At 38.5% G+C, this 144,179-nt stretch overlaps 1 protein-coding gene across 3 annotated transcripts; it reads right to left on the reverse strand.

Moving 5' to 3' along the window:
- Nucleotides 1–40,720: 40,720 nt before the first annotated feature.
- Nucleotides 40,721–117,570, reverse strand: CCDC50 (coiled-coil domain containing 50). 3 transcript variants are annotated; one of them, XM_066347945.1, is made up of 12 exons: nt 116,519–117,559; nt 84,140–84,202; nt 81,435–81,561; nt 76,141–76,231; nt 61,947–62,064; nt 57,010–57,534; nt 48,265–48,380; nt 47,552–47,596; nt 47,335–47,439; nt 45,504–45,583; nt 43,857–43,951; nt 40,721–40,889 (listed from the first exon to the last, which is right to left on the reverse strand). In XM_066347945.1, the coding sequence occupies exons 1-12, from the start codon at nt 117,150–117,152 to the stop codon at nt 40,870–40,872; spliced, it is 2,019 nt and encodes a 672-aa protein (XP_066204042.1). In that variant the 5' UTR covers nt 117,153–117,559; the 3' UTR covers nt 40,721–40,869. The 3 variants fall into 3 exon arrangements, with proteins under 3 accessions (XP_066204042.1, XP_066204043.1, XP_066204044.1); XM_066347946.1 differs by lacking the exon at nt 47,335–47,439 and having other exon boundaries at nt 116,519–117,570; XM_066347947.1 differs by lacking the exon at nt 57,010–57,534 and having other exon boundaries at nt 116,519–117,263.
- Nucleotides 117,571–144,179: the final 26,609 nt, after the last annotated feature.

A 144,179-nucleotide genomic window follows, 5' to 3' on the forward strand; every position in this document is an offset into this window, starting at 1 on the left:
TGGCCCGGGTGCTGAGAATGGCTCTATGGCCTCTGCCTCAGGCACTAGAATGGCTCTGGTTGCAACAGAGCAACGCCCCAGATGGGCAGAGCATTGCCCCCTGGTGGGCGTGCCGGGTGGATCCCTGTTGGGCGCATGCAGGAGTCTGTCTGACTGCCTCCCCGTTTCCAACTTCAGAAAAATACAAAAAAAAAAAAAAGTCAAAATAACCTGGAGATGTTTTCTCTGAACATATGTATCCTGATTTATCAATGTCACCCCATTAAAATTAATAATAATAATAATAATAAAATATTCTAGGACTAAGGTGGAGCTGCTCCTGCTGAGGGCATCACGTTATCAAACAAAAACTTAGATAACTTTTGTATCCCTGTAAATGTTCTCCTTGACCACAAATGCAGTATATCCAGTAAGCCAATCCCCAAACACCACACCAGCACTGGGCTCTAAACTTAAGTTTCTGGTCCATTCTCCCCTGACTCAAGGTCGACTGTGTGGCCCCAGCCAATCAGATATTTACTATTTTTCTCTACCTTTATCCTATAAGTTTCCTGCCTTCTGCCCCATTTGGAAGTTCTTCAAAAAGACTGTCCATTTCATGAAGTATTAAAATGTTTGTATTGCCTAATTGTCTTTTGAAACCATTTTTGAACACTCTGTAGTAAATGGGGATCCCAAGAAGGTCAGGGTTGGGGGCTTTAGGAGTCTTCTTTTCTGTCCATCCATGTTTATTCAATATCGAAACTTCCAGACTGAGCTCCAATGTGTCAGCACTATGTCAGGCAACAAGAATAAGATGGAGTCCCAGCCAAGGTACCATTTGGTTAGAAATCACCTACCTCTGCCCGGTGTAGCCCACACCACTGAGATATCGCATATTAGATTTTGTTCATATCTATGCATAGATTTATAAAAGTAACTGCGTGTTTGGAGAAAGCGAGTTTAGTGTGTTTGGAGCACAGTATGGTGGCTAACTTGCTACTTCCTGAGGTAACTCAACCTAAACAATTTTGATTGTTAGAAGGTTCATTTCAATTTTATCAAAATCATCCTGGTGAGGTAAGATTTTCACATTTACAAAATGCTTTTCTTTTTCTCTGGTAATATTTTAAATTAAAGTTTGCCTTTTTGATATTCATCACAGCTCTATTTTTCTTTTAGGTATTTCTACAGAACACCTTTTTTTCATCCCTTTACTTGCAACATTTCTGTATCATATATTTAAGTGTTTCTTTTCTAAGCAGGATATCATCAGTTTTATCAGACTGACAATCTCATGTCTTCTAATTGAAGCATTTAGCCGACATCTTATCTACTTAAATATTTACGTTTGAATTTACCATCTAACTGCTGGCTGTCTCTTTCTTCCACCTTCTCTATGTTCCTTTAAGAGTGATTACATTTTGCTTCTCACAGGTGGTGTTGATCATGATGCTGAGGACCCAGGTTTGAAAGTAGGTTCATCTGGCTTGAGCGCAGGCTCACCAGCTTAAGCTTGGGGTTGCTGGCTTGAGTATGGGATCATAGACATGACCCCATGGTCATTAGCTTGAGCCCAAAGGTTGCTGGCTAGAGCAAGGAGTCAGTGGAGACAATGGTTGAGGCACAGATGAAAAAGCTATCAATAAACAACCAAAGTGCTGCAACTCCAAGTTTATGTTTCTCATCTCTCTCTACTCCTGTCTGCTGTCCCTGTCTGTCCCTCTCTCTCACTACAAAAAAAAAAAAAGAGAAAAATTATATTTTATTTTTAATTTCCCTCACTATTATCTGGGTAGTTTTATTTACATTCTTTTTCTACTCTTTTTGTTGTTATAATGAAGATTACAGCAAGCATATTTGACATATCAATTGAATAAAAGTATTTTTTCTTCTCTCAGGGCACTACAGGAACTTTTCCTTGCTATTTAGTGTGTTCTTAGACCAGCAGCCTAAAAGTCATCTGAGAGCTTGTTAAAAATGTAAAATTTCTAGCTCCACCCCAGACCTTTTGGTCAAAATCTTCAATTAAACAAGATTCCCAGATAATTTATGTATTAAAAGTTTGAGAGGCCTGACTTGTGGTGGCGCAGTGGATAAAGCCTCAACCTGGAAACACTGAGGTTGCCGTTCAAAAAAAACCCTGGGCTTGCCTGGTCAAGGCACATATGGGAGTTGATGCTTCCTGCTCCTCCCCCTTCTCTCTCTCTCTTTCTCTCTCTCTCTTCCCCCCTCCTCTCTAAAAAGAATTAAAAAAAATTTTTAAATAAAAAATGTTTGAGAAATACTGCTTTACGGCACTTTGTTTACTCTTGCACAATACATGACACTTTTATGTGTTTTATTTATTTTCTATATTTTTAACATACAAAATATCTTATCATTGTTTTAGACAGTCAATATTTATTTATATTTACCAACACATATACACATTTCATTTGTATATATTTCTTTCTTTCTGAATTTCTGACCTTTCATCCAAGATCATTTTCCTTGTGACTTAAGAACACACATATATATTTATTCTAGTGTGGACTTTCCATAGTTTTTATTTGAAACATTTTTCCCTATCATATTTAAACTTTCTTATGGACATTTTCAAACACACATAAGAGTCAAAAATATTTTAGAGAGAATAGTTTAAGCTTGATTTACATATCCCCAATTATTGATACATAGCCAATATTTTTATTTTTATTTATTTTATTTTTTAAGTGAGAGAGGAGATAGAAAGACTCCCACACGTCCCCAGACCAGTGTCCTCCCAGCAATTCCTGTCTGGGGCCAATGCTTGAATCAACTGAGCTATCCTAGCACCAAGGGCCGACACTCCAACCAACCAAGCCACTTGCTGTGAGAGTGGAAAAGAAGGGAAGGAGGAGAGAAGCAGATGATCACTTCTCTTGTGTGCCCTGATTGGGGATCAAACCTGGGATGTTTGCACCCTGGGCCAGCACTCCAGTCACTGAGCAAACTGGCCAGGACCCTCTTTTTAATTTTATACTTGATTCACTTCCTAACTCTTGACATCAGTGTCATTTCATCTATAAATACTTCAGTGTATATCTCTGAAATATAGGGAGTTTTAGTTTAAAACTCAACCCCAATATCATTTTTGTATCTAAAACTTTAACAGTAAATCCTTAGTATCATCAAATGTCCAGTAAGAGTCCTCATTACCCCAATCATCTTATGTATTTTTTCAGTCTATTTAAAATTAAAGCACTGTTTGCATCTAATACCTCTTCCTTTCTTCATTTTCCTTACAAATGTATTTTATTTTGAAGAATTTTTGTTATTTGTTTATAAAGTTTCTCATCTAAATTTTGCAGATTACAACTACTTGCTGTTTAAAATAGTCCTTAGTACTCTATAATTCCTATAAATTAGTAAATAAATCTAGAAACTTGGTGACTTTGTTGCTAGTATCATTATTTCCATTTGAACACATAAAATATAATACCTAATTCTCCCTGCTTTTATGATACCAACTGTTGGTGATCATTGCTGAGCTCTATTCATTTCTTTTTTCTTTCTTTCTTTCTTTTTTTTTTTTTGCATTTTTCCGAAGCTGGAAACGGGGAGGCAGTCAGACAGACTCCCGCATGTGCCCAACAGGGATCCACCCAGCATGCCCACCAGGGGGTGATGCTCTGCCCCTCTGGGGTGTCACTCTGTTGCATCCAGAGCCTTTCTAGTGCCTGAGGCAGAGGCCACAGAGCCATCCTCAGCGCCTGGGCCATCTTTGCTCCAATGGAGCCTTGGCTGTGGGAGAGGAAGAGAGAGACAGAGAGGAAGGAGAGGGAGAGGGGTAGAGAAGCAGATGGGTGCTTCTCCTGTGTGCCCTGGCCGGGAATCAAACCCGTGACTCCTGCACGCCAGGCCGATGCTCTACCACTGAGCCAACCAGCCAGGGCCTCATTTCTTAAGAATGGTAAAATGATTATAATCTCATCTTACCATTTGTGACTTTTAGTGAAAATATTTTATAAAGGGAAATGTATCCTCACCACTTATTCATTTATTCATCAATAAGGTAAAAATCTTAATTAAAAAAACATGCAGAATAAATGTTCAGTTATTCCCCTTATGCACCAGTTTAAAAAAAAGAAGAGAGAGAAAGTGGGTCCAAAGCATTTGCCATAGGTGAGTAACAAGGGTTATTTTAAAGAGGCAAAGATATAAATACATGAATTTAAACATATATCATGTTTATATTCATTTTATTTGTTATGCTTATTGATGCACAAATTAAACCGTCTTTGGAAAGTTGGATACATTCTGACATGACCCTAAAAGGATTTGATAGTTTCTTAATATATTACAGTTTTAGCTTGTAAATTTAAACCCATACCTAAAATTATTCATTTCTCTATGAAAAATTGGTTTCTTTCATTAGGAAATATTACTTCAAGACCAGCTTCTTTTTTTTTTTTCTTTTTGGTTAGTATTTCCACAAAACACATTTTTACATCCCTTTACTTGCAACATTTCTGTTATCATATATTTAAGTATTTATTTTCTAAGCAGCATATCATCAGTTTTATCAGACTGACAATTTCATGTCTTCCAATTGGAGCATTTAGCCCACATTCTATCTATATTTAGGTTTGTAAATTCTGAGCATGAAGAATGTTCATTGCTACCAAGGTACTTTGTGTCTAGGTTTCTAGCTAGACCTTTTCAGTGAATGGCAATGGTTAAAAAAACAATTGTATGTGTGTATGGGGAGAAGTACATACATAGATAGAATTATTTGAAATAGTTCCCTTCTGTGTGATTATGTACTGTGGAAACATGCAGAGTTGGCATGTCTCTGATAACAATCAGAGACAGCGAGGCACCCTAAGGCAAAAGCCCTGAGCAGGCGAGAGTCCAGGGGCCTCTCTGACCCTGTGCTGGAAACAACAAAACAGGAAACTAAGATTTAGCAACAAAAAATGTTTAGGCTCTCAGAACGGAGATTAGGAGTGAGCATGTTCCTTGCCCTTTATTTCACACCCTAAAAACTTCTTTTTGCTTCCTTGAGTTATTTGTACTGGCTAATAAATATCTGAGTAAGGCTGGGACAGGGCTTCAGTCTTTTGATCTGCTGACCATGACTGCTGTCGCCCCTCAGCCCCTGGGTGCATTTCATCTGGTCTCTGAGTAATTTCTGTCATAGTGACAATGTACCAGCTGTATGTAATTTTTTTATTTTAGCACGTGCAAGAAAGTGAGACACAGACGGACAGAAAGGGAGAGAGATAAGAAGCTTCAACTAGCAGTTGCATCACTTTAGTTGTTCATTGATTGCTTTCTCATACATGCCTTGACTGGGGGGCTCCAGCTGAGCCAGTGCACCCTTGCTCAAACCAGCGACTTTAAGCTTCAAGCCAGCAACCCTCTGGAACTTTTAAAATTTACATTTCAAATATAATATTTTTTTAAATAAGTATGCTTCTAACATCAAATCTACAAAATGAGGTATATACCACACATCTAGCTTCTACATCTCTCCTCAAAATATATTTCCTGGCTCAGTGGTAGAGCATCAGCCTGGCGTGCAGGGGTCTCAGGTTCGATTCCTGGCCAGGGCACACAGGAGAAGCGCCCATCTGCTTCTCCACCCCTCCCCCTCTCCTTCCTCTCTGTTTCTCTCTTCCCCTCCCGCAGCTGAGGCTCCATTGGAGCAAGGATGGCCCGGGTGCTGGAGATGGCTCCTTGGCCTCTGCCCCAGGCACTGGAGTGGCTCTGGTCGCAACAGAGTGACGCCCCGGAGGGGCAGAGCATCGCCCCCTGGTGGGCAGAGCGTCGCCCACTGGTGGGCGTGTCGGGTGGATCCCGGTCAGACACATGTGGGAGTCTGTCTGACTGTCTCTCCCCGTTTCTAGCTTCAGAAAAATACAAATATATATATATATATATATATATATATATATATATATATATATATATATTTCATCCTTTCCCACAGCTAGGTTTTAAAAATTTTATTAACATTCCATTTTTCTTATTATCAAAATCATGAGGCCTTGGCTGGTTGGCTCAGTGGTAGAGCGTCGGCCTGGTGTGCAGGAGTCCTGGGTTCGATTCTCAGCCAGGGCACACAGGAGAAGCGCCCATCTGCTTCTCCACCCCTCCCCCTCTCCTTCCTCTCTGTCTCTCTCTTCCCCTCCCACAGCCAAGGCTCCATTGGAGCAAAGATGGCCCGGGCGCTGAGGATGGCTCTGTGGCCTTTGCCTCAGGCGCTAGGATGGCTATGGATGCAACAGAGCGATGCCCCAGAAGGGCAGAGCATTGCCCCCTGGTGGGCATTCCAGGTGGATCCCCGCTGGGCACATGCGGGAGTCTGTCTGACTGCCTCCCTGTTTCCAGCTTTGGAAAAATGCAAAAAAAAAAAAATCATGAATACATAGTAGCATTGTTCTCTTATCCTCCTTTTCCAAACATGGTAAAAAGCCTTTATGCTTTTCCTACCTTACTTTTCTCATTTAAAAATATATCCCAATTTTCACTCTATGGCTAAAATTTCCCTCATTCCTTTTGATCACTAAATAGTACTCCATAGTTTATTACTCTTCTAGTTACTCATAAAAATTATAAGACAATTTCCCAATGCTAATCTATAAAATGATTCAATTTGCTTTTTAAGAAATTGTCAAGAGTGGTGTCAGCAAAGTGACCAAACAGGTGCTCCAAGCTCCTATTCCCCAACAAAAATTGTAAAAAACAAGCAGAAACTGTCAAAATCAAAGTTGTCATAACAAATACAGCAGAAAAGTGTTCATACATTTTACCTGCCCTTGTCCCACCCCCTCTCTGTCCAGCAGCAATCTTGAAGACAGTAGCTGTATTCCCAGGGTGGGACCTTAGTCCTTAGATCCAGAGGAAGGAGAGCAGAACTTACTGGCAAATAATTGTGTAAATTTATTCTAACCTGACTGGAGAGCTACATGAAGAAGTAATGCAAGGTGCTCATCTCTGTTTTGCTCAACTTGAAACTCATTGAGCACAGAAAAACAGAGTTTATCTGAAAACACTGCAAACTAAATGAATGATTGCAAAACACCTGAGGCAAGAGATTACAGTTGAGACATAGAACAGGCAACTTAAGTTTGAGGTGAAAAATCAGGGAAGAGAGTTTGTGAAATTTGAACTATAAAAACCCCCATATTTGTGAGGGAATTTAGAAAGCTATGCACATGCCAAGGGCAAGAACTATACTCAGAAAAGACCTCTGAAGAACTTAAGTTTTGACCTCATGTGGATCCTAAACTCTATGAAAGTCTGGCAAAGTGTTAAAGAAGGGCTTTAAAACAGGCAATCTGCAGAGGCTAGGAAAGATTTTTTTCCTTTACCTCTTGTATCTTCATCAAACAAAAAATAAACAAAAGCTTAGGAACAGAAACTAAGATTACATATGAAAGGAATACAGTCTGCAAAAATAGTTTTGAAAAAGTCATCTGGAGGCAGCCGGCCTGATATCCTGGTCTGTGCGCATGGAGAGTGGGCAGGAGATTCCTCCGAGCGCCTCAGCAGTGGGCGCCCGTGTTACCCCAAAGAGAGGCGGTCAGAGGCCTTTGTGTGGGCCGAAAGTGGAACCTCTGGGCAGCCCCAGCACCCTGAAAAAGCTGCGCATGAGGAGAAAGCGAGAGACAATTCCAACGCTGAAACTTTTCCATGTGGGCGGGGCTTCCACGCAAACAGTGAGGCGGCTGGCCTGATAACCTGGTCGGCGCGCACGGAGAGTGGGAAACAGATTCCTCCGAGCACCTCAGGAGTGGGAGCCCATGTTACCCCACAGAGGGGCAGAGTCAGAGGCCTCTGTGTGGGCCAAAAACGGAATCTCCAGGCCACTCCAGCGCCCTGAAAAAGCCGCACATAGGGAGGGAGTGAGAGCCAATTCCAACGCTGGAACTTTTCCGTGCGGGCGGGGGTTTCACTCAGAGGGTGAGGGGGCCGGCCTGATATCCTGGTTGGTGCGCACAGATAGTGAGCAAGAGATTTCTCCGAGTGCCTCGGCAGTGGGCGCCCATGTTATCCCACAGAGGGGCAGAGTCAGGGGTCTTTGTGTGGGCCAAAAGCGGAATCTCCAGGCTGCCCCAGCTCCCTGAAAAAGCCGTGCACGGGGAGGGAGCGAGAGCCAATTCCAACACTGGAACTTTTCCATGCGGGCAGAGGTTTCACTCAGAGGGTGAGAGACGGCCAGCCTGATATCCTGGTCTGCGCACAGATAGTGAGCGAGAGTTTACTCCAAGCACCCCGGGGGGAGGGGCACCCGCCTGTGTTACCGGACAGAGTGGCAGAGCCAGAGGTCTTTGAATGGGCAAAGCCCCACCTGATTATGCTAGCAGCTCTGACTGACTGAGCCTTACCCAGAGCCCTGTGCTGAGTGGGAATAGAGTGGGGAGTTGCCAGCTCTTTGAGCCTCTTACTATCCAGGCAGAGGCAGCAGCAACCCCATAGCTGGATTATCAGGCTACTAATTGAGGAAGGAAAGACTAGGAGAGAGGCTCCAGAAACACGGACTCTCTCACTGTCGGAGCCTATAAATGCTAATGAGCCTCGACTGCCAACAAGACTGAAGCACAATACATGACATCGCCATAGAGACTTATCAACTGCAAACCTCTACCTGAGCGTGCCAAAGGGGCAGAACCCGGGGTACAGAGTCACCAACCAGGAAGAGGGAGACAAAAGAAAAAGCAAGAAGGTAAACTCTCAAAATCAAGAATAATCCGAAGACTTTATAACCTATCCCATTTTATTATATTTATTCGGTTGTTTCTCTTATCTTCATTCTTGATTTTTTTTTTCCCTCTTCCAATATGGTCATTTAACTCTCTGCCGGTCTTACTCTCTCCTCTCCTTGAACTACACTACCCATAAGTGTTACATCTCCCATTATCTTTTCTTTCCTCTTCCTTTCTCTCTATGAGGGTTGCACTCCAAAACCCTTAACTCTCTCTCTCTCTCTCTCTCTCCTCTTTTTTTCTTTTTTCTTCTTTTAGTGGTTCCCTCTTTTTTTCTCTCTCTCTCTCTTTCTTTTCTTCCTCTATATTAGTTTCTTCCTTTCTCCTTTACGTCTCCTCTCATTCAAACCTCAATAATGAACAAATTAACTTATCTGGGACTCAAACTAATGTTTGTGGCATTTTGGGAAGTTTTTACTTCACCTTGTTAACTCACTAGCAGTGCTCCCATCCCTGGCTCTCCATTTTATCTAGTTCTTCTTCCACTAAATACAATAGCAATTTTTTAATTTGTCCCCCCATTTTCCTGTTTCCATCTTATTCCTCTCATCATAACTCTTAGTCAACCAACACCTAAAAGCAAATCATTTTATTCTTGACCCAAATTTTTTTCTTATTTGCTTTTCGTAGGTCCATACTCCCTTTTTTTTTCTTTTTTTCTTTTTTTGCCCCTTTATTACTTCTCCCAATTCAGGCCCTCCATTACAAGCATTGTTTGTTCTATTTAGTACAATATAATTCACAGTTAACAACAAAATTTTCTCAAGAAAGAGGGGAGAGAAGAGGAGAGGAAAAAAGGAGGGGGGAATAATTTCCTTTTTTTAAATCTTTATTTCATTTTATTTTTCTTTAATTATTCATTTTTTTAAAAAAACAACTCTTTTTGATTTTTTATTTTTTTTAACTTTTTATTCTTTATTAAATCTCATTAATACTATCAACAAAACCACCTTCAAATGCCATTAAGAAAGAGAAAATTGAATATCATGGATACAAAAGAAAGAGAGGTAAAACAGATAGATGAGGAAAAATCTATGGAGAAAAAATTTAATATATTGGAAACCTTGGAGTTAAATGACAGAATTTAAAATAGAAATCCTAAAAATACACAGAGATATACAAGAAAACACAGAAAGTCAATTTAGGGAGCTCAGAAAACAACTCAATGAACACAAAGAATATATTTCCAAGGAAATGGAAACTATAAAAACAAATCAAACAGAGATGAAAAATGCAATTCATGAGCTGAAAAATGAGGTAACAAGCTTAGCTAATAGAAAGGCCAGATAGAAGATAGGATTAGTGAAATAGAAGACAAGCAACTTGAGGCACAACAGAGAGAAGAAGAAAGAGACTCAAAAATTTTAAAAAATGAGATAGCCCTACAGGAAATATCTGACTCCATCAAAAAGAATAACATAAGAATAATAGGTATATCAGAGGGAGAAGAGAGAGAAAATGGAATGGAGACCATACTCAAACAAATAATAGATGAGAACTTCCCAAGCCTGTGGAAAGAACTAAAGCCTCAAATCCAAGAAGCAAACAGAACTCCGAGTTTTCTTAACCCCAACAAACCTACTCCAAGGCACATCATAATGAAATTGGCACAAACCAACGGCAAAGAAAAAATTCTCAAGGCAGCCAGGGAAAAGAAGAATACAACATATAAAGGAAGGCCCATTAGATTATCATCCAATTTCTCAACAGAAACTCTACAAGCTAGAAGAGAGTGGACCCCAATATTTAAAGTCCTGAAAGAGAGGAACTTTCAGCCACGAATACTATAACCATCAAAGCTATCCTTCCAATATGAAGGAGAAATAAAAACATTCACAGATACAGAAAAGATGAGGGAATTTATCATCAGAAAACCCCCACTCCAGGAATTACTAAAGGGGGTTCTCCAATCAGATACAAAGAAAAAGAAAAAACAAACAAAGCCACAAGTAAAAGCTCCAAGAAGAACACAATAAAACCAAATTTAAACTGTGACAACAACAAAAAGAGAGGGGGGGGGAAAGGATGGAGATTAACAGTAGCAAAGAACAATGGAGTGCAAAAGTACTCACAAAATAGTGCACTACAATGAACAGGGTAGGAACCCTTTTCATTAATTAAAGGTAACCACCATTGAAAAAACCGCCACAGAAGCACATGATTTAAAAAAGATAGCAACAGAGGAAAGATGTATGGAACACATCCAAATAAAAACAAAAGATAGAAAAACAAAAGAGAAGGATCAAACAAGACACAAAACTAACAGAAAGAAATCTATAAAGTGGCAATAGGAAACTTACAAGTATCAATAATTACACTAAATGTAAACAGATTAAACTAACCAATAAAAAGGCACTGAGTAGCAGAATGAATTAAAAAAGAAAATCCAACTGTAAGCTGCCTACAAAAAACTCATCTAAGTAACAAGGATAAAAACAAATTCAAAGTGAAAGGCTAGAAAACAATACTCCAAGCAAATAACATCCAAAAAAAAGCAGGTGTATCAATACTCATATCTGATAATGCTGACTACAAGACAGCAAAAGTACTCAGAGACAAAAATGGCCATTTCATAATGGCTAAGGGGACACTGAATCAAGAAGACATAACAATTCTTAATATATATGCACCAAACCAAGGAGCACCAAAATATATAAGACAGCTACTTATTGACCTTAAAACAAAAACTGACAAAAATACAATCATACTTGGAGACCGCAATACAGTGCTGATGGCTCTAGATCGGTCATCCAAACAGAGAATCAACAAAGATATAGTGGCCTTAAACAAAACACTAGAGCACCTAGATATGATAGACATCTACAGGACATTTCATCCCAAAGTGACTGAGTATACATTTTTCTCCAGTGTACATGGATAATTTTCAAGAATTGACCATATGTTGGGCCACAAAAACAACATCAGCAAATTCAGAAAAATCGAAGTTGCACCAAGCATATTTTCTGATCATAAAGCCTTGAAACTAGAATTTAACTGCAGAAAAGAGGAAAAAAATCCCACAAAAATGTGGAAACTAAACAACTTACTTTTAAAAAATGAATGGGTCAAAGAAGAAATAAGTGCAGAGATCAAAAGATATATACAGACAAATGAAAATGACAATATGACATATCAGAATCTATGGGATGCAGCAAAAGCAGTGATAAGAGGAAAGTTCATATCACTTCAGGCATATATGAACAAACAAGAGAGAGCCCAAGTGAATCACTAAACTTCACACCTTAAGGAACTAGAAACAGAAGAACAAAGACAACCCCGAATCAGCCGAAGAAAGGAGGTAACAAAAATCAGAGCCGAAGTAAATGAAATAGAGAACAGAAAAACTATAAAAAAAATTAATAGAACAAGGAGCTGGTTCTTTGAAAAGATCAACAAAATTAACAAACCCTTGGCAAGACTTACCAAGGAAAAAAGAGAAAGAACTCATTTAAACAAAATCCAAAATGAAAGAGGAGAAATCACCACGGACACCGTAGATATACAAAGAATTATTGTAGAATACTATGAAAAACTTTATGCCACTAAATTCAACAACCTAGAAGAAATGGATAAATTCCTAGAACAATACAACCTTCCTAGACTGAGTCAAGAAGAAGCAGAAAGCCTAAACAGACCTATTAGTAGAGAAGAAATAGAAAAAAACATTAAAAACCTCCCCAAAAATAAAAATCCAAGCCCAGACGGCTATACCAGCGAATTTTATCAAACATTCAAAGAAGACTTGGTTCCTATTCTACTCAAAGTCTTCCAAAAAATTGAAGAAGAAGCAATACTTCCAAACACATTTTATGAGGCCAACATAACTCTCATACCAAAACCAGGCAAGGATGGCACAAAAAAGTAAAACTACAGACCAATATCTCTAATGAATACAGATGCTAAAATACTAAACAAAATACTAGCAAATCGAATACAACAACATATTAAAAAAATAATACATCATGATCAAGTGGGATTAATCCCAGAAACACAAGGATGGTTCAATATACGTAAAACGGTTAACGTAATACACCATATCAACAAAAAAAAGAACAAAAACCACATGATCTTATCAATAGACACAGAAAAGGCTTTCGATAAAATACAACACAATTTTGCCCTGGCCGGTTGGCTCAGTGGTAGAGCGTCGGCCTGGCGTGCAGAAGTCCCAGGTTCAATTCCCAGCCAGGGCTCACAGGAGAAGCACCCATTTGCTTCTCCACCCCTCCCCCTCTCCTTCCTCTCTGTCTCTCTCTTCCCATCCCGCAGTGAGGCTCCATTGGAACAAAGATGGCCCGGGTGCTGGGGATGGCTCCTTGGCCTCTGCCCCAGGCGCTAGAGTGGCTCTGGTTGCAACAGAGCAACGCCCCAGAGGGGCAGAGCATTGCCCCCTGGTGGGCAGAGCGTCGCCCCCTGGTGAGCGTGCCTGGAGGATCCCGGTCAGGCGCATGCAGGAGTCTGTCTGACTGTCTCTCCCCGTTTCCAGCTTCAGAAAAAGAAAAAAAAATACAATACAATTTTATGTTTAAGACTCTCAACAAAATGGGTATAGAGAGAAAATATCTCAACATGATAAAGGCCATATATGATAAACCATCAGCTAACATCATATTAAATGGCACAAAACTGAAGGCTTTCCCCCTTAAATCAGAAACAAGAAAAGGTTGTCCACTGTCTCCACTCTTATTTAATGTGGTATTAGATGTTCTAGACAGAGAAATCAGACAAGACAAAAAAATAAAAGGCATCCATATCGGAAAAGAAGAAATAAAGGTATCACTTTTTGCAGATGATATGATTTCATATATCGACCCCAAAGAATCCACAAAAAGACTATTAGAAACAATAAGCCAATACAGTAAGGTCACAGGATAGAAAATTAACATACAGAAGTCAATAGCCTTTCTATATGCCAACAATGAAACATTTGAAAACGAACTCAAAAGAATAATCCCGTTCACGATTGCAACAAAAAAAATAAAATACTTAGGAATAAACATAACAAAGAATGTAAAGGACTTATATAATGAAAACTATAAACCATTGTTAAGGGAAATCGAAAAAGATATAATGAGGTGGAAGAATATTCCTTGTTCTTGGTTAGGAAGAATAAATATAATCAAGATGGCCATATTACCCAAAGCAATATATAAATTTAATGCAATTCCCATCAAACTTCCAATGACATTTTTTAAAGAAATGGAGCAAAAAATCATCAGATTTATATGGAACTATAAAAAACCCTGAATAGCCAAAGCAATCCTAAGGAAAAAGAATGAAGCTGGGGGCATTACAATACCTGACTTCAAACTATATTATAGGGCCACGACAATCAAAACAGCATGGTATTGGCAGAAAAATAGACACTCAGACCAATGGAACAGAATAGAAAACCCAGAAATAAAACCACATATATATATAGTCAAATAATTTTTGATAAAGGGGCCAACAACACACAATGGAGAAAAGAAAGCCTCTTCAACAAATGGTGCTGGGAAAACTGGAAAACCACATGGAAAAGAATGGAACTGGACTACAGTCTCTCCCCCTGTACTAAAATTAACTCAAAATGAAACAAATATCTAAACATAAGACCTGAAACAATTAAGTACATAGAAGAAGACATAGGTACTAAACTCATGGACCTGGGTTTTAAAGAGCATTTTATGAATTTGACTCCAAAGGCAAGAGAAGTGAAGGCAAAAATTAATGAATGGGACTACATCAGACTAAGAAGGTTTTGCTCAGCAAGAGAAACTGATAACAAAATAGACAGCCAACTAAATGGGAAATGATATTTTCAAACAACAGCTCAGATAAGGGCCTAATATCCAAAATAAACAAAGAACTCATAAAACTCAACAATAAACAAACAAACAATCCAATAAAAAAATTGGAAGAGGACATGAACAGACACTTCTCCCAGGAAGAAATACAAATGGCTAACAGATATATGAAAAGATGCTCATCTTCGTTAGTTATTAGAGAAATGCAAATCAAAACTGCATAGATACCACCGCACACCTGTTAGATTAGCTATTATTAACAAGACAGGTAATAGCAAATGTTGGAGAGGCTGTGGAGAAAAAGGAACCCTCATTCACTGTTGGTGGGAATGTAAAGTAGTACAACCATTATGGAAGAAAATATGGTGGTTCCTCAAAACACTGAAAATAGATCTACCTTATGACCCAGCAATCCCTCTACTGGGTATATACCCCAAAAACTCAGAAACATTGATAGGTAAAGACACATGCAGCCCCATGTTCATTGCAGCATTGTTCACAGTGGCCAGGAGATGGAAACAACCAAAAAGCCCGTAAATAGATGACTGGATAAAGAAGATGTGGCACATATACACTATGGAATATTACTCAGCCATAAGAAATGATGACATTGAATCATTTCCAGCAAAATGGTGGGATCTTGATAACATTATATGAAGTGAAATAATTATATCAGAAAAAAAACAGGAACTGCATTATTCCATTTGTAGGTGGGACATAAAAGTGAGACTATGAGACATTGATAAGAGTGTGGTGGTTACGGGGGGAGGGGGAAGAGGGTGAGGGGAAGGGGAGGGGGAGGGGCACAAAGAAAATTATATAGAAGGTGACAGAGGACAATCTGACTTTGGGTGATGTGTATGCAACATAATTGAACGACAAGATAACCTGGACATATTATCTTTGAATATATGTATCCTGATTTATCGATGTCGCCCCATTAAAAAAATAAAACTATTAAAATAAATAAATAAATAAAAGAGATAAAGTAAGAACATGCAAAAAAAAACAAAACGAAAAATTACAAGTAAATTCTTCTCTGATTTTTTTTCTTTCATTTTCAGTTACCTTAATATTTCCCAAACCAGAAGACTTAAAAAGAAACAAAATAAATAATTAATTATTTAAAGATGTTATGCAAGAAAAAGTGGTGGGAAGTCAGTGTTCCTGGAGAGTTCAAATGTCTGGCATTTGTTTAAAGCTTCCTAGCAGCTATTCCAGTTGTAATGCTTAAGGGGGAAATAAATGAAGTATGCAAGTTTAAAAAAAAAAAGAAAGAAAAAGTCACCTAAAAAAAAAAAACTCCAACAATTAAAAACAAACAAAATGCAAAAATCCTAGGGAAAAAGAAAAATATATATGGTTTTCAGGATTACTATAATATAATATTTAAATGTTTAGTTTTCAACCACAAAAAATCACTAGGCATACAAACTCAGAGGGAATTATATATCATATATGCTGTCTTCTAGAGATTCAGTTAAGATTCTGGTATGTTGAAAATAAGAGTCAATTCATCACAAAAACATACCAATTATAAACTTATGTGTACCAAATAGAAGACCCCCTAAATAAATAGAATAAGCATTAACAGAATTGCAGGGAAAATAATCATATAATATTAGTTGGAGACTTCAAAACAAACACCACTTTTAATAAAGAGTAGAACACCTACAAAGAAGAACAATTAGAAAATAGTACACTTGAGCACAACTATGAACTAACTTGACCGAAGATATATAAAACACTCTATCCAACAATGACAGAATACATAGTCTTCTCAAGTGCAACTGAAATGCTGTCCAGGAAAGACTATGTGTTAGACTATAAAATAATCTTTATAAATTTAAAAAGATTGAAATTATACAAAGTATATTCTGTGATCACAATGCAATGAAAGCTGAAAGTCAACAGAAGAAAATGAAAAAAATTTACAAATAAGTGAAAATTTAATGACATATTTATAGACAACCTGTAGTTAATCAGAAAATACTTGGCAAGGGAGAAAAACAAAAAACAAAACACAACATACCTAAATTTACAAGATGCAACAATGATGATACTCAGAGGGAACTGTATAGCTGTCAATGCCCACATTGAAAATAAAGATCTCATATCAATAATGTAACATTACATCTTGTGAATCTAAAAAGTAAAACACTACACTACAAACAAGAAGGAAATAAATATTAGAGTGAAGATAAATAAAATAGATAATAGAAAGATAAGAAAATTGGCAAAACAAAAAAAAATGGTTTTTTGAAAAGATCAACAAAGCTGACAAATATTTAGCTAGACTGACAAAGAAAATATAAAAAAGATAATAACTAAAATCAGAAATAAGTGTCCATCACTACCAACCTTACTAAACAAAATTTTTAAAAATTAGAGAATACTATAAAGTACACCAAAAAATTAGATAACTTAGAGGAAATTAACAAATTTCTGGAAACACATGAATAACCTAAACCAATTCAATGAAGTAGATAATCTCAACAGACTTACAATAAGAGATTGAAATAGTAACAGGTTCTCAACAAAGAAAAGCCCAGGATCAGATGGCTTTACTGCTGAATAGCAAATATTTACAGAATTAACATTAATCTTTCCCAATTCTTCCAAAAAGTAAAAATAAAAAATGAAAACCCAGAAGAGGAGGTTTCAATTTCTAATTCATTCTATAAAACCAGCATTACTCTGATACCAAAACTATATAAAGATGTCACAAGAAAATAAAATTATAAATCAACATTCTATATGAGTACAGATGTCAAAATCTTCAACAAAATAGGAACAAACAAAACCTAACAAAATTAACAACAGCATGTTAATCGGATAACTAATGGAACTTATCCCCGGAACTCAAGGGTGGTTCAACTTAAGGAAATCAATCAATGGTCTACACCACATTAATAAAAGAAACACATGCGCATGCGCACAAACATACACACACACACACACACACACACACACACACACACACACGAGATCATTTCCAGGAAATTTCCATGACAATATAAAAGGTATTTATGAAATAACCACAGCTAACATTTTACTCAATGGTGAAAGGCTTAAAGCTTTCCCCTTAAAACAGGAACAAGCCAGGGATACCCACTTTCACTGCTGTTATTCAAGCCAAAAATAGACATAAAAAAATAAAGATATCCAAATTGGCAAGAAAAAAGTAAAACTATTTCTGTATTCCTATAACATGAACCTATATACTGAAAATCCCAAGGGAACCACATGACAGTTACTAAAGTTAATAAATGAAGTCAGCAAAACTGCAGATTACAAGAACACATAAAAATTAATTTGTCTCTGGAAGACCCACCGTAAAAGAACAGCTAAAGAAAAATTCTGAACAGAAAAGATGTGATAAAAGAAGGAATCTTAGAATACTAGGAAAGAAGAAAAAACAACTGAAAGAGTTTGTACATAGGTACAATTTCCTTCTATTGAGTTTCTGAAAGATTTGATGGCTGAAGCAAAAATATATAACACTGCTGAGGCGATTCAAATTGTATGTACAGGAAATACTTAAGACACTTCCAAATGGAGAGGGGGACATAAAGGGGGGTAAGGCTTCTATACTAGAACTGACAAAATGACACTTGCAGGCTGTATAAATTATGTATATACAGTATAATGGCTAGAGCAGGGGTCAGGAACCTCTGGCTCACAAGCCAGATGTGGCTCTTTTCATGGCTGCATCTGGCTCACAGACAAATCTTTAATAAAAAAAATAATAACATTAAAAATATAAAACATTCTCATGTATTACAATCCATTCATTTCCTACCGCTCCTGTTCATGGTCGCGGGTGGCTGGAGCCAATCACAGCTGTCTTTCGGGACATCAAATTTTTATTGGATAATGCATAACATACAAGGGTTGTTGTATGGCTCTCACAGAATTACATTTTAAAATATGTGACGTTCATGGCTCTCTCGGCCGAAAAGGTTCCTGACCCCTGGGCTAGAGCAATCAGTAAAAATGAAATAGAAAAGGATATACTCGGAGTCCGGCCGTGAAGCGTAGTGCTCCCAGTCCCTCTCTGTCACACGCGTTCGCTCAGGAATTTCCCACTTGCTCCCTGTCTCCAGGCCGCTCACCCTCATCCTGCTCCATCCCTCCCGGGTCGTGTCTCACTGGTTCCCAGCACCGCGGGGTCCAGCGGGCGGAGGAACGAGCACTGAGCTGCAGCTCCTGGGCCGCCTTTGCCACGCAAATGAACATTATTATGGGAGCTTAGAATACATTGTTATACAGATGAATGTTAAAAAAGAGTAAGGAGAGAAAAGAAGGCAGAGACGGTGAATGCATAAGATGAAGTGCTGAGGAGACAAGATGGTGCTGGAGTAGGCAGACGTACCAACATCTACCTCCCAGAACCAAAGAGGATTACAAACTAATTTTAAGAAATATCATCTGGAAAAACCAACTTTGGACTAAACTAAGAGGACTCTTCAACTAAGGAACACTGGAGAAGCCACATGGAGACTGGTAGGAAAAGCAGAAACGCAGAGAGGGCTGCCCAGCACCCCAGAGCAAACAGCAGCAGGGAGAGACTTGTGTGGCGGGAAGTGAGTTTAGCAGAGAGGAGAGGGTCCTGAGCCCCAGGAACAAAGCCCCAGCCTGCAGCCCCAGAGCCCAGAAGAGGCGTTAGGACAGTATTTAGCTGGAAACAAGTCAGGATACTGTTTGTAAGAAAAAGTCTGATTTCTCAGACCCAGGATCCTTCTTAAAGGGTCCCCGCAGAACATCTCTCTCACAACCACTCACCCGGGGTTCCTGGGGATGGGGAGAGAGGAGAGGATCAGACTAACAGGAAGAGAGTGTAATCTAGGAGGCACATGGGGGAAACATTTTGGGAGATAGCCACCCTAACCCCTGGGATGAGTCACTCCCCAAAGCTGAAGTGAATATTTCCCCCGGAAACAGCAATACCAGCAAAGGGAAGCAGGAGAGCAGCCAAACAAGCTCCCCCGTGGCACTCGGAGCAGAGTCGCATAGAAGGAGGGAGCTTTTGGGTCTACAGTAGTGAGTCTTAGGGTTCGAGCTGCAACGCCCCCACCCACTCGACTGAGGGCTCACCGGAGGGCGGGCAGCAGCTGGAGACAAAAGCGCAGTTCCCCTGGCAGGGGCAGAAGCCAGCTGGCCACCACTGGGCTCAGGTGTGAGCTCAATCTTGCCCAGCTAGGGAGAAGGGGGCGTGCAAAAATGGTCAAGCTCAGCTGGCGGCAGCCTGTAATCCAGCCTCCGGGAGAAGGGCGGGAACCCCAGATAGGGTGGAGACCAGCCCCTGAGCAAGGGCGCAGTAGCACAGCCTTGCCCTGCCCGTGCAACCCAGGCTTGCGGTCTGATTTCGTAGCTGGCTCCTCCCGTGGGGGTGGAGCCAAAAGCCCAGAAGAGGCGGAGTTCCGCTACTGAGCTGAGCTTGGGCACGCAGTCCTGCCTGGCGGTAGAGCCAAGGCTAGCAGCTGTTCCTTGAGCAGGCTCCTCCTGCAAGGGCAGGGCGAAAGCCCAGAAACAGGCAGAGACCCACAGCTCAGCAAAGGTGCTCACCAGTGCCCTCAGGACCGAGCATAACGTCACACACGGGGGCGGGGCAAAGGCCAAGGCCACCAATGCTTGTACACCCGAGCGCGTGATCACAGCCACTCCCGTGAAGAGAAAATGCGGAGGCAGAGAAATACAACACAAATAAACCAAGAGAAATCCCCAGAAAAGGACCTAAGTGAATCTGATATAACCAAATTACCAGATGCAGAGTTTAAAATAACGATTGTTAGGATGCTCAAAGATATTAGTACAACCATACATGGCCATTACGAAAACCTAAATAAAGAGATAACAAATATAAAAAAGGACATTGAAATAATAAAAAAGAATCAGTCAGAAATGACAAATACAATATCTGAAATAAAGAATACAATGGAAGGAATTAAAAGCAGGATGGATGAAACAGAGAATTGAATCAGCGAGTTAGAGGACACGATAAATAAAGGCAAGGAAGCAGAGCAGAAAAAAGAAAAGAGACTCAAAAAGTCTGAGGAAACTCTAAGAGAGCTCTGTGACAATATGAAGAGAAATAACATCCGCATCATAGGGGTTCCTGAAGAAGAAGAGAAAGAACAAGGGATAGAGACTTTGTTCAAACATATCATAGTGGAAAACTTCCCCCAATTAAGGCAGGAAAACATTTCACATGATCAGGAAACACAGAGAACTCCATTAAGGAGAAACCCAAAGAAACCAACACCAAGACACATCATAATTAAAATACCAAAGCTAAATGATAAAGAGAAAATATTAAAAGCTGCTAGAGAAAAAAAGAATATCACCTACAAAGGAGCCCCCATAAGGATGACTTCTGACTTCTCAACAGAAACACTTGAGGCCAGAAGGGAATGGCAAGAAATATTCAAAGTAATGCAGAACAAGAACCTACAACCAAGACTACTTTATCCAGCAAGGCTATCATTTATAATTGAAGGAGAAATAAAAAGCTTTACAGACAAAAAAAAAAAAAAAAACTCAAGGAATTCACTGCAAGCAAACCAAGGCTGCAAGAAATGCTAAGGGACCTGTTGTAAACAGATCAAAGGAAAAAAAGAATATAGCAAAAGAGGAATACAGTTTTAAAGAAAAAAATGGCAATAAACAATTACATATCAGTAATAACCTTAAATGTAAATAGATTAAATGATCCAATCAAGAGATATAGGATAGCTGTGTGGATAAGAAAACAAGACCCATACATATGCTGTCTACAAGAGACACACCTTAAATCAAAAGTTGCACACAGACTGAAGATAAAAGGATGGAAAAAAATATTTCACGCAAATGGAAATGAAAAAAAAGCTGGGGTAGCAATACTTATATCAGACAAAATAGACTTTAAAACAAAGACCATAGTTAGAGAAAAAGAAGGTCACTACATAATGATAAAGGGAGCAATCCAAAAGGAAGATATAACCATGATAAATATCTACGCACCTAATATAGGAGCACCTAAATATATAAAGCAGACTTTGATGGACTTAAAGGGCGAGATCAACAGCAATACTATAATAGTAGGAGATTTCAATACCCCATTAACATCATTAGATAGATCCTCAAAAAAGAAAATCAACAAAGAAACAGCAGACTTAAAGGACATATTAGATCAACTCGATTTAATAGATATCTTCAGAACCTTTCACCCTAAAGCAGCAGAATATACATTATTTTCAAGTGCTCATGGTACATTCTCTAGAATAGACCACATGTTAGGGCACAAAAGCGGTTTTAATAAATTTAAGAAGATTGAAATCATATCGAGCACTTTCTCTGATCACAATGGCATTAAACTAGACATCAACCACAATAGAAAAATTGAAAAACATTCAAACAATTGGAAACTAAATAGCATGTTATTAAATAACGAATGGGTTAACATTGAGATCAAAGAAGAAATTAAAAAATTCCTAGAAACAAACGACAATGAGCATACATTAACTCAAAATTTATGGGACACAGCAAAAGCAGTCCTGAGAGGGAAATTTATAGCATTACAGGCATACCTCAAGAAGCTAGAAAAAGCTCAAATAAACAACTTAACCCTGCATCTAAAAGAACTAGAAAAAGAACAGCAAGTAAAGCCCAGAGCTAATAGAAGGAAAGAAATAATAAAGATCAGAGCAGAAATAAATGACATAGAGGCTAAAGAAACAATACAGAGGATCAATGAAACCAGGAGCTGGTTCTTTCAAAAGGTAAACAAGATCGATGAACCTTTAACGAGACTCACCAAGAAAAAAAGAGAGAGGACTCAAATAAATAAAATTAGAAACGAGAGTGGAGAAATAACAACTGACACAACAGAAATACAAAATATTGTAAGAAAATACTATGAAGAACTGTATGCCAAAAAACTAGACAACCTAGATGAAATGGAAAAATTCCTTGAATCATATAATCTTCCAAAAATCAATCTGGAAGAATCAGAAAACCTAAACAGACCAATTACAACAAATGCGATTGAAACAGCTATCAAAAAACTCCCAAAAAGAAAAGTCCTGGGCCTGATGGCTTGACAAGTGAATTCTACCAAATATTCAAAGAAGAACTAACTCCTATCCTTCTCAAGCTATTTCAAAAAATTCAAGAGGAAGGAAGACTTCCAAGCTCCTTTTATGAGGTGAGCATAATTGTGATTCCAAAACCAGGCAAAGACAACACAAAGAAAGAAAATTATAGGCCAATATCCCTGATGAACTTAGATGCAAAAATCCTCAACAAAATATTAGCAAACCAGATCCAGCAATATATGAAAAAAATCATACACCATGATCAAGTGGGATTTATTCTTGGGAGGCAAGGCTGGTACAATATTCACAAATCAATCAATGTGATTCATCACATAAACAAAAGGAAGGAGAAAAACCACATGATAATTTCAATAGATGCAGAAAAAGCATTTGATAAAATCCAGCACCCATTCATGATTAAAACTCTCAGCAAAGTGGGAATACAGGGAACAAACCTCAACATGATAAAAGCCATCTATGACAAACCCACAGCCAACATCATACTCAATGGGAAAAAATTAAAAGCAATCCCCTTAAGATCAGGAACAAGGCAGGGGTGCCCCTTTTCACCACTCTTATTCAACATAGTTCTGGAAGTCCTAGCCACAGCAATCAGACAAGAAAAAGAAATAAAAGGCATCCGAATTTGAAAAGAAGAAGTAAAACTATCATTATTTGCAGATGATATGATATTGTATATAGAAAACCCTAAAGTCTCAGTCAAAAAACTACTAGACCTGATAAATGAATTTGGCAAGGTGGCAGGATATAAAATCAATAGTCAGAAATAAGAGGCATTTTTATACGCTAATAATGAACTGTCAGAAAGAGAAATCAAGGAATCAATCCCCTTTACCATTGCAACCAAAAAAATAAAGTACCTAGGAATAAATCTAACCAAGGAGATTAAAGACTTGTACTCGGAAAATTATAAAACATTGATAAAAGAAATCAGGGAAGATACGAATTAGTGGAGGCATATACCGTGCTCATGGTTAGGAAGAATAAACATCATTAAAATGTCTATATTACCCAAAGCAATTTATAAATTCAATGCAATACCGATTAAAATACCAATGACTTACTTCAAAGATATAGAACACATATTCCAAAAATTTATATGGAACCAAAAGAGAACACGAATAGCCTCAGCAATCTTGAAAAGGAAGAATAAAGAGGGAGGTATCACACTTCCAGATATCAAGTTATATTATAAGGCCATTGTACTCAAAACAGCATGGTACTGGCATAAGAACAGGCACATAGATCAATGGAACAGAACAGAGAATCCAGAAATAAACCCACAGCTCTATGGACAACTGATATTTGACAAAGGAGGTAAAGAAATACAATGGAGTAAAGACAGCCTCTTAAACAAATGGTGTTGGGAAAATTGGACATCTACCTGCAAAAAAATGAAACTAGACCACCAACTTACACCACTCACAAAAATAAACTCAAAATGGATAAAAGACTTGAATGTAAGCCGTGAAACCATAAGCATCTAAGAAGAAAACATAGGCAGTAAGCTCTCTGACATCTCTCGCAGCAATATATTTGCTGATTTGTCTCCATAGGCAAGTGAAATAAAAGACAGGATAAACAAATGGGACTTTATCAAACTAAAAAGCTTCTGCACAGCTAAAGACAATAAGAACAGAATAAAAAGACAAACTACACAATGGGAGAATATATTTGACACAGCGTCTGATAAGGGGTTAATAACCAAAATTTATAAAGAACTTGTAAAGCTTAATACCAGGAAGACAAACAACCCAATCCAAAACTGGGCAAAAGAAATGAATAGACACTTCTCCAAACACACAGATGGCCAACAGGCATATGAAAAAATAAATGTTCAACATCATTAATGATTAGAGAAATGCAAATTAAAACTACAATGAGATATCACCTCACACCAGTCAGAATGGCGCTCATCAATAAAACAACACAGAATAAGTGCTGGCGAGAATGTGGAGAAAAGGGAACCCTCCTGCACTGCTGGTGGGAATGCAGACTGGTGCAACCACTGTGGAAAACAGTATGGAGATTCCTCAAGAAATTAAAAATCGAACTGCCTTTTGACCCAGCTATATCACTGTTAGGAATATACCCGAAGTACAACATAGCACTGTTTGAAAAGAAGAAATGCACCCCCATGTTTATGGCAGCATTGTTCACAATAGCAAAGATTTGGAAACAGCCCAAGTGTCCATCAGAGGACGAGTGGATTAAAAAGCTTTGGTATATATATACTATGGAATACTACTCAGCCATAAGAAATGATGACATCGAATCATTTACAACAACATGGATGGGCCTTGATAACATTATACTGAGCAAAAGACGTAAATCAGAAAAAACTAAGAACCATATGATTCCATACCTAAGTGGGACCTAAAGATGAGACTCAGAGACATGAACAACAGTGCTGGGGTTACAGGGTGGGAGGAGAAGAGGGAGGGGGTTGGGGGAGGATAGGGGCACAAAGATCATGGCTTTTCAGCATTTGCCATATTCCCCATTTAATGTATAGACAGACAGCAAATATTTACTTATGGTGTTTCCACTATAAAGACTGCTGTCTTAGGGACAAATGCTGATGAACTATTTCAGCAGTTCCTCCTTCTTCAAAGACACAGAGCTCCATGTTTCATAGGACATACTCAAGCTCACTCCATGCTCCCTGGAGCTTTAGCACAAGGGAATGCCCTTTTTTCTTTCTTTCTTTTTTTGTTGTTGTATTTTTTCTTTTAATTATTTATTTTTTGTATTTTTCTGAAGATGGAAATGGGGAGGCAGTCAGAGAGACTCCCGCATGCGACTGACTGGGATCCACCTGGCATGCCTACCAGGGGGGAATGCTCTGCCCATCTGTGGTGTTGCTCTGTTGCAACCAGAGCCATTCTAGCGACTGAGGCAGAGGCCATGTGACCATTCTTAGTGCCCGGGGTGGCTTTGCTCCAGTGGAGCCTTGGCTGTGGGAGGGGAAGAGAGAGACAGAGAGGAAGGAGAGGGGGAGGGGTGGAGAAGTAGATGGGCGCTTCTTCTGTGTGCTCTGACTGGGAATCGAACCCGGGAATCCTGTACACCAGGCCAAGGCTCTACCACTGAGCCAACCAGCTAGGGCCTAGAAATGCCCTTGTTGAGCAAGCTACCCAAAAGAAAATTATATGGAGCAACCATGACAGACCAAGCAAGTCAGTCTCATATTATTCATCACATAGAACGCTGCAGCCCGGTGTAAACAGTTTCAACTTTCTCGGGAAGCAGCACAGCAGAATGGGAAATCCTGTCCAAGGGGTCCTATGCTGCCCCTTCATTTGGAGTTAACCCTCAAGGACCCCTACCAGGACAACTTTGGCAGATGGATGTTACTCATATACCTTCATTTGGCAAACAGTCGTATGTCCACATTACAGTGGATACATATTCTGGATCTATAGTAACCTCTGTCAGAACAGGAGAGGCTGCTAAGCATGTTATAGCTCATTGTCTGTATGCATTGTTCTATTATTGGATTTCCTAAACTGGCTAAACTGAAAATGCTCCTGCATATGGAGCAAAAGCATTTACTGTATTTTGTCATGCTTACAATCTTTAAAGTTAAGGTATTATTAAAGTGTACTCAGCAAACATTTTAAGGTCAATTTAAAAAAAAAAATTTAAAGGGGGTAGTCATATCCTGGAATTCCTACGGGTCTACCATATCATGCTCTTTACTTAAAAAAAAAAAATTTACGTTTCTTTTGAATGCTGATGAACAGGAGACACCAAATCTTTTTTGCCTGCAAACTACTACCTTCTTTATTGGATCCAGCTAATAACACTGTTTTGTCTTTTTCCAAATAGCTCCAGATATATGGAAAAGATTTATATAGGTGGATAGGGATCCTCAAACCCCTCAGCGAGATCTTCTGAGCATGGCTTTTAAGATACCTAGAGGCAGAAAAAGCTCAATAGAGATCAGGGGAACTACCAGCTTTTAGGATATGCCCTTAAAGGCTCCAACACCCCAAAGGAGTCTCATAGGATGTCATCTGGGTCCTGCTTCAATAGTGGAAAGGAAGGTCATTGAGCTAAAGCCTGCCAGACTGACATGCCTCTGCTTTGAGGAAACAGGGACACTGGAAGGTAGGCTTCCCCTTCGCTCCTCTAAGGGAGGGTTCAGTCTCTTCCAGCCCTGCTCCAGCCACCTATGACCTAACCTTGCCCAGAAAGCTGGGGTTTGCCACTGAAGGCTGAAGGTGCCCAGGGCCGTCGGCCCCATCTACAACACTGTGGACGAGCCTAGGGTATTTCTTCCAAGAAGCAGGTAAACTGATCTCATTTGCACAAGGGCCACTTAACTATGTTTTGCCTGAATAGTCAGGTTTTTTATTCTTCCCTCAAAGGTCTCTGTTGTGGGTGTTGATAGTCCTATTTTCTGCTGCTTTGCTTAATTATAGTGTTTCCTTTATCCCTCCTATCTCAATGCCCCACTCATATATCAGGCTGAGACCTACTCCTAATTTAGAGCTCTCCTTCCCTCTTTTGCCAACTTCTATTATGAATCTACCTTTGCCACCCAGCTTAGTGTATCCCAAGGTTCTCTTTACCATGCCACAGTCGCAGAGCTCCAGGGAAAAGCAACCTGCTCTCATCTCTCCAGGCAGAGGAGAACAGAAGCTCCATATCCACGCATGCTGCAAATGGCTTTTCCAGTCTACCTGAATCATTACCAGCTAGAAGCAGCAGTCATTGGGACTTGGACATGAGCTGCAAAGTATAGAATGGTGACAACAATTCCAGTACCATGCGGACTTTTCCTGGATGTGGACTTTTCCTGGACTCCTGCTCCCTGTGACAGCTCCTAACAGACTGAACTGTGGTTGGGTTGCATTTTTCAGGGATTTGGCATGGTGATGGGGCCAACTTGGACTTGGTGAACATGTTAAGGACACTACTCTTTTATGGATTCTTGCTGTATTGGCCAAGAGTTTGCTTAAAGGCTTTTAATCACTGTAAAAAAAAATAGAAGACTGGATGAAGAAGATGGGGCACATATACACCATGGTATACTATTCAGCTAGAAGAAATAATGACATTGGATTACTTACAGCAGAATGGTGGAATCTTGATAACATTATGCGGAGTGAAATAAGTGAATCAGAAAAAAACAAGAACTGCAGGATTCCATACATTGGTGGGACATAAAAGTGAGACTAAGAGACATGGAGTATGGTGGTTACGGGGGGTGGGGGGAGGGAATGAGGGAGAGTGGGAGGGGGAGGTGCACAAGGAAAACTGGATAGAGGGTGATAGAGGACGATCTCTCTTTGGGTGATGGGTATGCAACAGAACCAAATGACAAGATAACCTGGAAATGTTTTCTTTGAATATATGTACCCTGATTTATTGATGTCACCCCATTAAAATAAAAATTTATTTATATAAAAAAGGATATACTCAAAAATTACAATAAATAAATCAAAATCAAAATGGTATTATAAAAATTGTTCAAGAAATCCTCAGAAAACTGATAAATGAAAAAAAGAAGACAAAAAAATAAAATGGCTGACTTAAGTTCTTCAGAGAATTCATTACATTAACTGTTAATGGTCTAAATATGCCAATTAAAAGATATAGTAGAATGTGTATTTAAAATATGTACAAAACTATATACTTTCTATTAGAGATTCACTTTAAATATAATGATATAGGCATGTTGAAATTAAGAAAATATAAATATTTATCATGCAAACTTCAATCAAAAGTAGGCAGAAGTGGCTATGTCAGCATCAGATAAATTTCAAAGCCAAGAAAACTGTCAGATACAAAGAAGAGAATTATATAATAATAAAATCCGAGATTTTCAACCTTTTCCATCTCATGGTACACATAAACTAATTGAAATTCTGTGGCTATATACATATTTTTTGGTGATCTGACAAAAAATAGGTATAATTTAGATTTATTCACACAGGATGGCTACTGTTGTGTTGGTTATTGTCATTTATTTTATTTGACAGTAAGGGAAAAGAGGTCAGTGCTAAATAGTCCAGTAGTGTATGTTTTAAAAATTCTTGTGGCACACTGGTTGAAAATCGCTGATAAAATGGCCACTCCACCAAGAACTCACAGTAATGCTAAATGTATATATATCAAACAACAGAGCTACAAAATATGTGAAACAAAAAACAGAACTAAAATAAATAGACAAATTTAAAATTAAAGTTAAAGGCTTTAACACCTCTCTCTTGGGAACTGATAGAACTAGACAGGAAATCAGTATTTAGAAGAAATCAACAATACCATCAACAAGATCCAATCAGCATTTTTAGAATGCTTCACCCAAAAATAAAACCAAAAAATAAATGCACATTCTTTTTTGTGCTCCTGGAACATATACTAAGATAAACAATATGTAGGGAAATAAAACAAACTTCTACTGAACAGAACTGAAATCATACAGAGTGTGTTCTCTCACTACAATAAAATCAAACAAGAAATTAATAAAAGGTATGAGGAAAATCTCCAAAAATTTGGAAACTAAACAAAACACTTCTAAATTATCCATGGATCAAAGAGTAAATCTCAAAGGATATTTTAAAAAAATACAACGTAGTAAACAAAAATGAAAATACCACATATCAAAATTTGTGGGACAACTAAAGCAGGGCAATTTATTTTAATAAAGAAGAGAAATTATATAACTTAATGCTTACAAAAGAAAAGAAAAAAATCTTAAATCAATAATCTAAACTCTTACCTCAAGGATCTGAAAAAGAGAAAATAAAAAAAAATCCCAAGCAAGCAGAAGGAAATAATAAAGAGCAAAAATTAATGAAGGTGAAAACAAAGAAATAGGAAAATATGAACATAACTAAAAGCTGATTCCTTAAAAAGGAACAGGACCTTAACATGACTAACAACAAAGCAACAAGAATAAGAGAAGGTATACATGACCAATACTAGGAATAAAAAAGGAGACGTCATTACAGACATCAAAGAGATAGGAAATATAATGAACATTCTACACATATAAGTTTGACACCTTGAATAAAATGGTCAAATTCCGAGAAAAAGAGTACATCAATATGAAATAGGTAATTTGAATAGTCCTGTAACTATTTAAAAATTTGAATTTTTAAAAACTCCCAAAAAGAGAGCTCCAGGCACAGAGGGTTTCACTGGAGAATTCTTTATAAAAACCTTATTTAAAAAGACTACCAATTCTATATAAATTCATTCACAAAACAGAAAAGAAAATCTCTATTTTTTAGCACTGCCCTAATACAAAATCCAATGAGACAGTACAAAAAAATACAGCTTAATATCACTCACAGATATATTTGCAAAACCTCTTAAAGTATTAGTACACAGAATTCAACAATACTATATAAAAAAAATTTTTCCACACCTGACCAAGTGAGCTTTATTCTAGGGATACAAGCCTGGCTCCATATTAAAAAAATCAATATACTCTAATGAAGAGGCTAACCACACAAACACACACACAACAAAATTAAACACAAATTCATGATAAAGACTTTCAAAAAACAAAAGGTAAAAGAAATTCCTTAATTTGACAAAGAGCATCTAAAAAGACAAATAGCTACCATTTCACTAAAATAGCAAATTCAAATGCTTGTCCCTAAGATCGGACTCAAGGTAGCTACTCGCACCTCCTTCACTCAACACAGTGCTAGAAGTTCTAGCCAGTACAATAAGGAAAGGAAACAAAAGGCGTAAAAATAAGATAGGAGGTGATAAAATTGTCCGTTTTAAAGATGATGATTGTCTATGTAGAAAATCAACCTAAAAAACTAGAATGACTGAGTTCAGAAAGTTCACAGGATGCAAGTTAACATACAAGAATCAATTTACTTCCCTATGTTAGTAAGAAACGTGAACACAAAATACCATTTATATTTGCACAAAAATTAAAGACAGGAGTACGCCTAACAACACATGTACTGAATGGATATGCTAAAAATTAACTACAAAACACTGGTGGAAGAAATCAGATTTAAATAAATGAAGACATACCATTAGTGTCTTTTGAAAGGCTCAACATAGTAAGGATGTCAACAACTTACCTCAAATTGATAAACAGGTTTCATGCATCATCTTTTAAAATCTCAGCCACTTATTCAAGTCTAAAATTTATATTCTAAGGCAAAAGAGCTAGATTTGCTAGAACAATTTTGAAAAAGAATAAAGTGTAATGAATCATCTCTCCCTGTTTCCAGCTTCAGAAAAATGCAAAAAAAAAAAAAAGTGTAATGATTCAGCTTACTTAATTTCAAGACTCACTATATATGTACCTAGTCAAAACTGTGGTGCTGGCCGAGGAAGAGACAAACAGATCAATGGAAAAGAGCAGGGAACTCGGTAACAGACCCACATGATATATGCTCAACTGCTTTTGGCAAAGGTGTAAAAGCAATTCAATGGAGCTGGCCTTTTCAAAAAATGGTGCTGAGCCTGACCTGTGGTGGCGCAGTGGGATAGAGCGTCAACCTGGAACACTGAGGTGGCTGGTTTGAAACCTTGGGCTTGCCTGGTCAAGGCACATATGGGAGTTGATGCTTCCTGCTCCTTTCCCTTCTCTCTCTCTCTCTCTCACTCCTCTCTCTCTAAAAATCAATAAATAAAATATTTTTTTAAAAATGGTGCTGAAGCTACTGGACACCCAGGCCAGAAAAATAAACTTTGACCTAAACCTGACCCTTTATGGAAAAATTAACTCAAAAGGGATCATGGACTTTAAATGTAAAACTTAAAACTACAAACTTTTTAGGAAAAAAAATGCAGAAAATATTCAAGATGGGGCTAAGCAAAGACTTATGACTTGACACTTTTGGACACTTGTATGATCTACTGACATACACCCTTGGCACTCACCTCTCCCGGCCAGAAAAATCCATCGTTATTCATACATATATATATACCTTTAAAGCCAATGTTAGACATACCTGCAGACATATGTATTGTACTTCACACACAAGCACACACACTCACTCACTATGTTCCCAGTCTTGAGTCTGAGAACCCCTAAGATCTGGTGAGCGTTCTGAGGGCAGGAGCTTGGCTTGTCAGCAGGAAAGTCTTCCTGAAAGTCAGGCAGGGACTGAGAGCACTGCTCCTAAGGGCACAAGGAAGTAATGACACCAAGTAATCAAGTGCGGCAGGTTTCATTAAGGTATGTGAAGGTTAACATAACCCAAACCAAGGCTGCATCATTAGACACGGGAATTGGTAAGAAACATGTTTTGGGAGTTTGAAAACATGGTTCACTAATGGGAGGTATATGAGTTCACAAGAGCATCCAAAGACCTTTTGATGAAGGAGGCTCACATTTGAAGCTTGGGAATAAAATGATAGACAAATTTTGGTTAATGGAGCATGGGTAAGTTAAGGGCAATATCCTGGGTATGGAACCAGGAGTAAGAGTAATGTAGTCAGGAAAAATTAACCTAAAAGAGTTCATAGACGTAAATGTAAAACTTAAAACTACAAACCTTTTAGAAAAAGAATATAGAAAATATTCACGATGGGGCTAAGCAAAGAGCAGTAGAAGGCACAAGCTTTCAGTTATAAGGTGTATACGTTTTGGATACTAATGCACAGCACAGTGACTATAGTTATAATATAAACTTGAAACTTGCTAAGACAGATTTCGTGTTCTCATCACACATAAAGAGGTGGTGGATGTTAAGTAGTTTGTGGTAATCATTTCATAATGTATACTTACATGAAAACATCACATTGTACACATACAATTTTTATTTGTCAAAAATAAACAAAAGATGTTTTTAAAGAACACACGATCAGAAATGAAACCTTACAAATAAATGCCCAGGAAGTTGGGACTTTCCAGGTCCCTGGTAGTGCACGAGGCTCTTCCTCTCTTTAACGAGTACCTTAAAAATCCTAGCAGCCCAGACAGCAAGAATCTGGGAATGTTAGAGCTGAATGAGTGCTTAGAGATCACCAACTCTCCCTGTAATGTGTGTTTTTTAGTAAAAGATTTGAGGTACAGAGGACAAGTGGTGCCCCAAGGTTATGAAGCAGGTTTATAGCAAAGCCAGGATGAGGAGCCAGTTCTCCTTATTCCTGTAAATGTCTTTAGTACATTGATTTTGTTGCAGTCTTTCGTTTAAGCATGCAACCTAATATAATGGGGAGGAAACAAGTGATCTTTCTGCCCTTTGAAATTGTGGGGGTGAAGTCCTGGCCGGCTGGCTCAGTGGGTTGAGCATCAGCCCAGCATGTGGCATCCCAGGTTTGACCCACAATCAGGACAGACATGAAAAGCAACCATCTGTTTCCCTTCCCTCCCTCTCCTGTTCTCTCTCTCTTCCCCGCTCACAGCTAGTGGCTCCATTGGTTCAGTTGTCAGCCCCAGACATTGAGGATAGATCAGTGGTCCCCAACCCCCGGGCCATGGAGCGGTATCGGTCCGTGGGCCATATGGTACCAGTCTGCAGAGAAAGTATAAATAACTTACATTATTTCCGTTTTATTTGTATTTAAGTCTGAATAATGTTTTATTTTTAAAAAATGACCAGATTCCCTCTGTTACATCCTTCTAAGATTCACTCTTGACGCTTGTTTCGGTCACATGATACATTTATCCGTCCCACCCTAAAGGCCGGTCCGTGAAAATATTTTCTAACATTAAATGGGTCCGTGGCCCAAAAAAGGTTGGGGACCACTGGGATAGCTAGCTCAACTGGTCTGAGCATTGACCTAGGGTGCTGAAAATAGCTCGGTTGATTCGAGCATCAGCACTAGATGGAGGGGTAGTGGGTGCCAGGTCAATCCCAATTGGGGTGCATGTAGTCTATCTCTCCTCCTCCCACTAAACAAATAAACAAATAAATAAATAGAAATGGGGGTTAAATTATCTTCAAACCTCTACCTTATGACTTGTAGTAGACCGAAATGCTGTTAATTTCTAAAGTTTAGGGGGTAGCTAATGTCTTCCTGGCTAAATTTCTTTAAGGAGGGACTACCTTTCCACACTTAGACTCAACCATATCCACAATATCCATCTAATAATATTAGGTACCTTCTGCCACACAAAAGCAAGGGAGCTAGCTACCTTAATTATGTATTTAATTTTTTTTAACTGGCTTCTAGATGTGTCAACATTTTTCATTGGCAACTTTCACTCATTAATTCTTTAAAAACTAAAGGCTGACATTAACACAAACTTTCTTCAACTAATAAAGTAATTAATAGCACCTGCACAAAACTGGTGCTCAGTCGGCATCTGGCCGTGATATATATTATAGATATATCATAGAAATAATTTAGATTCCCTATATTGGCCTGAGACGAGAGGCCTAGAGAATCTGGCACAAGGAAACTAAATAGTAACCTCTTTAAAAATCAGTTTAATAGTCACTGAAAGAGTACTGTATTTTTAAGTAACCTGCTAAATTTCTGCAGAATCAGTTTCTGCATTGTAGTTATTATACCATGCCAAATAAAATAAACAAGACTTATAAAGGTAAAATTAAGTGGTGATTATTAATATATATTTTCAAACTCCATCAAGTGCCATGTGTAGTGCAGACTAAGTTGGTGCACTCCTGGGTCCTCAACTGCTTTATTGTATGAATATCCACATATTTGTAGGGATTTTCCCTCAACTATATCAGCCAAGTCACCACCTGACACAAAACAAAGCCACTTTTCTAACCTATTTTAGACTTGAGGAGTATTTGGTGAGAATTGCGATGTACTACTTATCAGTATCACATCATAGGTGGTTACAGAAAGTGAAAAGAACTGGAATAACAGAAAATTTTACTGTTGTTAAAGACATATTAGTGTTGCTTTGTAAAGAAGAGGAAACAAATAATAATCCCAGAACTTCCCAAGTCCTTGAGGGCAGGTAAAAGAAATATGAGTCAGAGGCCATTGATTTAACAAGTGGATGACTTTATTAAGAGAAAGGGACAACACTGGTGTTTGACTGAGACCATCAGGAAAACAAGCACAAAGATTTACACAATACTTTGGTTTAAAAATTATTCATAATATCAATGTTAATCCTGATGTTTAAAAAAACAAATGGGACATTGGTTTAAGAAACAAACCATAAAAACACAAGCTTGCATAGATGGATTGATGTAGATGTTTAAGTGGCATTTAAGGGAGGCTTGAGCACATGAGAGTCCAAGTGACACTGCCACCATAGCCTCCCAAGACACATGAAAGTCACCAGCACCATGTTTCTCGTTTTCCTCAACGAGGTCATGAGCAGGAACAAGTTGTGCTGTATGAGGGTGAATTATCATGGACTGTTTCCATCAGCCTAGTCCAGATGGGTGACTACATAGCTGCCAGTACTCAACACCAGTCACCTTTAAGGCATTCACAAAGTGTCCCTCACAGTTTCACTTAATCTCTGGATAGGCATGTGGTTTGAGGTGGCCTCTGTTTTCAGTCCTCAGACAGGCAACTGTATTTCATTAAGGTTCTGTTCAGTTCCATTAAATAACTCTTTCAAAGCTGACTTTCCCTCTGGGGCTTGGTTAAAAATTGATGAGCACTTGGAATATGTCTCACATGTTTTTAAACATTCCAAATGTCAAAAGGTTTCTTATCAAAGAATCTGAAACTGCCTGGGTACCGTGTAGTACCTCTCTCAAAAGAGTACTTTTCCAAATTGAAAAACAAAAGACAGCACCATCTCAAATTTCCTGAGCAATTTGATTTATATAAGCAAACTCTTGTCCTTGATAATTCAGCACCTTTCAAAATATAATACTGTGCTGGGATGGATTCTTCTTAAGGAAAACATCATTCCAGAGAATTTTTGTTTTGGATCATTTTCGTATGCTATCTTCCCACTATACCTCCTCATAATTATAATACTTCATGAAATAAATATCGGGTTGCCTTTAAGAGGCATGTGAAAAACAGTGATTTCTGAGAAAGGTTATAGGGCTCTCAGTATACAGTAAGAGTTGAAGTTAAAACCTACGAGAATTTTGGAGAGTATTTCAACCAGAAATCTAAAAAATATTCTGACATCCAAAACCCCCTTGCTAAATTTAAGAGATAGAAACTATTTTAGCAATGATGGTCTAAAATTCAGTGCAACAAAAACATATCCCAGCATATGATGTCTAAGAGGATCTTCTCTCAACTGTCTTTCCTGTTCTTAATCTGTGCTCTTCTGTGAAGGAAATCTCATTCAAACCCTGTCTTTCAATTCTTTTGTTCTTCACAAATAAACCACAGCAGTAAAAAATGGGGCACTGAGTTATACAATTAATTCTGTCCTTACCTGAAATGCTGAAATCAGTATAGTGTTGGCTCCCTATGCTATGAAGACTTACTTGAAAGAAAAAAAGATTTTCTACTCTGCTGAGAATATACAATGCATATTAAATCTATTAGAAACATGTTTCTAGGCAGTTTTCACAAATATATGAGAGAAAGAGTAGTTTTTAGGACCAGATATTTCCACAAATCAACATGATTATTTAGATGGTCATGTTTGTGACATCAAATCCAACCTTTAGAAAAACACTACGGTGTCTTCCCTAACGCAGTAAAAGTTTTCCTGGTTAATATTCTGTTAAAAGTAATTTTGTTTGGTTTTCTCTTTTTGTTGTTAATGGTATGCATTTCAATACATCACAGCATTGATAAATTTCTTACAAAACAATAATGAGTTGATCTCGATGCATAATAGAACCTTTGGAAATATCTTCTACATAGTCATAATGGAAATAAACAGTTAACGCTCAGTTATTCAGAAAGTGATCATCTGAAGAATCTAGCGAGGAAATTCTCCATTTCCTGCCATCCTTTCTGATCAGGCCACTGTTCATCCAGATAGGCAACTCGAAATGAAATGAGGCATCTATCAGTATACAGGTTTCCCAAAGCTCAGTGGGAGGATGTCCAAAGCTCTTTATGGCAAGGATGCTTGGGAATCACCTGTAGATTTTATATCTCAATGGAAAGTGGACATTTACATATAAGAAGTACAATACATTGACCTCAGTTGGAATCAGACTAATTTAAGGCAATACTGCTCCTCAGACATTGCTGTCATAAAGAGCAGGTCTCATCAGAAAAGTAACTGTAAAAGTGAGATTTTCCCAGTTTACCATTTTCTTTGTGACTTCTCCAGAATTAAATTTCAGCACTTCCAACAACAGTTGAATGGCAGGAGCAACAACACTGTCTGTTTCCTTTAATAAATCATCACAGATAAAAGATTTTCCACCAGAAATTTGGATGACTTTTGTGCTCTATACAGCATTATTAGGACAGTCTCCAGTTTGCTTCTTCTTGTCCATATTACCTATTATGGGCTAAAGGAAAAAAAGGATTCTAGCAATAGGAAGATATGTACTTATGGCTTTAAGACTCACAGGCACCACCAGATGTGAAGAGAAAATGGGACTAATTTTTTTAGTCACTTCTCAATGAGCAGTAATAAAGTACTTTAAAAACCTGTTTTTCCATTTTGAAGAAAGAACAGGTTATTATTTTTGATTATTTCTAAAAAGCCAATGTTATCAGAATATGGCATACTATGTACAGTGAAATCTACCTGATCAGTGGTCTCTCCCCACATTGCCATTCCCTACACAAATACTTCTTTCCCAAAAGGAAAAAAAAGCATTTGAGTGCAAGTTCTATTCTGTTCTCAGTCCTTTAGAAAGATAGTAATTTAGGGGTCTTGTTTCTTTATTTGGATGAAGATCTTACAGCCAATCACCCAGTTAACTTTTAAGAAAATCATCACTGAATAAATGAATAATCTTGCTATCCCTCAAAGTGATTTTTATACAAAGGTAACACTCATTAAAAATCAAGGCTTTAAAATGTTAACCACTTATGTGGTCAACCTAATGCACCATATTACAGCAGGTGTTTCCAAGGAACAATTTGGCACAAGACAAACTTAAAGAATACTTGTCAGTGTTGAAGAAAAATAATTATGGTAAAAGTAAATAAATTTTATACCAAAAAGTCCTGATACTGAGAGAAAGGTATGGTCAAAGTCAACAATGAATTTATTCCATCATCCAAATTTGGCTACAAGCTACCGTAGAGAACGAAAGGGAAAAGTGGGTCCAGTTCACAATTTTTTGTGTGTGTTCAGTGGAACACAAGGCCAAAGGTCACACATTTTGGAATATGTTGGTCTAGGTCCAAGTGGCCACTGCTATTCTGAAAAGGTTTTCCTCCTGGGAACACCTATCCACATCTTTCTTTTCTAATTTAGGCATTTCTCTATGATCAAAAGCCATTCATCAGACTGTTTCTTGCAGTTCATCAGACTGTTGCTGGTTACTGTAAAGACATTCGAGAAACAGTGATTCAATGGTATGCAACATCACTTTATGAAAATCTCATTGTTCTTTTAAAGCATGTGTACCAACTGCCTAGTCTCCCAATAAAATACTATAGCTAACAACTGTTTGACACTAGAGCCAACACTTTTTTTTAACTCAGAACATTTGAGCAGACCCTATCTCACTTTGCTTCCAGGCAGTGACTCACAAAAAGTTAGTTTGAGGGTAGGAGCTGGATATGTCCAGTATAAGGCTCCTTAACACAGTGTGCTCGTTCAGCAATACTGGTGTGGACAGAGCCTGGCCTCCACAGGAGAGAGGACTAGAAACAGAAAGGCTTACCAGTGCCAGGAGTACTACTTTACATCATGACATTAAAGCATAAATACATTGTGGGCCTGAAATTTAAGTGGTAGGTGTTCCAGCAGCAGGAACAGTAACAAAATAAATGCTTCCAAATTTATATTAAAAATGACAAAGTGAAAAGCAGAGAACACAGTGAAGAATGTTTGGCAGTTCCTTAGAATACCACTGCGAATTGTTTCCGAAGTTTCAAAGGTAATCACATTGTTTGAATAAGAGGTTGAGTTTGTCTCCTTATTCACAGGGAAAGAATTACTCTGATACTCTTTAAAAAGAGTATTTGCTTTACAAAAAAAAGTGAGTTAAAATAAAATATTTTAAAATATTAATATTTTAAAAACCTAAAAAAATCAATTTTTCAATACATATGTTGAATGGGATGTCACAAGGGAAATATCACCTTTGGTCACAAACTAAGAGAACTGAAACACCAGTATCTTTGTTAAGTGTTAAGTGGCCTGACATTTTTGAATGAACTATATACCCAGTTAGCATTTTACAACAATAAATATAATTAGATAAAGTACATGAGAGGCAAGAGGAATGCAGAATTTTAAAAGTAAAACTGATCATTGCATGAGATATAAAAATAAACATTTATAAAATAAAAATATGGCAAATGATATTTCCCATTTGCCTAATTATCAAATAAAAATACAGTTCTTTTTTTCTTTAAAGATACCATAAAAACTTTAAAAAACATGAAGTAAAACCACAGGGCAGAAAAAGAAACATGTAACATTACTGCAGGTCAACAAGGCCTAAGCTTTGGATATTGAAACCGCCCTCTGCAATTTGAGTTAAGGCCAGGCCCTCCATTGTCTTTGCCCTTGACTGAGTGAAGACTTTGCTTCATTCACTCATTTTATCATGGCCATTCAAAGTCCTGTTATTTTCCCTTTCCCCATTTCTCTGAAGTGACTACCTCCCCTTAGGGTTTTCTTTCTTGGATTATCATGTCCCCAAGACTTAACTCTTAGATCCTTTTTATCTAAAACTTTATGAAACTAGAGACCCTTCTTCTCAAAATAAAGACCCAAATCCACTCTCAAAACTACTATTAGTAGCTTCCTGAATCTTGCCTGACTTTAAAAACTAGTTGGAAAAATAAGGCAAACTGAAGGCATTTCCCAATGGGAAAAGAATGGATTAAGGATTTTTTCTCTAGTTACCTATGCATTTATTTCCTAAACAAACACCCCACTAGAAAGCCAAAAACATCAGATTCACACAGTGAAAAGTAACAGGCAGTCAAGCTGAAGGGATATTATTAATATAGAGACATTACTGTATTTTTCACTCCATAAGACTCACCTGACCATAAGACACACCTAGGGTTTTAAGGAGGAAATTAAGAAAAAAAAAATTCTGAACCAAATGGTGTGTTAAAATATTTAATAAAATACCATATTTTTCGCTCCATAAGATGTACAGGCATTTTCCCCTCCATTTTTGGGGGAAAAAGGTGTGTCTTATGGAGCGAAAAATACGGTAATTTGTGTTAACTATTATAGGAAAATAAGTATTTCCGTAAGGTTAGAATTTAGACAAAGACTAGATTTCCTGAAGAGGAGTTTAAAGGTCTTGTATAAAGGATCCAATGACTGTATATCAATAATGAATGTGTAGAACCAAATACATACATAAAGATGCACCTTATAACTTCAACTTCATGTTGCATTAACCTAATTACTGGGGAATACATAAAACATTTTTGAGAAGTTGCCAACAAATACTATTATGTTTTTTAAGCAATCTACGGCCAGAGAGAATGATGAAATCCTCACTTATAAATACATCTTCCCGATTCCATCTGCCTGGGCTATGTAACTAAATGTAAAATAAAAGAAGGGATAGAGAGTTTTAATTTTCAGTTGACTTTACACAGACCTGAGCTAAGATATAATAAAATTAAATTTTTCCCAATAAATACTAATAAAAGGGCAATGCCCAGAGGCTTCAGAAGCCTGGCTATTGACAAAGCAATAGCAAGGAAGTGTTCGAGAATAACAGCTAGGCCAATTTGCCCTGGAGGGTAGAGAAGGGTAGGCAAAATCTCTATAGTCTTGGTAGTCAGAGTAACAGATTTCAATTGTTCCACATGTGGTCTTTGTAATATTTTATGGTTGTAATTTTTTTCCTGAAGAGTACAATAAAGCAAAACGCTAGCTTTTAATTTTTCATACACTAATGTACCCAAAAAAACTATTTATATTCTTTTCTTCTGCATTTCATCCAAACATTGTTTTACCTTGATCATTATCTTTACTAAATTCTAATTGCTAAATAAAGCCTAGTTCCTGGATACCAATACTGTACGCCATACCTAAGAAAAATGGCATTTTACAGCTCTCTTAGATGCTATATCCCAGGAAGCATATGCAATATAGAGGTGGTCAATATTCAGAAGCTAGATTTTCTTGTACTGCCCAAGTGATTAGAAATAACCAAAACATTTGAAATGCATTAAAAATTATTTATGGTCAGAAGAACACTTGAGGATAAATCCCAGAAATATAACATAGGAGGAAAAATTAAGTGCGGAATGCATGTGTATCATCCAGTAATATTTGCTACAGTGAGTCCGTTTTCAAGGCAGATTCCTAGGTTTTTACTGCTTATAATGGAAACCTAGGAAAGGGAGAAACAAAAGAAGAAACATCATGATTAAGAAAAAAAACCCTTTGAAACTAAGCAATTTATAGATTCAATGTAATCCTTATCAAAACACTAATGGCATTCTTCACAGAACTAGAACAAATAACTTTAAAATGTATATGGAACCACAAAGATCCTGAATAGCCACAGCCATCTTCAGAAAAAAAGGACAAAGTTGGAGGTCCCACACTACCTGATATCAAACTACTACACAGCTATCGTAATCAAAACATCATGGTATGGGCATAAAAAACAAACAAACAGATACATGAATCAATGGAACAGAATAAAGACCCAAGAAATAAACTCATGCCTATATGGTCAATTAATCTATGACAAAGGAGTATTGACAGTCTCTTCAATAAATGGTTTTGGGAAAACTAGACAGGTACATGCAAAAGAATTCAACTAGATTACATATATAAGAATAAATTCAAAATAGAATAAAGACTTAAAAGTAAGATTCAAAACCATAAAATTCCTAAAAGAAAAATAAGCAATAAAGTCTTTGACATTATTTTTTTCAATAGGTATCCTTGGGCAAAGGAAACAAAAATTAATAAATAAATAGGACTACATTAAAGTAAAATGTTTTTTCACAGCGAAGGAAACCATCAGCAAAAAGGAAAAAACAACCTACTGAATGAAGAGAAGATATTTTCCAGTGACACATCTGTAAGGAGTTACTACTTAAATATATAATAAAGACAAACAACACCAAGAAAACAATCCAATTTAGAAATAAATGGGCAAAGGACTTGTATAGACACTTCTCCAAAGCAGAGATACAGATGGCCAATAAATAAATAAAAAGATGTTCAACATCACTAATCATAAGGGAAATGAAAATTAAAACAATGAGATATCACTTCATATTTTTCAGAATGGATTTCATCAATAAATCAACAAACACCAAGTGCTGGCGGGGATGTGCAGAAAAGGGAACCCTCGTGCACTGTTGATTGGATTGTAAATTGGTGCAGCCACTATGGAAAACAGTATGGAGGCTCCTCAAATAACTTAAAAAAAATACTACCAGAGCCAGCAACTTCACTTTTGGGTATTTATCCAAATAAACCAAAAACACCAATTTGAAAAGATATACATAACCCTATGTTTATTGCAGCAGTATATACAATAGCCAAGATATGGAAGTAACTAAAGTTACTTCCATCTACAGACAAACAGATTAAAAACTTGTGGTACATACATACAATGCAACAAGAAATCTTGCCATTTGCAACAACATGGACGGACCTAGAGAGTTTTATGCTAAGTGAAATAAGTCTACAAGAAAAAAATAAATGCCTTATGATTTCACTTATATGTGAAATAAAAACAAACAAAATAAAACAGAATCGAACTTATAGATCCAGAGGACAAACTGATGATTACAAGATGGGAGGAGGGTGAGAAAGACGGGTGAAAAGGGTAAAGGGGTTAAGATACACAAATTGGCTGTTATAAAAAGTCATAAGGATTAAAGTACAACACAGGAAAAATAGGCAATAATATTGTAATAACTATGGTGTCAGATGAGTACTAGATTTATCAAGGTGACCACTTTGTAAGTTATACAAATGTATAATCACTATGTTATATGCTTGAAACTAAGATAACATTGCATGTCAATTATAAAAAATTTAAAAAAAGTTTTAAATCTTGAAACTGTTTTATTTTCCAGCTCAGATAAAATTATTTATTCTCATTTCTTTGCATTTTAAATGAATCATGTTTTCTTTGTTCTCGATTGTAACATATTTACATTTAGAATCAATGTGTTATTTTAATATTATGTAGCAAATACTTCGAGAACAGGAAGGTGCCCCTTTTTAAGTAATGTGGGTACTGTATTTAGTTTAAGAAAAATTTTTACAAAAGACAAAAATCATGAGCTACTTCCAGTTAAACCAAGGATGATAAAAAAGCCACCAAAGAATGAAAATTATAGTATATGGGTTGTTTTGATAAAGTCCAACTAATCCCATCTTTTAAACAATGTGTTTTGTCTTATTCTCAATGTTGGATAACTGTCAGAGTGAAGGTGGATGGGTGAAGAAGAGCTTTTAAAAATACAAGTGACTAGCAATCATCTTCCCCTCAAAATCCTGATTTAATTAGTCTGGACTGGCACCTGTACACTGATATTTTGTAATGACTGCAGGAAAAAAATATTAAAGATGTCTGGGAAGGCTATTACTATATTTGGAAAAGAACAATGAAAACTTCACCTAAATCTTTGAAGAAACCTAACAAATAATTGTTTATTACAATTAAAATCTATTGTAATCTGCTTTCAGACATTTTACTTATATAATCCTGACAACACAGACACTATAAAAATCACCTCCATTTTTAGATGAAGAAACAAATATAAGAAACTACTTTTTCATTATCTCATTTTACGACTATCTTAAAAATATACACATCAGTATAGAACGCATATGCAGTGAAGGACAATTACAGCCATTTCTTTCATTTTAAAGATCTGGTCTAACTTAGATCTCATGTTATGTCTTCGTTTTCCCTGCCCCATTTCTCTCTGCAAAAATGTTTTTGTGTGCTCTGTGTATGTATGTGTGTATTTTAGGCCTTGACTCTATGTAAATAGAGTCCTGGGCAGATGGTACACAAGAGCTAAAATAGAAAAATCCCAGTAGACCTAAATGGTGAACACAGTCACCCTTTAAGAATCTTCTGAAAGCAACGAAATCTCCCTGCAGGAAAATGCAAATATATAGAAAATCTTGCATTCCATTTCAGGTGTTTTGTTTCTGTATTTTAAAATTTTTAGTTTTTAATAAATGAAGATACAATGTTCTGCTGGGATAGAAGAACAGCTTATTTTTCCACTCTAGTGATCTGTAAGATAGCACTTAATCTTTCCACCATAGAATTATTTAAAAAGATCCTAAAGTGACCATATACATTTTTGCTTACCTTTCTGAGAGGACTCTGATTTTGAGAAATGACGTGTGGAATTATGCTGGTTTGTAAAATAATCCTCCGCATCTGTCATGGCAGGTGGTGGCGGCCTAAAGAGGAGGCTGAATTTAGAGATGTTCTAAGTCGTGGGGACTACAATTCTACTCACTGATCACATGGTAAAAATAGCTTTGGTACAAATGACAAGTCAGAAGGTTTGAGAATTCTCATTTTAGTTCCTGGCCAGCTGCATGACCTTGGACAAATTATTTTATCTTACTGTTCCTTTGTTTTGATGCACATAATTCAATAAAATTACATATTTCTGGACACCCGGTATGTGTGAGGCACTGTGCTAAAGACTAGAGAAACAAAGATTAATGAGGTGTGACCACTCTTGCTAATGAAAACTTTACTTTGTTTTGGTAGTTTTTAGAAACAAAGACAGTAATAGAGAAAGTTAAGAATGGAAGGGGGAAGGGGAAGGGGAAACAGAGACAGGGGAGAGAGGGAGGGCAGCAGGGGAGTGGGAGGACAAGAGCGGAAAGGGAGGGAGAAAAGGGACACCGTCAACATACAAAATTTACTGCAAAGTTCCTTAATCCACTAGGTGGCAAAGTAGAGCTTAGAAGAGGAAAAGGAAAAGGCACTCATATATATCTGCAACTTTCCATGTTAAAAGAAATCACTGTAAAAAAATAGGGAAATTTTTACTACTCTAAACTTTTCTTACTTTAATCACGTCACGTAACACATGGAAATTAATTTAAGCATGTGTAAGTGTCAAGCACACACCAATGTGATCATGAACCATGATAAAAAATTAAATCTGAGATTTTACTTAGGAAAAGGTTCAAACACATCTCTTCTTAGCTGAGGCATCAGTTCAGTGAACCCAAAGAGAAAAGCTGGTCCTAGAGAAGAGCACATCCTTCCTTTTTCTACCCCAGCTTCTCTGAAATTCCCCATCCTCCTGAGGTGACTTGTTCAGCTCAGTTTAAGACTGGAAACAAGTGTGAGAATCCCCTGTAAGACCTGACACCAACTCCCAACTGCAGGTGCTGGATCTGCTCTCAGAGGCACAGCATCTCCTCCCTCACCCCACAGTCAGGGGTCTTACTCTCTGCTGCAGGTGCTGGATCTGCTCTCAAAGGCACAGCATCTCCTCCCTCACCCCGCAGTCAGGGGTCTCACTCTCTGCTGCAGGTGCTGGATCTGCTCTCAAAGGCACTGCATCTCCTCCCTCACCCCGCAGTCAGGGGTCTTACTCTCTGCTGCAGGTGCTGGATCTGCTCTCAGAGGCACTGCATCTCCTCCCTCATCCCACAGTCAGGGGTCTCACTCTCTGCTGCAGGTGCTGGATCTGCTCTCAGAGGCACAGCATCTCCTCCCTCACCCCACAGTCAGGGGTCTTACTCTCTGCTGCAGGTGCTGGATCTGCTCTCAGAGGCACAGCATCTCCTCCCTCACCCCGCAGTCAGGGGTCTCACTCTCTGCTGCAGGTGCTGGATCTGCTCTCAAAGGCACAGCATCTCCTCACTCACCCCACAGTCAGGGGTCTTACTCTCTGCTGCAGGTGCTGGATCTGCTCTCAAAGGCACAGCATCTCCTCCCTCACCCCGCAGTCAGGGGTCTTACTCTCTGCTGCAGGTGCCAACTTACCGTGCTGGCCTGTCAGTCTTAGAACGGTGAGGTTCATCACTGTCTTTTGACTTTGAGTGTGCTGATTTAGCTGTTTTGGGCTATAACAAAACAAAACAAAAGAGAAACATATAAAAAGCAGCAAGCAAAGAAAAAGATTAGGGTTAGAAAATATCTAAATCATGTCAAACTACTTACTATCCTTTAATAATTTCAAGTTGCTTACATTCAGTCGAAGAACATAATATTTATGTTCTTTTAAACATTTTATGTATTTTAAAATACAACCAGTGAGAGATTAAAAAAAAATAAAATAAAAAATGATGGTCACAAAAGTATGCTGGAGGCTGTCAATGTAGTCAGATGAGTGGGCTAACCACACACAAACATGCTTTCCCACGGGGTGTGCCTGGCTACCATTTTTAATATAATAGCTGTACAGCAGCTAACAAGAACTGGTGGGCTCGCAGAGTCTATGGAATCTAGGCTTGTGCTTTTAACCTTATTTTTGAACACCTGACTTAGGGATGACTTTCAAGCCAGAAAACTAAGGCACGTTTCAAGGCATCTTTTCCAGAAGCAGAACTGAACCAGCACCAGTTAAAAGAATCTAGACAGCAGAGACATTCTGATCCTTAACAAAATTGTGGCCTTCCTCTCTCCTGATTTATAATCCTTAAAAATACCTATTCCTTCATAGTCGGGCTAACAAAAAAACTGAGTAACTCCTGGACGATTATTTGTGGCTTAATTAATGAAGAAGCATTTGGGAACCTTTCTAATAAAAATGAAATAGGCTAGGAAAAATCCTGAATTACAAGAGAGTAAAAAAGAGGGAGATGAGTATAAATAATCAACATGGAAATAATACTTTTCATTGGCTTCTAAACTGAGAACTAAGCAACAGAAAATAGAACAATACTATTATCATGGTTCCTTTATCTATATCTTCTTTTTCCTCATATCCAAGAATCAGACAGGACTGGAGACCCAAGGGAGGAATTTGTTAGAGAGAACAGGTGTTACATAACCTAACTGCATCCTGCCAGGTCTGGTACAAACTCCCTCCCTAGAAAGACTCTACTGCATGAACTCTCCTCCTCTGTTGTTCTTCCATTATGCTTTCATCAGCCAGCTTGACCCTCTATTTGTTAGCTGCCTACAACCTGTCTTCTGGTCTACATTCTACACTGTCTTTGTCTTTTCCTTTAAGTCCAGAGACATGCTTTGCACACTGTAACTAATGAGTCAAGTCTGTTAAATTGAATCTGTAATAACCATATGCAACAATTAGATTACTTTATAGTAGAATGAACTGAGGTCACTATTTTCTCTCCCAGTTCTGAATTAATAAGGGACACTAACAGGTCAAGCTCATGCCAGACAATTCTTACACGCTCACATAAGCAATGATTGCTGGTGACATCTGTCAGCCTGCCATGGAGCAAGTTATGTCAGAGGGAAGAGAAACAACGGGTACATAATCAGGAATGAAACACAGCATCAGTACACAGAGAAAGTACAGGGAGGAAGAAAAGGCCACTGTGGAAATGTGAAAGCATGTGAAAATGCTACATTCTCCAAGGTAAGTACAGTAACCAGAGGGCACCCGCATCTCAGGTGGTCTTAAAATGAATAGAACGAGATTTTGAATCTTAGCAGTAACTTTTTACATAGTTTACTTTCAAGAACTTAATATTTGTATAGTGAAACTTTTATAAGACAGATTCACATATGTGATACAGTATACCCTAAATATTTTCAGAGCTTACCGTAAAAGCTGAGTCCCCTTTACATTTTTAATTTTACTTCTCATTCAAACACAAAAAGCAAACAAAACAAAACACCCTACCTTCCAATCGGGGTCATGCTTTCTTTTGTCCAGTGATGATTTCTCCCGCTCCTTGGCTTTCTTGTAAGCTTTTTTTTCTTCAGCCATTAGAAGTCTAGCAATTTCCTACACAAATCCAGTGCATATTGTCACTGATGGCAGAGTTGCTGGTAGAAAATTATTGAAGTATTTCCTAAGAATATTGGCTACACAAACTCATTACCTAACACGAACTCACCTCATCCTGGGCTACCTGAGCTGCTCTCATGTCCACCTGGGTAGCCTACAGTATAGAAAATACAAAAAAAAATAATAATAATTTAATTGGATTCTATGCTGTCCTTTTTTTTTTTTAATCTTACATAAAAATAGCCTGGCCTGTGGTGGTGCAGTGGATGAAGCGTTGACCTGGAAATGCTGAGGTCGCAGGTTCGAGACCCTGAGCTTGCCTGGTCAAGGTACATGTGGGAGTTGATGCTTCCAGCTCCTCCCCCCTTCTCTCTCTCCTCTCTCTCCCTTTCTGTCTCTCTCTCTCTCCTCTCTAAAAATGAATAAATAGAATAAAAATAAAATTATAAAAAAAAAATCTTACATAAAAATAAACTGGTTTTTGCAACTAGTTGTGATTAACATCCGTTAAGCTGGTAACGGTTGGTACACATTCACCAGCCAGAGTGGCGTCTGTTTTTACCAAATTCTTCAGCAGATTCTTAAAGAATTATCAGAACTCTATAATGAAGAGACAGGGATATGGAGTTCTATTACTAATGTTTACTCAGTAAATAAAACTAAACACTCTATTCCTGTTGTTTTAATTTTTCCACTGAAAAAACTAAAGGTATTTGTTTCTCAAAGTGATAAAGGACTGTAATGTCTATTATATGATCTCAAGAATGACTTAATTCACAAAAATCCTTATTCACCTGAACTTCTGCATTAAAATTTGCTCACCAAGATTTCTTCTTCCTGGAGCTTCCTGGCAATTTCAGCGTCATACCATTCCTGGTCCCTGTGGGTCCCTCGTGAGGGAGCAGATACAGCTTCCTGCATGGTTCTTGGCTTCGTTCCTAGAAAAAAAGTCAACATAAGAAGGCAACTGAGTTTGTTTTCTAAAATGTTGCACAGTTTAAGGTAAAACAAACAAACAAATCTCTAATTTAAAATTTACCTTTATTATCTAACACTAACAATACTGTTGCCAAAATTCAGCAGAGGGTGCACTTGAAATAATTTTTTCCCCCAGACATGGAAGTGGAGATGCAGATCATTGACACTTAAACAAAGTCACGCACCAAAATCTGCCTGGTAAACCTCTCTCTCAGTTTCAAGAGCAGGAAATCAGGTAAGGAGCCCTAAGTGGACTTTTGCGAAATTAAAATAAATAAAAAAAAGTCACTGAAATAAAAAGAATCTAAAGAAAAGAAAGTTACAGAGCTGAGGTTTAGGAGAGGCTAAGCTGTCAAGATGGGAGGAAATGAGGGGCTCCCTCCCTGTGCCTCAGCCTGGCATCCCTCACACCTCAGAGGGAACAGAAACAGCCTGGTCTGGGTTACGTGATAGTTATCTGCCAGCCCCTAGTGGTCCAGACACGACTTCTGCTCTGATGGTCAAAAAACCCACTTGCAGTTCCTTCCTATAACTTTGATCAGTTTAATGTTGTTGCTAAATTTTATGCAAGATTTAACATAAAAGAAATAGAAAGCACAATGACTAGAGTTCCATTTCTCTGAGAAAGGAATTGGTGGGGATTTGTGGGGAATTCTTTTTATTTGGAAATTTTATATGCAGTACATATTTCTTTTGTAACTTTTAATTAAGTAAATGCTAATGCTCATTTCAAAGTTGTGGATATTTCCCTTTTTGTACCTTTATAAATTATAACTATTTAACAATGTGAATGCATTGTATTCAGAAATAATAGAAATGTTTAATGCAATCAACAAGCTTAACCATCTGAAATAGTGAATTTCAATAAATGAATTACTGATGAGAGAACGCAATTTCACTCTTGCCTATTTCTTTATATCAGTGGTTGTCAACCATGGCTACATACCGGAATCACCAGTGGTAAAAATCCTTAACCAGGGATTCTAATTTAAGTAGTCTATTAGAGATCTGGCCTTTAGTATTTTTTTCTTCTTAAAAAAAAAAGTCTTTAACAGTTGATTCTTATTTGCAATTAACATATGTCTATCAAAATAACTGTACACTAAACGATTTTATTAAAATACCTCACCACATTTAATTTGCTTGCTTTAAACAAAAAAGAGAAAAGGAAACACATGAAAATACAACTAAATTCTAGACAAATGAAGAGAGTTTAAGTTATCTGGTGAAGCCTTTCTTTGAAGAGCTTTGCAGTAAATCCTAAAGCCACAGGTTCATCTGCCTGTCCCACCAAAAAAAAAAAAAAGACTAATAAAACATGGTTTTCTTAGCTTCAGTCCTGTTAGTACATGATTACCAGAATACAGAATCCACTACAACTTCATGTCATTTCTAGAGCTACTGAATCTATGCCAGCCTGGCCCAGTTTTAACCCAGATTTCTGAGTAGAGTCACAAAACAGAAGCATACTCCTAAGAGTGGACCATATTTAAATGGAATATAAACCTCCCTGAGTTATGATTAGTGTGGTCGTAACTAGAAAGGAATATTTTAGGTAAAATAAATAAAATTATATAAGAAAGTTAGTATTGGGCAAAGTCGGTTGCTATACCATATTCCTATCTAAAGAAAATGACACTTCAATGAGCAGCCCAAAGCCTTGCTGAGGACGATTGAAAAGATCACACTTTCGGCTGTTCCTTCAATTTTGCCTTCCAGTGAAAGAACCTATCCGATACACTCAGATTTCAAGACACTACACTTTCTATTCCATTATGCCTCCCAGGCTACACTACAGAATTAACTGAGAAAATGTTTTAATATCTATCAAAGACACTTGAAAGGCATTCAAATGCAAGAGTATTAATTGGCTTGACAGGTTGAGAAGATTGTGACCTCTTGGCAGTTAAAAACAGAGTGATACATAGATCAAAGGAACAGACTAGAAACTCCAGGGGAGGGAAAAACACAACAACCTGTAACATATGAGCATTTGCAACAAAATAAGCCAAAATATACAATGGGGAAAGAACAATCACTTCAATTAATGGTGTTGAGTAAAACTAGACAGTCCCATGCAAAATAAAAGTGAACCACTATCCCCTACCATACACAAAAATTAACTTGAAATGGATTGAGACTTGAACGTAACCTGAAACCATAAAACTCCTACAAGAAATCAAAAGGCATTTAGATCCTTGGCATCGGTCTTGGAGATGACTTCTTGAATACAACACCAAAAGCAAAGCACCAAAAGAAAAAATAACAAGTGGGACCGATAAAACTAAAAAGCTTCTGCACAACAAAAGAAATCACAACCATAGCAAAACCAAAAGGAAATCAGTGGAATGAAAAAAAATATATTGGCAAATCACACATCTGATAAGGGGTTAATATCCAAAACATAAAGAACTCATAAAACTCAATAGCACAAAATATATATGGGATTAAAAGGGGGGCAGAGGATCTGACGTTTTTTTTCAAAGAAGAAATACAGATGGTCAACAGGTACATGAAAATGTGCTCAACATCAGTAATTAACGGAAAATATAAATCAAAACACCTGTTAGAATGGTTATTATCAAAAAGACAAACTATAAGTGTTGGAGAATGTGGAGAAAAGGAAATCCTTTTGCACTGTTAATGGGAATGCAAATTGGTGCGACCAGGAAGAAAAAGTTTGTCCTAACCAGTGGCAGTGCAGTGGATAGAGCGACCTGAGATGCTAAGGTCCCAGGTTCGACACCCTGAGGTTGCTGGCTTGAGTGCAGGGTCACTAGCCTGAGCATGTGATCATAGACATGATCCAGTGGTCGCTGGCTTGCGCCCAAGGTCACTGGCTAGGCTGCATCCCCCCCGGTTAAGGCACGTATAAGAGGTAATCACTAAACAACTAAAGTGCCACAACTACAAGTTGATGCTTTTCATCTCTCTCCTTTTCTGTCTGTCTGTCTCTCTCTTACTCGCTCGCAAAAACAAACAAAACAGCTTGGATGTTCCCTGAAAAATTAAAAATAGCATTACTATATTATCCAGCAATTCCAATTCTGGGTATTTATCTGAAGGAAATGAAAACACTACCTCAAAAAGCATATACATGCACCTGTCCATGTTTACTGAAGCACTGCTTACAGTAGCTACGACATGGATATAACCTAAGAGCCCACTTGATGGATGAATGAATAGTAAAGGAGATGAGGTATACTGTCACACACAGCTTAACAATGAGGATAGTTCTGAGAAATGCATGGTTCAGTGACTTTTATCACTGTGAGAACATCACTGCATATACTTATACAAACCTAGGTGGTATAACCTGCACACTAGGCTATATAGGTGTAATATATTGCTCGTATAGCATGTTAACTGTGCAAAACAACACAAGATTAAATCAAACATAAGAGAAGATATGTAATCAAGAAACAAGGAAACCATAAAATGTATGAGGCTGCTGCTGGTATAATAGGATATACTGCTTTACAGCAAGGGTCTTTTTTTTTAGTAAGTAGAAAGAGTACACTCTAAAACAATGAGAAAAAGTATGATAAACATGTTAAGCCAGTAGCAGAGCTGGTTTTTTTTTTATCATTTTCAAGTATTGGATATTATGTAGAATATACGTAACTGTATGTTATACTTTGACAACTGGCAGCTCAGGTTTATTTACACTCACATCACCACAAACAGCTGAGTACTGCCTTGTGCTCTAACACTAAGATGACTATGTCACAAAACAATAGGAATCTTTCAGCTCCATTGTATTCTTATAGGACCACCATCTGATATACAGCCAGTCATTGACCAAAATGTCCTTACTGACTCTTGACTGTGTATATATAAGGTTTCATAGAAAGTGAAATCTTGCCATTTGTAACATACCGTGCATAGACCTTGAGGATTGTGCTAAGTGAAATAAGACAGAGAGCGACAAACACTATGTGATCTCATTTACAAGTAAAATCTAAAATGCACTCAGATACAGAAAACATATTGGTGGTTTTCAGAAGTGCAGATGGAGGGAGTGGGGAAATAGGCCATCTTAATAGGGTGTCAAAAGGTACAGACTTCCAGTTAAAAAAAAAAGTCATGGGAATGTTACAGCATTCTGATTATAGTTAATAATATTGTATTGAATGTTAGAAAATTGCTAAGTGTGAAGATCTTAAAAGTTCTTATCATAGACCCAAAAACCTGAACCTATGTATAGTGATAGGCGTTTACCAGACTTACTGTAGAAATCATTTTGCAATACATACAAATATCAAATCATTATGTTATACACCTAAAACTAGTATAATGTTGTATGTCAACTATATCTCAATAATATTAGAATTTGAGGTAATATCTCCCTGAGTCTCAAATATATAGGGAAAAAATAGTTTATTTGATCTCTTGCTATATCATTGGAACTTGCGTATCTCATTAGTAGAAATCCCTATCACCCAGAACAGGGCTGCCCACTCAACAGAATGCACCCTCTATAAGAGGTGAATAGAAGGCCCTGGCCGGTTGGCTCAGCGGTAGAGCGTCGGCCTGGCGTGCGGGGGACCCGGGTTCGATTCCCGGCCAGGGTACATAGGAGAAGCGCCCATTTGCTTCTCCACCCCTCCTCCTCTCCTTCCTCTATGTCTCTCTCTTCCCCTCCCGCAGCCAAGGCTCCATTGGAGCAAAGATGACCCGGGCGTTGGGGATGGCTCCTTGGCCTCTGCCCCAGGCGCTAGAGTGGCTCTGGTCGCAGCAGAGCGATGCCCCGGAGGGGCAGAGCATCACCCCCTGGTGGGCAGAGCGTCGCCCCTGGTGGGCGTGCCGGGTGGATCCCGGTCGGGCGCATGCGGGAGTCTGTCTGACTGTCTCTCCCCATTTCCAGCTTCAGAAAAAATACAAAAAAAAAAAAAAAAAAAGAGGTGAATAGAGCTTTTCTAAGTATGTACGAAGGAACTTTAGATAGTGCAGTCTGACACTGTCATTACAGAAAACAGAAATGCTTTAAAAACTTTAAAAGTACAGTCAATTGAAGAAAATTAACAGAATTGCTGTCCTCATTATGGTAGCCTAAATAGTCTGAAACTCACTTTCAAAAGGTCAGATGAGACTTTCCAACAGTTCCACCTTCATTTCTTAAATTTCTGCTTCTCTTTTTCTATTTATTATTCTCCAGTATGAGAACATTAGACCCTTCCTCAGAAAAAAAAAAAATAAGACTTACCTTTAAAAAAATTCTGCTAAGAATAAAGTAAAATGATGAATGATAGAGTGATATAATGCAAGAGTTATTTTGAAATAAGCCAGTCTGACACTTGGGAATGTCACAGCAAAAAAGCAAAAAAGTTTTATAACCCTGACAGGCTGGAAATTAACCTGCAGAAAATTAATAGGCTGATATAACAGCTCAACAGAAAAGTTACCCTCAAAGATGGTATCATTTTACTGCCCTTTAAAGGGTTATCTAATTTTATATTTAACTTAGTAAATTTATTTTGCATTCCTTTTCAACCAACTCTGTAAAATCTTGTCTTGCAAATGCTTAGAACTAGCTACCTGTCTTCCTGCTAGTTCCTTAATTATTAAGTTGAATAAAACTTTGGCTTTTGCTAATAAGTTTAAGAATGAACACCTGTGCCTACTAAATACATATATGTTAACACAATCCTCTGACTTATTCCAGGGGATTTGCAAAATCTAACCTAGAAGGGTTATGGAGGTAAAATTCATAAAGTTAAATACAAAATGACAGCCACAAGCAGCTACGTTGTAGCCATGTTTGTACCTGCCTAGACACACTATTTATTTATTTATGTATGTATGTATGTATGTATGTATGTATTTTTCTGAAGTTGGAAACCGGGAGGCAGTTAGACAGACTCCCACATGCACCCAACTAGGATCCACCTGGCACGCCCACCAGGGGGTGATGCTCTGCCCATCTGGGGCGTTGCTCTGTTGCAACCAGAGCCATTCTAGTGCCTGAGGCAGAGGCCACAGAGCCATCCTCAGCGCCTGGGCCAACTTTGCTCCAGTGGAGCCTTGGCTGCGGGAGGGGAAGAAAGAGACAGAGAGGAAGGAGACGGGGAGGGGTGGAGAAGCAGATGGGCGCTTCTCCTGTGTGCCCTGGCTGGGAATCGAACCCGGGACTCCCGCATGCCAGGCCGACGCTCTACCACTGAGCCAACCGGCCAGGGCCGACATGCTGTTTTTTTAAACCCCTGTACTGGTGAAAAAAAACCAATTTTTGTAATTTTTCCGATGTTAGAAGCAGGGAGGCAGTCAAACAGACTCCCACAGGCTCCCAACCGGGATCCACCCAGCATGCCTACCAGGAGGCAATGCTCTGCCCATCTGGGGCATTGCTCCATTGTGGCCAGACCCATTCTAGCACCTGAGGCTGAAGCCATGAAGCCATCCTCAGCACTCGGGCCAACTTTGCTCCAGTGGAGTTGGCTGCAGGAGAGGAAGAGAGAAAGAGGAAGAAGGGGGGAAAGGTGAAGAAGCAGATGGGTGCTTCTCCTGTGTGCCCTGACCAGGAACCAAACCCGGGACTTCAACACACTGGGCCAATGCTCTATCACTGAGCCAACTGGCCAGGGCCTGGTAAATTTTTAAAAAGGGAAAAAAAAGAACCATTTGCCTATAACTCCAGTAGTAGGATCTGTGAAACTGTCTAATTTCATAATAGTTTCACCCTTTCTAAGCCTGTTTAAGATACCTTTAAGTATAACTAAAAGCCATAAAGGATAACCAGTCCTCAGAGCATACTTACAAGGTCAGATTCATAGAATTAGAAACATTGAAATTGGTGTAATCACCATTCCTCCAACTTTTAGAACTCCATGTCCTTCTATATCTGGTATAGCCCTAGCCAGGTAGTTTTTAGTTGGTTAATTGCAGGTAAGGTGCCAAGATTTCAGGTTCAATCCAAGGTCAGGGCACATACAAAATACAACCAAGGAATGAATGCATAAATACGTGGACAAAAACTGATGTTTCGCCTTCGCTCTCTCCCTTCCTCTCTCTAAAATCAATAAAAGAAAACTCTCGATATAACTTACTCAAAAAGCTACTGCAGACTATATCAGTTCCTCTTCTACGCCCCAGACCTCATTGCTCAGTTTATCTATGCAACTGCTTGTTTACATATCCATATTTTTTGGCTTCAGTTATTAACCCTCTGAGGCTCAGACCCAAGCATAATAATCCCCCAAACACAAAGCCTGAGGCAAGAATATCTGTGGCAGTTACTCAGTATGACTTGCTGAACTGAATTTGCATTTCCTTAATGACCAAGTCCTTTAATAACTTAAAGGATTAACATAATAGGAAGCAACTAAATCAACCTAAACCTAAAACCCAGAAACCAGTTTCTAGACCAGGAGTAGAGGATGGCTGGGAAAAAGTAAAGAAGAAAGTAAGAACGAATGCGTCCTTGGTCCTCCTTCCCCAGTAACCCTGCATCTCTACAAAACTCTGGTAAGAGGGAAGCAGGTTCAGGGAGACAAGTATGGTCTAATTAAAGTACCAGACAGAGTAGTCCTACCTTGTTGTAATGGTACAGCAAGGTTTCCAGACAAAAACAGAATACTACTGTGTCAATGAAGACTACAGAGTTAAGCCTCAGAGATGCCAGAAATGTGAGGCCTACATCTAACACTCACTCCATTCGTACAAAAATACAGGCATACCTTGGAGAGGTCTAGTTCCAGATCAGCACCACAGGGTGAGTAAAGCAATACAGTGAGTCATCATCTTTTTGATGGTGCAAGGTCTTGCCTTCAATCTGTAAAAAGTGCACCATCTGTGAAGTGCAATAAGTGAAGCACCTGCACAGGAACCCACCTGACACTGGCACCTCGGGACACCAATGGGAGAGTTCGTGATGAGAACACTAGGCATAGAAAGGAACCGACGGCAAGGCTTTTCAAACTTCAAGTACTTAAAATACAGTCATCTCCAGGTTTAAAACAAGCCCAAATTGCCAGGCCACACTCTAGAGATATAAGTAATATAAGTGAGACTCAGAAATCTGCGTTCTTAGGAAACAGCTCAGCTGATACTGAGGAAAAGGGAGTAAGGATCACAACATAAAAAGCACTATCTTAAGAGACCGCCTATCCAATCTCTCACTTTACCGATGGGAATGAGAAGGTCAAGAATATCTAGTACTTCTAGCCCTGTTGATCTTCTAGTTAGGCAAATACTATGAGGACAGTGTCACCAGATCTTCGGGGTTCACTGGACTAAAACCAGAAATTCATGAGCTCTGGTCTGATGGCTGAGTCTCTGATGGATGACCTTGGCAAATGAAGAACTGTGTGTGGGATGGGCACCACCACTGCAGGCTGGGGCTGGAAGAGCTGTGTAATGAATCAGGAAATTCACTCAAAAGACGGGAGGGGAAAGTTACAAGTATGTTCCTTCTTCACATAGACTTAAGGGGAAGTAAATACCTTACATAAAATTTGGGTTCATGTTTATTTATTTCACAGCCATGAGCAAAATCTAAAGAGAAAGAAGAGGTTGCTTGAGATGCTTATTAAATACACCTGTCTGGACGTGCATGTGGGACCATGCCTTCCAACAACGGTCCCTGATTACCTGTGTCACGGGGCTGGAGCCGCTCCTCACTCTCAGGGAAGGGAGGAGTCCTGGGCCTGTGCCTCCTTTCTCTGTGCTCCCCTTGCCCACGTGCCCTCCCAAGCACAGCCTCCTTGCAGGGAATCCCTGCTTTTTGAGAAGACTTCGGTGAAAGTTGGTCTTGGTGTCTGGACTGTTTTTCCCAATTCCGAGTTCGATGGCTACTGTCAGCCTCCCAGTCATCAAATTCCGTACTCAGAACCACCTCGCCACGGATCCTAGGAAGAGGCGGTCTCCGGAGCCTCTCATGAGCAGACCATTGCCTTCCACGCTGCTCAGAGTGCCTTTGAAGGTCGTCTCTCACTCTGCCTGAGTTAGGAGACAGAGATTTCCCTGATAAACAATGCTCTTCCAGGTCTTCCGAGTTCTCCAGCGAATGCTTGGGTTTCTCCTTTCTCTGCTTCACAGTCTTTTCATCACTTTGGAGTTTATAAGTCCTTGAGAATCCAGAACCCAATTCCCTTGCCCTCCTTGACCGTGGCTGGTCTGAGTGGAGGTGGAAGAATGTGAAAAACATAAATGCAGGTTAACTCAATGAGACTATGAACTCACTATATGGGTGAGACAGGGCCCAAGTTTAACCTATTTTAAAATGGAGAGGCCCACTTTTTTAACTTAACAAATTGAAATTATGGGATGGGCATTTACTGCAAGGATTCTGGGTCCATAGTCTAAAAGGTAAAAATAAAAAAATAAAATAAATTAAAATAAATCTAAAAGAAGAGTTTGATCATGATTAGGAAGAGTTAACCTTCAATATTTGCCAATAACAATAATTATAGCCATCAAATGTTAAATTGTACTTATAAAACCAATTTGGAACTAGTATATGGAGAGAAAATGGGAGTTGAGGGAATCTCATAAAACAGAAAAAAACTAAGCTTCGTGATTCCAGTCAGAGGCTTTCAAATATTCTTCTTGGAACTAACAATAAATCAACATCAGAATGTTGCTAGTTTCCACAAAGTTCAGAGAAATGCTCCCCAGATCTCAGTGCTCCTCTATCCTCTCCCTTTAGGTGGCCAAAGCAAACATACCAGCCATTCGCAGCTCCATGTGGAAGAGGATGAAGCGGAGGAGAATTTTAAGTGAGTAAAGGACCGTGTTATCTTTGGATAATTCTGCTCCCAATCTTACTTAAAATGTGCCAGAGGAAAAATTCAAAAAGGATGCCATAATGGAACACATAAAAAAGGAGTCATTTCCTAAATTCATTTTTAAAAACTTTATGATTCTGTATTCTTTGTATAAAAACACAGTCTGTGCTGAATATACAAGCCTCTAAGTTCAGCATCATGTTCCAAAGCAGCACAGAGAGGCGCTTTGTCAGGTCTCGCTCAGGCACAAGCACGGTGAGAAAACAGAGGAAGCACACTAATATGCATGTAGCAAGAGCGTATTTATTTTAACATTTCTAAGACTCTGAATATATTTTCAATCTTAATTCGGTGGAAAATTGCTAAAATAGCTAGAATGAGCCACTTGCCGAATTGCATTGGAAAGTTATGTTAAGTTGATGGAACGTAAAGAAAATAGAGAACTATATACATTTTTAGTTTCTAGGTTGTGTTGTGATTTTTTGGCTTGGTTTTGTTTTGTATTTGCCATTTAAGTTTGTTATTGTTAATCTAATAAAGCAAACAGAAGAAGGAAAGATGTATGCTAAATGCATCACTGATGACAATAAACTTCTCAATCATTTCGAATTGTTTCTTCTTGAACTTGAGAAGAAAATTTGCTTCAAAGGTGACATCTAAATTAAGATGTCTTCTAAAAAGTCAATGAAAGTACTTATCTTCATAGCTTATGGTTAAATTTATTTCTTCACAAAACAGCAAAAGTGAAATAACAGAACAATTAATTACTCTGTGATAATAAAAAGTTATCCACTCTTTTAACCAAGCTATCATTTTAAGTGTATCTTGACAACTGAGAAAGAACCAATTGACTACTGCTGTGAATTAATGTAATCCTGACCAGTTACTTAAATGATGACCACATCCAGGGAACAATGACTTACAGTGTCAATACCAGTGTTCCCAAAGAAAGTGCGTGAGTGAAGTCTGTCTTTAAGGCCTTAAGGCCAAAGAAACAAAAGGAACTTTGTTTTCAACATGGACTTGTAAGGTTATGATTGTTTTGCTGTTGCTGCTTTTAAATTTTTTTCTCAAAAGTTAATGACATTAGTTTTACTTAAGGGAAATGTGTTGCAAGAATTAAAGCAGAGTTGTCACTATGCTTTCACATAAAATATATATTTACTGTGTAGTTCACTTGCTGTGACATCTTTAAATCTGGGAAAGAAAAAAAAAAGACAGGGGTGGGGGAATCTATTTGAAGCCTTTAAAACCCATCCAGTTAAGGACTGAGACTTCTACGTTTCTTGAAACCAAGTTATTTGGCAAATATAATCTACTTCCTTATAGCATATATATACACATATATATGCATATATGTACATGTGTGTATACATACATGCTTATGTACATATATACATATTTCATTTTTGTGCCTCCATGTTTGGCTTTCAAAATACGATTTGTTAAGATATGAAAAATACTGTTATATATGCATAACGTTATATATGTATAAACTATAGTACGTTATGCATAACGTACTATATGTATAAACTATAGTACTTAAGAGTTTACAAGTCTTCACCAAAATTACATTATTTGGTTATCTCAACATCCATGAGAAGGACATAATAATCCCCATTTTACAAATGAGAAAAATGCTTAGAGTGATTATAATCAATAACTTCCTTAGATCTTATGCCTCAAAACACCACAGCTTAAAAAAAAATTCACTAATATGCCTGTAATATAGGTAAGTGGCTTTGAAAGAAAAACATGGATTCACAAATGAATAAGATATATCATTTCAGTTTATATAAATCTGACATATTTGGCATAATTACAAATTTGTAGGAAATCTATAAATGATCATTTCTTAAAGTTTAATTTATTAAATTTTAAGTAAAATAAAAGCTGAAAAGACTATTTCTGTAATAATATACTGTGATTATTATGTAAGTAAGACAAAATCATATTACAAAAAGACAGAGAAGCACAATGAAAGGATATCTCTTATGTGTTGGGAAAGGACCACTGCAAAGAATATAAGGATTGCTTTGTAAATACAATCTGGATCACAATGTGATTTCTGTAACTTAACTTGGGTCTAACTCAAAGGCATAGAAATGAGGCCCATGTGCTGAGCAATACCTAATCTCTCAACAAGACAACTGAAGACCCACTCCAATATTTTCAGGCACACGCTCAGGAGGTCACTCACTACTTCCTATTCCCAATCCCCCTCAACTCCAAAAAAGGGACATATGTGCTGTTCTCTCTCATGCATGTTTACAAAAGCAGTTAAAATATATAGAAACAGATTCTTTTTTTTTTAACTTTTAGGTGTCCTTGAAAATCCACTGAATTCTTAACAGTCTCCTGCCCTAGAGATATAAATCAGGATGATGGTACTCTGGTCACAACAACCAGTTCCAGTTCCAGTTCAAGTTATTGTAAGTTTTTAGAGTAAGGCTAAAATTAAGATTTTAGTACACTTCATTACTTGCCACCCTAATGTTTTTATGATTTAAAAGTTTAAAGTAGTTACTTTTATATGCAATGAACATGCCCCTAGAGTAGAATTAAAAACAAAAACAAATGGAAAACACCAGACCACATTTCTAAGATTTTAATTAATCTGACTCTTTATCTTCTGGTCTCTAACACAGCAAAATATGGCAATAATTTTTCTTTTTAAATGATGTATAACATGGTTGCATTAGAAAAAACAGTGTAAGAAAAAGTATCAAAAAAGTGCTGGGTATTCTGCATATGAAGAATATAGCAAGAAATAAATAATCAACCTGTTTACTACTCATGCCATACAGCTGAGCTCTACTGATTATGATCAATTTAGAGCAACAATGTAAACCAGCAAGATGTACCTGAACTGTAATAATCCTATCATCTACATATACATTCCTTTCATTCTACTCATCAAAGGCAAACACCTACTTACTTACCTTTATAATGAAATTATAGAGAAACAATTGATAGTTAGTTGGCAAGGGCCTTTAAAATCACTGAACTTAAAATCTTGACTCTCTAGAAGTAGCCTTTAGATTTTACTTATTTGTTGTCCTAAGTATGGCCTCTAAGCCTCTAAGCTGAACTACAATAGACGCTCAACTAGGAACTACAGGAAATGTCTCTCCTTTGACGGATCTTTAAGAAGGACTGAGCAATACTTGCAAATACTCGTTTCCCAACACACTTTGAAGGTGAAGAGCCGCCACCACCAATGTCACCATTACCACACTGCAAACACAGGCGCTAAGAAGAGAAACACTAAAGGGATTTCTTTCCCTCAAAAAGTTTTCTATATGGCAATCAAATAGCAAAGAAAGTATCAAGAGCAAACAATGAACAGAGAATCATAAATTTTAATTTGTCATCTAACCATTGGCCTACATTTAAGACAAGATGCATGGGAAGAAAACTTTGGTACCCAGTAACTGATGCATAGTGTACCTTCATTACTTGTGCCATTCGGCTGCATCAAACCATACTGACTGTATTTCCTTGAGAAAGATCAAGCCACTGTTTTCCACACCCCAGTTTCTGTGCTTAGAATGTAACAACAGCATTCCAATGGCAACAGTGCAAAACAATGCATGAGGTATCTCGCAAAACTGTGTTCAAGCTTTAACAGCCCCAAATATGGCTCTGGTCATCCAATAAAGAACAGATGAATTCCTTAGAGTTAGACAGAATTCCGTCACAAGTCTAAATGGGGCCTAAGGTCACTTTAAGAACAAATTTAAAGGGCTGTCTCATGGTTGAAGCTAAAGACAGAGGATGTCATGAGGTGGGCAATGTTACCTCCATCTTCATAATAGTAACTCTCTCCATAAGCATCGGCTCTAGAGGACTCTGGAAAGTGTTTCTTCCGTTTTTTCTCTTCCTGTAACTCCTTTTCTTGCAGAAGGCGAGCTATGTCCTGCAAATGTAGAGAGAAAGAAAATAAGTATTACCAAAGCATGAACAAACTCCGTACACTGACGCTACAGGTCAATGGTCCCACATTCCACTGCTAAGCCTTTGTGGGTGGACTCTGTCTATGGCTCTGCAGACTTTCTGGAATTAAGCTCATGCAATTCAAATGCTGCAGATGACTGCTCAACCGAATGAGAGAGAAAGGCTTTTTTAAAGAAAAAAGAAATTTAATTTAACCCAATTCAATCTGAAGACATTCAAACCTAGTATTCCTAACGTTATAATATAAAAATTCATATTTGTGGATGCTTTTCCCAACATGATAATTCAATAAGTCTGGCTAGGAAAGGGTACAGTAATTGCATTTATAATTTAATACTTTTTCAAAGAATTTCTGGCTGATCCTGGAGCTTTGCATTAGAGTACCACTACCTTAACTGAGAAAGAGAAAACAGTCTCCCTCTTGTCTGCCCTCCACATCATCTCCAGGCAAGTTTTTAGCATTTACTGAGGGATGAATAACATTCTGACCCTGTCCCCCAAAATATTACCATCCCCCTAAAAAACCAACGTGCATACAAATAACTACACTACAGTTAAATTGGAAGCCTCAAATGAAGGGTAAAATGTCTATGAAGGAAAAAAAAGGAAATAATATTTCTTCTTAAAGGAATTAGTGCAAGGCTTTGCAACTGTGTTTGGTTATGAACAAAGAACTAGATTCTAATAGGCAAAGGGAGGAGAGGGAACATCATCAGCAAAATTATGACTGTTTTAATGGACATCAATCTACAGAATGACCACAGTCCGATCACAACACAGGAGGAGTGCTGCAGAGAAAGGTGAGGCTGAAAAAACAGTCTGAGGCTAATATCACAGGCATTCCTTAAAATCGGAAGTCTGAAGTCTATAATGTAAGAAATGAAGGGTTACTAAATGTTTTTAGCAAGAGTGATAGCATCCTGAATCTGAAGATTATTTCTATGCTAGCCCCATAAAATAGCACATTCACTTTGTTTGTGTACATTTTTTTTGAAAGAAAGTCCATAGCCGCCATCCGATTCTTAAAGGCTCATAGAAATACGGTAATAACATTCAATGATGCAAACAGTAATAATATTCATAGGTAGTTTGAGGTGCTTATTTCTTTACACTTATAGGAAATATAAGAAGTGCTTAAATATAATGTAAATATTGAAGCAAGAATTACTATTCTTCCATTTGCAATATTCTGAGTAAGTCAAAATGAAGAATATACTAAGACTGAAAGGCAAACTTAAAAAAATTCTTCTGAATAAATCAATTTCTTTCACCTCAGTGCAGAAATAAGCTGGCTGCTGAGGCTAGGAAAATTAGCCATGATTATCTACATACTCTGCTTTTAATGTTCATTAAAATAGGCTTACAGCCCTGGCCGGTTTGCTCAAGTGGTAGAGTGTCAGCCCAGCGTGTGGATGTCCCGGGTTCGATTTCCGGCCAGGGCACAAAGGAGAAGCACCCATATGCTTCTCTGCCCTTCCCCCTCTCCTTCCTCTCTTTCTCTCTTCCCCTCCCGCAGCCAAGGCTCCATTGGAGCAAAGTTGGCCTAAGCACTGAGGAAAGCTCCATGGCCTCCACCTCAGGTGGTAGAATGGCTCTGGTTGCGAAGCAATGTCTCAGCTGGGCAGAGCATCACCCCCTGGTGGGCATTCCGGGTGGATCCCAGTTGGACGCATGTGGAAGTCTATCTGCCTCCCTGCTTCTCACTTCAGAAAAATACAAAAAAAAAAAAAAAAAAGAGGCTTACAAATCTGATTTTATATAAAATAATGCCTAAATTCAAACTTATAAATACATAATTAACAAATAGGCTCCTTCAATTGAGTGCTACCTTTCCTGGAAGCTTCTCTTAAAACTGTTTGAAAAATCCTCTGTCGAGGGGCACTTTGGTTGTTTCCATGTCTTGGCCACTGTGAACAATGCTGCGATGAACATGGGGCTGCATGTGTCTTTACATACCAATGCTTTTGAGTTTTGGGGGTATATACCCAGTATAGGGATTGCTGGGTCATATGAAGAAGATGTGCAAAAAAATGAAAGTGGACCATCAACTTACACCATTTACAAAAATAAACTCAAAATGAAGAAAAGACTTAAATGTAAGTCGTGAAAACATAAACATCTTGGAAGAAAACATAGTCAGTAACCTTCGAATAACTGTTGTAGCAATATTTTTGCCAATATATCTCCACAAACAAGTGAAATAAAGGACAAAATAAACAGGTGGGACTATATCAAACTAAAAAGCTTTTGTACAGCAAAAGACACCATTAACAAAATAAAAACACAACCCACAAAAGGGGAGAACATATTCGCTAATACATCTGGTAAGTGGTTAATAACCAAAATTTATAAAGAACTTCTAAAACTCAACACCAGGAAGGTAAACAATTCAATTTAAAAATGGGCAAAAAAGTTAAATAGACACTTCTCCAAAGAGGACATACAGATGGCCAATAGGCATATGAAAATGTTCAACATCGCTTATCATCAGAGAAATGCAAATTAAAACCACAAGGAGGTACCACCTCACACCTGTCAGAATGGCGCTCATTAACAAATCAATATACAACAAATGCTGGCAAGGATGTGGAGAAAAGGGAACCCTCCTGCACTGCTGGTGGGAATGCAGACTGGTACAGCCACTGTGGAAAACAGTATGGAGATTCCTAAAAAAATTAAAATTGAAACTGCCTTTTGATCCCCTCTCCCACTATAAGGAATACTGGATTTTTTGCTCCGTAAGATGCACTCCCTCCTCCCCAAAAGTGGAGGGGAAAATGCCCATGTGTCTTATGGAGCAAAAAATATGGTATTTTATTAAATATTTTAATACAGCATTTGGTTCAGAATATTTTTTTCTTATTTTCCTCCTTAAAACCCTAGGTGTGTCTTACGGTCAGGTCTATCTTATGGAGTGAAAAATATGGTATATCCTAAGAATACCAAATCACTGATTCAAAAGAGGATATGCACCCCCATGTTTATTGCAGCATTGTTTACAATAGCCAAGATCTGGAAACAGCCCAAGTGTCCATCAGTGGACAAGTGGATTAAAAAGTGGTGGTACATATACACAATGGAATACTACATGACCATGAAAAAGAAGGAAATCTTACTTTTTGCGATGGCCAGGATGGACCTAGAGACTATTATTCTAAGTGAAATAAGCCAGGCAGAGAAAGACAAATGTCATATGCTCTCACATGTGGAAACTAAGGAACACAGTGAACTGAGGAACGAAATAGAGGCAGAGGTGGGGTCACAGGGACCAGAGGAATAGCTGTCAAAGGGAAGGGGGATGAGAGAACAGGATCAGAGAAGGTGAAGGGATTAGTGAAATTATATATATATATAACACAGAGATACAGATAACAGGACAGCAAATCTCAGAGAGAAGGGGGCGGGAGTTAGTGGGAGGGGCACAAAAGGAATGTAAATAGGGACATGGAGGAGGGGATGCTATATTCAGTGGGATGCTTGAATCCATGTTTACACATTAAATTAAAATTAATAAAAAATAAATTTCAAAAAAGAAAAATAAAGAATACTTGAATTTTTATAAAATTAAAAATTAAAAATAAAGAAATAAAAGCAAGAGAACGGGGAAAAAAAGATGTGGTACAAAACACAATGGAATACTACTCAGCCATAAGAAATGACGACATAGTAACATTTACAACAACATGGATGGACCTTGATAACATTATACTGAATGAAATAAGTAAATCAGGAAAAACTAAGTACTGTATGATTTCACACGTGGGATACAAAACTGACACTCATGGACACAGATCAAAGTGCAGTGGTTCTCAGAGAGAGGGAGGTGAAAGGGGGGGGGCGGGGGAAAAGATGTAAAGAGGGACAAATATAAGGTGATGGAAATGCTTTGAATTTGGGTGGTGGATATGCAACATAATCGACTATTCAAATTATGTGGTGATGTTTATCTGAAATCTATGTATACTTGTTGTTCAATGTCATCCTGTTGAAATTAGTTTTCTAAATTAAAAAGAAAAGTGTGAAAAATATACAGTTTGATAAATAACCTATGTAAAAGCCCATGCAATAGTATCAGATACCTGTATGGGCTCTCACCAAATATTACTACTCTGACTGAGAGGTAAAGAACACAATACTACTTAACACACATATAACTTTCATGCAAAGAAATCTGAATTTCTAACCCTTTGATGGAAAACGGTCCCTAAGTCTGAAAGTTAAAATTTTCTTTTTCCTTTCAGTTCGAGCCAGAGATATTTTAGAGACAATGGGAAAAAATATTAACTACTAAAATAGATTTCTTTGGGCTTCAATTCTTTATTTATACAATGAAGAGTTTGAACAATCTTAAAGTAAATTGTCTCGACTCCCTTATGCATCATTTTAATAAATCTGTGGGTGTTACCAGGTGCCAGCTGCTGTGTCTGGTTTATTACATTCGATATCCTATAAGTAATCCATCAGTCAATTAGAAAAATAGAGCAAGGTTGAATAAATAACTTGTTCTCCTAAAACTAGTTATCTGTTATCGTAGAATTTCCCAAATTCCTATACATTTTTACTGCAGTACTAAGGAAAAAAAGCTAAAACTTCCCTGAGTTGTCATGTTTATTAAGCACTCAACACTACATTCCTAAGAGGTACGCTTTACAGAAAACAAAAATTTTTCCTTAGTATAACTGAATAAAAATATGAAGAAAAATCACCAGTTCCAAATGCCAGCAGAAATTATTAAATTACACTCCACAGACCTTATAATTGCTTTTCTACCATTGAGTTGAATCCTAATAAATATGCAGTAATAAACGGCTTTCTCAGTGTCATGACCCAGGAGAGAAACAAAGATGATGCCCCTTCATCACAACGCCTTAGTCCAGGCATGGTCAACATACAGCCCGCGGGCCAGATCCGGCACTCGTAATAAGTTTATGCGGCCTGCGATTAAATTTTTTAATATTCTCCGCACGACGCACTGTGGAAATGAAATAAGTGGTACTTTTAAATCATTATACGTAAACTTTGATATCTAACCACTGTACATCAATGAAAGTTAAAATCTCAGCTACTCAGAAGCGGAAGCATCTTTGATTATTGGAAATCGAGATATTTAAGAAGAGAGTGATATGTGGAAAAGAATTATGCCTATGACTAATCTAGGGTTAACTTCCAATAATTGGTCAAATGGGTATACGATACTTTATTTTTTTTTAAATTCCATTATAGCCTGACCAAGTGGTGGCACAGTGGATAGAGCATCAGACTGGGATGTGGAGGACCCAGAATGAAGACCCCAAGGGCGCCAGCTTGAGCGCGGGCTCATCTGGTTTGAGCAAAGCTCACCAGCTTGGACCCAAGGTCGCTGGCTTGAGCAAGGGGTTACTTGGTCTGCTGTAGCCTCACAGTCAAGGCACATGTGAGAAAGCAATCAATGAACAACTAAGGTGTCGCAATGAAAAACTAATGATTGATGCTTCTCATCTCTCTCCATTCCTGACTGTCTGTCCCTGTCTGACCCTCTTTCTGACTCTGTCTCTGTAAAAAAAAAAAAAAAATCCATTATAAAGATTTACAACTTTTGTATTCGTCTGTGCTCAATATGAACTGTTTGACGTTTAGCGGGGATGTGAAACCCACATTCTTTTAGGCGGAGTTTGCCAATGCGTGCACAAGGTCAAACAATTCATTATTTTTGTGGTCAAGTGTGCTGAATCAAGTGGCATTGTAGCATAGACAATAGCTGCAGTTGATAACTGAAAATGTGTCCAGGGTGCTTGTAAAACAAAACAATTGTTTTATTTGTGATATAAACCCTTCAAGCTCATTTTATCAATTAAATATTGTTTCGACTGACTGCGATACAGTTTGGATATTTATATAGTAGGTAATTATATTTTTATTAAAATAATATTGTATATTAAAATTTTTTTCACTCTAAGGATGGCTTCCAGAAAACGAAAAATTGATCTTGAATGCCATATATTATATTTAATGATGAATGGAAGTGGAAATATTTTTTTACTATATACAATAATAAGGCAGTATGTCTTATTTGCAATTTGAGTGTAGCTGTTTTAAAAGAATACAACTTGGGAAGACATTTTGAAATGCAACATGCAAGTTACGCACAAAATTTAAATGAAGAAAGCCGAAAAAACAAGCCGCAGATCTCGTAGTAAAATTGACCCGGCAGCAAAATGTATTTACACAGCAAAATGGATTACAAGAATCTGCTGCTGAAGCAAGTTTCCTAGTAGCAAAACGAATTGCTCAATGTGGAAAACCTTTTGCCAAAGGAGATTTTGTAAAAAAGGGCATGTTGGATGTTTGTAATGTAATGTGTACAGAAGCTAAACATAAAATTGAAAATAGAAGCCTGTCTCAGCAAACTATTGCCCGAAGAATAGAAGATATGAATGCTAATTTAAATGATCAGTTACTGAATAATTTAGAATCGGCCCATTTTTATGCAATAGCTCTTGACAAAAGTTGCAATGTAAAAGATACTGCTCAGTTATTAATTTTTATCACAGCTATCACTGAAGGTTTTCAAATTTTGGAAAACTTTTGTCAATTGTTCCTATGAAAGACACAACAAAGGGAGAAGATCTTTTCCGAGAGGTTGAAAATGTTTTTTTGTTTTTTTTGTTTGTTTGTTTGTTTTTTTCTTTTTGCATTTTTTCTGAAGCTGGAAACAGGGAGAGATAGTCAGACAGACTCCCGCATGCGCCCGACCGGGATCCACCCGGCACGCCCACCAGGGGCGACGCTCTGCCCACCAGGGGGCGATGCTCTGCCCATCCTGGGCGTCGCCATGTTGCGACCAGAGCCACTCTAGCGCCTGGGGTGGAGGCCACAGAGCCATCCCCAGTGCCCGGGCCATCTTTGCTCCAATGGAGCCTTGGCTGCGGGAGGGGAAGAGAGAGACAGAGAGGAAGGCGCGGCGGAGGGGTGGAGAAGCAAATGGGCGCTTCTCCTGTGTGCCCTGGCCGGGAATCGAACCCGGGTCCTCCGCATGCTAGGCCGACGCTCTACCGCTGAGCCAATCGGCCAGGGCCGAAAATGTTTTTTTTAAATACAATATTGACTGGAAAAAATTAGTGAATGTAACAACAGATGGATCACCAAATATGACTGGAAATAATACTGGTCTCATAAGATGAATTGAAGACAAAATTTCTGAAATTGATCCAAATCATAAAATTATACCCATAACATTACATTATTCATCAACACGCATTATGCAAAAAATATTTTAAAAATCAATCATGTTACACATGATTAGTGAACAAACTTTTGCTTTAATGAATCTAAATAAAAGTACAACAAGATCAAGATTGAATGATTTATTTGGAGGCTGTGTTAAGAATAGCTACTACAAATATAGAGCCAGATATTTAAAAAAAGAATAGGCGATGCAAAGCGCCTCAACACGTCACATTAGTTTTTTTGTTAATTTGTTGTACTAAATTACTTGCATTTATTAATAAGCAAATTACATAATAAAATTTCATTTACTTAAACAAATTGTTTCTGTATTTAACATTTTTTAATTTTAATATTTTGTCCGTCCCGTGAAAAAAGTTTTCTTTCTAATCTGGGCCAGGGGCAAAAACTGTTGGCCACGCCTGCCTTAGTCAAACGAAGTGATTTTAATCAGGTAAAAAAAATAATCATCAGCCTAACCAGACGGTGGTGAGTGGATAGCCTTAGACTGGGACGCAGAGGGCTCAGGTTCAAACCCTCGAGGTCACTGGCTTCAGGGTGGGCTCCTGCGGCTTGAGCGCAGGCTCACCAGCTTGTGTGCGGGGTTGCTAGCTTGGTATCATAGACATGACCCCGTGGTCGCTGGCTTAAGCAAGCAGTTACTCGCTCTGCTGTAGCCCCAGGTCAAGGCACATATGAGAAAGCAATCAATGAACAACTAAGGTGCCGCAAACAAAGAACTGATGCTTCTCACCTCTCTCCCTTCCAGTCTGTCTGTCCCTATCTGTCTCTCTCTGACTATCTCTGTTAAAAAAAAATTATCATCAATATGTCATGCACCTTAGCCCCAAACCTTTTCCTCTTTTAAGCTCTCAGCTTTTTTTAAGATTCTACCCAGTGAAAACAAGGGTTAGCTAGGCTTGAGGAAGGAAAGACTAAAAAATTCAATGGAAAATAGCTGCTATAATAAAATATAACCATGGTTTAGCCTACGTCAGTTCTCTCTCAATTTCCAACATTATTGCTGTGCAATGAGTTTAGTTGCGTGATTTCAACATAAGGAATTTCCCCTGAAACAAGCTAACAATGACAACTATTAGTCATAATGCTTGCATGCAGCTCAGTCACCTCTGACCAAAATAACTTTCATGGTCTTCAGCTTCCTTCCTATTATAGGTTAGTTGAGAACAGAATTTCCCAAGCTCTGTTCCTAAAAACACTGGTGGCAAAAGATTCCCCTAAAACTCAAAGCATTGGATGAAAAGTATGTACTACACCTAACTCTTTAAGATGCACATTAGCATATTTTTTGTTTTTGTATTTTTCTGAAGTTGGAAATGGGGAGGCAGTCAGACAGACTCCTGCATGCGCCCAACTGAGATCCACCCGGCACGCCCACCAGGGGGCGATGCTCTGCCCACCAGGGGGCGATGCTCTGCCCCTCTGGGGGGTCGCTCTGTTGCAACTAGAGCCACTCTAGCGCCTGAGGCAGAGACCACAGAGCCATCCTCAGTGCCCGGGCCAACTTTGTTCCAATGGAGCCTTGGCTGCGGGAGGGGAAGAGAGAGACAGAGAGGAAGGAGAGGGGGAGGAGGTGGAGAAGCAGATGGGCGCTTCTCCTGTGTGCCCTGGCCGGGAATCAAGGCCGGGAATCAAACCCGGGACTCCTGCACTCCAAGCTGACGCTCTACCACTGAGCCAACCAGCCAGAGCCCCACATTAGCATATTTTAAACTTATATAAATGAAACCTATAACTCAATAAATTTCCAAATTTATTTTGTGACAGCAGCTGGGGTTTTTTACATAAAAAATATAAACCTTACGGAATTAGTGTTCCATGAAACGTAACTTGGGAAAATGAATCTGAAAGAACTCATAAGCCTTTTTTGAAGTCATTTTCCAGCATTTTTAAAAATTAATCATATTTATCAGGTAGACGTACTTTGGATCAACATACATAGTTGAATTCTGTGACACAGAAGACTTTTCAGTAAGGATATTTATTGGAATAAGAATTTAGCATCTCATCTCTCCCTTTTTTAAATCTCGAGACTCTAACCTATGCCCTTTCTTATGCCCACAGCTTCAGATTTTCCAGAGTTTGGTAACTTGGATAGCAAAAAAAGGGAGAACAAGATAACTTCAATTCTATGGATGTAAGAACATCAGGATAAATAGGATAAAACCACAGAAGTCTTTTCTTCTCAACCAGAAGCCTTTCATTCACTCCCCTTTTCTGGCCATATATGTATTAACTTTTTTAGAGAAAGTCAGAGAAAGGGAGAGAGACAAGAACATCAAACTGTTCTTGTACACGCCCTGACTGGGGATCAAACCAGCAACCTCTGCGCTTTGGGATTAACTTATTTTTAAAGTGCCAAAACACAGAGAAAAAATTTAGTAGCTAAAATGTACTACTATTGAGCTATTCTCTTAAATATTAGCTTCTATAAAAATTCTTCTAGAACGAGGAATTTGAATCAGTTTAAGAATGCTATGAAAAAATACCTTGGTTCACACTAGATTAATTTTTAATGTAAATTAGTTACTAAATTTATCCCTGAGTAGTTCATATTATAAATGATTTCAAATTGTTGGACTAGCGCCATAGACTTTTCATAACATGGTTGGCCTGTTGTTTACTTAAGCAAAAAAATTTTAAAAAACCCACAAAGTTCTCTAAATAGTTTTATGGTCGTATATATTTGGACCTAGGTTCAAATATACACACATATGTGCATCTACAGAAATTCTCTCTCCCCTGCCCTACCCCCACATATACTCTTAAAGAGTTTTATTTAAGAATAACTAAGTTAGCCTGACCAGGCAGTGGCGCAGTGGATAAAGCGTCAAACTGGGACACAGAGGACCCAGGTTCAAAACCTCGAGGTCACCAGCCTAAGCGCGACTCACCAGACTCACCAGCTTGAGTGTGGGATCAAATACATGACCCCACCCCATGGTCGCTGGCTTGCACCCAAGGTCACTGGCTTGAGCAAGGGGTCACTGGCTCAGCTGGAGCTCCCCGCTACCTCCCACCCTCCAGCCCCCATCAAGGCACATATGAGAAAGCAATCAATGAACAACTAAGGTGCCACAATGAAGAATTGATGCTTCTCATCTCTCTGCCTTCCTATCTGTCTTTCCCTATCTGTCCCTCTTTCTGTCTCTCTCATTAAAAAACACACATACACACACAACAAAATTATACCATAACAAAGCTAGACATGTTAATCCACCTACACTATGTTGTATAACTCTTACTTCTCCTGTACAATGTTGTTCGGGGGGGGGGGGGGGAATCTGTGCCAAGAGAAAAGGGGCTTTGGATTCTACAACTGGTTGTTTTGGGGGATTATCAAGTAGCCAAGACAGTTGATCCAAAATTTTCTAAAACAGGTTTGAATGAAAATCCAGAGGAATTTTCCATAGCCTTTCTGTTGAACAAAAACTTATTAGCTAAGCAGACTCTACAGGGAAGTAGAAAAGTAGAAGGGGAGAGGTTAAGACCGTTCATGAGTCAAAGACAATGCTTTTTGAAGCGCTGGCCAGGAAAATGAGTACTATTGTCTCAGTCTCTTCTGTAAAGTGGCTTGAATTAAATAAACAAATCTGCATTATCATATGCCCTTCAAGGACAAACTTTTCTAATGCAAATTTTATTCATTTAATGTTAACAACATACCTGTTAGCTGAAAGTCACATTTTTCTTCCAGAAATCTTGGCACAGTGGTAGCTCACTTCTAATCTAGCCATCAGCTGAAAACTCAAAAAGTCTGAATGGAGTTTTTATTTTATTTATTTATTTATTAATTTTTGTGGCAGAGACAGAGAGAGTCAGAGAGAGGGACAGATAGGGAAAGACAAACAGGAAGGGAGAGAGAGATGAAAAACATCAATTCTTCACTGCAGTTCCTTAGTTGTTCATTGATTGATTTCTCATATGTGCCCTGACCTGGGGCTACAGCAGACCGAGTGACTCCTTGCTCGAGCCAGCAACCTTGGGCTCAAGCTGGTGAGCCTTGCTCAAACCCAATGAGCCCGCGCTCAAGCTGGTGACCTCAGGGTCTCAAACCTGGGTCCTCCGTGTCCCAGTCCGACGCTCTATCCACTGCGCCACCGCCTGGTCAGGCTGAATGAAGTTTTTAAAGGCTAGCCTTACCAAATCTCCACAACTGGAGTTCTCATTTAATCTCTCCACTGCCCAGGGGCAGGGGAAACATTTCAGGAGGTCAAATAGTAGTGGAAGGCAACGCACCAGAGAGGCCTTGAAGGGCAAGAAAACTCCTGAAGATTCCTCAACTCACACCATACAGGGGCATACTTAAGCCTGTGTATTTGTCCCGCTCCCTAATTTATCACAAATCTCTCTATTAGAGAAATTTTAGTTGTTATAAAGAACAGAATGCGAGAAAAACACCTTGCAGGAAAGCAAAAAGTTAAGAGCAATTATTAAATTAATAAGTGTCAGAGGCCTTATATACATGATCTCATTTAAACCTCATAACAGATCTCTCAAGTACGCATAAGTATCATGACTTGTCAAATTTAAAACCCAAGTTCCTATATAATCAAGTGAGATAACAAAAGAGCTGCAAGTTAAACAGCTAAGACTCAAATCCAGGGCAGCCAACACCAACATCTACATATTTTATACCGTATGTCTAATATGTCACAGTATATCTAAGTCAGAAGCAGTCAGTCAAATCTGTATTGTACAGATATTCCTCTATTAGCTTATTATAGCTTGGGACCAGTAACTTCTTCAAGTCACAGTTTCTTCATCTGAAAAATGGGAGTTATTCATCATTACACTGAATACTTCATATAGCATCACCATAAGGTTGTTTACTGTTATTATTTAGATTCCACATTCCTAAAATGAAGTGTTTTGGTTTCTCTTCGTATCTGTTTTTCCCTGGGGGGGGGGGGTAATATCATAGGACACCAGTAGCATTTATAAGAAGCCAACTGTTGCCTGACCAGGTGGTGGCGCAGTGGATAGAGCGTCGGACTGGGATGTGGAAGGACCCAGGTTCAAGACCCCGAGGTCACCAGCTTGAGCGTGGGCTCATCTGGCTTGAGCAAAGAGCTCACCAGCTTGGACCCAAGGTCGCTGGCTCCAGCAGGGGGTTACTCGGTCTGCTGAAGGCCCACAGTCAAGGCACATGTGAGAAAGCAATCAATGAACAACTAAGAAGTCGCAACGCGCAACGAGAAACTGATGATTGATGCTTCTCATCTCTCTCCGTTCCTGTCTGTCTGTCCCTATCTCTGCCTCTGTAAAAAAATAAATAAATAAATAAAAAGAAGCCAACTGTTACTCTCTCATTTTTAAATAGCTTTCCTGTCTACAAAACATAATCACTTCTTTCAGTTCCCAGTTTCATTAGCAAAGCCAAGCCTTGACTATAGAGAAGCAGCACACTCTGTAATAAAGAGCTCCTGTGCTGATAACAGGAAGGATTGAAAAGCAATCCCGAATTCTTACTCGCAGTTCTGATTACCACAGAAACATAATTTGTTTCGTAAAGACACAGCTGCATACACTCATGCAGGGTACCTCACTCTCACCTGACAATGAACAGGAGTCCTATGGGAACAAGGGTGGCTCTGTAGGAGTAGCAGTGTACCAGTGACCCTGATCGTATTGCTTTAATAGGATGATCGTAAGTGCCTGTTAGCCAAGGGTAGTTCCAGTTTATTAAATTATTAATAGTCCCCCCTTTAAACCTGAAAAGTATTTGTGATTACACAATAAATCATATGATCATTTTACTATTAAAAATGGTACGTCATTTTCTTCCATATTATAAATCAAGACAGTGGCCAACAACAGCACAATAAGTGTGAAAGAAGACAGACAGAATCAACACAAAGGGAAAAGAAACTAAGAAATGCTTAAAACATAACACAAAAGCAAGTAAAAGTTAACTGAATATTCAAATTTTACAAACCAAACAGTATTGCTATTTTTAGTCATTTGGGGCTTTGAAAACAATACAATTTAAAATATATATATACAAAAATCAAACAGCATACCTCTAGATAAGTGAAAAAATTAACAAGAGTGAGAGCAATGACTGCTCCTTATCTCTTATAGGCCCACTCTCTGACCGCTGTTCAAATTACACTTAACTTTTGCTCTCATTAACATTGTGGGAATAACCTATAGATAAATACCCTGTATTAGGCTGAGTAGTGTCCCCTAAAAATTAATTTCTACCAAGAATCTGGGAATGTAACCTTCTTTGGAAATAGGGTCTTTGCAGAGGTAATTAGTTAAGAGGAGTTATATTAGATTGGCGTGGGTCCTCAAACTAATGACTGGGGTCCTTATAAGAAAACAGAGGGCATAAAGATATTACGAAGAAGGCCATGTGGCAATCGGGGTAGAGAATGAGGTAATGAAGCAACAAGCCAAGGAATGCCATCAGAAGCTAGGATAGGCAAAGAAGGATCTTTCCAAATAGGTAGGTAGCATGGCCCTACCAATACCCTGATTTCAATTTCTGGCCTCCATAACAGTAAGAGAATAAATGTCTCTTATTTTAAGCCACCGAGTCTGTGGCAATTTGTTACAGCAGCAAAGAGAACTAATTCACACTTTAAATAATCCATTATCGTTTTTTAAGATTTCAGCACATGCAACTGATCAAGGGGCAATAAGAAATGGTCCATGGAGGGCAATACTTGGGACTCCGTGCCCCAAAGGGGAGAGCTCTGCTGCCCATCCAGCAACCCTGCACTGAGCCCATGGGTATGGGAAGGCAGGGCTCCAGAGCTGAGCCGCCCCTCCTCCCTCGGCTGGAGGGGCGTGAACCAAGCTCTACCTCATCCTTCTTCTCCTGAATGCGTCGTCTCTCTGCCTCAATGGCCAGCTTTTCCTGGATCTCCTGAGCAATTTCACAGTCTTGTTGTTCACTAAAAAACAAAGGTCAAAACAACATGAGTAAAAGGAACAATTTACCGACGACTCACTATGAGCCAGTGCATATTTTTATCCCACTTAACCCTTTGAGTAGTTTTTTTCATGCTCACTGACCCCCAGAAGTGAGTTTTTTTTTTCAAATAATGAAATTAGTTATAGTTTTATTAACTTAAAATCATGTTTGTTTGATAATCATTTATGGAAACAAGAAGTGCATACATTTACGGCTCCAGCTTTTACTGTTCCAGTTCAAAGTTTAAAGACGTACATGTACAATTGTACTCTGGATGGTCAGGAGGCATGAGGACGCAAATGGACGTTTGTATTCCTCATAGGGTTAATCCTCACAACATAGATACAGAGCTTGATATGATCACCACTTACACATGAAAATACTGAGGTCCACAGTAGTGATGTTATCTCCCTAAGGTCACAGAGAAAATATGTGGCAGAACAAGAATCTGGTCCCCAGACACTACAATGGATGGCTCCCTGGTTTTTCTACACTACTGTATCACCTCACCCTACTGGGACCACTCTACAGGGAGTCAGGCATGTTCTCTGCAAAGGAGATGTACATCATGAGATTAATGCCCACAGATACTCAAATACGTAGAGAATACACAGAAAAACACTGAGTGCTATCACTAAAATGTCAATAATACTGTGGTCACCTAAGAGAGTGGTACGACTTAAAAATATTTTTTAATAAATTTCTAATTAGATTGTTTTCTGTTTCAATAATGCTTTAAAAAAGGGAGAACATGTCTATTCACCAATTCCAGTGTACTTAATATTTTGGCCACTAAGAAAACCAAATGTTTTGCTACTGCTGTTACCATAGTTTTGTTCTGGCACTCGTGCATTCAACAAAGGCTGGGGAGTCAACCTCGACACAGAACTGTTAGCTAGGAAATATGAACACAAACATTCTTAGACTTTACAATCCAAAAAGATGCTGGAATAAAATTACAATTATGATTTATACATGTAGTTCGTTTGCTCAACAAATATGTTTTATTCTTCCCTAGACTGTTGAACTTAAAATACTCAATCTCAGGGTTGGTTGTGTAATCTGTTTTATTGGACTTAATGGAGTGACATTGGTTAATAAAATATCTAGGTATTCAGGTGTACAATTTTAAAATACATCATCCGTATACTGTATTGTGTGTTTACCACCCAAGTCAAGACTACTTCCATCACCATTTATAACCCCATTACTCTCTTCCACCTCCCTGCAGAGGGTGTCTAATTAAGGGCAGTCTTTTGTAGAAGGGCAATACCTCAACATCTATGGAGGAACTGCAACCCATACAGTCTATTCCAAACAAAATGGAGGGATAAAATGAAATAATTAAAATTATTTACATTTTACAAGGAAATAGACACTTTCACCATGTTTGCAAATAGGTAGATGTAGTAAAAACAAGTGTGTGCACACACATGGGTATATATGCACACAAAACAAAACGAGAGGCAAAGAATACAAGACGGATAGCACAGGTCAGAGCTGCGGGTCCTTTCTAGAATTAGCAGGAAAAGCCAGGATAAGACGTCTGTAGACCCGATTTCTGGTCCTGCCAGTAATCACGCCCTCTCGTGTCATCTTGTCAGCTATAAACATTTTGGATTTAATGCCTTCATATTTCAGGTCTAATATTCCAGGATTCTTCACCTTCCCAACTAAAAAACTGAAAACAAAGAAAAATCTATTTCGTCTGACCTGTGGTGGCGCAGTGGATCAAGTGTTGAACTGGAACACAGAGGTCGCCAGTTCAAAACCCTGCACTTGTCTGGTCAAGGCACATATGGAAGTTGATGCTTCCTGCTCCTCCCCCCACTTCCCTCTCTCTCTCTCTCTCTCTCTCTCTCTCTCTCTCTCTCTCTGTCTCTCTTCTCCAAAATAAATAAAAATAATTTTAAAAAATAACAGTTAAAAAAAAAGAAAAATGTACTTAATAATTTTTCGTTATACAAATATCCTCCTTTCATTCACTCACTTCTGATAATTAAGAATCATACACAAAATCATGGTTAGTCTTCAAAGACTCTGTTACTTAGATCTTCCCAACCAGATTAGAAGTAGGCAACTACTAACTGCACACAAGCTGCTACAGATGGGAAGAAAGCAGACATAGTAGAGAAGGCAAATCCAAACGGAAGGGTTAAAGGTCCAAATGTTAGAGAAAATAAGGAAGTGCTCAACCTGTGGTGGCGAGTGGATAAAGCGTAGACCTGGAACACTGCGGTCGTCAGTTCAAAACCCTGGGCTTGGCCCTGGCCTGTTGGCTCAATGGTAGAGCGTCGGCCTGGCATGCAGGAGTCCCGGGTTCAATTACCGGCCAGGGCACACAAGAGAAGCGCCCATCTGCTTCTCCACCCCTCCTCCTCTCCTTCCTCTCTGTCTCTCTCTTCCCCTCCCGCAGCCAAGGCTCCATTGCAGCAAAGTTAGCCCAGGCGCTGAGGATGGCTCTGTGGCCTCTGCCTCAGGCACTAGAATGGCTCTGGATGCAACAGAGCGACACCCCAGATGGGCAGAGCATCGCCCCCTGCTGGGCATGCCGAGTGGATCCCAGTCGGGCGCATGCGGGAGTCTGTCTGACTGCCTCCCCGTTTCCAGCTTCGGAAAAATGCAAAAAAAAAAAAAAAAATTAAATTAAATTAAAAAAAAATCCTGGGCTTGCCTGGTCAAGGCACATATAGGAGTTGATGCTTCCTGCTCCTCCCCCCCTTCTCTCTCTCTCTCTCTCTCTCTCTCTCTCTGTCTCTCTTCTCCAAAATAAATAAATAAATAAAAATAAAGAAGTGCCCGACCTGTGGTGGCGCAGTGCATAAGGCGTAGACCTGGAACACTGAGGTCGCCAGTTCAAAACCCTGGGCTTGCCTGGTCAAGGCACATATGGGAGTTAATGCTTCCTGTTCCTTCCCCCTTTTTTCTCTCTCTCTCTCGCACTTCTCACTAAAATGAATAAATAAAATCTTTTTTAAAAAAAGAAAAAAGTGAAGCTTAAGCTGAGCTTAATTATTTCAAACCATATTTCCAAGAAGGAGCAGTTCTAGTTCCTTTAGCTAATTATATAGATTGCTGAGGAAGCAAAATCAAGTGAGAGAATAGTAGATAGTCAACAATTCTGACAGGTCTGACTTTGGACAGGTATCCCAGGATCCAGAATGAATGAAAGGGTTCCAGTTTCTTAAAGTCTCCAGTGTTTCATCTTTCCTTTAGCAGTCAAGACTACCAGGATATAAAAACTAAAAATCTTCATTTTTAACACAATTATTTCAGCCAGAAATACCCCCAAAATCCTGAAGTCCCAGGCAGAAATATAATACCTGGTTCTTCTCTCATTTATGACCTATAAACCAAATATGATTTATATTTTACAGTGGTTTGTCTCAAAAACCTTTTTTGTTTGTTTGAATAATTTCTTAATAACTTCATTATACTCATTATAATTTACCATATTTCAGGATCTTAAACTTCTGCATCAACTTCAGAACTAGCTTTTATAACAGAGAATTGTGAATACTGTAAAAGGCAATAATTTAGAATTCTTCAGTACTCTAGCTCTGGCTCTCATCTTCACTCAGTCTGTGACACAAAGCCTCCACACATCCCACATCTGTCTCTTCTAACTCCACTAACATTACCCTCAATTCAGATCTCGTCATCTCCCTCCTCTCTGGATCTTTACTGTCCACCATCCTCCATTCAAATCTCATCATTTCTTAGTTTGACCACTGCTAAACAGCTCCCTTCAATCTTGCCCACTCTGGTCATTTACCTTCTAAGCCCCCCAAGTAAGTCCCTAAATGAAAATCTAAAACTCCTTCAACAGTTACTGCTCTATTATTTATAATATAAAAATCTGTAAGACCTAAATTCTTTTACATAACTTATGTGACTTTTGTACAGCTTTTGAATACTCTCCACTCCAGCAATACTGAAAACCTTGCAGTTACCATGTGTTTCCAGGTCCTCTTAACTTTATGTGTGTTCCTCCCTCTGGCTAGAATGGTTATCCCCAGTTTTCACTATATATTCCTAATTAACCATCCACGTTCAGATTAAATATATAACCTCTGTTGGGACAGTTTTCTTACTCTCTTCCCTCTTCATAGGCATAAAACTTACCATTCAATTCTCTCTGTGCCTTGTGCATGTAGCTCTATGTATAAAGTATTCAGTGTGTTCCTGAGGCAATTGAAGGCAATGGCTATGTCTTCATGTCTGTGGTCTCCAGTGTCTTTCATGTTGTAGGGATAGCAAGAGTCAATAATAATGTTTATTTATGTTTGACGAGGCAGTGGCACAGTGGACAGAGCATTGGACTAGGACACAGAGGACCCAGGTTCAAAACCCCTAGGTCACCAGTTTGAGTGTGGGATCATAGACATGACCTATGGTCACTGGCTTGAGCCCAAAGGTCGCTGGTTTGAAGCTCAAGGTGGCTGGCTTGAAGCCCACGGAGGCTGGCTTGAGCAATTCTTTCTTTACCCCTTCCTCCTCAAAATAATAATCTACTAGAGATATTAGGTACAAAAGCTCCTCTCAAAGAAGAAATGTACCTTGTGAGATTACGGCATTGAAAAATAAAAAGTTATTGTGCTGTAAGAAAACTCAGATATGATCTTTCTATTATCTAACTATTAAAAGAGGAGACTGAGAAAGAACTTTTGTCAGTTACTGAAGCCATGAAGAGAACTGAGTGTACAATTCAGAACTTTTCAGAAGATTCTACTTCTACCTGAAAAGCAAGGGGTTTAACGCAAAAGGGGTTTGAGCAAACACTGCTAGGATAGCTAAAAAAACCAATAAACTTATAACGTTCTTTCATATACAGCAGTTCGCTGGATCCACCAAACAACCAATGAGGCAGAGGAGACAATACTATCTTCCCCAGGTTACAGAGGAGAACAGGTGGACCAAATGTCTTGAAGTCATATAGTTAAAATGCTTAGAGTTCACACCAAAATACACATATTCCAAAACCAAGTCAGCGTTCCAAATGCAAAGAACATTTTCCAAATCAAAGAAAAGGATGGATACAAACACAGAGAAATTTTTTACTATAACCATGACAGAAAACAGAGGAACAGAAGGAGACTCTCTGCTCCTTCCCTGCCTGCACGCTGCTGAGCCACATGGGAAACCAGTCCTGGTGTGACCCCTCCCACTCCCAAGGTCCTCACAGGTCTTTGTAGCGCTTCTGAAGCTGAGCCTGAGCCTTCAGATCTTCCTCTTGGAGCTGCTTAGCCACCTGGAGGTCATGCTGGACCAAACGGCTCCTCTGAACGTTTGATGCCAAATGATGCTCAACTGGACAGAAAGATTGAGGAGAGAAATTACAATGCTTTGGCTTGTTAAAAATAAACCTCATAATAAACTTAAGAAGAGCTTTTCCATTAAAGAGCTTCATATCCATTACTTTATTGTTTGCTCTCAATAACGCTGTATCAGAGGCAGCGCAGAAATTATTATCCCCATCTTTCCAGGAAAAAGAAGATCAGAAAGGTCAAGTCTTTGGTCACACAGCAAAACAGTGGCAGTGCCAGGAATTCTACACAAACTTCCTCAAGTCAGGGCCAGTGCTCTTTCCACAAGCTGCCACAGGACTTAAAACGACATTATCAATACTTATTTTTTATATTGACACAATAATTAATGTTTCATAAATTACATATTCATAAATATGTACTTTTGTACAACACATATAACTTAATTTCTTTTTCATAATTATACACATAAATATGCAGAAAACTCCAGTCCAGAGACCTTCACTGACTAGAAAAAGGCCTTCAGGCCCCTATTCTTAGGGAAAGAAAGAGATCCCTATGTCGGCCTTCTCCATACCTCAGATACATGTGTGGATGAAAATGGGCCACATACTAAACCTGACAAGCTCAGAGAACGAAAGTAATCACACAAGATGGTCTTAGACTGAACTCATTTTCTTAACTAAAACTCACGGCAAACATGTCCCAGGGCAGGTATGGCCAACAGTGTTTGCCCCCGGGCCAGATTAGAAAGAAAACATTTTCAGAGGCCGGAGGAAAGATAAAAATTAAAAAATGTTAAATACAAAAACGATTCATTTAAGTAAACAAAATTTTATTATGTAATTTGTTTATGAATAAATGTAAATAATTTAGTACAACAAATTAACAAAAAAACTAATTGGCGTGTTGAGGCACTTTGCATTGCCTATTATTTTTTTAATATCTGGCTCTATACCTGTAGTAGCTATTCTTAACACAGCCTCCAAATGTAAATCATTCAATCTTGATCTTCTTGTACTTTTATTTAGATTCATTAAAGAAAAAGTTTGTTCACAAATACAAGTTGAGCTTAAGATTACGGAAGATATCGTAGTTTATATATAATGATTTAAAAGTACCACTTATTTCATTTCCACAGCGCGTCATGCGGAGAATATGAAAAATGTAATCGTGGGCCGCATAAACTCATTACACAGGCCATATCCGGCCTATGGGCCGTATGTTGGCCATGCCTGTCCTAGATCATGACGTGTTTACTTAACTGAGCCTGTTTACTGCCTTTTTGCATCTAAGATAACATACCTTTGAAATGTCAGAGTAATCCCCTTTTCCAGACCACTCAGGACACAAACTCTAGCAGGAGATCAGAGAAGCCCTCATTGTTTTCTTACTCTCCTGAATATCATCTCCATGTGCTATAAATGTTCATTATAACTATCTTGTACCCACCAATATAAAAGAAGTATGTGTTGCTCCATTTTACTCTTTTATTTATTTATCTAATTTTTTTAGGTGAGAGAAAGGGAGATAGTGAAGCAGACTCCTGCATGCGCCCTGACCAAGATCTACCCAGCAACCCCATCTTGGGCTGATGCTCGAGTACTCAGCTATTTTTAGTGCCTGAGGTGTCACACTCCCACAGAGCTATCTTCCAGTGCCTGGGGCCATGTTCGAACCAATTGAGCCACTGGCTGCAGGACAGGAAGAGGAAGAGAAGGGGGAGTGAGGGGTGGATGAAGGGGAGAAGTAGATGGTCACTTTTCCTGTGTGCCCTGACCAGGAATCGAACCTGGGACATCTATACGCCAGGCCGATGATCTATCCATTGAGCCACTAGCCAGAGCCCCATTTTACTCTTTGTCCAATTCCAGAAAGTTCCCTGATTTGCTTTCTCCCACTTACCTAACCTATCACCAATGGATTTTAGGTAACCCTCTGTATGCCTCCTCCTTTGATTGTAATATATAAAACAAACTGCAAAACTGCCTTTCTCTGAAGTAGTTTCTCAATCTGTTGAGATTTTGCTTCTAGGCAATTGTCAGTTGCCTCAAATAAACTCATAAAACTTCTCTCCTGGTTTACATCCACGTACGTATAACCAACGTCTCCCTCCTACAACACTACGGCCAATAAAAATTCCACGTCCCTCTTTTCCTCCAGTGTACTCAGCAATCTTCCATTACCTGGCAGCTGCTGTACAGCAAAACTCCCAGAACTTCATTCTTCATCCAGGTGTCATCTGCCTAGATAAATACCTCAGGGGGAATGGAAGGTTCCGCCTGGTGACTGCTCTCTCCCTGCATCACCCTAAGAAACCTGCCTCAATGCTTTGGCTTGTTAAAAATAAACCTCATAATAAACTTAAGAAGAGCTTTTCCACTAAAGAGCTTCATATCCATTACTTTATTGTTTGCTCTCAATAACGCTGTATCAGAGGCAGCACAGGAATTATTATCCCCATCTTTCCAGGAAAAAGAAGATCAGAAAGGTCAAGCCTTTGGTCACACAGCAAAACAATGGCAGTGCCAGGAATTCTACCCAAACTTCCTCAAGTCAGGGCCAGTGCTACCATCACAAAAAAGAAAACTGAAGGGGCATGAATGTGGGCTATGACTCACTCTCTTGTTCCTGCAGGCTGTGGGCCAGGGTGTGGTCCTCCAGGACAGCAAAATCTCGACATACTGTAGAGGGTGAGGGGGGAACAAAGAGCATAAAGGAAGACTCATTAGTTGTATTTTCACATAAAAATAAAAGCATCTTCTCTACTTCAAAAGTCGATTCTCATATTTTAGGAGAGTCAACTCTATAACTTGCATTGCACAAAATAATGACCAGTTAGCACAGTCTTCATTACAAAAATCCCACACAGTACCTCCTCAGTAACAAGTGCAGGTTGGTTGAGAAACACTACTCTAGATTTCTCTAAAGGCTGAGCTGCCTAAGAAGAATCTGCAAACCAAAAGAAAATGGGAACCTTGGAGGGTACCAGGACTCTGTCCCTAACACTGTCTCCACCTGGAGATGCAGGCAAGAGCATTTGCTAACCTATTTTCTTAGAAGCAAATGAGAAGAGGTAATCTCCAAGGTCCATTCTACCCCAAACTGCAATTTAAACTTCTGCTTCTTTTTCTTTTTATTTTATTTTATTTTTTTAGAGAAGAGAGAGAGAGAGAGAGAGAGAGAGAGAGAGAGAGAAGGGGGGGAGGAGCAGGAAGCATCAACTCCCATATGTGCCCTGACCAGGCAAGCCCAGGGTTTTGAACCGGCGATCTCAGCGTTTCCAGGTCGACGCTTTATCCACTGCGCCACCACAGGTCAGGCTAAACTTCTGCTTCTTAAAACAAACATACAGGCAGGACTCATGAAAAGTGCTGCCCTGGCCAGCTGGCTCAGTGGTGGATCAACCCATCTTTTGGAAGTCCGGGGTTTGATTCCCAGTCAGGGAACACAGGCAAAGCAACCATCTGCTTCCCCTTCCCCCTTTTTATCTCCTGCAGCCATGGCCCAATTGATTAGAGCGCATTGGCCCTGGGTGCTGAGGATGGCTACAGGGAGATTCTGCCTCAGGCACTAAAAATCTGCTCCGATGGGCAGAGCATTGGGCCCAGATGGGGGTTGCCAGGTGGATCCCATTGGGGCACATCCCTTCCTTTCACTTAAAAAATGCTATTTTGTTTGTTGGTTGGTTGGTTTGTTTACTTGAAGGATATGTTCTTACTCTATTCCAAATGTGTAACTGGCATTAAAAAAGAAAATTCCCCAAAGCCTCAAACTACTGCAATGTGTAGGACTTAAGAACATGTCCCCTAGGGCCTATCGGTGGTTATGAATTTCTTTCTACAGTTTTGGATTTGCCTGTAAGGCCATTTAACTAAAATGGAATAAGAAACACTCCTTTGCCATTCTTAGCACTATGTATGTTCCTACATACATTCATATAGCCTTGTCTCTTACTGCAACAAGAAAAGAAGCAGAGTTTAGAGACGTTAAGGTTACTTTGAAATGGTTTTATGATGGAGGAATCACTTCTGCTCAAATTCTGTATTAAACTGAATATGACCTGCTTAGCTTACCCCTTGCTCAAATGCAACTGCAAAACCAGTCAATCCAATAGAAAGTTGTGTTCAGATATATTCTCAGCAAATTCTAACAACTTGAGGCCCAGATGTGAGCTGCCAATATTTCACAGGAAGAAAGTGCTTGCAAGATAAGCTAGTTAATCCTCCCACTTAATAGGTGAAGAAATTGCGGGCCACAGGGAAGAAAGAACTTATTAAGGCTATATATAGTTGGTTGGTCATAGGGCTAGGAGTTAGTTTCTGAACCAACCAGAGTTCTCTCCTTCCCTGAAACCACGACAGCCCTCCTAAACTCCAGGCAAGCCATGGTCAGAATAGCCTGAAAGAAGTTACTGTACACTAACCAACATGAATTCTCTAAAACACTTAGCTAATTAATATCAAAAAATTAAACGGGCTAAGATAGGTATGGATTTAGTTCATAGAAAACATATATTCAGAATGAATTAGTCAAAATGAACATAATCACATCTTGTGTAAAAGAATGCTATTTTAATACACAGCCTTACTAGTTGAAGCACTTTAATTATACAACAAAGGATTTTGTATACAAAAGTCAGTACTAATTTTAGATTAAGACTAGATTAATTTTTTAGATTAATCTAAGTGTTTTCAAATCATGGGTACCAACCTATTATGAGGTCAGAAGATCAATTTACTAAGCCTGGGACAAGCACTTAAAAATGGACAGCCTAGAAAATAGGAGGATAATCACACACATACAGGAAACGATATGGTTTGAAGAAACGTTTTCAGTTGTATACATACATGTGTTTACATGATATGTATTGTGTCACAATGTAGAACATACATCACTCTGTAGATTATGATCAAATAGTTCAAAGCCACTTCAATTTGTATTAGAGTAGAAAGTTATACCAGAAAATGTATCTTACATGTTTTTAGTGTGATGAATAAAACTTAATAATCATAAAATTATTGCAGTTTTCCACACGGATAACCATGTGAAGAACTGAAATAATTTTGTATTTATTTTAGTCAGCACAATATTAAAAACATAACGTTATAGATAGATATACCTGAAGTAAAATATGTATTTTTTAATATACAGCACTGACATAAACAGAATTGAGAATAGTGGTTGCCTGCAGAGAAAAGCAAAGGGGCAGAAGTGCTTTAGTTACACGCCATTCTACAGTTTTATAAAAGAAGAAAGAAGACTGAAGCCAATAAGGTAAAATATTAACATCTGTTCGTGGTAGCTTCCTGGATTTCCATATTTCCTGTGTTTGTGTAATGTTTTATATTTCTATACACCATATTGTTTTTTGAGCGAGAGAGATGAGAAATACCAACTTGTAGTTGCTTCACTTTAGTTGTTCACTGATTGCTTCTCATATGTGCCTTGATGGGTGAGTGGGGCTCTCAAGCCGAGCCATGACCCCTTGCTCAAGCCAGCGACCTTGGGCTTCATGTCAGCAACCTCTGGGCTCAAGCCAGCAACCTTGGGATCATGTCTATCATCCCACGCTCAAGCCAGCAGCCCCACGCTCAAGCTGGGGAGCCCACACTCAAGCTGATGATCTTGGGGTTTTGAACCAGGGATCCCAGTTAACCAGATCAATGCCCTATCCACTGCGCAACCACTGGTCAAGCTATATACATCACATTTTAAATTCTATAATTAAATATAAAACTTTTTAAAATCCATGTCTTTTATTCCATCAACAGCATACATTTAAGACAAGTACAACAAATTTAGGTCTTACTAATTACCTTAACAATGACTCTTCTGAATGATTTCTTAATATTTAAACATTAGGACTGAAGTATATTCAATTATTGTGATTTGACACTTAATTTTCTCACAGCACAGGTTGAGTGGGTAACCAGAAAATATGCTATGGCCTGAGCTAGAAGGCCATGCAGCTCTTCAAAAACTACATGGAAATACACACACTCATACACACAGAGTTGTATTGTTAACAAACTGACTTAGCACTTCAGAGATTACTAAAACCTTCCAAATATATAATCTCATTTATACTGACATATTATACCTGCCCAATCCACAATTTCTTCTGAATCCACTTTAGTCCCTTTCCAGATGTGTCTGTATTCTCTGTATCACTGCCCTAACGAAAAAAGGAAACTAGTCACACACACAGCCACCTTTATAATATAGTAACAAGATTGGGAATTACCAAAAACATTTCCCAGTCAGGCTAAGGTCAGAGGCTAGATCTTTGCTTCTTTTCTAATCACCTCTACTTTGAAGTAAACAGTACAAACAGTACTAAGAATAAACAGCATAAACTCACCTTATGTGTAAGATGAACCATTGGACTCTGGGTTTTCATCCTCCCACGTCTCAAGCTTTTTGCCTCCTGTGTGCAATTTTCACCCAATCTCATGCTAATCTTCTTGCCATTAAGCAAACCACATCATTTTTGTTCATTCCTACGTAGGCTCAAAGGTCCTGTGGCCTCTTCCCTCTGACCCCTATACTTTCCCCAAAGTTAAGAGTGCAGTGGCTAAATCTATTTTGCAATGTAAAAACCATGTAACTCTGTCTCCTTGCTCAGAAAATCAACAGAAAGAAAGACACTTTATCCCTCAACTAAGCAAAGAGCTGCCTCCCCACCCAGTTGCAAACTCTTCAGGGCAGGGGCCCTCTGGGACTAATCTCTGCACCTTCCACATAGTTAGCATTGGACAGAGCATACAGTAACACTTCCAGAGATGTACATTGTACATTAAAAGAAAAACTGGTGATTAAGGTAAAAAAAAACAGTAAGAGTTCCATAGACAGAGGAAGAAAACTATTGTGAACAGAATTAAGTGCTGCCCTTACAATGGCATCACAGAGATGTGCAAAATTTTTCAAACATCATTTAAATAAAAATTAGAAACCTCCCCATTCTCATCAAAAGAAATATAGCTTTAGTGACTTTTTAAATCCAGATATGTACATAAAAAATAGTGATTTGGTTTACATTAAGCCAAGCAAACCCCAGAAATGGAAATTCAATGTACAGATAGATAGGTATAGACAGATATTCTCTCTCTCATATAGATGTGTTTTTGTGTGTATTATATATGTGTGTGTGTGTGTGTCTGTACATACTTCATTCATTTTCCTTGAAGAGAAAGATAATTCTCATTCACTATGGATATCCCTAATAAATGGAATAGTATGCACCTATAAATACATTTCGCAACAAACATTTGTAGAGCACTATTTTAGGGTGAATAAGTCACTTCCAAGACATTACGACAGTGGAGATGACAGAAAGGTAAATATATGAATATAATTTGATGTTTATAAAGACCTACAGAAAAATCTTTGAAGGTATAAACAATGCAGCAGTTATGTTTGTCATGATTTGGAGGTAGGTTAAGGAGTGGGGGTGACTTGGGCAGAGCACATCAAGTCACTTTAGACAATTAATATAAAAAATGAATCATAAAGGAAGGTTAAGGCTTGACCTGTGGTGGCGCAGTGGATAAAGCATCAACCTGGAACGCTAAGGTCGCTGGTTTGAAACCCTAGGCTTGCCTGGTCAAGGCACAGATGGGAGTTGATGCTCCCTGCTCCCCCCCTTCTCTTTCTCTCTCTAAAAAATTATTAAATAAATCTAAAAAATAAATAAATAAAAATAAAGGAAGGTTAAAATTCCTATGGGCAGAAGTGATAAGTGTTCCTGGCAGAGGGCCTAATTAACTCAAGCTAGAAGAGGAGTGAAGAATCATTCCCCTTTTGTCATGTTTTTATCCATATCCCAAAACTTTCTGAAAACACAATTTCTATGACTCAATCTTTACAAGCTTCCACCCACACAGAAATGCTGGGATTAGTAATGCACTCATAAGAAGCTCTTTCTTTCAACTGTGACTGTATTGCCTTTTATGTCCTGGTAAAATGTTGTGAATTATTCTGTTTCTGTGTAAACACTATTACCAGATAGAATACAGATTCACTGTTTTGAGAGCAAGGATTATGCTTGCTTTCCTTTATTTTTTGTACACATGAAAACACTATGAATGAAAAAAATTTTTCAGACTCATATACGATTGGGCAAAAGTAGGTTTACAGTTATTCCTATGGAAAATAATACAAGAACAAACACTGTGTTTTGTGTACTCACAACTGTAAACCTATTTTATTTCTGCCCACTGCTGTATTTTGTCTTAAAAAGTTTCATAATCATAGGCAGCCATAATTGACGTTGCTGATGTACTCTGTTGATTACTATGAACTCTCACATTTATTCCTCCTAACCCCTGAAGATAAAGGTTTTAGCAATATCCTCATTTTTCTATGAGGAATCTAAGGTTCAGAGAAACAAAGTAGCTTGACCAACATAACCCAAGAAGTAAACAAATGAATTGAAAACCAAACAGAACTCTTCTGGCCCCAAATATTTCTGCTCAAAGAACTTAAAAAAAAGCCTACATTTCAGTATGTTAGGAAAGTGATATTATCAAAATGAATTAAAATAAGACAAATATGCATTAGATTCTTGGAAATTGAGGATGAAATAAAATTTAGGTAAGGTGGTTTCTAGATCCCAAAATAAAGCAACAAAAGTGGGACACCGTTTGTCTTACTATCTCCCAAGAATAAACCTCTAGCAATCACAGCTGGCCTGTCTCCACTTCCGAAGACAAGGGCAATAAAAAGTTCCTTTTATTTGCAGTGTTTCACAGGTGCTCTACAAGAAAAACCCTGGCTAGTAACTGCAGTGGGAAATTCCAAAGAAAATCTTCCTTTGAGATGTAACTTCCTGCCCCACTGTCCTCCACTCTATCCAACATCAATAAGTTTCCCTCCCTTTAGAAAGAAAGTACTAATGAATTTTAGATGAATGTGTCTAAGAGATGTTATGCTAATCTTAACTAAGAAATAACATATGTAAACCCTATGCCTTCATGTGCTGCCCTACAAAAGAAATGTCTCCCTAATTTATTAAAGAAGAGTCTCTTCTCTTTATTTAAAGCTCTAATAAAATTACCTCAGTAGAAAAGAAATGGTTTGAAGAGAAACTGACCAGACCTCATCCTAATGTCAAATCTTTGCCATTCGCAGCCCCAGCACAGTTTATACATATGAGTAAGATGACATCAACATCATAATCATCATTAATACCAACACCAAAACCAAACCCACTCCCATGGCTACCACCATCAGTGAGTGGCAAGAGCAGCAGCTAGGGACTGGGGCCACAAACCTAAGTGCCCCAATTATGAGCCCCAAGATGGCAAAGATAGCAAACATAGCTGGGACAAAGGAGCAGCCTGGACAGTCCAGGAGCCAGCCTACACCTAGCCTGCATACACATGCACACCATTCAAGGGCACAAACTCCCTTCCCTTCCCTTCCTTTCTCTTTACCTCCTCCCAGTCCACTTCCTCCCTATCCCACTCCCTATCTCTTTCCCATTCTCTCCTCTCCTTCCCCGTTTTTATTAGTTCCCTATTCAAGTTTTATCTCTCTGGGTCTCGTCAATCTTTGTTCTTTCTTTCTCTCCCCTTCTTTTCCTTCCCTCTCTCCATTATTCCCTCCCTCCTGCCTTTGAAACTCCTTCCACAGCCCTCCTTCCCCGGCCACCCACAAGGTCCAAATACACACACATTTTATCTTTTATAACACATTTTCACTATACCTTTCCTATATTTAGGTGTTTAGATACACAAATACCACTGTGTTACAACTGCTTACAGTATTCAGTACAGTAAGAGCCGTACAGAGACTAGCCTAGGAGCAAGAGCCTCTATACCACATTACCTACGTGTATAGTACACTATGCCCTCTAGGTCTGTGCAGGTGCATCTGATATTCACATGAGGACGAAATCACCCATTTAAGCATTTCTCTGAACTCATTCCTATCGTTAAATGAAGCGTGACTATACAAGGGACTATAAGGTAACTAGAACCTTCGATCTTTCTCTGATGTTCAATGTCCTAAATCTAAGTACAGTATAACAGAGGAGGGAGAATGACACCTAATTTTTGCAGAGCAAAGAGGCAAACACATATGGTACACCCCATTTACTTTGTTCTTACGGGTTCAGAATGTGCACCCCCAAAATATGCTACTTTGGCATGTGGACTATTTTGAGCTGAAGGCAATCAAGCCCCAGCAAATTCTAGAAAAATGTCTCCCTCAAGAATTAAATGGATGCCTGACCAGGCGGTTGCACAGTGGATAGAGCATCGGACTGGGACCCAGATAAGAAACCCCAAGATCACTGGTTTGAGTGCGGGCTCATCTGGACTGAGCTTGAGCGTGGGATCATAGCTATGACCCGGGGCTGCTGGCTTGAGCCCAAAGGTTGCTGGTTTGAAGCCCAGGGTCACTGGCTTAAGCCCAAAGTTGCTGGGTTTAGCAAGGGGTCACTCGCTCTGCTGCAGCCCCCCTCCCTGGGTCAAGGCACATATGAGAAAGCAATCAATGAACAACTAAGGAGACTAAGGAGCCACAATGAAGAATTGATGCTTCTCAGCTCTCCCCCCTTCTGTCTGTCTGTCCCTATCTGTCCCTTTCTCTGTCTCTCTCTCTGTCTCTGACAAAAAAAAAAAAAAAGTATACGGTGAATGAAAAAGAAGTCAAAGTTGACAAAACCAAAAGAGGGGAAAAAAGAAGGAGAGCATAATTTCGAGAAACCCTAGTTACAGAAAGATATTTTCAGGGTTAATTATCCTGCCAAAAAAACAGGAAGCTACCCTTTCCATAAAAAGCTCTACAAAGACCAGAATAGTGAAACTCACAGGTGCTTCTACAAAGTTCCACCAAACATCTGATCTGCTAAAGTCACCACCTTGGTTAGACCTCTAAACTGTGTTAGAGTATCAAGAATCTTTCATCTCACCTGACCAGGCGGTGGCGCAGTGGATGGAGCGTCAGACTGGGATACAGAGGACCCAGGTTCGAGACCCCGAGGTTGCCAGCTTGAGCTCAGGATCATCTGGCTTGAGCAAAAAGCTCACCAGCTTGGACCCAAGGTTGCTGGCTTGAGCAAGGGGTTACTTGGTCTGCTGTAGCCCCCATCCCCATCAAGGCACATATGAGAAAGCAATTAATGAACAACTAAAGTGCCACAACAAAAAACTGATGATTGATGCTTTTCATCTCTCCGTTCCTGCCTGTCTGTCCCTATCTATCCCTCTCTGTCTCTGTAAAAAAAAAAAATAGAATCTTTAATCTCAATGAAATGTTTATTCCCTTTGATTTTTACGGTCTCTAAGAATAATAAAGACCCTGGATAGTAGGTTGAGTATCCAGTTTCTTCAAATATCTTGACATTTCAGTCACTGTTCATAAAAAGGTGCTTAATGATTAATCACTTTCTGAAAATTATAGAAACTGATCATCAGAAAGGATTTTAGTAGTTGTCAAGTAGTTAAGTCTTATCCTGGCCAAAGAATCTAAACTTCTCTTAAATATTTCAGCCACAGAAAGCTCACTTTCATTCAACACACCTCCATTTCAGGTAACTGCAGGTAAAACTATCTTCAGAAGGACCAAACCTGCCTATCTGTAGAGATTATCCACTGGTTCTAGTTCCTGCGTTGGAGTACTCAAATTCCCTCGAGTGCATGTGGGCAGTCTGCATAATCACTGGCATGCTGAAAGCTGTTGTTTTACACTCCCTATGGATGACAGACCATATGTCTTATCACATGGGCCTTGCACAGGTAAAGTCCTAAAGGCACTCTCCATGATATGGGTGGATCCCAGGACTGACACTGTGAACTATACAAGAGTATAGTGTACTCTGACTATAGTTGAAATACCTGACTTTCAATTTAAATTTTATTTAGAAAATCCTAATATTGATTATATACTCTAGGATTACATTTCAGCTTAATTTTCCTTTTCAAACATTGCCCTATTTTCCAATTTATCTATCATGAAGAGGAATCTTATTATGTATAATCTTTTCCATAATATTTTATAACAAAAGATAATACATATTTTAATCTTATTTAAGCACCTTAACAGTAAAATAAATATTTACTAGAAAAAAAATAAATTCTAATAGCCCCGTTTTGTTGATTTAACTATTTTGTTCTTAAGGTTACGAACAAAAAGGTTTTTATTTTAATGGAAAAAAAGCATGCTAACATACACAAAGTCGACATAAGGCCCCAAATTTGTATCTGATCTTCCTGAGAAACAAAGCAAGCAGGGAAATAAGAAAAGTTGCTCAGTTCTCATTATCATAAAGGAGAAACAACACTAGTTCTTCACTGGAGAGAGATGAGCAACTATTTTATTAGTACCAAATATGAAAGTAAACTCGGTCTTCGTGCTGGAATTTAAATAGAAATAAGTATATAATGGACATCATCAATAGTTCAAGCATTAGTTTTAAATGTGCCTACACACACACGCACGCACACACACAACCCTTTCAACAAAAGCACAAGACTGAGCACAGTAGAGAAACATTTTCAAAAGCAAAACAACTAATTTAATCCCAACATGGCACTCTGGTGCAATTTATCAAAATTGGTTCCTGAGTTATTTTTTTCCTAATCCTCCAAATACAAAGTTAAATGAAAATCCCAGCAACCCAAACCACTTGTTTGGCAAGTAGAGATATTATAGCTAACCACGGACACTCTAGGTTGCAGGCAAGTGGGTTTTGAAAATGCTGAGATAATGCAAGTCTTCAAATCAAAAGTAATACTTTAATATCGCAGACCATCTACATCATTATCAGAGACCACAGCGTAACTGGACAACTTATTGGAAAAGTGAAAATGGCTGAGTGAGAAATTTCCATCCGACAGGGTAAAAGGTTGGGAGTGAGCAGAGCAGTGTAAAGGTGGTAAGGGAAGGTAGCAGGGTGGAAACAGCAACTTTCACTCATGCTGGAAGAACAGCTGGACAGAGATTAGTTAGACTTTCCATAGAAGATATCTGACTCAAGTTACCATGAATAATAAAAAAAAAATCCACAAATACAAAACAACCTCACAAGGTTCCTGTATTGCAAGCATTAACTTTATGGATTGGTGCTTTTGAACCCAAACCTTTCTGTGTTGGCAGTAACAAAATGAAAAGCTACCCAAGAAAAGTAACAACTCAGATCTTGTCTATTCTTAGAAAATGCAGAGATATTAACATAAATCACTCAAATCAAGATTCCTTTCTTCTCAAGAAATATCTAATAACCTCAAAATGAGCTCTGCCTAGAGGTCATTTAACCTGAGTTCCCAACAAATTGATGCTTGGGTTCTCTATCTGCATTCCCACCAAGTTGTCACTAGGCTCTCTTCAAACCACCAGATGATCTGCATGCACATGGTCCAGTGATGGATGGTACAGATATCAGAACAGATTTCTTTTACTGGACCAAGCTGTATATTCTATTAATCCATCCTTATTCCATCTACTAAGTCACAAAATTTTTTTTCACCCTGATATGGTAGCCACTGGTCACATATAGCTCTTCCTTTAAGTTAACTAAAATTAAATTTTAAAAATTCAGTTCCTTAGCCTCTCTAGCTACATTTCCATTGCTAAATAGCCATTATGGCACTAGTGCCTACCACTGTAGACAGTGTGAAATCTCCACCACCACAGAAAGTTCTACTGGACAGCACTGCTTTAAACAGTAATCTCAGTGTGATGGATAAAAAGGTATTAATATAAATAACTGGACTGCTCAGGAGCACCTAAAACCATCTTTATTGTGCATGTGTGTGCATGTGTGCTTATATTTAACCAATAGATAGAACTCACATCACCTTGCCAGAATGAACAACCAAGAGATATGAATATATACAGTGTGTTCGTAAAGTCATGGTGCACTTTGGACCAGTCACAGGAAAGCAACAAAAGACGATAGAAATGTGAAATCTGCACCAAATAAAAGGAAAACTCTCCCAGTTTCATACCTATTCAGTGCAGTTCAATGTGGGCTCATGCACAGATTTTTAGGGCTCCTTAGGTAGCTATCCCGTATAGCCTCTACAGACTCGTCACTGACTGATGACCTACCAGAATGGGGTTTCTCCACCAAACTGCCAATTTCCTTCAAATGCTTATCCCACCGAGTAATGTTATTCCTATGTGGTGGCGCTTTGTTATAAACGCACCAATATTCACGTTGCACTTTGGTCACGGATTCAAATTTAGCAAGCCACAGAACACACTGAACTTTCCTCTGTACCATCCACATCTCCACTGGCATGGCTGTGGGCTGCTCTGCTGTATACACAGTGCTACATCATCATCTGCGCATGCACACACGCTGCCACATCATCCTACAGAAACTGGGAGGGTTTTTCTTTTATTTGGTGCAGATTTCACATTTCTATCGTCTTTTGTTGCTTTCCTGTGACCGGTCAAAAGTGCACCATGACTTTACGGACACACTGGATTATTGGCTTTGTGCTAGCCACTGATTTATCTTCAAAGTTTTGTATTTTATTCTCCTATGCTTCTTCATCAGCCCTAAAGGGATGGTAGTTCAGCTAACCTGAGCAGGGTGAAAAGATCAAGAATTGTTCTACATTTATTGCAAGCACTGTGTATACACAGTCACAGAAACCAAGTGAATAAATCTCTACTTAAAAAATAAGTGAACTGGTATTCGATATAGTTAAATAAATACAATTCTGAGAAACACAACTACTACTGAGTAAATCCATCAGCTATCCAACAATTTATACCAAACATCAAAGAACTGGATAATGATTAGCAAATGTATGCATTTGTAAATTTCAAGTGGCCTTGAAAATTAAACTGATCACAACTGGAGAAGCATTCTCCTAAATTTACTGTCTGTAGTACCTTCTTTAAAAACCATTACATTTTACATGGATGCTCAACTACAGAACAATTCAGGAATATATGAATCTACATAGAAGCTAAATAAGTAATTACTCTAAATATTATAAAAGTGATCAAAAGGAAATAGTCTTACTTTAATAAAGGATTATTTTTAATGGATTTATAGAATTTCACAATTAAACAAGAAAATTACTATCAATTATACTTAGAAAAAGATGAAACTCTCACATACTTTTTTCTGTAGTCCAGTGCACAGAGCACTGGTAACATAAGATGTTCAGTTAATACTTACTGCACAAGATGCAGTATATGATGTAACCAAAAGTACTCTTACTTTGAGTTCAATTCTGGTTCTAACACTCACAATAATCTTCAACAAATTAATATCCTTTATACTGCATGCATATGCTCATCTATAATATGACTGTAATAATAACCATTGTAAGTACTTGGGCACTGCAGGAAAACTGTACATATTTTTTAAAGGACTCACAAATTATTCTGATAGAGACATTCTATGTAGAAAACAATAGACCATCAATGATCACAGAGGGTCCTCAAAAGGGTAAACACCAGCCAAGAACAGACAGGCTTTCTTTTCAAAACAATTTTCCACTAAAAAAAATCCAGATAGTAAGAATTTCTTTCTTTTGACTCCATGTATCCCCAAAGAAACTCCAACCTTCTGTGTTGTTCCACAACTTGAATGGCACTTTTCCTGGCACTTAAACAAGCCCTCAAATGGTTTGGCAGCCTCAAATGGTTTGGTTTCTCTGTTTGCCTTAACCTAGAAAGAAAAGCCACCCATCTCCTTAAACCTCTGTAGGATAAACCCAGTCATGCTCATTAAAACCCAAAAAAATCACATCCAACCCAACTTAAGTACAAGTTTACACCAAGGGTAGAAAAACCATTTTGGTTTATTGGCTTCATATTACAAAAGAGTTTCCTTAAGTACTAGCTACTGAAAGTTCTATTTATCCTTAAGTCAGATATTTCCACTTTTGACTTCTTGTCTGCAAGGAGATACTTTAGCTAGCACTATTTTTCCTATTATGATTAGTAAATTAATTTCAATTTCAAAAAAATTAAGAGAAATACTCAAAATTCCCCTCAAAAAACGTTACTGTAAATAGTGCTCACGGGATAAGTAGTCACAGTAAAAATATTCTCTTAGAATCTTGCTCCCATCAAGCAAATTGCAACACTCGCATTTCCACTCTGGTAACTATTTGTCAGAACTCTACACAGATTTCCAGTAATCTTGGATTATGTAAATCTAAAAGTATGAACAGAAAACAAATGGGTAAATAATGAGATTTGTGGAATTCTACTCCCATATGCTTAATAATGGGTGATGTTTAACGACTAGAAATACATTTTTTAAAAAGATTTCTGCCTGACCTGTGGTGGCGCAGTGGATAAAGCGTCGACCTGGAAATGCTGAGTTCTCCAGTTCAAAACCCTGGGCCTGCCTGGTCAAGGCACATATGGGAGTTAATGCTTCCAGCTCCTCCCCCCCTTCTCTGTCTCTGTCTCTGTCTCTGTCTCTCCTCTCTCTCTCTCTCTCTCTCTCTCTAGCTCTAGCTCTCCCTCTCCTCTCTAAAATGAATAAATAAAAAAATTTAAAAAAAAAAGAAATTATTAAAAAAAAAGATTTCTAAGATTATGGTATATTCCTAGAATCAACTCAGTTCACACTAATCTAGGGGACTGCCTTGCAGAAGATCAAATTTATCTTAATATTTATAATATAAGTAGGCTTACATTAAAATCCAATTTCCTCTCCTATAAATAGAGTCTAGACAAAAGAAGGAAACAACTCAACAAAAAATTGGAAAAAGCTAGCCGGTGTCTCAAAAGTACACCCAGAAAATCCCTATGCAGACAACAGGGAATTATGTAGGGACTTTAAGAACCAAGAACCGCCTGACCAGGCAGTGGCACAGTGGATAAAGCATCAGCCCGGGATGCTGAGGACTCAGGTTTAAACCCCCGAGGTCACAGGCTCTAGCTTGGGTGCAGGGTCACTGGCCTGAGTGTGAGACCATAGACATGACCCTGACCCCAGGGTCACGGACTTAACTTCAAAGGATATTGGCTTGAGCAAGGGGGTCATTTGCTCTGCTACAACTCCCCCCCCCCCCCGTCAATGCACATATGAGAAAGCAATCAATGAACAACTAAGGTGCTGCAACAAAGAATTGATGCTTCTTATCTCTCTCCCTTCCTGTCCTATCTGTCCCTCTCTCACATGCGCACATGGGCAAAAAGAACCAAAAACCAATTCTGTCACCAACCACTGTGGTTTTCTATGTAGTTCATCAAAGGAGATATTTTATTATATTTTGTTTCTTTATTTATTTAGTTATTTATTTGAAAGAAATCTGTATTTACCTTAGTGATATTTAAGTTGAATGTGAACTTTTTTTTTAAGTGACTAGAGAGGAGATAAAGAGACAGATGCCCACATGTGCCCCAACCGGGATCCACCCAGCATCCTCCATCTGGGGCCAATGCTGAATCAACCAAGCTATCCTCAGTGCCTGGGGCCAACGCTTGAAGGCAGCAAGACACCAGCTTGAGAGGAGAACAAAGAAAGGAGAGGCAGAGGGGGAGAGAAGCAGATGGTCACTTCTCATGTGTGCCCTGACTGGGATCGAACCCAGGATGTCTGCACGCCAGGCCAACGCTCTATCCACTGAGCCACAGGCCAGGGCAGAGGTAAACTCTCAATGGTTCTCTATTCCCACAGAAAGCTGGAAACTCAGCTGGTGCTAAGGGAAGAGAGAAGCAAAAACTGAAGCTTAGCGGTGAACTCCAATAAGGAAACTGAAATGTCTTTAATAGTACAAAACAGAATAGTGTATAAAGTGGTAACTTGGTTGTTTGGATTCTGCCTGGTGTTTAAAGAGTATTTCAGAAAAGAGAAAAAACTTTACAGATCAGGATTCAAATACTGCTTACTTATAGGCTAACAAACCTTGGGTAAGTTATTTAATGTCTTTGAGTCAGGTTCCTCATCTATAAAATGAGATAAATATTGTGAAGACTAAATTAGATAAGTGAAGGGCCAAAGAAAATATGTATCACTCAATAAGAGGAAGTTCAATAAATGGAACCTGTTATATTGGCATCATCAGAGTTAATGAATTCTTATAATTAGTTATTTTATATTAGATATTTCTACTAGTCAGGACCTTCTATGTCACAAATTATCACAGATCCAGTCACTTATTTTTAATTTATTTATTGACTTTAGAGAGGGAGGAAGGGAGAGAGATTCTTGTATGTGCCCTTATAGGGACTGAACCTGCAACCTTGACATAGTAGGACAATGCTCTAACTAACTCAGCTACCCGGCGAGGGCCCAGTCACTTTTGTAGTACAAAGTATATAATAAAATATGTAATTACTACTTCCTCTTATGAATGTATGGAGTTTCCTGGAAAGGAATTACAATATAATCAACAGTTAGTTCACTATATTTTTATAGTTCTTCTTAATCTCTTTTCTTTTTCTTCCTTTTTTTAGAGAGACAGACAGACAGGGACAGACAGGAAGGGAGAGAGATGAGAAGCATCAATTCTTTGTTGCAGCACCTTAGTTGTTCCTTGATTGCTTTCTCATATGTGCCTTGACCGGAGGGCTGCAAGCAGATCAAGTGACCCCTTGCTCAAGCCACCGACCTTGGGCTCAAGCCAGCAACCATTGAGTCATGTCTATGATCCCACGTGCATGCTGGCAATGCCACGCTCAAGGTGCTGAGCCCACACTCAAGTCGGCGACCTCAGGGTTTCAAGCCTGGGTCCTCAGCATTCCAGGGCAATGTTCTATCCACTGCACTGCCACCTGGTCATGCTCTTTCTAACTTCTAATATGTCCAACTGAGGGAGAACAAGTTTCATATACATGTTGTGGGACTAAATTAAAGGAGTATCAGTTTGTCGAGACTGTTTAATAAGCTTCAGCACTTTGAACTTTTTCATTTGAATGTCCAAGATTAGAAAGCTAAGTACAATTCTACGTGAAAGTCATGTAACTATAGTTCATGAAAACAGAAGAATCATCAAAGTCTCACCATCAAGAAAGACCAGACTAGAGGGTGGACTATTAAGTCAAAGTATAGCCAGTCAAAATCTAAACAACATATTAACATGTAGATTTAAAATACTGCAGGCTTGCCTGACCTGTGGTGGCACAGTGGATAAAGCGTTGACCTGGAAATGCTGAGGTCGCCGGTTCGAAACCCTGGGCTTGCCTGGTCAAGGCACATATGGGAGTTGATGCTTCCAGCTCCTCCCCCCTTCTCTCTCTCTGTCTCTCCTCTCTCTCTGTCTCTCCCTCTCCTGTCTAAAATGAATAAATAAAAAATAAAGAAAAAATTAAAAAAAAATACTGCAGGCTTAAACTAGATAAATTTCTTAATTTGTTCTTTGAGTTGCTCTAGTAAAAGCTTTCTGTCAAATCCACATGACATTTTGGTGTTTTACTATAAAGAAGGTAGATATTTCTTACCTATATTATAAAAATGTAATAGCTTTATTGTAGCACGTAAGGAACAAACAAGACGAAGTACAAAGAACCCTGTTCTTAATTCCAGATACCTGTCAGAACTTTAGTTCTGGCTGTCTGCAGCTCACCAAGTAACCTTTAACAAGTCACTTTCCAAATCATAACTTCAATGCCCTTCAAAGAAATAGTCCAAATTCTCTTTAAGAACACATCCAACTTAGATATAAGGTTGCATGAAATGCAGTTGACTGAGTATAAGTGATATAAAGTACATTTGTCTCCTGGATACAAGCACATCACAGCCTACAGGAAAGATCATCCGTATAGGATGGCTGCTGTGTTCACTTTCTCCTGCACCAAGTATTGCTTTCTTCATTGCTGTTGTTGACTTTACTATTTCTATCAGACAAAATGGTTAACACATCTGCTTTTATCCATCTGTACAGTAGCTTTAACCACCACCAAGTCTTAAAATAACCTTTTGTTTAATCTAATGCCTTATGAAAAGGTAGACTTTTCCTGTTTTCAACCAGCAGTTCTCACAGAGCCTTCAGTATCAGAGTAAATGAGACCATGTTATCAGTCATTACTGTCCAGTGAATACGAATGTAGACTATGCCGTTTACTAAAAGGTTTACCTGGGGTCAGACAGAGTACAAGCTGGGAAGGTGAACACCTTCCACATTCAGAAAGTTTACTGAAGAACACCAAATCATTTCACTGGAATGTGTTATAAATGCCATGGACTCCTCTACGCATTGCTACTGAAACTGGCTTCAGTACATCTACAGAACACTGGTTACCGTGTGACTGCCCTGCAGAGGAAGTGAAAGAAAATCAGGGCACCCTGCATCTGTGAAAAGGAAGACAAGCTGTCCAAATACTTTTCTGCTCTAGGATTCACTTCTCTCACTTATTTATTAAAGTGTCAAAATTATTTTCATGATTTTTTAAAAAATGATATATCTATCTAGAAGTATAAATTTTTATAGCATATAAAAGTTAATTTTTAAAATACTGTATGAAGCTGAAAAAGACTAGTTTGCCCTAATTTAGGAAATGCTTCTAAAACAAGTCAAATTATATCCATCCCCAAAGCAGAAACTCTTAAGCTCATGCTTTCCGACCCTCTCTTGATCATAAACCAGTCCAAGTTTGCAATCTGTACATTAGTCATCATTTTAGTTTCCAACCCAAAACTTTCCGATTCTTCACAATTAATGACCCCTTATAATCAAGAAATTAAAAAATGCATGTTATATTTGATCTGTTTGGTTAAAACTTTATAAGACCCTTGCCCACGTTATATAAAACTAAATTTAAAAAGAAAACAGTAAAATGTAAAAATTCTGAATGGATCCCAACACCATCTAAGAGAATAACTGCATCTTATAGTAACAGCAACAAAATGACACCTTAATCACATTCTTTGAAAATGTGCAGGCTGACCTGTGGTGGCGCAGTGGATAAAGCGTCAACCTGGAATGCTGAGGATGCCAGTTCAAAACTCCAGGCTTGCCTGGCCAAGGCACAGATAGGAGTTAATGCTTCCTTCCTGCTCCTCCCCCTTCTCTCTCTCTCTCTCTCTCTCTCTCTATCTCTCTCTCTATTCTTTCTCTAAAAAATGAAATAAAATCTAAAGAAAAATACATGAACCATTATTAAAAAGAAAATGTGTACACATTCATAGGGTCTTACATAATTAAAATCAATTGTATAAACAGGTAAAATCATTGTCTCCAAAGGAGACTACTACACTTTTAAGTTTTCAGTTAAGTTTTTTTTTTTAGATTTTATTTATTTATTTATTTTATAAATAAATTTTTATTAATGTTAATGGGGTGACATCAATAAATCAGGGTACATATATTCAAAGAAAGCATGTCCAGGTTATCTTGTCATTCAATTATGTTGCATACCCATCACCCAAAGTCAGATTGTCCTCCGTCACCCTCTATCTAGTTTTCTTTGTGCCCCTCCCTCTCCTCCTCCCCCTCTCCTCCTTCCCCTCTCCCTCCTTCCCTCCCGCGCCCCCCACCCACCCCCGGTAACCACCACACTCTTGTCCATGTCTCTTAGTCTCATTTTTATGTCCCACCAATGTATGGAATCATGTAGTTCTTGGTTTTTTCTGATGTACTTATTTCACTCCGTATAATGTTATCAAGATCCCACCATTTTGTTGTAAATGATCCGATGTCATCATTTCTTATGGCTGACTAGTATTTCATAGTGTATATGTGCCACATCTTCTTTATCCAGTCTTCTATTGAAGGGCTTTTTGGTTGTTTCCATGTCTTGGCCACTGTGAACAATGCTGCAATGAACATGGGGCTACATGTGTCTTACGTATCAATGTTTCTGAGAATGAAACTCAACTACAGCTTGTCCCCTTGTACGAAAATTAATTCAAAATGGATCAAAGACCTAAATATAAGACCTGAAACAATAAAGTATATAGAAGAAGACATAGGTACTAAACTCATGGACCTGGGTTTTAAAGAGCATTTTATGAATTTGACTCCAAAGGCAAGAGAAGTGAAGGCAAAGATAAATGAATGGGACTACATCAGACTAAAAAGTTTTTGCTCAGCAAGAGAAACTGACAACAAAATAAACAGATAGCCAACTAAATGGGAAATGATATTTTCAAACAACAGCTCAGATAAGGGTCTAATATCCAAAATATACAAAGAACTCATAAAACTCAACAACAAACAAACAAACAATCCAATAAAAAAATGGGAAGAGGACATGAACAGACACTTCTCACAGGAAGAAATACAAATGGCCAACAAATATATGAAAAGGTCCTCATCTTCACTAGCTATTAGAGAAATGCAAATCAAAACTACAATGAGATACCACCTCACACCTGTTACATTAGCTATTATCAACAAGACAGGTAATAGCAAATGCTGGAGAGGCTGTGGAGAAAAAGGAACCCTCATTCACTATTGGTGGGAATGTAAAGTAGTACGACCATTATGGAAGAAAGTATGGTGGTTCCTCAAAAAACTGAAAATAGAACTACCTTATGACCCAGCAATCCCTCGGTTAAGTTTAACACCAATGAACCTCTAACCAAAATTTGAGACATGGGAAAAACTCATACAAAAAAAAGCAAATGACTTGCTAGTCCTCTATCCCTACTCTAGTGAATACATGCAAATGGATCACTGCTCTTATTCTAGTATCATCAGTTCAGTTAGCTCAGGTCAACTGGATTACTGAGTACAAGCTGTCAGACAGTCTCAGTTTTCTGGAGTATCTGCTATCCATAAGGATTCTCAAGAAATACTGAAATCGGTCAGCTAACAGTCTGCTTGAGAAAGAACTAGTACATGTTTCTTAAGAAGTACTTCAAAGTGGGTCAAAGACACACACAAGAAGAACCGGATAGACTGAACAGAGAATCAGCATTTGAGTTAGACCAGGGAAGGGTGGGGTGGGCACAGATAGCCTATGTTTGGCTAATGTAGACAAAAATTCCAGGCAGAGGATTAGGGGTCCCAGGAACAATGGTCTGGAAGATGGAAGTGTAGTAATATTACAGGGCAACTTGAACAAGAATATCAAGAGACTGAATGTATACCTCAATGTTTTACAAAATGTTTTGATATCAATTTCTTGAGTGAACTCTCATCACAAGCTCCTGTTCTAGGCACAGTAAATATTATCTCCAATAAACAGATAAAGAAAGTGAAGCTTAGAAATACTGAGGGATTTCTCTGAGTCCTTATACCTAGTAAGTGATAAAGAGATGTAAAACCAGGTTGCACAAGTGCAGGTTCAAGATACTTCCCTTTACAACAGAGTTAGTCTGCTGAAGTTAAATTTTATACTACAAGCTTGATTTCAACTTGGATATATTATTTAATGTATCAGTAAATTAGAGCAAATATTGCAAAATAATTCTAGACGGGACTCATTACTAAAAAGATGCATAGCAGAGATGTATACAGTACAAAAAGATAGCTTCCTACTCTATTTAAAGTGACAAAGAAAATGACAGTTATATTTTATACTGCCAAGTAAGTAGAAATCAGAGGTGTGTGTATTTCTTACCTCCTTTCAATCACACAACTCCTTTCAACATTTGCTCCCTACATTTGGGAGAAATATATGGGGGAAAACCATAAATAGGGGAAAAAAAACTAAATAAAAATAAATTTCTGATACTCAAATATGAATAACTAAAGAAAACCCGAATGATTATTACTACATTCTCCAGAACAGATATCATGTTACATTTAGTAATTAATTATTCAATAGAAAACAAATTAAGAACCTCAAGACAGTCTATGGGAGTACGGTGCCCTTTAGGTTCTCAGTGCCAATGAGAATTCTGCATTACACGTCCAGAACAGGTTTGTAATAAGGACCTCACTCAGTCATCATATCCACCTGCCTATAGTTCAGTCATGTCTCATTCAGTTGTATGGTCATCAATATATACCTATTCTGTTTAAATTATTAGAATCGCACCCATTTTACTCACATGGCGTCCAAGTCTGGCCTATAAATTATTTAATAACCCTGCCTTTAAGCCTCAGTAGATATCTTACTTTGGGAGGTTGAGAGCCTTTGAAACCAAGTTCCTAGAATTCAGAAAGCATGGTAAAGTAGTTTATCAATAACCCCTTAACCACTTTCCAAACCTCCAGTCTGTCCCCTCCAACAAGCACAGAGCCAAAATTACCTTTCAAGGGTAACTCTGTGGAGCTTTAATGGGGTAACTACAAAAGGAAAAGAAGAAATGCTTTGTGGGTACACTAACGCCTATTTTGAAATAATGAGGTCCGACCATGTAAACCTGGGAAAACAATAGAAGCAGACATGTCAAGTTAAAATCCAGCAATCACTGACAGTATAAGAAACGTTGTAGACAAAGACAGGCGGTGATTTGTAATTTCAGCCATTGAGAGTGAACAGTTCTTTCTAAAATAGCTATTGGCCCAGATGTTAGGCCAAACTCAAGATGTACAGATGGGAGGATGAGGATATGAATCAAGTTCCTTTTTTCTCTTTCTCTACTTCACATTTCCCATGCAGACAATGACAATCTGTAATTTACAGAACCTCATAATATGAGGGGGGAAAAGCTAATATTTAAAGTATTTAGTGGGAAGATGCTACTCAAACATCAGTGAATATAATATTTAAAAATCACAGACTCCTATATAGTCAATAAAGAAAACAAATTTTGTTGAAGATAAGGCAATAAAGAGGGAAAGATCTCCTTATAAGTCATCCACAATTTTACCATATGAAGTTAAAAGTCTTGGAGTAAACTTAATGGAAAGTGACTCAACCTTTATGACTCATTAGAAAAACAAAAGCCAAAAAGTCCGGTGGAGACTCCCCTGGTATTTGGTTGAGGAGCTGTATCAGGACTGGAGCAAGCCTTCAAAGTGTGGTGGTAAATAAGCCTAGGTACTTCTGATACAAGTTTCCAGGACCAACTGACACTTCATGTAAATGTATATAAAACACCTGCATGTTTTGAAGAGAGCAAGTAATAACCAATAAAAATGAGAAGCAAACTTTTTAAAAAAACCTGAGTCTGTTTACGCATGCATTTCACTCATAAAACTCCACAAGCCCTTATTCAGAGCTGACATATGGCTCACTTTTACTTTACATAAGATTTCTACTTAATCAATTTTGAAGCCCCTAGAAATGTATATGAAGTATAAGATTTTTATTAAAACATGTCTATATTTTTAAAGTTACTACAAAAATAAAATATGCTGCCATAAAACTCTATCAACAATAGTTCCCACCAGCAACACTATTTTAAAGTTATAATTAATACTCACAGTAATTAAAATATCAAAAATATTTTAGTAAGTTTTTAAATTTCATTAATATAGTCTAAAAGAAACCACATTTTTTTTCTATCAAGTACCAAATTGTAAAAATTTTAATCTTGGCTGGTCACAGGGTCTTTGCCACAATTACGCATGTGTCTTTGTGGCATGAAAGCAGCCATGAGCAACATATAAACAAATGAGCAAGGATATATTCCAATAAAACTTTACCTGTAGGCATTGAAATTTCATATAATTTCCACATGCTACAAAACATTCTTCTTCCTCTGGTTTTTTTTTCCATCATTAAAAAATATAAATATTATGCTCAGCTCACTTGCCCCCATATAAAAGCAAGCCGGGAGTGAGATGGATTGGGCCAAAGGCCATAATCTGCAGATTCCTATTTTCAATTACTGGAGGGGAAAAAAAGTGCCACTTAGTCTCTAACATTGATAGAGAAATGAGTAGTCTCTGCAAAAACTAAAGAAATGAGCTTAAGGTAAGATCCCTGCTATAGGCTGGCCACAGTATTCTCAATCAGGAAATCCAAATGTTCATTGTGTAAATGCAAGTGAATAATCTGGGTATAAAAACTCCAGATTCCCAGAAGCATTTCTAAGGGATTCAGTTGATATCATATAGGGCCAGGAATGTGTTTATAGTAAAGCTCCCACATCATTCTCATATTGCACCAAGGCAAAGAAACCATTGACAGCTTCTTTAAAAGGAATTATATATATATACACACACACACACCTGATAAAAGACTTTAATCTAGAATATCCTAAGAACTCTCAAGATACAAAAATAAAATAGTCTGAGTCTTTTTAAAAAGTGCAAAGGCTTAGTACACACTTAAACTAATAATAGGAAAAAAGTACAAGAGGTTCAACAGCATTAGTCATTAGAGAAATGCAAATTGAAGCCACATAATGGCATACCTATTAAAACAGTTAAAATTTAATTTTTTAAAAAAGACCCTGACAACACAAGTGCGGGCAAGAATTTACAGCAAGTAGAGCTCACATACATTACTGGTGAGAATGCAAAATGGTACAGGCACTTTGAAAACAGCCTAGCATATTCTTATAAAGCTAAATATACACTCACCCCTATACACACTAATCCCACCCTATGTGCTCACCAAAGAGAAATGAAAACTTATGCACACACACACACACACTCACACTAAAAACACCTGTATGCAAATGTTTACAGTGACTTCATAACCACCAAAAAAGTACAAACAACCAGTAAATGAATAAGCAAATTGTGGTGCAGCCACACACCGGAACTCAGTAATAAAAAGGAACAAAATTACTGAAACAACATTATATCACCTATATTATTCTAAATGAAAAGAGCCAAACTCAAAAAGCTACTTATTGTATGATCTCATTTATATGATATTTTTGCACAGAAAAAAACTATAGGGGCAGAAAACAAATCAGTGGGTGGCAGAGGTGGGGGAAGAAGGTTGGGGGTTATGTAACTTCTAAGTCCTGACTGCTGTGGTGGTTACAAGATTCTATACATTTGTCAGCCTGACTTGTGGTGGCGCTGTGGATAAACCATCAACCTGGAACGCTGAGGTCGTTGGTTCAAAATCCTGGGTTTGCCCAGTCAAGGCACATATAAGAAGCAACTACTACAAGTTGATGCTTCCCACTTTCCACCCCCCTTCTCTCCCTCCCTCTAAAAATCAATAAATATAATCTAAACAAAACAAAACAACAACAACAACAAAAAAAAAAACAGAAAAGACTATACATTTGTCAAAAAGTAAAACTACACTAAGGATGAATTTCTACTGTATGTAAGTTATACCTCAATGAATTTAACTAACAAGAAAAAAACATGGATTTATAAATACTATGTGTTATACACTAGCTTTAGTTTATTAGGAAGCTTTCACTGTTTTTATGAAAGTGTTTACAGAGCATACCTTAACATATACCATACCTTAATTCAAGTCTTTCTATTTAGTGCAAACTAACATTTACTTAGTATGGACAATGTGCTTTTTTTTTTTTTTTTTTTTTTTTAAATTTAGTGAGAAGCAGGAGGCAGAGAGATAGATGACTGCATGCGCCCTGACCGGGACCCACGTGCAAGCCCCAAGCCCCATACTTAGCAATGCTCTGCCCATCTGGGGCCACTGCTGTGTTGCTCAGCAACAGAGCTATTTTAGCACTTGAGGCAAGGCCACAGAGCTATCCTCAGCACCCAGGGAGAACTTGCTCAAATCATTCGAGCTATGACTGCGGGGAGAGGAAGAGAGAGAAAGAGAGAAGGAAGAGGGAGAGGGGTGGAGAAGCAGATGGTTGCTTCTCCTGTGTGCCCTGACCAGAAATCCAACCTGGGACTTCCACACACTGGGCTGACGCTCTACCACCAAGAACACTTTTAAATTTCCCAATTTCTGTTTAACAAATATAGAAAACTAAGGTTCACAGTAGCTGATAACTTGCCTAAGATCACACAGCTGGTGAGTATGTGATGGGGCAGGAATGCACATCAAGCCCACCTGGCCCTAAAGTCCAAGATCTCTTTCCTCAGCATGCTCCTGCTCATCTTGAAAGTAACCCACACCCTTGCCAGTTAGTGATCTGTTGCTGCGTAACAAGCCCTACACACACACACACACACACACACACACACACACACACACAACTTAGTAGCTTAAAATAGTTTATGATTATCTCACATGGGGGATCTCATGTGGAACATGGAGCTGATGCCGTAGTCACCTAAAGGCTCAGCCAGGCTGGACGTCCTCCTCACATATACTGCAGCATTTGAGGCTGGCTGTCGGCAAAGCGTTCAGCCGGGGCTGTCGACCAGAGCACTTCTGTGTGGGCGATCCCTGGGGTTTGGCTTCGCCCAGCAGGACAGCTGGATTCTGCAAGGGCACTTGCTGACAACAAGTGTTCCCAGAGAGCCAGGCTGAAACCACAGGCTCCTGGTGACTGAGCCTCGGAAGTCATCTGCATCACTTCTACTCTATCCTACTCATCAACAGCAAGTGTCAGAGCCAGCCCAAGTTCAAGGCGAGGGGACTACGCAAAGGTGTAAATACCGACCAGGCGTGGCTCATTCATATACAGGTTCTCTCTGAAGACCCTCACCCCATAGTGAATTACAGGTCCTTTTAAATTCCTTCCTTGCACTATTCTAAGTTTTCTAATATATATGTATTCTTTTGTAATCACAGATATAAGTCTTTAAAACAAATAATATTGTGGGGTTTTTTACAATTTATTTAAATTTTAAAAACAAACAGTTCACTTACTTCTCATGCCCCTCATCTCCACTCCCACCGCTGGCAATCACCAATCTGTGCTCTATATCTATGACTTGGTTCTATATGTACGCATTTATTTGTTTATTTGTTAAATTCCACATATAAAGATCTTACTTTGCCTTTCTCTAACTTATTTCATGTAGCATAATACCCTCAAGGTCTATCCATTTTGTTGCAAATCTTAATGTGTGTGTTTTCAATAAATTGATGGCAAAATAAATAGTTCTTTTCTGTGTGTGTTTGTCATGTCCTTTTAAAAGTAATAGCTATAAACCACTTTACACTGGTCTCCAAGTTCAAACATCTGGGAATAATTGGCTTGAAAAATCTAAACAATCCCCAAAGTCTTCCTAAATATAAAAGCTAATTATCCTTTGTAGGTCTTATCAAAAACCTAAGATATCCTATCCTAATTTTACAGTTTGTAGTACAGGACACTTTTAAATGGGTTATCAATTAACATTAATCCCAAACCCCTTATCCTGGCTACTTCTGAAACTGCAAATACACCCACTATAAAGTTTGCTTATCCCCTACAGGTCAGGGCAGCTCATTTTCAAACACACCCCAGTACAGTACTTAGAGAAGCAGAATGCGTCAAGGTTAGTTTCCTTAAGTTTACTTTTTTGTTACTGAGACAAAATTTGTTTATCTCAATAAAAACTCCCATGGATTTACTGAGATAAGAAATGAAGTAAAACCACTGTTTATCATTTTCTTTGCGTTTACTCCCCTAATGTATTTAATCTTAAAGTGTCCACGCCTTTAAACATTAGCCCCGTCAAGTCAAGTGACCTGAGAAGAAATGGATTTTTTAGGTAGAAAAACCACTGAGGTAGGGGTGTAACCCTCTGTAGTTCATTTGCTAAATCAAAATAAAACCTGAAAAGTATTTTTAATTAAAAATACAATAAAACCTAGTAACCTATTAACCTTCATATCAAACATTATCCCTAAGATAACTTTTAAAAATCTGGAATTGTTTTGTCATTCTACTGTTTTAAACATATGAAACACATCAGGAATGGCTCTTAGGTATCTCCAGATAATTTAAAAGAAAAAGGGTGAATAGGGAGAAGGTAAGACAAAGGGGAGAAGGTGAGACAAGGGGGAGAAGGTGAGAAAGGACAGAGGTGGGAAGACTGAATTATGCGAATATTCAGTTTTAAACTTTTCTAAGTCTAGGCCTCAGTGTTCCAGTTCCTAGCTCCTTGGCCTCTGGTTTGACAGAACTCACTGCTCCAACCTGGCCTCAGATTTTCATTTGGAAAACGAGGACACTGGCCTAGATCAGTGGTTTTTAATGCTTTCTACTCTGAGAGCCTTTTTTAAAATACCAATTAACTTTACAATTTCTCAAAGGAGAGAAGTTGTCCCGTAAGTAACTGTTAGTTAAAACAAACAAACAAACAGAAATGTTTAATTGTATCAGAAATGCTTAAAAGAATTTTTATTTTGCAAGTAACAGCTACATCCATTTTTTTAAAAAAATCACTGATTCATTTAATAAAAGTATCTCATAACTGCATATAGCAATAAAAAAGATTTTTTTTCCCTTTACTTATGGAGAGGCATTTTGGGTCCCCGTAGTCATTTAAAGGGTTCTTCACATCTCCCTGACTATATGACTGCCTCTCCACCACAGTGAGGATCATGGCCCTACACCACAGGGCAGTTTTAGTTTTGAAGTACCCTCCTTCAAGAGATGGCATACAACACATATACTGTTTTTTAAAATATGAATCTAAGATTCTAGCAGTGAAATTGTGCAACATTCTTCTGTACTTAAGGGAAAAACATTAAACCTATAACTCAAAAACCAAAACCAAGAAACAGCATTTTAAAAATGTTTTTACTAAAATTTTATCCTTAATAATGATTACCTCCAAGGCCAGAAGCAAGAGCATGGAATCTTTTTTTTTTTCCGTTTTATTTTCTGTTGTACCTATCTATGTTAGATAAATTCTACTTATAATATGCACCTATGAGAAAATAAAAATTATTTTAAAAAGTTTTTATAAATGTAATACTCATAATGCATGATAGCCAATAGTTAAAAGGCATTCTCTTTAAGAGCCCTTTAAGAGTTTATATTCTGAGAAGGAATATATGATAATTATGCCAAAGGCAGAATTCCTGAACAAATAGAGAGCACCTATTAGTGTCTTCATTCACTCATATATTCAAATATTTGCTAGCTAAGTAAAAGACCTGAAGCCAGTTGAGGATAAAAAAGCCAGGACACAAATCCCCAGCTCAAGGAGATACAGCCATGGTCTTATTAAAAAACAATAACTAAAAAAACCTGCTATAGAATTCTGAAAAGATGAGGGAGTTTGCCCTGGAGCCAGATAATGTACATCTTAGACTGCCATCACATTAGATGCCTAGTGTGTATGTGATATACTTTAGACCTTCTGGGACGACTTAGTTAACATACTGCTCCAGACATCATTTTGTATCTTTCCCCTTAAAGTTCTGGATTTATGACATTTGTCACTAGTGTCCTGGACCTAAAATGAAGCAGTGCTTTCTAGGCTTACTTCTGAAATATATTTCTTTGTCTTTCACTAAAGAAAAAAAATTTGATCTCAGAATAGCTGGCCAGCTTTACTTCAAGAAATAAGTCGCTACTAGGTGCATGGATTTCAGATGCTAAGTATATGAGTACACACACACACAACTTTAGAAGATAGAAAGATCTTCCATCTGAAGAATGGTAAGAGTACAAAATACGTAATGAAATTCCTTACTGCTGTGAGAAAAGAAAAAGTAAGGTTGGCACTGGGAGAAGATGGGAGAGCTAGAATAAAAGTGCTATAATAGCTAGAAGTGGGGAAAATTGCAAAGGAGTTAATAAAGTTTAAAAGGGTCTAGATGGCTTTGATGAACAGGCTCATGTTCCTAAACCTAATGTTTAAGATAATGTGAAACCAGTATTCCATGGGGAAAAAAGCAAGATTACAGAGGTTAAGTAAGCAATTTAAATTAAGTGGTGATATGGGAATGGGAATGGGACTGGAGAGAGGAAAGTGGGGAGTCCGGATTGTTGTTTCAGTAAAACAATTAAGCAAGGAAGCTAAATTGCCCAAAAATCTAAATTTGTTAATTGATGAAAAGTGCTCGTTTTTATTTTTTTATTATTATTATTTATTTATATATTTATTTATATTTTTCTGAAGCTGGAAACAAGCAGGCAGTCAGATTCCCACATGCGCCCGACTGGGATCCATCCGGCATGCCCACCGGGGGGCGATGCTCTGCCCATCTGGGCATCTCTCTGTTGCGACCAGAGCCATTCTAGCGCCTGAGGCAGAGGCCATGTAGCCATCCTCAGCGCCCGGGCCGATTTTGCTCCAATGGAGCCTCGGCTGCGGGAGGGGAAGAGAGAGACAGAGAGGAAGGAAAGAGGGGGAGGGGTGGAGAAGCAGATGGGCGCCTCTCCTGTGTGCCCTGGCCGGGAATCGAACCCGGGACTCCTGCATGCCAGGCCGACGCTCTACCACTGAGCCAACTGGCCAGGGCCTGAAAAGTGCTCGTTTTTAGAAAAATGTTTCCAGTTCTGGTCTAAACTAAGAAATTTTCAGAATATTGTTGGAACCTGACCATTATATACCTTTGTCTAACATTCACAAATTGCATGATGCATTTGAGTTATATATATCTACTGATTTTTTAAAAAAAATAGCTGGGAATCATTTCAAATCTTGTTGCACAGAACTTCAGATGTTTCAGAAGAAATAATACATTATTCCTAAACACTTGAACAGTATTTCGATAACAGAAAGCATGCAGATGTTCCAAATATGCTTTTAAACCAGGAATAATGATGCGTGTTGCCATTTAGCTAGACTTAATTCTTTTCACCTACATATGAACTCAAATGTGTCCCTTTGTCTCCTATTGTAAGAGAGATTTCCCAAGATAAAAAATACTGCCCCAGTTTGTTTTTTTAAAGATCTGTCCAAATGGTGTTTTCTTAAAGGTCTGTCCAAATGATAAATATCTTTGACTGCCTTAAAACTAAACAAGCACTGGATTTTAACCTAGAAAAGAAAATTTTCAAACATTCCCTTTCCCTGACGTCAGCTGCTACCCATGACCTATGTTGAGCTGTTCGCAACAAAGGTCACAGGCCATCCCCACCCCCTCCAAAAGAAATAATGCAGTGGGAACAGGGCAGACATCCACTGCATTATTCTTCTCAATCTCTATTGTAATCTATCCCATCATCCCAAATTGTAATTTTATATAAACCTACTGAAGGTTTAGATAGAAAAAAGAAATGTGGAGACAGATTTTCTTTTTAAATGAGGTTTAAAAAATCTGTGCCCCGAATATTATGCAAACTAAACTTTTTTTTCAAACTAAATTGGAGTTCTAAAATTAAGAACAGTCTCAATGTTTGTGCATGTTTTGCACAATAACAAAGCACAAGCTTTATTCTCTTTAATTAGGACCCAAACATTCTTAAGGAGTAACTGGGCCATAATTAGAGAAAGATAGAATTTATTAGAGTTGAATTCTCCCCAGATCAAAACCTACACCACCACTAGAACACCGCTAGTATATAATAAATACATCATTTCCTTTGATGATCTTAGAAGTGACAAAGTCAGAAGCTTAAAAAGACAATGATCTTCTCAACAATTCTTGACCATCTTTAATATCAACCAATATTTGATTTTAAGTTAAGACCCACACTCAATTTCCTTACCACTGTACCATATTATGTAAAATGAGTTGCCAAACACCATAATATGTGACATGAAAGCCAATTCACGTTACACTCCAGAGTTTAGCAACAGAATCTTGCACTTTTTGATGGAAGTGTTTTTTGAAACCCTTGAGAATGAATATACTAGAATAAATTATTCATGTCTCAACAGTCAGAAGACCTAAGAGTATACATATACATATACACACACACACACACACACACACACACACATATATATATATATACACATACATAAAGTGAGTTTCAAGTTTCTTCCAGGTCACTGACATGTACAAGGGGCTGGGCAAAATCACAGCACTATATAATTAATGCTTTACAAGTCAAGGTTGTGTTGGACCTCCAATTCTTACTCTACTCATCACCCACTTTCAAGGAAGCACTACACACTACACAAGGGTCACTTTTACAACAAAGACATCATACCCCACCCCCCCCCATACAAAATTAAAACCCAAAAGGCTTAAAGACAAGCAGAAAATCTCTAAGACTAGGACTTTCAAAGTGTAGATTTGCTTTTCCTATATCAAAACTCAGGCTCCTTAGTATTGACAGTGTTGTGAAAACCACATTTACATGTGAATATAAACCTTCACCAAAGCTAGGCTGGAAACTTAATGATTGAAAAACACTAGTGTTAAAATTTCAGGCCTACACTCCAATATCCTTCAGAAACAAAAAGACAAGCACCCTATTAAAAATTCCACATAAAACCAGTGACTTTGTCTCCTAGTGTTTGGATCTCTGGGAAACAGTCCAGTCAAGCTTTCTTGGGATTTGGGGGTCGACCTGACCACCCATAAGACCACTTGAGTCAAATCAAGATGGCAAAGAAACAGGCACTTTCAAGAAAGCAAAGAATCTTCTTTTCAATTCCACATTCCCAAGACACCTTTAGACCACAATGCTTACGTGGAATAAATGGAAGCCACAACAAAGACAACCTCTGCCAACCTAGATAGTATTCTGGAACGTCTATGCTGCCTAGGGCAAAAGAACAGCCAAAGACAACTGAAGGCTAAGGTGAACCTGCAGGCAAGATCTCAATAGAAAATACTAGATCTTGGGGCCACTGATGAAAACAAGGGAAGTCAAAGGGCTACTTGCTGGTAGCCAAGCTAAACCAGTATTCATAAAGCTTTATTTTCCTGGACATTAGTATAGGGAGCCATCAAAAAAAAAAAAAAAAATTAAGGTCACCAGTCCCGTTTCCCCTCGCTCCGTGCTTTTCCTAAGAAAATGCTTATAGCAGCTCCGTAAGCCCGCCCGCTGGGCAGTGCCAAGACTAAACTTTTAAACCTCAGGGAAGGTGGGAAAGTCAGCCAGCCAGACGCTGGGCTAGGAAAAGTAGAGAGGAGGGAAAGAGTCAAGTTTCAAAACAAAGGCTCCACTAGGAACTAAATGTCAACCCTTCCCCGCCTTCCAGCCTTCAAACCAGCTAAGCTGGGCCTTGATTTTTAAGACCACAAATAAGTCCGATTGCCCCAGCTCCTCGCTAGTCACCAGAATATTTGCACAACCACTTGATGAGGATGGTGTCTCCCCTCTCCCCCAATCTCTTTACACAGGAAAATGCTGAGGCTTAGAACGTCAGTGATTTGCCCGAGGTCCCCCAGAGGAGCCTAAATTCAACCCCCTGCACGGCCAAGGCAGGCCGGCTCCAGGTGGGCCCCGCGCGAGGGCCGCGGGAGCCGAAAGGTCGACGCCCCAGCGCGGACAGAACCGGGCTGGGACAGGGGAGGGGTCCTGCGCGCGCCCACGGCCCGGCTCCTACCTTCCTTGACTCCCGGTAGCTTCGACTGATCGATGCTGATTTCAGCCATGTTGGGCCGGGGTCCGAGCTGCCCCTGGCCACCCGCTTCCGCGCCGCCGCGGGCACCGAGCGCGGCTCCGCGCGCAGAAGCAGCGCCCGCCGCGGCGCAAAGTCCAGCCGGCAGCACGCGCGGGCCGGGAGGAGGGAGAGGGCGGGCAAAGGCTGGCGACAAAGGCGGAGGAGAATGGTCCCGGCGCACCAGGCTGGCGGCCCAGCTGTCCCGACGCAGCCACCTGCTCCCGCGCCCCCGGCCCTGATGGATACCAAGTATCCGGAGCCCGGAAATGGACTCGGGCCGTCCAGTACGGAGGGAGAGAGGAGACAGAAAGGCGGGCGGGCGCGCCTGGGTGGGAAGGGGAGGGGAGGGGAGGAGAGCTGCAGGTCTGAAACCGCAATTGCGAGTGGCTGGCGAGCGAAGATCGGCCCCCACGAACGCCTCCCTCTGTCTCCTTTGTGCGGTGTGACGCGCCCGAGGCTGGGGCCCCGCTGTGCCCCAGCCCCTGGGCCCTGCCTCTTTCCAACCCCGGGTCGCGTCTTTGGAGGGGGCACCGCGTCCTGAAGGCCTCAACAGAGGGCCACACGGGTCACCCAGCATATAATCCTTACTATCAGCGGTGTCGTCAGCGTTACTGGGTCAGGAGCAGAGATTCCCACAGAGGCTTACTGGTTGCCTCTCCACACTCTTTGCCTCCTGGAAGTAGAGGAAAGATAATATGTGGGTGTAAAAAGCCTCTAATACAACACACAAAGCCAGAGATCAGCTGATAAAAATCTGGGCCAATTCACACCATCTGGGGGAACTGAGTCATTCATTCATCAAAAATGCACAAATGTCTACCAAATGTGAAGTTTAGTACTGCAGCTGATAAAAACGTGTGTCAGAAATAATCTCTCTTACGGCATGTCACACATTGGACTATCACCGTGACATTTTTATCTCCCCCAAATAGACAACATCTTCTGTCTGCCATCTGGCAACAGATTTCTCCCTCCCTATGGGAAACCCGCCTCAATACTGGTTCCTCTCCCGAGCTTGTGTAATGATAGAACCTCTGGCCTCTACCACTCTTCCTTCCTCCCCCACCCACACACTTTCAACTAAGGATGGGTGTGTGTGACCCAGACAAGTCAAGCAGAATGCCTCCCTACGCTTATTATACAAACTGGAACAGATAAGCATTCTATTTCCTGAAGGGAATGTTTGCCCTCACTAGTAGACAGTGAAGCCAAACTGAAGACAAACAAAAATAAGAGAAAAATGAAGAGAGCAAGTCCTGATGATACCACAGTAGCAAACCAGGAGGTCCCCGAAACAGCTGGGGTTCCTGCTGCTCCTGGATTCTGGAATCTACCCCTGACATCCTCTCAACCTAAACTAGTAATTTTACTATCTTAAGAGAGTGAAAGTTGATTTTTCTCTCACTCAGAGTCCCAGGAGGAGAAGCCACATGGAAGAGCTTTTATTTGTACTTGACATTGAAAAAAGAAGCAGACCTGGTAGGGTCAATGCTGGACATGACCTTTCCCCCTTCCCAGTCCCTGGTACTGTAGTCAGGGATCCTGGCAGGGAGCTAGGGAAGAGACAGAAATAAAACTGCAGCTGAAGTTTTACTAAGGACAAAGGAACTGAGTCATCAGATATTATCAAGGAGAAACAGCACAGAATGGTGCATACACTTCTCCCTCACCCCCTGCTTGCCTGCTCACCTGCTTGCTCACCCATAAACAAAGAATTTCGCCTAAGCAATTGCCCAGGGCATAGCTATAAAAACCATGGCCCCCCTCAACAGCCATAGAACTTTCCCCAACCTGCCACAATTGGTGCTACCCCCATATGTAAATAAAAAAGGTTTTGTTCGCTCTATCTGGTCCTCCTTGTGGTTTCTTTGGGATCTCTCTCACACCAACACCAGATCCCTTTTCCAGTTCTGGACCTCCCATGTTACAGACCTTAGGCTAGCAAAATATTAGGAGAAGGCTTTCTAGGCCTTATGGTGGGAAACCATGGATAACAAATCAAATCTACCCAACTGGATTTGAATGACTGCTTTTTATGTGTTTAGTGGTTGTATAGATACAACATAATATTTTCAACTGTGCCACTTAGGTCACAAAGTCTAAAATATGGACTATTGGACCCTTTCCAGAAAAAGTTTGCTGACCACTGTCCTAGGCAAAAGAATACCCAGTAAATGTATGAATAAGAAGGAGATGATATTTAAAAGATACTTTTATGGCAGTTTTTTTAAAATGGGGATTCGTAAGTTTCTGCTTTCTAGTGACTATTTTTTTAAACTTCTGTGGTCATAGAGAATATCGGTAATAAAACTATTTTCTGTTTCCCTTCTCCAATTCATTGTCTCCATTTATCTGTCATGCTCTGCCCTAGGTGGCTCACATTTATGAAAACATGACCAGGGCCTCCTTACCTTGTAGCTTCCTGTTGGGTGCAAAGCACTAGCAGAAGATCAAAACAAGGGAGGAAAGAGATATCAATGTATTCCACTCCCCTCCCCCAGATGCTAGCTCAAAATTTTGGCCATACAGTGTTAAAGGCCTCTTTTTCATGGCTCCAGCTCTCATGGGTCTCTACATTTCCTTCCAGTGCCCTCAGGCCTAAGATGGTAATAGCTTCTCACTTTCTCTGGTCTCCTTAACCATACTCACACCTCTCTAAATAGTGTCCTCATGATGTTCTTTTCAGATAATCACTTTGAGTATGGCTTCTATTTTCTGATAAGACTCTTGACTCATAAGATATGCCAAAGAATCACTGATTTGTTTTCCTTAAAAATTCCCCCTCATTTCTTATGATTGTCATAAGATCATAAGACATAGTCACCTATTCATATGATCTCTATTTCCCACTCTCCTATCCTCTCTTAAACCCATTCCAGTCATGCTTTTAAGTCACCTCCCCAGTCCAAAAAGAAAAAGCTGTTTTTATTGGCATTAACAATGACTTCCATGTTGCCAAATTCAGAAGTCAATTCTCAGACCTCTCCTTAATGGCTAATTGTTACCATGTAATAGATATGATCCTAATATTGCTTATCTCATCTATCTACCAAGATGATTCTCTACCAATCAATGGTCATATTGTTGAAAAGTGACATAGCCAATGAAAGTTCAATTTGGGAGTATTTTTTTTTTAATTTAGCAAGCAAGAGACAGACAAACAGATAAAGACAGACAGAAAGGGAGAGAGATGAGAAGCATCAATTTGTAGTTGTAGCACATTAGTTGTTCATTGATTGCTTTTTCATATGTGCCTTGATGGGGGGGGCAGCTTCAACTGAGCCAGTGAGCCGTTGCTCAAGCCAGCAGCCTTGGGCTCAAGCCACTGACCTTTGGGCTCAAGCCAGTGACCACAGGGTCATGTCTATGATCCCACACTCAAGTCAGTGACCCTGCAATCAAGCTGGTGAGCCTGCACTCAAGCCAGATGAGCCTATGCTCAAGCTAGTGACCTCAGGTTTTGAACCTCGATCCTCGGCATCCCAGGTCAACACTCTATCCACTGCATCACTGCCTGGTCAGGCTGGGGGATTATTTTGAGTAGTGGTATCTGCCAATTATTGGAGATATTTATAGGCTAGCAACTCCACCTAAAATCTTCCTACTAGGTTATAAAGAAAGTAATTCTGAATCCAAATTCATATATATATATATATATATTTATATATATATATAAATATATATATATAAATATATATAATCAGAAAATAGGTACAAAAAATGTCATAAAACCTGCTCTGAAAACTTGATGAAGTCCCAATTCCTTATCCTTTTATGGGCTCTGAGGCTCTGATTGTATAGTCCATAAAAGAATCATGCAAACACAGACATTACTTTGGAATCATGCCTTAGGCACCATTGCAAAATGTAACATATACTGACTTTTAATCAGAACACAGATTAGAAAATAACAAAATTACAGCTTTAAAGTAATAATAATAAGAAATACCTTTTATATCAGTATTCAATGTGTAACAAAATTGTCCTTAAAAAAGCAATTTTCAAATAAATGAAACCTCAAAAAATTTATAAATACCTTACCTATACTACAATAAATACAAAAATAAGTTCAAGAAGCTGAAAGAAAAGTTATTTCAGAGTTAAAGGAAAGAAAGGGCACACAATGCAATCAACAGTTCAAATGATATATGTTTACCTGAAATCTGTATATTCTTACTGACCAATGTCACCCCATTAAATTTAATTTCTAAATTAAAAATAATTTTAAAAAAAGATGGCCAACATAGGTGATTTATTTTAAGGCAACTCTGGTATAAAAACTGTCCTTTCTTTTTTTTTAAAGCTCTGGGATTGATAAGAAGAGAGAGAGATGAGAAGCATCAACTCATAGTTGCAGCACTTTAGTTTGTTCATTTGTTGCTTTCTCATATGTGCCTTAACTGATGGTCTCTAACTGAGCCAGTGATCTCTATAGGTTCAAGTCAGTGACCTTGGGCTTCAAGCAAGTGGCCTTTGGGCTCAAGCCAGTAACCCTGGGGTCATGTCTATGATCACATGCTTAAACCAGTAACCCTGCGCTCAAGCTGGTGAGCCCTCACTTAAGCCAGCGACCTCAGTGACTTGGGTCTTCAGTGTCCCAGGTTGACACTCTATGCCAGAGGTTCTCAACCTGTGGGTCGTGACCCTGGCGGGGGTCCAACGACCAAAACACAGGGGTTGCCTAAAGCCATCGGAAAATATATATTTATTATACAATACATTTTTAAATAAAATATGTATTTCCGATGGCTTTAGGTGACCCCTGTGTTTTGGTCATTCGACCTCCCCCCCCCCCCGGGGTCGAGACCCACAGGTTGAGAACTGCTGCTCTATGCACTATGCCGCTGCCAGGTCAGGCAGAAAACTATGTTTTGAATTTGGGTACTGACATGAAGCTGTAATTTAGTTTAAAATAGACTTAGGGAGAGAGACAAGATGGCGATGGAGTAGGCGGACATACCAACTTCCACCTCCCAGATCCAAAGTGGATTACAAACCAATTTTAAGAACCATCATCTGGAAAAACCAACTTTGGACTAAACTAAGAGGACTCTTCAACCAAGGAACACTGAAGAAGTCACACTGAGACTGGTAAAATAGACTTAGGACACCGATAATCATCTCCACTCATGAAAACAGGATTTGAAATACATATATTCTTATCAATTTTTCTGACTATAAGGTCAATGATTTATTGTAGAAATATGAAAAATAAAGAAGGAAAAATAAATTTAGGTGACATACATATATATGTAACTGATAAAAATCTCAATAATCATTTTTTTCTGTAGATCTTTCCATTGTTTATTCATGTGCATATGTGCTTTGTCTAGAGCTATATTTTATAAAATTGATGTTCCATGGTGTCCACTCTTTTGTAAACTGGTTTCTCACTTAACATTTCATGCATAGATTTGTCATTAAATATTCTAATTAAAAATAAATGCATAAATAAAGGAAAATAAGAAGATTTAAGTATGAGGATAAGTTATCAGAAGACTAACAACTTTTTTACTCCTTATTTCCTTTAAAGAAAATTTATTGTTTAAAGCAAATAATAATAATAATAATTAAAAGGATGGAATTAAAAATAATCACAAAGTATGTAGAAGTAAAATTTGTGATAATAAAAGTAACAGTAATATTGAAAGCAAAAAAGTACAAAAACATTGCTCAAAGATATGTAAAAGAATAGGTTGGGTTAAGTGGAAGGAACGTGGCTTAACTCATTTGATGTGTCCAGCATAGCAAAACCAGATAGAGATAGTATATAAAGACAGCAATATAAAAACAATATCCCTTATGAAGATGCAAAAGTCCTCACAAAATATTATTAAGTCATATCTAGAAATTTACAAACAGAAAAATACATAAGCACTAATTCAGTTACGTTTAGGAATGCAAAACCGGTTTAGTGTTCAAAAATTAGTGTAATTCAATTCAACATCTTTTTTTTTCTTTTTTTTTTTTTTTGTATTTTTCTGAAGTTGGAAATGGGGAGGCAGTCAGACAGACTCCTGCATGCGCCTGACCGGGATCCACCCGGCATGCCCACCAGGGGGTGATGCTCTGCCCATCTTGGAGTGTCGCTCTGCCGCAATCAGAGCCATTCTAGCACCTGAGGCAAAGGCCACAGAGCCATCCTCAGCTCCCAGGTAAGCTTTGCTCCAATGGAGCCTGGCTGCAGGAGGGAAAGAGAGAGACAGAGAGGAACAAGAGGGGGAGGGGTGGAGAAGCAGATGGGTGCTTCTCCTGTGTGCCCTGGCCGGGAATTGAACCCGGGACTCCTGCACGCCAGGCTGATGCCCTACCACTGAGCCAACCGGCCAGGGCCTCAATTCAACATCTTGATCTTCTCAATAGATGTTACCAAAGACAATTATGACAAAATGGAACACCAATTCATAACTTTAAAAAAATAACTCTTTAGCACACCTGGAATACAATAAATCTTTCTCAATATAATGAAAGGTATTTATGAAAAACATACAGCTTGGTGAAATATTGCATGGGTTTTTCCTAAAATTGGGAACAGTGAAAGGATAGACCTCTCCCTAATTTTATTTAGCTTTTTACTGTGCAACATTCCACAGTACAATAATAAGAGAAGAAAATAAAATACACTTTGACTGAAAAGAAGTAAACTTTATTTATATATGATATAATTATCTAAATTAAAAACACAAATAAATATGGAAAGCAACAATTAGAAATAATAAATTTAGCTAAGGCATAGTGTACAAGGTCAAGATTCAAAAATCAATTGTATTTCTATATACTAGTAACAATTAGAAAATATATATTTTTTTGACAGAGACAGAGAGAGAGTCAGGGAGAGGGACAGACAGACAGGGATAGAGATGAGAAGCATCAATTCATTGTGGCACCTTAGTTGTTCATTGATTGCTTTCTCATATGTACCTTGACAGGGGTGGGGGGCAGGGAGGGCTACAGCAGAGCAAGTGACCACTTTCTCAAGCCAGTGACCTTGGGCTCAAGATAGCAACCTTAGGCTTCAAGCCAGTGACCTGGGGGCTCAGCCACCAACCATGGGTTCGTGTCTGTGACCCTGTCCCAGTAGAGCTCAAGTTCTAAGTCGATCAGTCGTCGCTGATTCGACTTCCCCATGCAGTGGGACACTCCTGCTTAATAGCAGTGCTGGCAGCCTCTTCGAGACTATTCTTGAGGCAGCTATGAGGATTCTACTTATCAGTGCCAAAACCAACTGCCACCGGAGGAGAGACACAACTGACACACAAGTTAGTTGCAGAAATCACACAAGCAGTTTACTACTCAGAAATCCTTTTGGCGTGCCTGGGTACAGCTTAAGGGGGCCCCCATCAGCGTGCTCCTCTCGGCTCTTCTAGGTCAGAGCAGCATGGAGATAGTCCATGTTTAACATTGGAGTCTGGGTGACTACCTCAGCAGGGGGACCATTAGCTTTATATATTTAGTACCTTTTCTGGCCTAAACTTTCTAACAGGTGTCAATCTACAGGATTATCACCTCAAACCACCTTTTGGGGAGTTCCTCCCAGGGCGCCCTTTTTATGTTAATCTACTAAATGTCACATCAAACCACTTTTCAGGTGTTCCCAGGGAAGCTTCCTGCTTATGTCAACCTACAAAGTTATGACATCAAGACACGTCTTATCTATATATAACTTCACACACACACTAACTGGGCCCTGCACAAAAGGCAGAGTCTGTTTATCATATCTGTACACACTAGATTAATTCCTATCCAGATGGCATAACTTTATTTCATTTCCTTAACTGTTTTTAATAGTACATCCTAATCATTTCTATATATCTTCCATATTTTTCTATATCTCTATATATTTAATTACTATAACATTATATTACTGCAACAGATCCCATGCTCAAGCTGGGGACCCTGTGCTCAAGCTGGTAAACCTGTACTCAAGCCAGATGAGCCCATGCTAAATCCCACGACCTTGGGGTTTTGAACCAGGGTCCTCCATGTCCCAGTCCTATGCTCTATCCACTGCATCACTGCCTGGTCAGGCTAGAGAATAAATTTAAAAAAAAATCTATTTACTACAGCATACATCAAATTCTTAGGAATAATTTAAACAAATATATACAAGACTTCTAGCCTGAACACTGTAAAATGTTGCTCACAGAAATTTAAGATGATCTAAAGCAGTGGTAGTCAACCTGGTCCCTACCGCCCACTAGTGGGCATTCCAGCTTTCATGGTGGGCAGTAGCAGAGCAACCAAAGTATAAATAAAAAGATAGATTTAACTATAGTAAGTTGTTTTATAAAGATTTATTCTGCCAAACTTAGCAAAAATCCGACATAAAGTACTTGGTAATTATTATTATATGCTTTAACTTGTTGTAACTCTGCTTTATAAATTTTATAAAGTAGTTACTTTCCAACTTTATAAATCACTATTACTGTGGAACCAGTGGGCAGTTAGAAAATTTTACTACTAACAGAGATACAAAAGTGGGTGGTAGGTATAAAAAGGTTGACTATCCCTGATCCAAAGTAAAGAATTTTTCTGTATTCATGGATTGGAAGAATTAATATGTTTATGGTGCCGGTTCTCTCAACATTGAACTATGGATGCAGTAAAGTTCCATCTAAAATTACAACAGTCTTTTTTTTAGTAGAAATTGATTCTAGTGTAGAAATGCAAATGATTAGACTGGCGAAAACAATTTTGAAAAAGAACTAATTTAGTAGACTTAAACTGCTTGTTTTTAAGTCTTATTATAAAATTACAGTAATCAAGGTAGTGAACTATTGGTATAAGGAAATAATTTAGTGTAATAGAATATAAAATTTAGAAAGAAGCTCACATATATTTAATTGAAATTCAATAGGAGAAAATCGTTTTAGCAACTCAAGAAACTGGAACTCATATGAGTGAAATGTTGCAATTGTCTTGAGAAAACGGCTTGACAGTTATTAATGTTAAATATATACTTATCCTAAAAAATGAGACCTGCAAAGAAAACATTACCTTGCTTTTTTTTTCTCTTCTTGTTGCCTCATTTTCCTGTCCTTTTTACTCCTGCTGCTCTCACACCTCCCGACAAAATGTTAGCATGTAGTAAATTTTGTCACAAGTTCTGTATTCTAACAACCCCAGGCAAAGATACCTGAAACAAAAATTGGCCCTCAAAAGCCAATCCAATCCTCAGGATAAGATGTTGGATTAGAACACTAATTTTCTGGAGCCCAAAGCAACTCACTCCACTGCTATTATTAAGTGGAGTGACAAAAAATTTCTGGCTGTAATGGAATTACAATTATTAAAGCTTTTTTTTCACCTTTGGTTAAGTGGAATGAAGTGTAGATGAAAGGAAGGGTATTTGGAGGTCAAACAGCCCTTACATTTGATTAGTATAGAGGCATTTGTAATTTCAAAGTTGCAAGAACTGCAGAAAAGAAGTGTGGACTTGATCAGTCTACTAAGACAAAGGAGGTCTGGAATGAGGATATTCAGGAATTTAAACCCCTCTAAATTCCCTTATCTTTCATGGCCAGAAGAACCAGTACTTTCTACTTGCCAGAGCAGGCAGCCTAACCTAACACCATGTAATAACCTTTCTCAAAGCAAACGATTTGTAATATGACCCTTGGTGTTTTCAGGATCCCTGCCTACCATTCCTCATTGCCTCCAGGGCTGATAACCAAGTTTTAGTACAATCTGAGCAGGAAAGGACAAGCTTAAGAATATATTCATATGGTTTCTTGAAGCCTGGCAATAGTGATGGCCAGCAGTAAATGAAGTGGAGATGCCAGAACATCCTCCCTTAATAAGGAATTTTTCAGAAGGCTCAGGGAAGTGGAAATGTTAGCATAAATTTATTATGCAACACCTGAGAACTATCAACCTAAAACCCAAAGGATATTACCTTTATTAAGGCACTAATGAATGCACATGGGAGGAAGGCATTGACATCATTGAGATGTCTCAGCAGAAGCTGCCTTAATCAGTTGGAATGCTGCTATGGAACTAGGCTATCTAATATATTTGAAGAAAAGTGCAAAGTTAATGTGCAGAAAATCTGGAATGGCAATCAGGAGACCTTGACAATCAGAGAACAATGGTGATGGTTGAACAATCATGGTTTTCCTAGGAATAACAAAGATCGACAGTGGTAACATATGCACAGAGGGAGAGAGGAGAGAGAGAGAGGAAGAGAAGGGGAGAGAGGTGTGCCTGACATCGAATGCCACAATGGAAAATCACCGTCTTTTTCAGTTTCCATATCTAAAGCCCATTCACAGTTAGGTGCTGTTGAATGAAACAGAGACTGGATCACTGCAGGTATATAAATTTCCTTCAGCCTTCACCATAGGGACTTACAGACACAATGCAAGATAGTTTGTTCTGGGGGGCTCGAGATCTGAGGTGACTGATATCAAGAGACCTGAAATGCCATCTTAAACCCCTGATGAGAGAGCGATCTTACAGAAGACGGGTGTTAATGGAGTTTGATCAGTCTGTCTCTCAGTAGGCCCACTGTGACTATTAACTAACATTGTGTTTATTTCGATAATTAACAAATGTATAGCCAGGATGGATATACTTAGCAACTGACAAAACCCGTATATTATCTGACCTGTGGAATAAAAGCCAACTAGAGGTGTCAGTTGGAAGATTCTGCAGCTGTACTCCCCCACCCCCATGATAGTAAATAAGAAACAACACCATATTGCAAAGAAATTGAAGAGATTGGAGGCATCAGCAATGACTTAAGAGATGTTGCAAAGTTGGTCACCAGCATTTTCCTAAACAATTAATCTGTCTGAGCTCTGTACAAATCAGCTGGATCATGGAAGATGATTGGAGACTAATGTAACCTTAACAAGATGTTCTACCACATATCAAGAACCTTTAAAGGTCTGAGATTTTACTCCCCTTACAAGCTAACAAGTTAGCCTGTCAGAGTTTCACAGATGCTGGCAGAAAAGACAAGATTCCTGGGTTAAAGACTAAAGTAGTTTATTACTTACAGAAATAGCAGCAGAGAGAGCAACACCGGTTCACCAAGCCCCAAATCACATAGAATAATGCATAGAGGGCCAGGTGATTCACACTGAATGAGATGTGTTATAGAAGAGAAACCTGGCGCTTAGGGAACCCTAATCTTGACCTTTGCCTGGATGGGAGGTGTTATCTTATAATGTAAACAGACCATTTGCTCTGAAAGGAGATGCTTGCTAAATAAATAGCCTTTGAAAGATACAGTGGTCCCTCATCTATCATGGGGGTTAGGTTCCAGAACCACCTGCGAAAGGCAAAAATCTGCAAAATGGCAACCTTATATTTATTTTATTATTTACATATATTTTAAGGCTTTATAAACCCTCCCCGCACTCTTATAAACCTTTCTCACACTTATTTTGCTTATTTTACCACAAAAATAATTAAAGTAATAAATATATTAAAAATACCTATGTACTGCAAAATCCTGCAATATAGGGAAAAATTCACAATACACAATTTGATATATACAATTTAAAAATCCGCAATATAGTAGAGACCACGAAAAGTGAACCGTGATGTGGCGAGGGACGACTGCAGTCCAGAACAAAGGAAGTCAATGCCCAAACTCACTAAATATGCTGAAATGTGGGACACCCATTGAGAATTGATTCCCAATAGCAGATGTAATTATCTTTATTGAAGCATTTTGATCCAGCCTTTGACATTTGGTATGCTATTATCAAAGTAGTGATCCCTTTAGCACAGAGAATCAAATACAGTTTGCCTTTAGATGGTTGTAGTAACTGTCTTACTCTTGTTTGTAATATAGTCTTTAGGCAGAATATCCTGGTTGTCCACTTTAGAGATGACATCACTCTGATTGACTCGATGAGCAACAGGTGACAAATATATTTAATACTCTTGTAAGACACATATATACCCCCAAATGGAGATAAACCTCGCAAAGATTCAGGGTTAATATTTTTTAGGGTCTGGTAATCTGGGGCGTACTGATTCATTCCTTCTAAAACAACAGTTAGCAACCAGGGATAATTTTGCTCCCAAAAGACATTTGGCAATGTCTGGGGACATTTCTGGTTTACAAACATTAGGGAAATGGAGTGGCATCAAGTGGGAAATAAATAAAGAGTAGAGGCCAGAAAATTATTAAACACCCTATAATGCATAGGAAAGCCCTCTCACAACAAAGAATTATCTGATCCCAAATCTCAATAGTGCCAAGACCAAGACTGCTTTTGAAAGGTTGAAACTGAGGGGCCAGTCCCTGGGGAGGGGAGAAATCTTATTGACAGTCCCCCTTGGCAACTGACAGGTTGATATAAACCCCTGAGTAGGTCAGAGCTGGAGGGACTCCAGATGGACTGCCTTATCCCGTATGAGATAGCTGACAGGCTAAACTCCTTCCCGGGCTTATGGGTGGGCACCAGGAAAAGCCAAACCGAAAACACAAGGCTGGTATATTCCAAAAGGAAAATTTTTTAAAATGCCTGGGTGCAGGTAGACCAAGACCAACCAAAAACCATGTCAGCAGTGGGAAGAGCTGGAGCAGGGTATATATAGTTTAGTTAGAGGTCTTGGAAAAAGTGGCTGATGTCATTGTCTCTACAGGTACAAGATAATATTTTTTTGTATGTGGATTGGAGTGGCATCAGAGCTTCTCCAAATTGTTTATCTCCTGATTCAACTATCTAAGAAAGTCCTGGGCTGGTTGAAAAGGTCCTGGACCTTCAAGCAAGCTAGTCCCCTTTCCTTCCATGGGTTTGCACTAGCCTGGGGGTGGCAGCTGATCTATCAGAAGACAGGGTCTCTGGGCCTGTGGCTGGGATTTGACAAACAACTATTGTGACTTAAACTCCCCTAATTGTCAGGTCCCTTCCTAATGTAAGCTTTCCCTGACACTTCTGCAAAGATAAACTTTTTGCTACATTTCAAAGTGAAAGCTAAGAAACCATGAGGAGAAAGTAGCAAGCAAATTACAACCTCACAACGGGGGATAGAATGTTCTGTTTTGAGAGTGAGAAGTTGGGTGAGGGGAATTTGAATTTTAAAGGGGGCTCTGGATTTAAAGGAGCCAGCTTAAACACAACAGTTATCAATTTAAACCTAATAGCTTTAAAGTAATAAACTGCTTCTTGCAACTCCTACATGATGCCCTATATCTCTTTTTGTCATTAAAAGAGATATAGGGCATGTGGACCCCTTTAAATTTTGGAGGCAACAATTATAGGAACCGGTAATATTACTGTCACCCTTTAATTGGATGAGTCAGAGGCTGTACATTTTGAATGTGGGTCTGTCCTATAGTAGGTCCATAGTGCAGTGTAAACTGCCCTGCACTTGGCATATAGTCATATAGCTTTGCCTTCATCTTTAGGTCCCTAGAATTTGCCAAGCTCCTAAGCCAAGAAGATTTTAGCAATAGCTCTTGCCATTCCCACAGTGATAAAGACCCCACTATTTCCTCTTGTCCCAGCAACACCAACAAAACAGCTCCTACATAAAGTATTGATTGATCACTGCAACAGCTTATTGGTGGAATGAAGGTGAGGGGGTTCTAGCTTCCCTACTGGATGCCTTGAAGATGGGACATAAGTAATATACCCTCACAGTATTGGAGAGTTAGCACACCACAGAGTAGACCAGTAAGATATAGGAGATGAGATGGAGGCACCAGAGAACCCCTTGCCTGTCCGATTCACTATGGACTAGTCTGAGAAACAATAATTTCTTCAAGTCAGTTTAGGTTTAGCTTACAGGACTCAGCAATTAAACGTCTTTTCATGTGAGACTATAACCAGCACAGAAACACATCACTCTGTATTTGGTTTCTCTCTTTTCATGTTGTATTTTTCTTTTTTGTTTTATGCTTCTTTGTCTATAGGGGAAGCAAAATTGTACCTTCAGCCCTTTTAGGGTTTTGAGCTGGGACTGAGAATTAAAATGACATAAATAGATTAGCAAGAGAAAAACATAAAAAATGTATTTAGTTTAAGTTTTACATGACAGATAAACCTTTTAAGTAAATAAAGACCCAAAGAAGCAGTTAGATTTAAATTCTTATATATACTGAATTGGATAAAGAGTAGTAGATTGTAAAAAGTATGACAAGGCAGGGGATTTGGGGTAAAGCAGTGAATTACATAGAGAATTTGCTAGAAAGATAAGTGATAGTTTAACAAGGATAATTTTTAAAATATCTTTCTCAGTGATAAAAATGTTCTTTATCCTTCTGTTCTAGGGAGGACATAATTCATTTGAGGGTTTGATCTCCTGCTTTCAGGAAGAAAAGGGGGAAGTCTAAGAACCTTTACTGCTGTTACTTAAGTGTCTTTAGCTCAAAATAAGACTTATATCAAAGTGGCACACAGGAAGTCTCCAGGTTACAAACAAGATAGGTTCTGTAGGTTTGAAAATGTTTAAGTATTTCTGTGCACAGAAAGGTAAAAATAAATACTATGTTATGACAAACATCCATCAAAGTTGCATTTAATAGGTAAATGTACCTGTTTTAACTTACATATGAAAAGCAAACCTATAGAACCTATCTCATTTGTAACTGGTCACTGGCTGTATTTTAAGGTGGTTTCTGCTATCCTTCAGTACCCTTCACTATAACTCTGGCATGTAATTTTGCCTCAGGTATTTTGTTTGTGTGCTTTTTTGTTCTTGCTAAAGGACTCCAGGTAAAACACAGTGTACTAGAAAATGGATGTCATATGGAAATGAGATCAACAAGAAAGTTATAGAGATAGGTTGAAGTTAGTTCATGGACACACTTCAGTATCAAGCTAAGGATTCAATGTAAGCTTGGGTTCTGAGGATATATGTTTCTGTATTCACATAGTGTGGTAGGAACAGAATGCAGCATCAATAAAGTAACTCAGTTCCTGTCCAGACATTCATTAACTAATTAAACTGGGAAGCAAAGAATTCTGGTTCTCTCTCTTCACAAAGATTCTATGAATCTCTCATTTAATTAGGTGGGTTGCACTCTTGTTCCTGTCAGTTGGCCATTTTTTATGTGCTAGGGAAGAAAGGTCTGCCAGAGGTGAACCAAAGCTTTTTTTAGGAGATTAGTTAATGAGAAACCTACAACTTCAGGCATGAAAATTTGTCCTCTTTTGCAGAGGAAACTAGTGCTCAAGTAGCTTAAGAATCTCCACACAGGTCTTCTGTGCTGTTTTCAATATTTCTATGGTGCTTAGTCAATTTATAAAACTAACATGAAATCTGGTTGCCATTGTATGTTTCTGACAAATTTTTTGGGGGAGGTTAAAACTAGAATAGATATCAACTAATAAAACACATGACAAATTATTTGCAAATTGTAGAATGTCCTAAGGTTCAATCATCATTATTTCTAATTTATAAATGGAATCAGTGAAAAAACGCAATATATCACTGAATTTAACTTGTGTTTTTTAGTTTAACTTGTGGTTTAAAACAAGGTAGTCTTTCATTATCTTATATAGTAACTGAAGAAAGAATAAATGACATAAACATGCCTATGTTTGGTGAGTTTTTGTACAATGAAACTTTGATGTTATAAACAAGATGTGAGAATTACATTCACATTATATTAGAGGTATCTTAATTTGCTTTCCGTAGAAGTATAACTTGAGATAATGATCCAAATGCAAGTGGTTTATTTGGGGGGAAATAGAAGAAGAGGTTGACAGAGAGAGTGGAAGTGAGCCTGGGAAAGGGAGCTAGACAATACAGTCTCTTACTAAGCAAGTTACCACTGTGGGAAACTGGAGCATAATCAATTCACTAGTGTTGTCCCAATCAAGGTCAAGGAGGTCAGAATATTTAGTTTTGAAATCCCTGTATTTCATTGCCTGGGGGCTGTTTTAGGGAGCTCGACTAGATTTCCCTTAAAATCCATCATCCAAGTTTCTCTTCTACAATACATTTTTCACCAGTAAAGGATGTGCTACCAAGGTGGACCATGTAGGGTCAATTATGGACATGGCCCTTCACCCTTTCCAGACCTTGGCACTGTGGAATGTATCCTGGCCGTGAGCTATGGAAGAGACAGTAATAAAACTGAAGCTGAGATTTTACTAAGGGCAAAGGAACTGGGTTACCAGATATTATTAAGGAGAAACACCACAAAATGGCACATAAGCTTTCCCCCAACCCCTGCTTGCTGCTCACCTGCTTGCTTGCACATAGACATTGTTTTACTTAAACAGTTGCCTAGGTCTTAGCTATAAAATCTATAGCCCCTTCAGTGGGGTATGGAGCTTTCACAGACCTGCCTCCTGCCCCTGTATGTAAGTAATAAAGGCTGTATGTCTGCTTCATTTGGTCCTCCTTATGGTTTCTTTGGGATCTCACAACACCCAACCTTATTTTTCTGGTCTGGACTTCCTGCATTACTGACCCAAACAAGTGTATCTCACTCTATTCTATGTCTGACCACACCAAAAACTATAACCCTAAATGGCTTGGATATGGGTCAAGATCATGTATAAAGTATTCCATGGGCAACTGTTTATTGTGCCTTTAGCCTGAAGTACCAGGAAGAACACTGGCAGAGAAGGAAGATGATAAAGAAATCAGAGTTCACCAATTGTCATGACATTCATGAGAAGTGCATCACAGATTGAATTTAGGCATTCTAAATTCTACTAATGGGCTCTTTTCATAATGGAACACAACTTCTTTACTTATTTTATCCCTTATATCACTTAGCTCACTGATGGTCACATGGTTGGGGATAAATAGATACTTGCAAATTAACTGTATATTTTTAAAGAGGAAATGGGAATGTGTTTCTAGATACTACCATATAAATTGTTGTCTTACATTCTTTGTTTCCAAAATTCCCAGAGGGAATATCTGTTCCAGGGATATAATCAGTGCCTGATGAAGATGTCTCATGCTTAAGCTATGTATGGAGCTAAATTCCAGCGGCCAAGAAAATTGATTATTCCTACATTCTCCCCCTTCCAGAGACTCTCTTCCTTTTAACCCACACCTGTTAGCAAAGCTCCCAGTAGCACCAATAAATCTGAGTTCATCTGTTGTAATAGTTAATGGGTTCATAAACAGCTGAGCTAAAAATTCGTGCCTAGGCATGAGTTACAAATTACACAAGTTAAGATAAAAGCTTAATAAATATTGACTCTGCTTAACGGTTTCTGTCAGAGGGGAAAAAAAATCTCATTACACTAATGGCATCTTCGCTCTACAGCACTGCTCTTTGGACCGAGGATCTACAGATGTCTTAATATCATCAAGAACTTAGTTAATAAAACTGAATTGTTTAAGCCCTGGCTAGTTGGCTCAGTGGTAGAGCATCGGCCTGGCATGCAGGAGTCTCAGGTTCGATTCCCGGCTAGGGCACACAGGAGAAGTGCCCATCTGCTTCTCCATCCCTCCCCCTCTCCTTTCTCTCTGTCTCTCTCTTCCTCTCCTGCAGCCAAGGCTCCGTTGGAGCAAAGTTGGCCTGGGCGCTGAGGATGGCTCTATGGTCTCTGCCTCAGGTGCTAGAATGGCTCTGGTCTCAACAGAGCAATGCCCCAGATGGGCAGAGCATCGCCCCCTGATGGGCATGCCTGGTGGATCCCAGTAGGGTGCATGCAGGAGTCTTTCTGACTGCCTCCCCGTTTCCAACTTCAGAAAAACAACAACAACAACAACAACAACAAAAAACTAGATTGTTCAATATCCAGCTACATCCATTACTTAATGTATTGATAACATAGAAGACTTTTTGAAGTGAAATCTTGAAAAATATTACGGTGAAGAATAAAAGAAAATTTGTAGAAGACAAGGTAGTTTTTTGAATCTACTAGAACTAAGCAAGGTGGATTATATAAAGCCAAGAATGTTTGAACAGCTTTATTGTTTTCCTTTAAATCTTCAGGCTATCAGATAAAATAATAGAAATTCCCCTGTTGGTTTGACTAAGGTTCATGTAGATTCTTAAATATGTTTGACCACCCAAAAAACCTTTCTGGAATCCACCTAAAGAGGAGGAGACACTTCAGTCAAGGAGAAGAAGGTAACATATTGTGGGTAAGCAGCAAGTCATGCCTATAAATGAAAGAAAATAAAGTAAAAAACTAGAATGTATGCAAATATATATATATATGTTAAAAACAAGTTTATTGAGGGAAAAAGGTAAATATTCCAGCTTAAAGCAGTGACTTTTTAATAATTTGAATCAATTTTTCATGACACTACTGTGGATCTATTATTGTGCTAGATACTATGGTGGGTGTAAAAATGTATAACAAGAACCTTGAGATATCTTTTTATAAAGATGACTATACATGCTACAGTGAGCAAACAATAGGTTATAAGAAATTGTTCAGTAGAATATTGCCACAGAATGTTCAAAGGGAAAACATCTCAGCTATAATTAAAATCAACATCTTAAACGTTAGAGACTAAAACTCAGAGCTTGGAAATGTAAATGTTATATGGAAGAGGCTGAAGATGTTATTTTTTTTCTAAAGTAGGTGACCAAATAGTATTTAACCTGGCTAAATAATGATGTAAATATTTTTAAGTGCATTATTATGATGACAAATGTTTTTTTAAAATTGATTTTCTTTGTAAATAGAAATTATTTAAATATTTCTTTAAGTGCATTATGATAGGATGAATGTTTTTTAAAATTAATTTTCTTTGTAAATAGAAATGATCTAAATGAGGATAACCAGTGGTGGGGTAACTGTTCATTTTAACTGACATTTGTAAGCACAAAGTATGTGTCAGTTGCTAACCTATACTTCCTATATCTATTTTTTCATTAATTATTATCACAGGCTAGAAAGTATATATTACAATGAAAAATGAGAAATTACTACTCTTGTCCTCAAAAAATTCAAATTTAGTGGGAGCCCCAGACACTGACTTAATTAGTAACAAATATACTGCAACAAGTGAAATAACACACGTTATATTATACTATAAAATATGGAAGAAGAAGCAGTTAATACTGTCTGAAGGAGAAGAAAAAGGAATTTTTATTTGAAGATACAATTTTGGCCTTCTCATGTATTTTTAAAATGAGTTTTCCAGGTAGACTAAATGAAGGATAAGTATCTTCCAGACAAGGGGACCTATGTGAACAAAGAAATAGTTTCTTGAAAGTAGTATTCTCCTATCTTCACTGCACAGGTGAAGCAAAGTCTAAACCAGCTGTTGGGATAAGAGAAAGAGAGTAGCTGAACTCAGGGTCAGAGAAAAGCAAAAGGACTCCAGAGATTAGTGTCTAACAAGAGTCAAGTCAGGAAAATAGCCAAACATAGATGTATTACTTTATTAGCCAGACACTTACAAGGCAGGAAACTTTTAGGTTAATCTGAAGTACAAATCAAAAAGGCACATCCAAGGAGAAAAGGCACAGAAGTTATTGGGATTATACAAAAGTGGTTTTTGCTCCTGAGCCCCTATGGAAGGACCCTTAGTCCCTTTGAACGTTCTATGGCAATATTCTGCTGAACAATTTCTTATAACCTACTGTTCGCTCACTGAATCAGCAGGATGCCTACCCGTTTCCTTTCCTGACATCTCTTGGTTTCACACTGTTCTTCCTCATGATATTGATATTGACATTCTTTTTCAAGCACAGCAAGCATCATTACAGTTTATTGCCTTGTCTATACACATATTAAGGTGTTCATATTTTATTAGTTAAATTGACTATTAAATCAAAGTCATGTTTGGTTTCCTCTTTACCTCACTTGCTCAATGCTAGTTAATTCCTCCACTTAGGAAGAAAAAAAAATATGCCAGCCTTTGGTTCTTGTTGTCCTTTTTTTCCTCTGGGTGCCAAGAGTCTGAATGAGAAATATCAGCCCTGCCTAATTTTAGAGACACTTGTTCTTTCACTTTTTCTTGAATAGTCAGAAACCTTCTCCCATCTAACAGGTGGAATTTGAATTGGTCACAATAATGGGAGGAACCCAAGCAAAAAGAGAACTATACTTCCATACTACTTATTTTTTCATGTGCTTAATCATTAGATATTTTGCAAGGAGCTGTTATACAGGACCTCTTCCAGTTGCTGGAGGTATAGTTATGAACAAGGCAACCATAAATTGTTGCATATTGAATCTAATAATACAATGCAACAGACAATGCACAAAATCTACATAAGTAATTGACTTTAGATTTGAGATATGAGCTCTTCAGGAAATGTACAGGGAACTGAGGGGCTATAACATGGGACCTACGCCGTTTGGAAATATCAGAGGAGATTTTGCTGAGGAATTGATCATTTTAAGTGAGGCTTAAGATGGAATGTGTGTGTGTGTGTGTGTGTGTGTGTGTGTGTGTGTGTGTGTGTGTGTGTAGAGGGGAGTGTGCCTTCCTGCAGGTGCAAGGCCTTTGTGACAGAAAGTAGATTGATATGTTTGAAGAACTGAAAGAAGTTCAGTGTAGCTAAACTGTGATCAGGGAAAGATGGGACTGGCAAATTAAAGATGTAGCTACAGGCAGGTAATAAGGACCTTACAGACCATGTTATGACTGAATCTCTATCCCAACTATAACAGAATAGAGTTGAAGGGTTTTAAGTAGAAGTATTACAGACTGGTATGTGCATTTCCAAAAGATTACTCTAAAAACTTCAAGAAAAATGGATTGAAGGGGAGCAACGGTGGGTAACAAGAGTCTTGGCAATAAGGGCATTTCAGTATAGCAGGTGGTAGATCATCAGTCTAAAGAGGTGGCAAGAAAGAGAAATGTGAAAAGATTCAAAAAATATACTGCTCACAAAAACTAGGGGATATTTCCAAATAAATATGAAGCAATAAAATATCCCCTAATTTTTGTGAGCAGTGTATTTGAGGATAACAATTTTGCAATTGGTTGGAAACAATGGGGAGTAAAGGAGAAGAAAAGTTTCTTGAATGAATAAACTGTCCAAGTTACTTCCTCAGGCAGTACACATTGAAAGGGAAGTGAAACATTAGAGTGAAAAGGAGTGATTCAGTTTCAGACATGGTCGAGATGCTTGTAAGAAACACAGGGACATAGAAGAGGGATGGGGACATAGGAAATCATTTGGGGGTCACTGGCATGTAGGTAGTGATTAAAATCATGTATTCTTTAGAAAAAAATTGAAACAGGATATGAAAAGAGAATTTTAAACTAAACCCTAAGAAAGTTCATCTTTTAAAGGTCAGAAGAGGAAGAAATGATAAAAGAAACTAAAAAAGAATGATTCGCAAAATAGGAGAAAACCAGGGAGTTTTTCAATGAAAAGAGCATGGTTAACCAAGGTGATTCTGTGAAGATATCCAGGAAAAGGAGGACTGAAAAGTATTCATTGTATTTAATGGCAATGAGATCATTGAAAAGGACTGTTTTAGTGGAGTTGGAAAGAGGAAGGTAAAAGCAATATTAAAATGGTTGGAAGTAGGCCCTGGCCGGTTGGCTCAGTGGTAGAGCACTGGCTGGATATGTGAATGTCCCAGGTTTGACTCCCAGTTAGGGCACATAGGAGAAACAACCATCTGTTTACCCTCCTCTCACTGAATAAGAAAAAAAGAAAAAGAAATGGTTAAAAGTAAACATATAGTAAAAAACTGGAGGCAGGAAATTATTCTGAGAAATTTGGCCTTGATGGGATAAAGAAATTGGGGGGAGTAGAAGGAAGACTTTATGGGTAGTCTAATGAAATGTCTTTGTTGTTAGTTTTACAACACAAGTGAAAAAGGTTTGTTTAAATTACAGTGGCATATGGAGGCCCTAATCCTTGACAGAATGCTAGATCATCATTACAACTCCCGTTACCATGGTAGCTGAAGGTAGAAAGTGAGTCTAGAGACATTTATCATAACCAAAAGCTCCCATTGGCCAAGGTATCTACCCTTTAAACTGAGGCCCACTTCCTGGCTGGTTGGCTCAATGGTAGAGTGTCGGCCCAGCATGTGGAAGTCCTGGGTTCGATTCCCGGCCAGGGCACATAGGAGAAGCACCCATCTGCTTCTCTACCCTTCCCCCTCTCCTTTCTCTCTGTCTCTCTCTTCCCCTCCTGCAGCCAAGGCTCCATTGGAGCAAAGTTGGCCCAGGCACTGAGGATGGCTCCATGGCTTCTGCCTCAGGTGCTAGAATGGCTCCAGTTGCAACAGAGCAATGCCCCAGATGGGGAGAACATCGCCCCCTGGTGGGCATGCCAGGTGGATCCTGGTCGGGCGCATGTGGGAGTCTTTCTGCCTCCCCACTTCTCACTTCAGAAAAATACAAAACAAAAAAACCCCCAAAACAACAACAACAAAATACATGAAAAAAATAAAATAAACTGAGGCCCAAACCCTTCTCTTTACAGCTTATTCCTCTGGTCTCAATTCTAAGAGTCTGGTTTCCTGCTATTTACAATATCTTTGGACTTGGAGAATCTTTTTTTCTTATACAGACACTGTTCATTTAATTTTGCATCCTCAGATCCTGGGTTTTGCATCCAGTTTATCCTCTTTTATGGTTTCCATAGACTATATTTCAAGTTATTTCTCACTCAGTGATTTCACTTTAGTTATGATTCTGAAGGGTGTTTTGTTTTGTATCATTTGCTATATGTGAGGAACCATATATTTGTTCCTTGAAGTTCCCAATCCAGACCAGAATTAAAGCCCCTACTCATTTATCCTCAGACGCCTTCCATGCTCACAACCATTATAAAAAATGCTACTTGAAAACAGACTAAACTCATTATAATGTGTTTGTTCAAGAAAAGACTTGCTGCCATGCCCATTATCTGGAGTAAAGCTCCTTCTAAATGCTAATTCTTGTTGCTATTCAATTTGGTGTATATGTTATTATTACCAATACTTTAGTCTGAATTCTGCCAAAGTAATCTATCTCATGGCTCTTTATATATATTAAGCTGTGATAAAATATCTCAGTGTCTTATTTCTAGATTATAAATATATATATATAATCAAATTCCATGGGATGGAGTTTTACTGCTAACCTCACAGAAGTAAAAATACTATGAACAGTTGTATGCCAACAGTTAGATAACCTATATGAAATGGACAAATTCTTAAAAAGACACAAATACCAAACCCAAATTATGAAGAAGTAGAATAGACCAATAAGAAGTAAGAAGATTAAATTTGTATTTCAAAAACACTTCTCACAAAGAGAAGCTGAGGACCAGATTGACAGCATTGCTAACTTCTACCAAATCTTTGAACAAGAATAAACAACAATTCTTCAGAAACTCTTCAAAAATATAAAAGAGGAGAAAATGCTTTCCAATTCATTCTATTAGGCCAGTATTAGCTTGATACCAAAACTGGACAATGACATAACAAGAAGACTATAGAGCAATATCTCTTACAAATTTAAATACAAAAATCCTCAATAAAATATTACGAAAATGAATCTAGTAACTTATACAAAGGATCATAGACCATGTCCAAATGGAATTTATCCCAGAAACACAAGGTTTGTTTGACATACAAAAATCAATGTAATACATCATATTAGCAGAATAAAGAATGAAACATTATCATCATCTGACCAGTGTAGTGGATAGAGCATTGGACTGGGATGCGGAAGGACCCAGGTTTGAGACCCCGAGGTCACCAGCTTGAGCGCGGGCTCATCTGGCTTGAGAAAAAAGCAAAAACAAAAAAGCTCACCAGCTTGGACCCAAGGTTGCTGGCTCAAGCAAGGAGTTACTTGGTCTGCTGAAGGCCCACGGTCGAGGCACATATGAGAAAGCAATCAATGAACAACTAAGGTGTTGCAATGAAACATTATCATCTCAGTAGATGAGGAAAAGCTGTTGACAAAATTTAACACTTTTATAGTAAAAACACTCAATAAAGTAGGAATTGAAGGGAATTTTCTAAACTTGATAAAGGGCATCTACAAAAAAAATCCAGAACTAATATCATACCAAAAGGTAAAAGGCGGAAAACCTTTCCCCCTAAGATTGGGAACAAGACAAGTAGATCTGCCCTTATCATTTCTATTCAACATTGTACTGGAGGTTCTAAACAGAACAGTTAGGCTGGAAAAGGCACCTAGATTGGAAAGGAAAGAGTAAAATTATATTTATAGATGACATGACCTTCCATATAGAAAATCTTAAAGAATCTGTACACAAACAAAAACTTGTTGAAGTTAATAACGAATTCAGCGAAGTTGGAAGATATCAGATCAATATTTTTTAAAAATTGTATTTTCATATCCTAGCAATGAACAATGCAAAACTAAGAAAACAATTCCATTTATTATAACATAAAAAGGTAAAATGTTTAAGAGTACATTGAACAAAATTAGAGTAACATTTGCTCACCAAAAACTAAGAAACAGCTTTGAAATAAACTCAAATAATTAGAAAGACATCCTGTGTTCATGAATTGGAAGATTTGATATATTTAATATGGCAGTATTTCCCAAAACTATCTACAAATTTAGTGCAATTCCCATCAAAATCCCAGTTGCACTTTTAACAGAAATTAGTAAGCTGATTCTAAAATTTACATGGAAATGCAGTAGTTCCAAAAAAAGTTAAAACAATCTTGAAAAAGGACGAAGTTGAAAATCTCATACTTCCCAATTTCAAATCTTACTACAAAGTTACGTTAAACAGGGGTCCCCAAACTTTTTACACAGGGGGCCAGTTCACTGTCCCTCAGACTGTTGGAGGGCCGCCACATACAGTGCTCCTCTCACTGACCCCCAATGAAAGAGGTGCCCCTTCCAGAAGTGCGGCAGGGGCCGCATGCAGCCTGCGGGACGTAGTTCCAGGACGCCTGAGTGGTACAGGTGTCAAGTTAGAAAAATTGACAATAGAATAAACTTGAGAATCCAGAAATAAAACCATATCAGTTGAGTTATACGAGATGCTGAGACCATTCAATGGGGGAAGGAATGGTCTTTTTAGCAAATGATGCTGGGACAACTAAATATCCCCATGTAAAAGAATAAAGTTAGACTCCTACTTTGTTTTGCTCTATCCATCCTCACCTCCCAACAGCTGTCAGTCTGCTCTCGATGTATGAGTCTGTTTCTATTTTGCTTGTTAATTCATTTTGTTCATTAGATTCTACATAGTACTTCGTATCACAGGCAAAACAATGCAAAACAGATTGAAGGCCAACAGTTTAGAGCTAAAACTATAAAACTCTAAAAGAAACATTGACATAAATCTTTGTGATTGTATATTAGCAATGGTTTCTTAGATATGATACTAAAACACATAATACAGAAAAATAAATAAATTGGACTTTATCCAAATTAATAAAAACTGTGCTTCAAGTGAGAATACAAACCATAGAATGTGAACATATGTTTACAAATTATGTATCTGATAAAGAACTAGTATTCAGTATATAAAGAACTCTGAAAACAATAAAAAGACAAATACCCCATTCATTAGAAATGTCAAGATATTTAAATAAAATTTTAAAATTTTCTAGTTTATTTTGACAAAGATCATTTAGAGTTCTTTTAAATGAAATAAAAAATCTTGCATTGGCTTGGCAAAATGTCAGAGCCTCTACTTTTGGCTTCTTCCTCCTGCCTGTTACTCTTATATACTCACTTACCTATAAGCTAGGAATTATTATTTTTTAATATTTTTATTTATTTTTTTGTGGCAGAGACAGAGTCAGAGAGAGGGGTAGATAGGGACAGACAGACAGGAAGGGAAAGAGATGAGAAACATCAATTCTTTATTGCAGTTCCTTAGTTGTTCATTGATTGATTTCTCATATGTGCCTTGATGGGAGAGGGGGGCTGCAGCAGAACGTGTGACTACTTGCTCAAGCCAGAGACCTTGGGTCCAAGCTGGTGAGCCTTGCTCAAACCAGATGAGCCCTCGCTCAAGCTGGCAACCTCGGGGTCTCGAACCTGGGTCCTCCACATCCCAGTCCGATGCTCCACTGTGCCACCGACTGGTCAGGCTAAGTTAGAAATTCTACTGAGAATTAACAGGGTAAGAAAGAGGTAAAAACAAAATTGCTCAATTTTTCTACTTACTGGGGGAAAAAAAGGCCTAAGTGTCTCATAGATCCCGGAAGTAGTTATTCAAATGTACATATTTGCATCACCATGTGCTCAATACATATGGACTGGACAGACCTGCTTGTGATTTTCTCCTAACTCACAAAAAATAGTTAAGGTTTCAGTGAATCTTAGAACTATCTGTACAATGGAATATAACTTGACATTTTCTTTGTTGACAAAATTGAAATATTTATAGTCTATAATTAAAATACAGATTAAGTGATAAAAAATTGCTTTTTAACATATGGAGTTGAAATGTTGGCTGTAATTTTCTTTAAAATTTGGGTATCCGTGGCCCTGGCCAGTTGGCTCAGTGGTAGAGCATCGGCCTGGCGTGCAGAAGTCCCGGGTTCGATTCCCAGCCAGGCACAAAGGAGAAGTGCCCATCTGCTTCTCCACCCCTCCCCCTCTCCTTCCTCTATGTCTCTCTCTTCCCCTCCCGCAGCCGAGGCTCCATTGGAGCAAAGATGGCCCCGGGCACTAGGGATGGCTCCTTGGCCTCTGCCCCAGTCGCTAGAGTGGCTCTGGTCGCAACAGAGCGACCCCCGGAGGGGCAGAGCATTGCCCCCTGGTGGGCAGAGCGTCGCCCCCTGGTGGGCGTGCCGGGTGGATCCCGGTCGGGCGCATGCGGGAGTCTGTCTGACTGTCTCTCCCCGTTTCCAGCTTCAGAAAAATACAAAAAATAATAATAAAAAAAAAATTTGGGTATCCGTTTGAGTCAACATTTTTCATCTCTGTTTTTTCCCAATTGTGAGCAAACACAACTTGGATGAAAAGTGTGGCTCTGCAGTTTGGTAGATATAGGTTTCACTTTCGGCTCCACCAACTTCTTTTTTGCTGCAAAAGTAAAAAATATGAAAAAATATATAATAGTGAGGGGTTATTTGAGAATTAATAAGCTACTATCTGTGAAGAACTTAGAATAGGGCCTAGCTTTAGATAATTATACAATAAAAGTTAATAATAATCTTGTAATATATTATTACTGTGTATACTAAGGGCTCCAGAAACAAATAGTCTAACTCCATTTATCTGTTTAATACAATCAATACTGAAAATGTTTTTATTTGAACAATTACTTGATTGTACATTCATAAGAAAAACTTAGTAAAATATTTTCATTACTAAGAAGAGACAGATAAAAGATTTAATAAAAGGTCTTTGTAGGCTTTTTCTCAAAATAGAAATCATCACTTATAAGGAACTTTTTTTTTTTAACATTTTGCCAACATCAACTAATGATGACAGAAAAAAAAAAAATTTAGACGATTGTGTCAGATTTCCTGAAACAAAAGTTTGAGGAACAAGAGTCTTACATATCATTTTGTTTAGAAATGAGTCAACAGTACCCAGTCTTATCAGAGAAGGCATCTGAACTATTCTAACTCCTTTAAGAAAGCAAAAACCATGACAACTGGGGTTCCTTGTGCTATTTAATACCAAAAAATTTAAAAATCTAAACAACCATACTTATATTTAAAACATTTTAAAAATTAACTAACCATGAGCTTTAATATTTTTAAATGGCTTTACTGCTGGTTCATATTTAAGTTTCCCGTATCTTTGGATAATTTATTCCCAGTTCTTCATTTTGGATTATTAGATTTATTACCAGTAT

The sequence above is a fragment of the Saccopteryx leptura genome, chromosome 8 (assembly GCF_036850995.1).
Source record: "Saccopteryx leptura isolate mSacLep1 chromosome 8, mSacLep1_pri_phased_curated, whole genome shotgun sequence".
Lineage (NCBI taxonomy): Eukaryota > Metazoa > Chordata > Mammalia > Chiroptera > Emballonuridae > Saccopteryx > Saccopteryx leptura.

What these genes read in the sequence shown, in the direction of transcription:
- CCDC50 (XM_066347945.1), bottom strand. Translation starts at nt 117,152, where the DNA reads ATGCTGGGTGACCCGTGTGGCCCTCTGTTGAGGCCTTCAGGACGCGGT. An exon ending in AAGACTGACAGGCCAGCACG is followed by an intron (nt 43,952 to 45,503) that starts GTAAGTTGGCAC and finishes CCTCCTCTTTAG; the next exon opens with GCCGCCACCACCTGCCATGA. An exon ending in ATCAGAGTCCTCTCAGAAAG is followed by an intron (nt 40,890 to 43,856) that starts GTAAGCAAAAAT and finishes TCCCTTTCCTAG; the next exon opens with GTTTCCATTATAAGCAGTAA.